Here is a 144,179-nt window from a genome sequence, read left to right as displayed (position 1 = left end):
TACTTAAAGGGAGCTTATGAACAGGAGGCAGACAGACTTTCTACATGAGGAAATAGAGATAATACAAAGGGTAATGGTTTTAAACTAAAAAAGGGAGATTTAGAATAGACATTAGGAGATATCTTGTTCAGAGGGCAATGAGGCATTGGCACTAATTGCCCAGAGAGGCTGTGGTTGACCTATCCCTAGAAACATTCAAGGTCAGGTTGGATGGGGTCCTGAGCAGCATCATCTAGTGGGTGGGTGGAAGACCTGTTCATGGCAGGGGGGTGGAATTGAGTGGGCTTTAAGGGTTCTTCCAACCCAAGCCATTTTGTAATTCTATGATTATTAGGATACAGTAACTTTGTTCCTTTGCATTTTGTAGTCTACTTTGGATATAAATAGTGTGTTTAATTTTTGAAAACACTAAGAGGATCAGAGTCTGCAAACTGATACATTCATAGCTGTCATTCATTTCTACTGTAATAGTTTTGTACCAGCAGACACTGATACTGCACTAACTCACTAAGCTTAGTCTTGATAACATCTTCTCTTACAGTCTAATATTGCTTTACTTGAACTTTCTTCATTGTAGGATTTTGGCTATTTTTATATTCTTTTCTTTTGGAAGAATTAAATTCTCAAGTGAGATACAATAGTAAATAAAACAAGGAATGAATTATAATTCTGGGGAGAGAAACAGACTCTTAACTAAATGAATGTCTAGCTTTGGAGGGTTTTATTTGGGTGCCTGTAACCAGCAGTCTAGAATTCAGATCGTAAGTATGCATTCAAACATACTGGAGTGAATTAGGAGTTTGTCTGCTAAGTTTGATGCAGTCAATCCATCTCATTTTAAGTACCTCAATATATCACACTCTTATTTTACCTGCTTTCAGGTGGACATTTTCCCTTCACAGTTCAGATGACTGCTTCCTCTGTATATCTCATGTAAAAGATTTTTGTAGAACTGGGTAGGACAGTAATCCCATGGGTATATCACCGTGTAGGAAGGAAAGGGGAAAGATTTTCAGTATGGAGATAGTGATTTGCAGCTGGAGATAGCAAACATTAACCTGGAATCAGAAACAGATAAGTTAACTTAGTCTTCAAATTCTCAGGATATTAAACTGTATGAAATTATATGCTAAAATTTAAAAAACTGGTTAGATGTTTTCTACTGAGATTTCAGTGCTTTGCTTTTCAGGAAAATCTTGATTTTTGTATTTCAAAATATTTAGTAATTAAAATATTATAATTTAGTAATTAAAATACAGATCATATTTATTAATTCAGTACTTAACAAGAAAACGTGCTAGTTCTGATTCAGCGTGAAGCAAAATAAATCTTTTAACTGAAATGAAATAAAATATTTAAAATCAAATTAGTTTAAGAAAATATTCATAGGCAATTTTTCCTACTTCATTGCCAACTCAGTAGTAGTTTGGGATCCTTTCTACCTTATCAGCCATGCTCCCTGAAACACTTTATTCTGCATTATGTAGTGTGGTTTTGCTGTAACCAAACTTTGCGCTGTGAATCATAAGAAACATAATATGATGGATTTCAGGAGAGATAATTTCAATGTCAAGCCCGGCCCAGATAGAAAAGAAGCCTCATAGGACAGAATATTCTCATATGGGAGAGCCCAGTGAATATTGTTCTTTTTCCAATTTAGAAGTTGCTTCTGGATCTTCCACTCTGCAAAGTGTATTTGAGCTCCAAAATATTGTCATAATTTGGTAGAGTCAAATGTTTGACGTGACAGAACTGTCTTTGCAAAAGAATTAATTGTGAATTACTGGAAAACAACTATTAAAATCTAAACAACTATCACATTTAACTTCTTAGTTATTCCTTTGGCTCTAATGCTAAAAAACTGCAGCCACAGTGAACAGCTCTAACAGCACTGTAAGGGCTTTTTCTTTTTTGTCATGATCATTAATTAATACTACTAATGTTGAATTTCATCTTCTATTTTTATTATTAAGTCATTCAGTAATAAGCTTTAGTTTTGACTAATCTGAGTCAATCCTAGCGATAGACTGGCCTTGGTTAGATGTCAAGCTCCTACCCAGCTGCTTGTTCACTCAGCAGGATGGAATGGGGCAGGGGGAGAAAACTGTGAAAAAACACAAAGTGAAAAGACAGGGAAGTCAATTGTCAGTTACCATGGTGTCGAGACAATTTTGAGGAAAATGGGTTTCATATTTTTGCAATTAAGTGAAATCCAGCCCTGTCCTCACAAAGGCTGCTCCTTAAGCCACTCTGCCACCAACACCTTGACAGATACACCATTAGCAAAGGCTGTCACTTCAAAGCACAATATCCTTTTCAAATCACTTATTAGTGAGTGTACAGAATCACATAATTGTAGGGATTGGAAGGGACCTCTAGAAATCATCTAGACCAACCCCCCTGCCAAAGCAGGCTCTCTACATCAGGTTGCACAGGTCTTGAACACCTCCAGAGAAGGAGACTCCACAACTTCTCTGGACACAGTTCAGTGAATATGTCTGGTAAAAGTCAGTATGGATTCAGCTGACTCCACTATTCTTTGCACCTATTCTTACACCTTTTACATCCTTGAGTAGTTACTTGTGTGCAGGACTCTTTCCCAGTGCAGTCAGGTATATGGATCTCTCTCAAACATGCATTTGTCGAGACCTCAAGGAAATACAAGAAGGATGGATCCTTGCAAGGCATGACCTCATGCTCCTACTTCATGGAAAATAAGGCTATTTCACACTTGTGTTCATTTGGAAGTGTGAATTTCAGTAGCTGGATGCCCTCTGCAACAGAAAACTGTGCTAGTTCATGCAGAAATATTTAGTATGATAATCAAGGAGAATATAGATTTCTATAAAATTAAGCCATTATACTGTCTTGCAAATTTAAACTTAGAATGTGAAGTGCAGACATATAAGTACATGTAATCAATGTGTTACAATAAAACTCTCTATAATGTGCTTCATGCAGGCTGTGCCCTTGAATACAACATTGCAGCTCTATCCTAAATCTCATATGATGCTTCTTTGCTCAGTAGTGTTGAATGTACTTCACAAAGCAGAAAAAATAAATAAGAACCTTTTTATTGACCCTCAGAAAGTTCTGTAGACTTGTTAAGAGCAGGATTAGACTTAAAGTTGATCTAAGAAGAAAAATGTGAGCAAAACATCTCACACAGCAGAAATTCTACATAAGGAGAAAGGAAAATTTGCAGGGAGGATGAAGAGGACTGGGTGGACTCAGGGCCAAAAAATACAGAAGGAATGGAATATTGAAATAGAGTTAACAAGAGGCAAAAATGAAAATATTTTAGAGGAAAAAGTTCTTGTCCTTGGCAGACTGAATGTTGTTTCTTCAGCGTCTCCATTTTGCATAGACTGGTGTAAAGGTGTTTAGGCACATGCTTCAAAAAAGAATTACATCACAGTGTACCCATTAAGAAATGTGACCCCTAATCTAAACTGATGTTTTAGAGAAATTGAATTATTTGTCCCTTATTTTCTTCATGTTTTAACTGATGTCATAGTAAGGATGGTTTAAATGAAGACAGAACTACTCACCCATGATCTGTAGTCCTCAAGAGGGAGAGGGACTCTGAAACAAGTGCTTATATCAACACAAGGAAGAACAAAGGGGACACTTCATGGTGCTTGCCATTTGTTGAATACATATTTCCATAATGTTTTCCCCAAATTATATATTTGATTTCCAGAGTGAGAAATACATTTCTAGCTTGTTTTCAAGGTGTAGGTTACAGGATGTATTGTAACAGTAATCTAATCTGTTGCTCTTGGCATGATGACTTACCACCTCAGGAATGATGTTGGAAAGATTTTGTTTTCACCTTGACTTTGTTTTGTTTTCTTCTTCCAGATGGATTTTTCTCTTGCCTGTGTAATAGCCTGAATGGGAAGCAAGCACAGAGAGAGATAATTTTGCAGCACTGTGAACTTTTTTTTTTTTTTTTTTGGTTTTGCATTTGCTTATACCATTTACAAGACTGATAGCTCTGATCACTGAAGTGCTCTGAACTCTGAGCAGACAATCAAATCTGCAAGTTTCATTTTACAATCTCAATTAGAACCCAGTATTACCAATCAATTAAAGAATAAATAGAGATGTGCTGACTTATTTGGAAAATTAATGGTGTTGGCTGTGAAGGAGAATGGACAGAGCAGGTGTTTGATGTCTACCCTTGAGTAACTAAATCACTGAAACTGGGATTAGATTTGAGAGCAGGTATAATGTCTGAAACAAAAACATTTTCTGGTAGACTGGTTCACATCAGTCATATTCCACCATTCACTGTTTCAAGTCACAGCAGTGCAGTAGTGTTTTTCCAGGTGGGGGATGCCTGAGCTGATTATTTTGGAAAACAAGTTGCCTGAGGATATTTTCTCACTGCTTGCATATGAAAAAAAAAAAAAAAGGGAACATTGCATATGATTTATGCCATAAAAAAAGGTACTTGCCCAGGCATAAATGAATATAAATAAAGGAAGCTGTTTTCTTTAGCAATATATTTTTTGGCAACATCAAAATAGTCATGTATTTCTGACAGGGAGCCAAACCATCAAATGCTCAGGCTATGCTTTGATTAGTCCCACTGGAAATTAGCTTGGTAAGATTTGACAGGACCTAGGCAGGAAGTGATTGTCCCATGAAACTTAAGAAATTAAAAAACTAATCAGTTTTTAATTGGGATGAAAGGTACTTTTCATATATTTCTCCAAAAGACGTAGGAATGAAAAACAATTCATTGTGCTCCCAAACAGCCTAAAGGTTGAAGATAATCACGTTGTGGGAGACGTGAAATAAAGCTCCAGATCTAGCAGTTATTTGGTTATACAGGGTGACATATCTCCAATTTTCAAAGCCTGGAGACAAGAACATGTGTCTGTCACATTCTAGGAAGTGCCTATAGCTACTCATTATGTGGTTCAAGGCTGATTTTCAGTAGGTGGAAGCCTTCAGATGTAGGAGATATGGAAAAAGCTCACCATGGCACCAAGCTGCTGCTGGCTGCAGGCTTACCTGGGCCATAAGCCGGTAAAGCTCAAGTCTGGCTGCTAATAAGACAAAGCAGGCAGTGACGATATGCTCCCCACATTTTGCAAATGCCTGGCCTCTAGGGATTTTTGGGGTGTCTCTCTGTCAGTTTACTGTAGAGAAGAGCAAGCTTTGCCTTGCTAGCAAACGTAACGGATGCACTTCAAAGAATGCAGAATCAGAATCACAGGATATCCTGAGTCAGAAGGGTCCCCTAAGAATCATGCGGTCCAACTCCTTATATTTAAGAGATGATTCACTATACATACTAATAATGAAACAATGAAAGTGGCTCTGCAACTAAGCCTGTCTGTGAGGTGATATCAAGGAACACAGCATGGTTTCACGTACCCAGTTTAACTACATTCTCCCTCCTATATCCCAGTGTTCTGCAAATAAATTGTTATATCCCAAAACAATCATGCTTTTAAATAAAAACATTTGTGCCTCTTACTAGCTGATAATAGAACTATCTAGAAACATCAGTTTTCTTTCTTCTCTTCTTTTTTTAATTTTCATTAAGTGAATAATATTGATTAGAAAACTGTACTACCAGGACTGCATAATCAGATCTATGCATTCTGTGTAAAGAGCGTAGTTTTCAATACACAGTAGACCTGGGATTCATATACATACACATTATCCTCTTCAAAGAAAAAAAAAAATCTTAAAATTTCAGTTTTAAACCAGACCTATCCATTATGAGATGGTGCTGCATTGTTCTGCCACACTGGTTTCTGTAGGATACAGTGTGGACTCCATCCTTGCTATGTTGTTGAAGTGCTACGAAACATTGTATGAGAAATGTAGGCTGATTAAGAGGTCTGATCAATACAAGAAAAGAAGAAATGCGAGCATTTAAGCATAATCTGTGCTGAAACACTACAAGCAGCATTTTCCACTACAAATCATGGGGATATGGATTAAATTTCAAGTTATTGAGGACATATTTTTCTCAGGAAAAATACATTTTGTTGTCAAATTCTAGTTTCAAGCACATAAATGTCTTCAGGTGTTGCTTCAAGTCATTACTGTTTAGCAAAAGTCCTTGCTGGTTGTCCAGTACCCTATATAGCAGCGTTACACTGATTTCAAGTACGAGCTAAATGTTTCTTCTGGGCAGAGGCATGCAACAACAACAACAACAAAAAGATTAATCAAACGTAGGGGAACAGATTGGAAGAAAACAGATTGGTTGCATCATCCACACATGACTGAATTCGACTTTAAAGTTTGCTCGGGCTGCTTACAGTGGTTTCCCCATTTTCCTTCAGTTGTGGCTCAGCAGACTCTTATACAAGAGTCTGTGGCACTGAAGTACTAAGAACCATACTGAATTTAGGATGTTTAAAGTAACTTCTTGGTACATAAAGAGGCCTCCTAATGGGTTTCAAAGGGATACTGAGTTTATTTTATTTTGGGAAAAAAAGAAAAAAAAAACACTTCAGAAATAGCAGTAAGTTATGAACATGTCATCTGAAAATTATGGGGCTTTCTTGTTCATAAAACAAAGAAGCAACGTTTCCATGCCCTGAATTTAAAGTAAGACATCTGTCTATAGTGCCTTGAATCCAGACTGTGAATAAAAGAAGATAATTTGTTTAATAAATATTTGCTCTGAGGGAAAATTATGTAAACAGAATTGCTAATGGAGATCCTGGAGAAACCACAAACAATAAACTAAACACAAATCATTGTTTGAAAGTGACTTCTTTTTCCTTGGAAAACATAAGATGAAAAACACCAGCAGCACTCACCAGCAGCCAGATGCTCTAATCACGTGGGGATTGCACTGTCACCCCAGGTGGGCACTCGTACTTCTGCCATCATCCATCCTTCCCTGCTCAGCCAGCACCACTTCAGTCTTTTTCCAGCCATCAGATTCATTTTTTGCCCATTGTTAGTGCTGTAGAAATAAAATAGGTGGTCCCTCAGGATACTGGATTAATAAAACCAATAACTTTCAAAGAGTCAAAATAACTTTCTTTTTTAATTATTTTTAATGTCCAGTACTGTACAGCAGAGCTGTATATTTTAGCTCTCTCGCATCTCCTTCTTAGTAGCAAACATAGCCTTCCCCAGACAGATAAGTTAATTTATTTTCTTAGCCAGATACAAACCTTGTCTAAACTTTGGAACAGAAGCCATTGCAACTTAGAACTGCAAATAAATAAATAAATAAATAAATAAATAAAATTGCATCGGATCTATCCCAGAAACAGCACAGGGTCCAATCGATGGTGAAATCACAGTACAGAGCTTTCAACACGTCGTCCTTCACGTAAGGTCCCGTATATTCCTGCTCTGCCTTGGTGCCGTGATCCCTCCTGTTGTTTTCCAGCTCCTCTGGGAAGGCAGGTGCACTCTTGTGCAAAGCTGCTCTGTGCCCCCCCTGCAGCCCATGGCTGGAGGAGCAGCAAGGAGCTCCCTTCCTCCACATCCACATAGCCCTGCATTTTCCCTGTGGATGAAAGCTACACATTAAACCATGAGGAGACGTTGCTTTTTTATTTTATTTATTCCTTTTAAGTTCTTTAAGTAACAGTTTTTTCATAATATCTAAATCTGCTTTTAGTTGGCCTGTATATATGTAGACACTGCTCTTTCTACATGTCCATCTGTTATGTTCAACATGCATTTGTTAATGCAACCAGCCTTCTTCCTGCTCTATGGAGATAAACTGCCTGATCCTTTGGTCATAAGAACAACACAGGTGGTGCTGATCCTCTGCTCCTTGTCTGAATGTCATCGCTGATGTACTTCTGAGCTCCATACCAGCAGATTCTTAAATACATGCTGCCAGTGAAATGGTTATGGTAAGGCTGTACAATGACAGACTCTAAAGAAGGGCAGACAGTCACTAGCAGCTCCTGAATTCAAAGCCATGTGCCGAACTGTGCCGAAAAGTGCAGAACTGGATTTTTACAATAGTCAAATCATTCTTCTGTGAGCAAGAAGAGGTATAGCAGTTACGATTCAAGGACAATAACAAGGTTAAAGTACACTTATGATCCTAAAGGGTTTTGGAAAAAGAAAAAACAAAAACATTACCTACCAACCAAAAAGCTCCAACGTATCTCAAAGACTGGAGAAGATTGTAATCGTTTGTTTTAAACATTTGCCTTCGCTTATGTTACTAAATCTTTCAAAGATAGGCTGAAACCTTGTACTGTTGACAACTATGATCCATTCTTTGTAGTTTCTTGGCTAAAATTTCATAGGAGGATGTAGTGAAGATAATGCACATTTTTAATTAAAGTGAACAGAAGCATGGGTGAAAAACATTTTCCAAAGATCTTATAGACTTCATATTTTGTCAGCATTTTCTGTCTTAATCTGAAGGCAGCTGAGAGAGCTGCTAAAAGAGGGAGGGACACTTCTCCAAACACAATGACGTTTTAATACTCTTACGTTTCAGCAATTTTCATGAGATTTTATCATATCTATAGCTCTCAATATCAAATTCATCCAGAACTAGATGGCGCACTGCTGTGAAGAGAATAAAATCCACAGCTTTTTAAAGCAGCTAAAGTAGTTAAAAGCTTCCTGAATACCTTTAAGCAGATTCCTCACTCTATCATTTTGCATTTTATGGGGGTTTGAACATTATGAGTAAGTAATCTTAGTAGTGCTTCTTATATTCATGTAGAGGTAACAACCTGTCACTTTGTAGAGCATTTAAAAGTAAAAGGAATGACACTGACCTGACACAGATACATCTTTTTATTTATACAGCAGCTTATATAAATCACACTGTTTTCATCAAGTCTTTGGCACTATTCTTAAGCTGATCAAAAGCCTAAACCCTGGACATAAGCAATGAAATCTGATGGGGAGGAACTCCATTATAAACACTTTAGAACCAAAAAATTCTAAAACTATTACTAAATGAAAAAGATGAAAATATTGTAGAAAGAAAAAAAACCTCACTTCAGTTTTGAATAACGAGCATATGTGAATCTTCATATGAAGGTATGGAGGAAAAAAAAATCATGTTCGTATTCTATATTATTGAATGTGCTACCTTCTAAATGTAACCCTTTGAAGACTTTAGAAGATGCATTTTTTTTTCTGTTTAAATCTTTCAGAATATTTTCTATCAGCTGTGATAGAATCTCCCAGCTTTTTTTGTGGAAATCCTTTGAAACGAAGGGATTCTAGAAACTACAGCTCTGGTCTTACAAGGGTAAGGTGTATTTTGTCAGTGGCACCATGAAGGTGTATGATAAAGGAATGTTACTAATTTCCTGACCAGGAGAGGTAGACATTATATGGTGCTACTTATTATTACTCTTTAAAATCTAAATTCTTTGGCTCCACTCCATACAGTTAGAGGTATTTTCACTGGCATCTGTTTGCATGTTATTCAGAATTTCCAAGCAAAGTATTCTGGTATACTTTGAAACACTGTTGAAAGTTAATTAGCAGAAAAGATAGCTGATCAATACTTAAACTAGGAATGATTTACATTATCTACAGTTACAACCAGCAATAGCATCTAGAAACAAGTATAAGAGAAAAAATCAGCACATATGTTTTGAAGCTCTTCATTCCATAGTGTTTATATTAATGCTAATATTTCCATAGAAATTGTCTTAATAAAATTTTCTCCTCTCCAAGGTACATGTACCTACCATAAAATCAGAGGGCTGCTACAGTGCTCTACTCAGACTATTTCTCAGCATTTTAGTGATCTCTGGAGAGAAAGATTCTCATGTGCTAGCCCATCCAATGGTGGTTATAAGCCCTCAGTGTTGTGCAGCTGTGAGAAAGGCAAATGTTATCCCAGAATATTTCAGCTGGGATACCTCAGCAGAAGTAAGGGAGATATAAATGTACCCTCCACTGGTGCAAACCTCATCTCCTGCAACTTATTTTGGTTGCCTGCAGTCATTAAAGGACAGAGTGAGCTCTCAAAATTGCATAAGAGCTGCGAGGGGATCTTGATTATGTAAAGAAGGAAATAAATGGGGGATGAGGGGGCTTAGTCTATTAAAAAAAAAAAAAAGATTACTCCCTGCAAATACCTTGGAGAAATAAACACCAATGAGGGAACAGAAAATATATCTATCAGATATTTCTATCTTTGGACAAATATCTGAAACAGATGTAAAAAAGTATAGATGAGAAATTCAAAGGTGGATTTAAGTAAGCTTTTGGAATAGTCCTCTAGTAGTACCAGGAACTGAGCTCCATTCCCTTAAGAGTGGGCATTGATTCTGTCAGACACTGATGTGGTTCCTTCAAAGTTATGATCCTGTTTTTCTGCCTCTGCTATTCTTATAAGCTCTCATTTTTATCTATTTTTATTTATTTATTTATGCAAAGACCATTCTACATGGCATTAAGCCATCTGTCCCCAACTGCTGGCTCCTAATGTTCCCCTGTTAACCAGGTGTTTAACTACTTCAGAGCTCTCCTTTCAATCCTCATCTCCACAAGTCTTTCTCCAATTGACTTCAAATCAGAAATATTCGAACATTCCTATCCAGTTAATGTAACAGGACTGTAATAAAACCTATACAGAAGAGATCTGTTTTGCCTTTGCCTAGTGAAATTATTATGATATGAAAGAAGTGTGTCAAGTCAGCATTGCAAGGGATAACTAGGCAAGGAACCGGATGAGCTCTGAGATGAAGCATGGCCTTTTAACACTGGGTCAAACTTGGAATTGAATCTGATAACTCAGAATACAGTTTCTAGTCTACTTCATATGAAAAAGGATAGATACAAATTACAAAAGTCCTTCAGCGACACGTGAAGTAACTGTCAAAATAATATTTTTTGTACTTACATAAAAATTTTGGAATCATTTAGAATAATCTTTATTCTTCCCCCCCCATGAAGAGTGTCTCAGCTATTAATCAAGAGAACCTAATAGTTTGTATCATTTCAAAGGCATGACAAGGATCTTTTTAACAGGAAGGAATTTTCTCCTTCCATGAAGATAAAGAAATGCATTAAATTTCTGTTCTTTAATTATGCTTACAATCTACATGGTTCATAATCATTAGAAAATGGGTTATTTACTGCTGAGCATATCCCTAAATGAGGAAATTAAACAACAGGAGCATCCTTATGTTTCACTAATGATTGATTATTTAACCTCCATGATACAGCTGCCAGTAAATTACCCAGTGCTTTGACCTTTTTTCTGGAGTAAAGTACCTTTTGCTCCTGCTTAAAAAAAAGATGCTCTTTTAATGTTGTTTGGCATGACATCATGGTAGATATAAAAAAAATAAAAGAATGGAAAGTTCATAAGCTTTTTTGCATATATTGAATTTATGCTAAAACCTAAACAAGGGGAAATTTAAAAGGAAGATTTACCTGTTTTTTGTTTATTTTTTCTCACTGGCAATAAAGTATGTTTGTGCAAAAAGATATCATTTTAGAACAGACTTTAACTACAGCATATGAAATCACTTTATTTAGGTGATAGCAGTATGAAAGTAGTTTAACATTTGATGATGAAACTGAAATTGATACTACTCCCCTAATATGTCCCTGCTACCAAAAGAGTATCTCATCCTAAATGAAAAGTAGGTACATGTAGTCCAAGGAGGAAAAAAGAAGCAAGAGAAGAAACTGAGAGGAAAACAAAAGGAATAATAACACATTTCCGTAGATACTAAAATAAAGATATCAAATTAATCTAAATAATGCACTATTATAGTTACTGTTTTCCTAAATGCACAAAAAGTACATCAGCTAACTTCAAAATATAGGATTGAGAACCAATTCTTTTCTCTTTAATAACTACATCTCTTCTACTCTTCCTGATGTTATACTGAAATAGGAGTATTCTTTCAAAGCTGAAAAAACACGCCAATTGTAAACCATCAACTTAACAATCGCAATTTAGTCTGAAATAGTTTTTCTTCTTTGCTCCACACAACTTCTGACATTACCAGTCTATTATTTCACTTTCTTCGCTTATGCAATCGACTAAACAATCTAATGCCATCAATTTTTTTCCTACCTATGTGGTATGTCAGTCAATATCTCATCTTTTTTTTTTTTTCCTCCTAGGGTTTTTCACAAAGCTGTAGGCATAATAAAAACAATGACAACGCCACAAACTCACAATAATAACAATAACAGAAAAAATGTCAGCAGTGTTCAGAAGTATAGCATCTCAAAATACTTCAGAGGCATTATCTTAAATTGATTGTGCCTCAGTTTTCCACCCTCCCCTTTGATATGTTGCATATCTAGATACAGTTTCTCCATGGAGTTTTGAATGCCGCATCCATCAGCATAAGTGGCTAGATATTGATTTTTATTTCATATCTTTAAAAGAAATATGTCCAGTAAACATCTTTCTCTCTATTCTCAGAAATCTAAACTAGTATTCTTATGTCAGGTAAAGAAGAGCCATGACTTAGAGTAATTTTGCTGGAGAAAGCCAACAAACTGTTGAGGTCACAGTCATTGCTAATACTGTGTGACAAAATTCTTAGAGAAATCATTCCATCTTAAATTATCTATTAGCACTTAAAATTTTCTAAGTGCATCATTTAACAACCTCTGATTAGCAACATCTATGTTTTAGATTTCCAATTTTGCAAACAAAATCCCCACAAATTAATCCATTAAGCTATCCAGAGCAACAGTCATCTACTTTCAAATATTTTACAGCTAGAGAGAAGGACGATTCATTCATCCTGGAATTGGATAATTGCTCATCTACCTTTTTTGTTAGAAGCTCTGAATCATCCCCCACCTGCAAACAGGCAAAACAAACAAACAAACAACAAAATAGGCTGAAGGACAGAATACAGGAAAGAGAATGGTCTAGTTTCACATGGGCTATGAATGACCTGGAGAAACTCAAACACTTCCAAGACAGCTTCAATGTTACTATCTACAAGCAAAAACGGTGGTACAGAGATACAGTTAGCTCACTTGTAGCTGCAATTAAAGGTCAGACTGTATTTTCTGTTTGACTTAAATGAACTGTAATTGCACATATATGGTAAAAACTGTGATTTATTCATACACAGTGTATGAATAAAGAATAGCAGTGAAGTACAACAGCATTGGCTTTATTTTTTGACCAGGAATTAAATTCCCCATGGGCTTTAGGAAAATATTTTGGTTTCTGCAGTGTGCTTAGAGCTAGCACTGCTGCTAGTATCACTTGTGTTGGCTGAAAATACATGTTTCATCATGATTACTGCTTATTCTAGTGTCAATCACAGTTTTATACAGACATACAACTGTATCCTGAGAGTGTCATCATCACCAGGTTTAACATTTGCTGTGTGCTACTTTAAGAAAACAGAGCTGTGGGCCTTCCAGCTCCTTCCTATCACCTGTGAACTTCAAAGAGAGCTCTTTCACCGAAAGGCTGTGAGCATCTGACTTGTGAGTACCTCAGCCTTCAAAACACAGGAGTATCACAATATTGATGATAAGTGCTGATAAAAATCCAATTCCACGTACCTGTTTTCAGAGCAGAATTTCATGCATCCAGACTGTTTACCTTTCACGATTAAAATTAACTCAATTTATATAGCTAACTGAATGTAACAGCCTCTTTGGCTTCTAATTTGTCCTACTGAGAGACCCCATGCACTGTGGGGGGGGGGGGGGGGGGGGCGGCGAGGGGACATTTACTAAACATTTTGAAACTCTTTGAAACTATAATGTCTATCTTCTTCCAAGCACATAAAAGAGTTGATTCAACAATGGTCTATGTTTTCCATTACAAAAAAAAAAACAAACAAAAAAAAAAAACAAAAAACCCAAAACAAACAAAAAACCCACAACATTAAAAAAAAAAAGAGAAATAATGAATAAATGTTGCTTCCCCTCCACTGCTCTGCCTTGTAATGCAAATTATTTGGAATTCTTAAGCTTCCTCCCTGATTCTTTCTTTCATATCAAACAGAAGAAAAAAAAATAAGGAAGTGTAGGGTATTTTTTTCCATCCCAGAATACCTCTGAAGTTGACAGACCTATCTGCACAAAATGCAGCTCTCTATCCAGGGGAGCACTCTGGTGTTCACATTCTGGCATTCATCCCACTACTCTCCTAAAGATGACTCCATCCAAACTGGAGAGGCAGCTAGGTCACTCAAGGGCAGTGGTACCATAGAGGAGCACAGTCATTGTCTCTTTATTCCCACAGATAAAACATCAGGTACTAATTCAGCAAAGCAGTTCAAAATTGTTCCAGACTCTGTGGAACCTTATAGATATCCACATGTTCCTTTGTGGGCCAAACCAGCACTGTACTTTTGCTGAGTATAAACTTAAATTTTACATTAGTCTTCACAGTTCCTCTCACTGAAAGTTCGAATTTATTAGTTCAACCTTTCTTTTGTAAGTACAGTTCTCTTTGCAGCAGGAGGCATTCAGATAGCCCTGAAATAAATAAATAAACAAATAAATGCACACACAAAAAAATAATACCTATTTTCTAGTACATACATGCTAAATATTTTCTTGAAACTCAAAACCAAAATGCAATTATTTTTTTCTAATAGAACAATGAAAATGAGGAGCCAAGACAAATACTTTGCAACATAATATCTTGTTACAACCGAAGAAGCATTTTACTTTGTTTGAATACGTGTAATGCCACAGAAAGAGCAGCAGTAACAGCAGAGTAATAGCAAAGTGAGAATGTGCTTGAATGTAGCAGCTGCGGACAAAGAAACAAAGGAAAAAAATCTGCTTACCAGAAGTAGACCACAGGTATGTGGGAATCTCCAGCATCAGCCCTCAAATGAGGTCTGGTAAGGGGCGGATCCTGGCTGCACCCCTTCCAGTCACTCAAATACATTGCATGCACCTGAGCTCCCCTAGGCTTTCCACCAGGTACTCAAATCACTGTTTCAAGCCATGACTTAGCATTTCCTCTACAGTGTGAAATTCTCCTATCTGCACACAGTATGCACATACGCATCCCAGAACGTGCAATTTTCATGACTATGCATGTCAGATGCACACACATCCAGTGCAAGTTTCTAGTGTGTTAAGCCTGATGTAACAATACAATTCTTTATTTATACAAAATTTTCAACACAACAGTTTTGAAAGATAAGTCCTCTTTCATTTGTAAACACCATGAAAAAGAGCTCTGAAATGAGCAAATTAAAATCCCACTGTTTTGATTTCTATTCCACTGAGATTACAACGTGTGTTTTATTAACCTGTCTTTCCTCTTTGTCAGATAGTTCATTTTTCATGGTAATTTGAAGAAGAAGAAAACAATTTGTGTGCAATCAGCAAGGACATACAAATCTCAACTAAATAAAAGTCAAGTTTTTTTTCCCCAAACTCCAAGCAAGTAAAGTAGACTTTTAAAAAATCACTTTGTAACTCTGTGAAGTTATTCAGTTTTCTGACCTCTTCTCTTTTTTGATTTCTGTATAGTCACAAGCTTCTATTATCTTATCTGTGTGGAAAGAGGTGGCATATGCAAATATACCAAAAGGCCTTTAAATGCCACTATGTTATTGTGTACCTAGGCACTCAAATGTTTATAAAAATATTAACTGTATAGTAACAAAGTACATGTTGCAAAGAGAAACCTTTCAAGAAGTAGAATTCGTAGTGTAAAAAACTATATCTTCTAATACTATCTGAACTGCAAACTCAGATTTTTATGACAAAATAATTTCAAAGAGTATCAATGTATTTTCATTCCACACCTGACTTTAGACATAATACTAAATAATTCCTTGGAGAATCAACCCCTCCCAACACCAATGTACTTGCGCTCATATGTCAGAATTGGTCTGACATTCCTTGGCAAATCTAACAAGATGGGTAATTGCTGGAAACAAATCCATCATGAATACGTGGAAAATCATTCTGGACTGGAAACAAACTGTTATCAAATGCAACATTAGAGGTTTTCTAATTCCTTCCTTTATTTTTATCCCATTAAACTCACGGCCAGAACATCTGAATAACTGCTAATGAAGGAGATTTACAACATGCATTTACACTCAACCTGTAATTTGCATTGATACTTTTCTTTCCATTGTAAACTCACAGCTGTTCTTTTATCCAGGACCTACAAGACCATGAGAATAACTAACTTCATGAGGCTCCAGAAACCCGCCTATGCTTTCAGATGAGATTCTTGAGTATTATTGAAGATATCTGAACACTGTAAGCAGCAGGAGTAAAATAATTACCTGCAGCTGAGCTATATTTGTTTATCGCTGCTCACCCAGCATTTAGATCACATTCTCAGCAAGGGACTGACAAATTGTTTCTTTGTCTACATGGGTCGAGGAAATATCATGTGCTTCTTACATTTCCTCCAAACACCTATCCCCTTTTGATTTCTATCACTTGAAGAGAAATGAGAGTTACTGCGTTCCTTGATGACAAACCTTTCTTGGTGAGACTTTGTAGCCCTTGATTCTTGGAGTGTCATTGCATGATCTGTTTTTTTTTTTCTTTCCCCAAATCTGCATGAATGTGTTATACTTCGCAGCATAAAAGGTTTATTAACAGCCAATAGGAGCAGAAAGACTTGAGCAGAAAACCAGAGATAAATGAACAGTGTAGGTATCCTTGTGAAACAAGCTCAAGTACTTACTAGAACTCTAAGTAAACCAGAATAACTAAGCATGACTCTGCAAGAACTTTTTAGGATTTATTTTCCTCAGGGCATTCAGGTTAACAGCTATCAGGAGCAAATTAACATCAGTCAATCAAAGAAAAGCCCCCAAATTGGTTCAAGTAGACCAGCTAATTTCTGAGAAAACAGCCAGCTCTATCTGTTGAGAGGTTTATAGACTACAGCTCTGTTCAGGGCTCAGTGGGATTTGTTGGGAAAAGAAGCAATGAAACATTTGCCAAAGGCATGGGATAGCACAGGAGCACAAGTTCTACCTGGATTAATTACAAAACTCCACGATGTGGGAGCATTTCATCCCGAAGGATGAATCATCTTAAAAATTTGAAATAGGAAGATATCAGTACTTCTGTATTTTGCCTCTACACATACAATACAGAGAGCTTCCCAAAAGGTCCTTCGGTTTGAGCTTAAGTTTTAAATTTTAAAAGAAATTGAACAACCTGTGTATGTATGTTCAGAAACTCTTTGGGTGCACAGGAGGAGTTCTGCGGTTTCACTTGCCTTGTGCTGGTACTGAAATACATTTTTAATCAAGAAAGCTGGGAAATGCTCAGTCTTGTTTTGGAATTGTGCAGATTTGCCAAGTAGGAGTGTGAGAAAGGCTTTCTACTTAAGACTGCAATGAGAGTAAACATTTTCACTGAATGGAATCTAGTTTGATTAGTGAAGTACTAAATTAATTTTTCTTGGTGGATATGGGATGTAACAATTCTTCCCTTAGTGGGAGAGTCCTTGAACAGAAAGCAACATTTTTTTAAAGAAATGTAGTTAAGAATTTCCCCAGAAAGCAACCAGACAAAAAAAAAGCAAAACCCAGTTCTTCCTAGAAAAGTGATAGAAGATATTAATAAAACTAAAAAAGATAAATGTTAAGATACTCCAAACCTCTTATTTGTCTCTACGTTGGTCTATTATAACATACTTTACTTAACTACTATATTGGTAATAGAAATTTTCCTAACTAAAAACCTGGAATTTCCTCACACTATGAGCATTTTAAAGCAGTTATATGATTGTATTTTCCTTCCTTTTTTATTATAAAAGGGAAAATTGCTTAACCGAAATTATACAGACAGAAAAGGTCCTCTTGGTGGGATTTAAGACCATCTGAGAATGCTCTGTTCTGGTGTAGAGAGTTCTATTAGGGTTTCCATGTGGGAAATGGTCCCATTATGGTCACAAATATTCAGTTATCAATCCAGAAGTCTCTGTGTTGTTCAAGGCCATTTTATTTATTTATTTATTTATTTATTTATTTATTTATTCTGTGCTGTGAATATGCATGGATTCTTTCAGCTTCAAGAGGAATTCTCCTAGCAGAAGGGGAATTTCAGCTAGTTAGCAAAATTGTTCCTTCAGTGATAGTTTTATCTGAATCTTACCTATATATTTCCTAAATACTCTGACAGCTGTCAAGTATATTTATCGTGGGGTCAATGTCAGCATCATCAAATGTCTTCAATGATGACAAGCTGCTACAAAATTATATGGGCACTATAAACTCAGTCTTTGAAGATAAAGAAAACATTTTTTGTTCTCTGTAAGTCATCCTAAGGAGATGCAGGAAGGTTTTTGATTCTAGCAAGAATTGGTTTAGAAAATAATGAAATGCATGGCACATATTTTTGGCCTTTTGGGGCTAGAAGTTAAAGGAGAGAAAGTCTTTCCACTGAGAATTTTAAAAATAAATTATGTCCAGAACACACTATCATTGCTTTCAAAAATCTAAACAAATACTTTCCCTCTTCTCCCTCTCTAATGATGGATAAATCATCATAAAAACCTACAATGAAAGACTTGGCTTTATTAATCTGAAACCTGATGAATTTTAAACCCAACAGTAATGGGGTTTTAATAGGAAATGAAAGGAAAAAGAGAAATCAGAGAAGATGAAAAATCATGGGAGTGAAATGCCTCCAGGTTGGTGATTGCAAAAGTGATTGCTTTTGATCCTTGCACTGTTCAGAAGCAACATGAAGCACAGAAATAAGAATTTCTGGGACTAGCTACAATATAATGTACAGTTAAGATGGTGAACAATTGGGTTTCTTATCAATAAAATAGAGATCAGCCCAAAAGCAAAAGGCTGCTACACATCAGCCTTTCCAAGGATACTATATTCTCACCTGCTCTAGTAGGAGCTAATTCCCTGTAATTCTTTACTCTTTTTCTAAAAGACATGATTTCCAGGTGTTAAGACACCAAATAATATAAGCATTTTATGACAGAGTAAGTTCAGAATGTTGAAGAAAATGAATATATTTGATATTTTTCCTCCCACCACCAGCACAGACCAGAAATGTGTGTCCAAACTTCTAAGCATTATATTTTGAGAAGATCAGCCTATGTTAGTACTTGTGGAAGTCAATCATACCTCTCTCCATTCTGTCTCTGGTAAGACCTTTTGTTATCTGTACTCAGTTTCCTGAATAAGATAGTACTCAACTCCAGCTATATTCAAGCCATTAGTATGTCATAAAAATTTACATAAGCCTCAATTACATCCACAGTACATTAATTTATAGGGTGAAATTATGGATATATCATTTCTAATGGAACAAGTTAAAGTAATAAATAGAAGAAAAGTCACATGAAGTCACTCAGCTCAGTCACTGAAAATATCCCTGTGGATTTGGAGGCCAAATGCTTATTTTGTAGCCATTCTCAAGTTGCTAACTGCATTTGGAAGAGAGGATTTCTTTCATGTGCTTATGGTTGATGTCCACAGGCTCAAGCTATGTGACTTGGATGACAAAGGTACTAAGTTAAATAAGCACAAGAAGTCATATTTCCAGGATTAGCACATGCTTTCTTATATCCTTGAGAGATACTGCTGGTGATGCTGAAGCTGGTCAGTGAGGAATGCGTGGAAATGTGCACTAGAGCTGAGGAGGGATTTTCACAAGTAGAAGTTGTTCACAGAGGTACAGCCCTGACTGTGTCAGGGACAATGACCCACTTCAATTTGAAGTCATTAATTAGATGCCTTGTCCACATCAATCGGGAAGGTGGGGTCTAATCACTGAGTGAAGGTCACATGTTTCTCCCAGTCCAAAAGTCAAAGTCCTAATTCCTTGGCGCAACTGATGCATCATGGACACCATACTGACATCAGAAAGGGGAAAAGTTCTGCATGCATGCCAGGGCCAGTCTCAATGGTCTCGGAGTCCCGTGGGAGATGTGGTTCAGGAGTAATGCTCTGTTTCACAAGAAAGATGGCACCGCTGTGTTTGTTGCCCACATCTTCCTGCTGTGGAAGACCAAGACTATAGGACCAGACTGGTTTTGACTCCTTTGGGAACACAATGGAAGTAAGTTGTCACCACTTATTCTGGAGATGTTGCAGATGGAGCCCTACACTCCGTGGCTAGTGTAATTTGCTTCAGCATGAAGCAAATCTTCCTGACATAAAAAACTACCTGTGATAATAATTCACTGTTTGTTTTACTGACTTCACATTGTAAAAACACTGATTCCTCATTCATGCGCAGGAATGGCAGTATATAGCAGCTTAATGAGACACCTGAGAATATGTAACAATCTTGAGATACTGTGATAAGGATATGTACATTATTTCTTGGAGGTATTTGGGCCTTGAAAAACAAACCACGACTGTCCTCACAAAAAATAAAGCAGTCACTTTATATGTAGAATTCCACAAATATATGGTTAAAATTGTAGCCTTCATAAAAAATTGATAAATAGCTGCAAGTCAGGTTTTAAACACTGGTCTGTGGCATCTCTAATCTTTGAGTTACTCTGGTAGTTTTGAAAGACTGGTTAATCTGGTCTGCTTAAAACTGTTACCAAAACACATGAAACTTTTTTATTTTATTTTTTTAAATGTTACTGTTGGAAATTGTAATGCAGGTGAATGCAGAATATTGAAGGTGGCTGCAGGGCAAATGAAGGGTCAAAAGACAAAATAAATTGAAATTTATTTCTAAAACTACATCCATGTGATGCCGCACAGATTAAAACTTTTGCATTTGCACAGTTCTGTAGCAAGTCATGAAAGATGATCATTAACTGTGAAATAGTATTTGCATTAATTTTCCTTATGCCTGGGGCTTCTAGTATGTTTTCTTTCTTCTTTTTCTCACAACTGACTTTCCTCAGGTTGTTGACAGAAGCAGATTCTTAAAATGGTGTTTGACTGGTATTTGACTTACTGCCTACTAACATAAGTAGTAAGAAGTATCAAACAGAATAAGATATTTTACTCTGATAAGAGTAGTATACTCCGGTAACAGTGAAGCTGCAGAGAATCTGTTTCCGCATCTAATGGAAACAGTTTTTACTTGTACAAGGGGTATTTTAGCTATTGCAGGATGTAATTACAAAACACACTCATCTTTGTGGTTTTCAAGGCTGCTCCATCAACATTTTACCAATGTGTCATTTATTGATATTTCCTGATGTTTGCAGTATCCATCCTCCTTTTTCAAGATACATGTTTTGGATTTTGAAGACTGAGCTTTTTGGTATGAAAATGTGTAATAACAAGCTGCTTCCACAAGCCTTTCAAAACTTTTGGTTTTTCTTCATAAAATTCACCATGGTAACAGAGACAGAGAAAAAAATCACCACAACAAAAAAACTTCAACCAAAATGGAATGGAACAGTGTTGAAGTGTCAAATACTTGAGCTTTCATTCACCATTAACTCCACATGAGACTCTTTCATTGTTGAGTTAAATAAGTAAACATTAGTTGGCTGGCATATATAATTCATTGGGCTCCAGCCTGCTTGTGCTTTTCTTTTAAAGTGTTTTTATTCTTTTGTGATTATGAGGAAGAATGCAGGAAATACGAATAGCTGTCATATGTGAATAGTGCATTTTGTATACTGTTTGATGTAAATAGTTAAAAGGAGAGTTTCTTGTTGCACAAGTTGCTGAGAAAGAAAAATGCTGAGGCTTTTAAGTGGGTCAGTTTATCATTACAACACTCAGCAGGCATTCACTTAGTTTGTTACGTTTACTTTCAAGAGAATAACAACAACAGCAAAGCTACAAAGGCATATTGCTGTTTATAGAAAATTACTAAGAGAAAAGCAGAGAATGGCTTTTTTGCCAGTGAACGAAGTTCAATAGCCTGTGTCTTTTCACCTGTGAAAACCCTCAGACCATATCTGTTGGCTCATTTCCATGGGAACCTAAAATTTTTAATCAGGACAGTTCTCATGGGCTTGGAGTCCTAATTCTCCTTTTCCTCAGGTTATTCGTAACACAAAGTACATCCCCAGTTGTTTTAATGGTAACTAGCGGCCCTGAAGGCAACTGCTCTGAGTCCCCACACAAATCACAAAAAGAAAGTGTCAGCTCTTCATGAGTGTTGTCTTCTGTTGTTAATGATGAACTTTAAAGAAAACTCTCTGTTTAATTGGGTTTATGGATAGTTTCCTATCAAAATTCCATAGCCTATTTTCATATATTCTGGGTTCTCTTATTCAAGAATGGTGGAAAACTTCTGGACAGAGTCCAGCAGAGGGCCACCAAGATGATGAGAGACCTGGAGCATCTCCCATATGAGGAAAGGCTGAGAGACCTGTGACTGTTCAGCCTGGAGAAGACTAAGAGGGGATCTTATCAACATTTACATGTCTAAAGGGAGGGGGAGTCAAGTGGATCGGGCCAGGCTCTTTTCAGTGGTACCCAGTGACAGAACAAGGGGTAATGGATACAAACTGGAGCATAAGAAGTTCCATATGAATATGAGGAAAAACTCTGAGGGTGGTAGAGCACTGGAACAAGCTGATTTCAACAAGAAGTTGTGAGGTTCTGTGGTAGTGAACTTGAAAGTTCAAGCTCACTACAGAAATGCTCTGCTGTCTATTGTTTCATTTTTTAGTTTTCAACTTAGCAAACTTTTCTTACCAACCAAATTTGGCAGAATGCAGATGGACTGATAATTCTCCCATTCAGTATCCACCTATACTTTACTAACTATAGTGAAAGTTAATATCAGTATAAACAAGACAGAAAATGTAAAATGAAAGATGCAAATCAGTAGGATTCTCACAAGCTTTAAGATTTGAATTAGACTTGTCAGATAATTTAACTAAAATGGACACTGTCTGCAGCCTTGTTCTGTTATTTTTCAATTTCTATGAATTACAAAGTTTAAACTAGCACATGCTTTGATATATTTCTTTCTTATTTTGTGTCTCAAAGCTCAAATGAAAATTTTCACCGCAGTTGTGTATTCCAAAGAGGAAAAGGATTAGAAGTTATTGCAGTACAGCACCTTTTTCTCTCCTGTAGAATTTTCCACACACAACTCTTAGCAAACATTGGTAACTTTGATTATATCAAGTAACATACATGATAAGATAGCTTTAAATATATTGCTATCAATAAACTAAGAATGTTTTAGAGTATATTCTGTTGGAAATTCATATTTCATTTTAATTTTTTGAATGTTTATTTCCTTGTCAGCAATGACATATTCATTTTATTAGGAAGAATTCTCAAATCTAAGGTGAGATTTTTGGTCAGATTCTAGTCAGTTCCGTCAGTTATCAGATTAAGATTTTCAGATTTGCTTTGTGTGACAAATCTCAAAGCTGAGCTCCCATATCTCCTTCCAGATTGTAAGGGAATGCTGTCCCTACACTGATTATTTTTCTTCTTTGAAGAACTTAACAAGGTGAAATAAGACTTATTATTTGATGCACTGAAAAAGACATGACAGTGATGGGTACAGACTGAAGAGCAGCAGTAGGTTAAGAATGAGACGGGCATGCACGTACGTAGTGTTCGCAAATTCAAACCGAAAATCACATTCATTCAGAGTGTGTCATATGTGTGTGTACATACTCAACTGTAGTTTACTGAAAACAGCTCATCAAACATTGTTCTGTTATATTTATTACAGCTATTCACATATCCCTCTGTAGATCTGTAAAGTCACATTAGTGGTATTTTGCTTCAGTGATAATATTCAAATATTCTTTCATTTAAAAAATCCTACTAGGTACTAAACTTTCTTTGTAGCAGCTGGAATTGTGGAAAAAACAGCACTAACTTATGAAAAACTTCCTTCCAGGCAAGGAAACTTGTGGGATCTATAAAAGCACAAGGAAGAAGTTATGTTATACTCTGAAACCAAAATTATCTTGACTAATTGTATTCTAAAATAATTTGAACTGAAATATTCTGATTATGCTTGTTACTTTTCAGTTAATAGTTTCTTTTTTCTTTCCCTGGGAATGTGGTTACAGAAACAAATATTTCTCACAATTGGCTTTATTATAAAGAATAAGTTGTGTAAATAATATATTTACTTCCAGTCTTCTGAGTCATTTTTTTCATGAACTTTGACACTACATATAGGATGGCATTTATCAAAACACATGTAACTGAAATAATTTCATTCTACCTAACCTTGAAATCCAAGTAGGAGAAATACAACCAAACTTCAGATGAGCTACAGAAAGTAAATTCCTGTCTTGCTCAGATGCACTTTGTTCATAGTTTCACAATGTAAGCAAATCAGTATGAAGACGAAAACAGTAATGCTGGAATTACCAGCACTCAAACATAAAAGAAAAAATTCAAATGTATGATTGTTTACTGTGGCACACTTGAAAATATAAATATGAAATGGATGTCACACAATGCTCCTGTTGAACTAGAAGCAATTTTTAAGGAGATAAGGTGACATAATACTTCATGGCTCTGCATTTGGTTTGCTTTTTTTACATACTCACTATATACATTTCACAAAGTATCAGTAATAAAAGACAAAAAAGTCAAAGCTGCATCTAAGGACAGAGCTGAAGCAATAACCGAAATTAATTGAATAAATGAATCTCATTAATTTATTATTTCACGTGCAGATAATGCTTGCAGGGTTCCATCAAGGTTAATCAATTTATCTAACTAAAAAGACCACAAGGGAATGGTGAATTCCAGATACTGGTGTTGAAGCCTGTTTATTATTGTTGAGTAAACAGAAGTCAAGGGATTTCTAAACAATTTAGATCTCATCTTTGTGATGAAATGACAGTGTTATGAACATGTGTAGTCACACCCTATCTTTGCAATTTTAACAGCCCAAAAAAATTGTTACGAAAAATAATCATCAGAAATAATTACTTACAATGGATAATGTAATTTGCAAAACTGCAACATTGCTCATTAGTTTTCCTTGACCCTGTCTAGCAAAAGTCTTTGTTTTCAATTGCCAATACTCTTGAAAAGATAAAATATTTGTGCTGAAATTTTGTGTACTGTGTGTTTTATTCCAGAATGCTTCAATGGCATTGTTGAGGCTGCAGTACTCATGAAAAATGAAAGTAGAAATCATTCCTTCACTTTTGTGAAAAAGATAGAAAATATGGCTGTGTTTAATAATGTTACAAATAAAGCTTATGAATTTTGATTAGATCAGTCTGGGCTTCTCATTTTTGGGTGAAGTTTTTATAATGTTGAATAAAGCTTGATATGGGAGGAGAAATAGAGCTATATTTATCATTTTGCATCGTAAAATTATTGGTCCAAATCTGGAAAGCAGGGCTACTTTTATGAGAACAAATAAAACAGTTCTAGGCACTCCTGAAGCACTACTGGAAGTCAATAATTAAACATTTAGAACAGTTCCTGTTGTGATTTTGGCTTATGTCAGCTAGAACATGACATGAACCTCATCCAAGGGCAATTTACACCTCTGCTCTGTTCGGAGGCTAATATACTTTAGTGGTTTGGACACAGCCACTTCCATTTTAGTTTCGCTTCTGTACCACAGTGTAAATCAAATTTAAAATATTTTTACCGTCTATCAATTGCAGTTTATAATTGTTTATACAGTTTAAAAACTAAGTAGCCAAAAAATTATGTATCAAAAAAGAAAAAAAACACCTAAAGGAATTCAAACCTTCCATAGTTGACAAGACTTTCGCATGTGGATGGATTGCACATCTACCATCCTGAGCAATTAGACATGCCCAGGGCTACGGGTGTAAATCTGAATTTTCATGACACCTATCAACTGGAAATTCATCTCTGCTGCAATCCAATAATCCCAGCAGATTACGGAAATGTTGCTTAAAATGGGAGGTCAACTTACAGAAATGACAAGGTAACATGATCTAGGCTTCAAACACCATCAGGAGTAGATTAGCCAAATACTGCAAGTCAAGCATCTGAAAAATAAAGCATGTGTGCAAAAGGTTTAGCTGTAAATTGCCCAACAACTCCAGTTCCCTGAGGCAATACTCTGCTGCCCTTGCTATGAAACTACAATTTTTTAATTCTGTTTTCTCTTACTTTTTTTTCCCCCCATTATATTTTCCATCACAAGTCTGCAGGAAAGGAAAATCAATCTGTCCCATGATGCACGGCATGTTTCCTACAGAGAAGCTTGTCACTCTGTGAGGCAGGGTGAATAATAAGATGACGTATTGCAATACAAAAGCTAAATTCCCTAAAGCTTCATACCTTTTGCCTGTAACACAACATCTTAAAATGCAACCTGTATTAAAATTATTTTAAAATTATATGTAATAAAATAAAACCATGCATTATATAAAATATTTCCCTTTTGGCCACCATCATGTCTTTGGCTAGGACAGAGTTATCTTTCTAGCAGGTGGTATGGTGGCTTGTTTGGGATGTAGAATGAAAATAATGCTGATAACACAGGGATATTTCCGCTGCTTCTTCTCCCTAACAGTGAGGGGCTGGAGGTGCACAGGGAGTTGGGAGGGGAAAGAACCAGAACAACTGACCCCAACTGGCCAAAGGGTTGTCCTGTACTATGTGGCACCATGCTGAAAAATAAAACTGGGGGACTTGTCTGAGGGGCTGTTCCTACTCTGGGTCTGGCTGGGTATTGATCAGCATGTGGTGAGGAACAGCATTCTACATCATTCATTCTACGTATATTTTTATTACTATTAATTATATGTTTTACCTTTTTTTTTACCCCAATTATCTCCCAAAAGGACAATGATCCCTTTATCAATGCTTATAACAATTTTGTTTTAACATGCCCTGGTCAGATCTTGCATCATCTCAACTCTTTGTGCCCCATGTTGGATGCCAAAAATCCTGTTGTAGTATGTCCTTCTGGCTCATTCTATTCATTGTTAAGATGCCAGCTGTGTAACATAGAGGTTTTAAAACTGTACATAAAAGTTTATGTTGCCTCCTTTGTTTTCCACTTCACACAAAGATCTTCATTTTACTTTTCATGAAGATGGCACTTTAAATACTAAGTAGATAAGCAAACTGCCCTAACTTTTCCTCATGGGCAGTCACCAGCTGAAGATGAAAGGGACAGCAAACTGCAGCTAATTCAGCTGCTTTGTCTTTATTTACTTTGCATATGTTATTCCTTGCAGAAGTAGTCAATTTATCACTGAGCCTTTGCACACAGTGAAATGTCACTGTGAGAATACATGCTTTTGGGATGGTACCAGGTGGATCAGTATCATACGTGCCTATGTACAGACAGAAAAAGAAAAGTGAAACAGATGGAGACCAAATGGTTCAAATTCATATGCTTCCTTGTAACAATATTCCTTCTGACTGTGACATGAAAGTCTTGCTGTATTTTTCCTGCTAGAAACTGATAACATTTTGAAAATAACTTAAACTGGGAAAGCCAGATCACAATTTACAGTGCAATAGATACATGTTGGGTAAATGTTTAGCTACAGCTTGTGAACAAATACAGGAAACACATCATTGCAAGTGACCAGATAACCAGGATAAAATGACTGTGTGCATTCCTTGTACAGCTTAGGATTAAATACAGAGAATTAACTTGAATATCTTCAGAGCCTGCAAAGCCATACTAAGAGCCTTCAGATGTTTGGATGTGTCCTTGTAGATGAGTGGGAATTAAGCTGTCAATTCATGTGACTCTCAATGAGAAAAAGTCTCCTCTTCTAGAACCATCTTGTTATAATACTTTTCTTTTTCTTTCTTGATTTGACTTTGCTAACAATTGCAACATCTCAGATCCAGACAACCATCCAATCAGTCTTTAGGTGACTTGGTGGGGTTGCTGATAGCTAACATGAAAAAAAACTCAGGCTTGACTAACTAGGAAAAATACTTACAAAAACTACACCAGCATATGAAAGTATTTCTGTTTGCCCACTGAAAAAATTCTTAGGTCCAAACAGGTAACTTGTGGTGTAAATTCAAGAATTATTTACAGTCATTATTATTATAGAAAAACCATGAGTTTATGAACGTATCTCCCTATTAAATTTTAACTGAGAAACTTCAACTTCTATTGTGCAACTTGCAGAAGTATTGCTGGCATTAGGTTTATCTTTGAAAGTTAGCTGTCACCCAAAGTAACCTAAATAACTCGCTGTTACATTAAATAACTTCAGTGTTTGTAGCACGTATTGAGCTCACTCCGGGACTGCAGCATGCCTTTGCAGCACCAATTTCAATTATCTCTCCGTGACAGTCCAGCAGTCCTAGGTCTGCAGATACAGCACTTAAGAAGTGCTTTGCCATCCTGCCTGGGCTACAGCCGTATGCACACTGCTCCCGTGGAAACCCCAGGACTGCATGTGCAGCGCTTTTGTAGTGTTGCAGAAACAATTTGGTTTGGGTTACTTGGCAGTCTTCCTGCAGAGTTATTTTTCTGCCAACAAAGACATCACTTAAATAAGAGACTGTCTTACAGCTGAAGTAATAAGACCAACAGACTGCAAAATAGCATTGGGATTTTTTTTTTTTTTTTTTTTGGTGGAGAAGATATATCTTAAATCCAGCAGATTTCTTTCAGAATTTCAGATCCTGCTTACCTCATGATCATGAAGTAATTCTGAGTGTTTCCAAAACTGTGTTGCAGGCATGATATTCTGCAGCAGGCTAGTCTGAATCTTGACAGCATAGATTCAAACTTCCAGCTTAGGCTAGCAGGAAGAACTAATAACAATCAGCATTTAATAGAAATGAGCCAGTTTAGTTTTTCCCCCACCTTTAGCTTATTTAAAGTTTTTGTTTTTGTTTTGGTCAGTTTTGAGAAAACAGCTGCTGTGAATTTCACAGCTGATTGCCTGTCTTGAGGCATATAAAGAAAGGTTGCTTGCCAGACAGCTTCACTACTATCACACCTGGCTGTGGGTTGTTATTCTTCTGCAGCATTCCTTGTTTAAAATTTTTCTCACTGGTTTGTCTAGCTTATTAGCAAGGAAGTTTTTGTCCTACTTGGTTGAGTAGGACCTGCCTCTCTCTGTCAGATGGCACTGTCCTCGCAAAGCATTATACGGTTGTAAAATCCAAGTTCCTCTTGTCAACACCAACTTGTGTACTGAAACACAAGAGTTCCCTCCCTTCACCTTGTCATACTCCAGGAATCTTCTTGAGTATTCTTGTAATTTTCTTTAGCTTGAAGGAAAGTACAGTACGTGCTTAGAGATCAATTACTATGACCCAAGAGACTGACTGAACAGGCATGATTATTTTAAAAAGTAATTAAGGATTTTTTAAAGTCTGTTTTCAGATTTCAAACGTTCAAGAGTGCATATTTGGGATCTCTTTTAAGCCTTGAACAAAAATATTCCAATACATTTTGAAAAACACAAACCATCTTGCACAGTTTTCATATCTCTTGTGTCATGAGGCAGAAAACAAGAATTCATCAGCCAAAAGCCTGTCTACCAACTTTTGATTTACAGCATACTATGCAGCTACAACATCAATGGTAAGCATAAGATGTCTTTAATCAAAACGTTTGGCTGTCAAGAGGCAAGTTGTCTTCTTGACTTGAACACTTTGAAGAGATGTGGGTGTCCAAACTGAGGTTACTTCCATTGTTATTAGCAATTCTGTTTTAAAGTCATTCTAGGATGGAGCAAGGTCATCAGTTTGCTTCTTAGTTTGTCTTTGATACTTGGTTTTGTTTTATGAATTCTTACTATTGTGCAAAATGGAGAGCAACTAATTTTTCCAAGCATTACTTGAATGTCAATTTCTTGATTTATTCATTGGGGATTTCTGGATTGTATCCCACCCACGTGGTAGCTAGATCCAGAACTATTGAGATCAGACTGTGTGCATTGAATCTAAAGTACCCATGAGCCATTTAATGTACTTACAGGTATGTTACTAATAAGATTTTAAATTGGTAATCCCATCAAAAGAGCAAACACTAGAACACAATAAATACTGTCTTTTGACTCCTACAGAGGTTTTTCCCACCCTTGTTTGTGCTTAAACAAAATGTTTTGTTTAACTGGGAGAAGAAGGATGGGGAGAAGAGTTAAATTATAGATGGTTTTAAATTATAACAATCTGCTCAGGAACAGATGAAAATAAATATTAGTTTCCTGTTCTGTTTTTTTTCTTTTGACATGAGCAGAAAAAAGAGGGAAATGATGTGGAAATAACTCCAATGCACAGAATAATCTATTTCTTTCTGAAAACTGAGATGACCATCTGGTTTTAGATGACACAAGACAAAGGCATAAAATTCATGGAGGCACAAAGGATGAGAATATATTACACAAGAATATATTACTACAAGGAAAAGGAATACATTGGTAGAATATACCCAGCTAACATCGAAAATGGCAGGATCACCCTCAGTTACCTAAAATTGGCTAAAATTTGAAGAAGCTGCTTAAGATTTAAAAAGCACTCTGTCTTTTTATTTTCCGAATATATTTTTGTTATTTTTGACAATTGTTGAAAGGATAACATTTCTGCTAGGAAAAAGAAAAAAATAATTCCTCTATTTTGTTACTGTGCTACCCATAAACAAGTTTGATATAAATAAGGTGTTAATGATTTCATGCATTATAAAAGCAGGATACTTCTAGATGAGCCATTTAGAACAGCAATTTTAAATTTTATATTTGCTTTGTGTAACTATAAAACCAAGCCAATATGCTAGATATCTTTTGGTAGCAAATTAAGAACAGTTATTCTTCAAATAAGTACTTCTTTCAATTCCCCCAAATTACTCTATAAGCTAAAATGCACATGATAGTCATGGAATTGTTGCCTCTAAAATCCCAAGATTGTTCCATATTTGTAAAAAGGATTGTGAAGGAAAAGGGGCTGTTGGTAGAAAAATAGCACAAAACAGCATAAAATATTTGAGGGAAACCATCTCCAGAATCACAGATATAAGCTCTGATTAGTGAAAGCTGAGAAAATAAGAACAGTTGGCTGTCAATAGATAAAGAAAACAGTGATGAACATAAAAAATGTCATTTTTCTCATTTAAGTTTGTTTTCATTTGAGAACATGTGGCAGCCTCAATTTGTCTTACATGAAACAATTGTCTGCCGATGACATAGCCATGCTCACAGATGGTGTTTTGGTGCTGTGCATATTACTTCTTATGTGTGAGAATTAGGAAGATGGGTGAAGTAATGGCAGGATAGAAATATACTACTTGCAGCAGAAAAGATATTGCAGTAGAAAAGGGATTATTTTCACCTCCAGTTGCCTTTCATTGCTTGCTTAGGGAAAGGACAGTAAATTCAGAGTTAGGTAGAGGACAAGGCAAGGTTACGACTTAATGTCACAGAGAAGACTTAGATACAATAGTTGAATGAGTTTTCAACAATCTTTTCTTCCCTCTTATTTTGGTTTCTAAGTATTTATCCCTCAAGGAAATGTACAGTTGATTGAATAGTTATTTTGTTTCTGATGAAGAATTTTTTTAGTTGACAGATACCAACACAGACTTCTCTCTTTTCTTTCTCTTTTTTAAAAATTATTTTATTTTTCATATTCTTATCTCTTATATACATTCCTGTCATAGTTTTTGTAGCACCCTAAAACCAAAAGGTAGTAAGAAGGGAAATCTTGTACACCAAATGTGCAAGATATATACCATATATAGTTTTATCTTGCCTATATATCTTTTCCACTTTAGCCATCTTTGTATTCTATGGATATTTAATGTGAACGCCAATTCTACCTCTACTACTAAAAGAATATACTAGCTGGAAGGAGAATGCTTCTAGCCTGCATCTTTATTCCCTTCGTGATGAAAGTAATAATGATTGTTTTTATCATAGGAGGTTACATTCTATCTCTTTTGCTCCCCTTCTTATTGCCACTAAGTGTGGAAGCACCTGTTCCTGCCTCTTTGTGTAACATCTCAGACCCCAAGCTTCAGCTACGGAAGAGTAACAGAGAGGCTTGAGTGAGCTGCACAGACAGAAAATGCATCAGCGTGAACTGTTTGTGATTCATCAAGGCAAGTGGAATCAGGAATAAGCAGGAAGTTGCTTTCAAGAAAATTTGCACTCAGCTGAAGGAACAAAATTGTGTTGGGAAGGCCCATCTGAGGTTATGCACCTGTGATTGCTAAACACCAGGATGGAGAGATTTTCCTGTCATCCCCTAGCTTAATTTGTTTTTATCATTTTCATCACTGAAATCATTCATTTTACCTTCCAAACCCTCAATAAAAATAAGAAAGACAGGTAATCAAGGAAGCTTCAGATACCTTGTAAATAGAAGGTATGGAGTTCATATATGAGCTGTGTGTTATAACCAGATTTCAAGCAAGGTAGTGGTCTTGGAATTATGGGGCTGCACTTTTTTAGACCTACTTAACTTGCAGTGCTTTCTGTTTCTCTCTCTTAGTTTTTATTTTTTCTCTGTAATAGCGCTCTTAAAAATTCACAAGCAACTGTTATTTACACTGTAGTTTTGTGCAAGCTTTTATTACAAATAGTGGTGAGATGGTCCACCCAGGTAAGCCTCTATCTTATCTCACTGTATTCCTGGTAGGAGAGAGAAGGTACAGTTTGTCAGACTGAACTTTAAAAGATAAATTTTTACCAGGACAGTGGCGAGGAAACAGCACAGTTAACATGCAACAGATGGAGCTGAAGAGGCAGGGATGGCCTTGTGTCTGTGAAACTCAGTGGGGAAGTAAAGTGTGTGTTAGCCCAGCGAGACAGAACTGTAGTGCCCTGGGAGTGAGACAGCCATGGACTGAGGAAGGAATTTTAGTGATTAAACAATGAATCTACTTTAACTTTGGAAATATAATGAAGAAGGGAACATTATGGTATAGTTAGAACTGAGGTTGCGGATTCAGATATTAGAAGGGTTTTCTCAGTGTGAGATAGCTAATATTAATTGGCGAGTGCACTGTGGGATGAAACTGGGATCTGTGAGAATGCAAAATCTAGAACAGAGTAAGTGCCAACCCCCTGAACTCCTGTACCAAGAAGCTTGCTTATTTTTTTATTTCCCCTTTACCAAATTCACATAAGATTCCTCAACTTTGACCAGTATTTCAGGTTGTATGAGAAAACGATGTTTCTACACTCTAAGCTGTAAATTGTATAAAATACAAAAATAATATAGAAAATCAAAGCTACTATGAAACCCAGTATAGTTTTACCTCTTTTTCATCCTTATTGCGAGTCTCACAGTGCCTTACCACATGCAGGACCAATGAGATGCTGCACTACACTATGAGAGATGCCAAATCTTCAGACCAGGAACTTCATGGTTCAGAAAGAAAATGCTCTCATGAATTCTGTACTTAATATATATATTTTCAACAAATTATCCCTTGCTAATCTCAATCAGATGCAGTAGTTCTTGATTTGTGCTGTAACAGCACAGGTTATAGAATTGGTGGCAAAGCTGTAATAGGAAACAGATCAATAAATGGTTTAGCAAGCTAAAGAATGATTCAACATCTGATACACTCAGGAGTAGATACTTTAATGCATTAGTCCCTTTGAATGTGATTTGAACACGTACAGCTAGGAAAGGGTCAAGCTATGACTTAGATTCCAGTGTTTAGTACTGTACTTGGCACTCTCTTAATTATTGTCATAAAATAATGCAGATGGTCTCCATGGTCTCCAAGTCATCTCCTTCAAGGATTTTTTTAATAGATTGGAAGCAGGAACAGAGGGTGATAGGCAGGAATAAATACACAGAGAACATCTGTGGCCTGCTGGAATGGGAAGCTGGAGCACATTGGTCTAAATGAGTGTGACAGCAAAGCTTTCTGAACTGCCAATTTTGGATCATGGACTGCACTTCTGTTGGCTTTTTTTTTTTTTTTTTTTGGAGGAGAAGCTATAAATCCTCACCAAAATATCTGAATGGTAAGGAAGAGAAACCCTGGAGAATTTGTGCACTCTACCTGACTGGAAAAAGCTTACCTCAGATTTATGCACAGCCTGTTCTTGGTTTGGTTTTTGCTAAGGATACTGTAGCCTTTGGGATCATCTCTAGGTGAAGGAAGAGAGGTGGCTTTGGTGACTGCAAAGAGGCAGTATGCCAAGAAAAGTGCGGAATTAATGCTTTGTTCTTCACTATTGTTGAATAAGCTGTAATTTCAGTTTAATAGCTTAGTAGAAGTAAAGAGAAAGAGAAAGCAGGTGTGTACTGGTGAATAAGAGGATTTGGATTTTGGCTTGTCTCTTTTCATATCAGATCTATCCAGACTGCGTGCGGGTGAATTTGGGATTACATTAGAGTGTGATTTTTCCTTCTGGGAAGTGCTCTGAAACCTGCCCTATGCCTATGTTCACAAATGAATTTGTGCATAAGGAATGAGGACAAAAGATAACTGTGGGCTTAATCACAGAATCAAATGCCATTTGCTTTACAGAAAGTGCACGAAGAGCATCACTTTGTTGTCTCTAATTCTATGGGAAGACAATTGTCTGTGGGTTGTCTGCTTTTGAGGACAGTCTAGTTTGCCTTAAAAAGTTTTAAAGGGGTGAAGAAATCATCTCCTGTAGCCTTCCTTTCCCAATTTATTTGTGAGAATTTAATTTAAGTGGATCTAGCATCTCTGAGGCAAGAAATATTCCACAAGCCAACTGAAGCTGACAAAAATTAATGTGATGGACTATAGGCAGATGCCCCCAAGAAAGTGGATGTCACTTAGCACAATCTCTTTGGATTGTCAGGGCAAAAATGCCTTTCACATATTTGGTATTTCTCTGACATTGGATAACAAAATGAAGATACTTGTTACTGAGGTGTACAGTTGTGAATCCCAAATAGAAGTGTGAAAGGTCTTGACAGCACGCACTTGCTGCCAAGCCAATTCAAATCTTTTAATAGACTCATATTTTGCTCAGAGTCTCATTGGAAGCTATAAATGATCAGTCACTTTGCAATGACATTGTCTCTGCATAAAATGCAGATGAGTATAACTTCCTATTGTGCTTTAATGCTATGCATATTAATGCATTATATTTATTTTTCCCCTAGTATCTTAACTGTGCTATGAAGCTTTCTTATAATATTATTATAGAATTAATATGAATGCAGAGTCTAATGCCACCCCTGAACATCATTAGATTGCTATACACGCTGTTCATTCAGGAATGCACCTGGGAGGTTGCAGAGCTGAATAGTATCAAGCCATTGGCAGAGTGTGCCAATCAGGCAACATTTGAGGAAAACCATAGTCCACTTCATATCTTATTTCCTGTCCCTCCTCTCCTATTAAATCAGTGACTATAATTACCACATTTTTTAGTAATTCATGACAAGAGAATTCACAGTACGTTTTGGGATACTTGTGAAAGTTACTCCTGTTTCAAAGAGAAATATCTTAAATGATCTCACAGAAGCCATTGCATATATCAGCTGCAAAAGGCACTAATTTTGCTTCTGTCTCACTGTCCCTTTGCTTAAGGGAATAGGTGTTTCGTGTGAAACTTTTCCCTTCAGCATGTCATGTTTATGGAAGGTGTGCATTATTCTGCTGTGCTGTCCTGAAAGTCTGATATAAATTTCCTACAGCAAACCACTTTGTAGGTATAAAGCAGATCTAAGAGGGCTCTTCAGCAGACAGAACTCAGGTGAACATGGGAATCTTTCTTTTGTAACTGACATTTCAAAAGAATAAATCTGCAGAGTTCCTGCTCATTGTCTGAGCTCTGTCTCTTCAGAGTATGCAGTTATTTCTCATCACCCAGCTGAAGAAAGATGCACAGCTTTTTTCAGACCATGTATAATCTCTGGCCAAAAGTAACTTGGTCTTTTACTCTTTGGTCATGCCTCTCTTTGCTAGGCTTGTTTGAGAAAAGCCAATATGACTGTGGTCTAGCTTTCTATTCTCAACAAGAATGATGAGATTTACACTTTAAAAAACTTCTGTATTTTTGGTACAAAAAAAAAGTAGTGTAGCAAATTCCAATTACTTGGAATTTGTGAACATTTACCTGAGTATTAAACAAGTTTTTACCTTAATTAATCAAAAGAAAATATGAACATTAGAAGAACAGAGTACAGAGTATTAATTCTTTGTTATAATACAAGAAATTGTAACTATTTGCCAGTTAAAACTGAATATAGCCTAGACAACAATTACTTGACTTTAATATGTGCATCATATGCTGTAGAAACATTTCCATCAATTTTCAACAACTATAAGATTGTTGTATTTGCTTTTAAAAACACTGCTATTGATTCATACCTTTAATGAAAATCTAGCACATTAAGGAATAACAGAGGATAAAAAAAATTTATAATAAAAACTCAATTTTCCCTGTAGAAGTTACTTATTTGTAAAATTTCTACAATGTCTAGAAGAAAGTATATGTATTAAAGATGACATATGGATTAAATATCTTGTTGACATTAATTTTAGTGAAGACTATTTACTTAATTGATTTCAGTCTCATTCTAATCTGGCAACAAGACAGTTAAGGAAAGCTTTTATTGATCAATATACCTCAAGCAGAGAGGAAGACAGAGGAGCTTTACTTACACGTGTTAAATTATAGGATTTGGATTTAGCAACTGAAAAAAAAAATAGGATTCAGCATGGATCAGCCATAAATGCCACTGTACTTTATAGGAGGCAACCTGTACTAAACAAGTTCCACAGGAAGCTAACTTTTCCTTAGGGTGTTTGACTGTGTAATCCCATTTTTGTTCTTAGAAGTCTCAGTTAGGAAGAAGTCTGATTAGAAAATGGAAGGTAAAACATATTCTGTGTAACAGTATAGATAGTATGTTTTGACCTTTTCTGTTATTATTATTCCTTTTTTTTTCTCCTCTTTTCTATTGAACTCAGCATGAATTTCTAAACAATAAAAGACATTATATTTTGGGACAAATTTTACAGATATGCCAATATTCCTCATGCAAATCTGTTCTTTCTCTTTGGGCTTTCAATCACATGCTGTTACAGTACTTTAGTTTACCTGTGTTTACAAGCCAATGGGATCAAAACACAGAAATGAAAACTGAAAGAGATTAAGTGATGACAGTAGGGTTCTCATAGAGTACTTATCCATGTGTTTCACTGCAAAGAGAACTCTGAGAGGGAAATGAGCAACTGAGCACTAAAAAGGAGCTGAATTTCTTTCAGCAAAGGAAGAAAATTTGTTTTTCTAAACAAGCATCTAGGATTACATGGCAAGGAACTGAAATGCATCAGATCAGATCTCAGTGATGACGCACTGGAATATAACACCAGAACACAGTAGTTGACCACTGTAACTTGGAGAAATGCTCAGATGAGTGCTCTCAGCAGTTATTTGACCAGCAAAAAGTGAATTTGTCTCCAGTTACTTTGGTAACCTGCTGAGTACAGTACACCTAGTGCTCTACGACTATGTTGAGTGATAATTCGTTTTGCAAACCCATTTGCACTGATTTCTGTGAGTGTTTTGTTTAGATGTAAGGGTCCTGAATCAAATGATTTGAGTAACCTCAAACAAACCATTGCTAGTGAAGTTAATTTCAGCAGAGCAATCTTCAACATCCACTTCCATGTGTACACTCATACCCATCCAACAACCTTTCTGAGCTAAAATTCTATTTCTCAAATGTTGAATACCCTACTACTCTGCACTATGCCAGTTGCCAGGAAAAGTCTCTGCTCTATGCCATTTTTATATCATCTAACAATTGAGGAGTTACATGTAAGTTCCATGAGGGAGGCAAAGAATTGCTTCAGTCCTAAGTTGTCTCCTGGAAACTCTTTTGCACTTTCTAGCATGATACCAGATGAAAAGGAGAGTTACTGGGATTTCAACACCACGTGGTGAGAGGAGGTTGAACAGCTCAGAATTTATAGCACTTGTAAGCCCCTGCAGTTTCCCCTCCATAGCCACAGTCAGTAGTCAAAATAAGAATTGTAAAATGGAACTTACAGAAGGAAAACCCAGAAAATGTACCACTTCTGTTTCTAAAAAGCTAATATATCATAATCAGAGTAATTTAATGAAGAACAGAAGTGTATTTCTTTTTTTTGACATGTGGCTGGTTACAACATGTTTAGGATTTTAAAATAACTCCCCTGAAAAGTTAGTAAATTATGATCACACTTGGACTTGAGTTTTCCTTCAGCCACTCATTTTTTTTCCATGATAACCTGTATCTACACTACCTACACATGTGACTTGTGGTGAAAGAAGTCTCTCCCTTCTCAGAGGCACCTGCCCACAATGGGAGTGCTGTACCATCTAACACAGGCAAACTGACTGGATTTCATCTGTGGTACTTTTTTCTCTGGGGGTTTATTCACCACAGAAAAGCAGTGGCTGAGCAATGTCACCATAAGGTGATGTTACCAGAAAGTATATAGTGCATAACTGCATAGAGATCCCACTCCAGGGAGATATATGTAAACCTTCAGTATAGGTTAAAAAACTATGGCAAACACACACTCTGCTGCTTGATACATAAGTGAAGATGCTATTTGCTTGAGGGAGTCTAGCTGAATTTTATGAAACATTAATCTTGACATCCCTCTCCTGTCTGTTTCATCTGAATGCAAGTCAAAACCTTGGATCTACAGTCTACCACATAACAACCCACCCCAACCATACACTTGGGATATGGGAAGAGGCAATACACCTGATCATTCAGACCCTCCAGCTGTTAGAGATTCTCTGTAATTTAACAGAGCACCTAGCTGATGAATCATCATACATTGATAGATTAAAAAAAAAAAGCCCATTCAATTCACAAGCACTCTGCCCAGGCTAGACAAGCAGAGCTCAAAGCCAAATAAAACACCAAATACTCAGGCTATGGTACATGTCTGACTTGTTTGGGATGACTTTTGGGAAAAAAAAAAAGACTCATATTGCAATAAAACTTATTCATATGAGTATGGCCTTTGAACAGTGATTGTACCTTTCACATATAGTGCTATACCACCATATCCATTAACACTTGCTAGTAACATCAATGACTGATGATGTAGAGATACCTGATCTCTTGCTTCTCTTCTCGTCTTCTCTAAAAATTTTAAAGCTTGAATGATTTTTGCCTCAAACTATATTTCCCCATCATGCTGCATGGCACAGAGAAAGCTTTCTTAATGTGTTCTTGTGTGTCCATAATGCATCCCTCAGCTGCAGCCAGTACATGCAGCTCCACTCTCATAATGTGCTTGCCTGCCTTCAGATCATATATCCAGAGTACTAAACGATTACGTTCTCTGTAGACATAGGAGACTTGATATATACTTGTTATATACTAAGCAGCAGATTGCACTTTGACTTTATTGATTCTCTATTAAGCTGTGACATCTAATGGAATGTTAGATGTTCAGCTTTACTAGCTTTTTTCTTTGTTCTTCATTTTCTATTCTTTTATTTGCATAATATTAATCTTCTAGCCTAATTGTTTTTACTGATTTTTATATGATTTAAGGTAACTTTGTGTTCAAATAGCAGGTATTTTAAATGCTTTGCCTGTGAATGGAGACTGCAGTAAAGACAGAACATAATGAAAAACAGTTTTTAATAAAAGGAAAAGAGTTCAAATTCTTGAGGAAAAATAAAGCACAAGCAAAGATAAAATATCTCAGGAAGCTGGGTTAGAAGAAGGCAGTCTGAATTAAAAGAGTTTAACATTCCTGAAGGCAAACAGGATGGAGCTCTTGCTTTTCTCTGATCTGAGACTTCCTTGAATGTACTCACTTAGTTCCCATCATAATATTACTACTTGCTTATTCGCCTCAGTGTCCTCCCAATTGTGGTCCTTTACCATCAAGTTCAGAGATTTCAGACCTCTAACTCCTTGTGAGTCCAGAAGGACTCCCAAGAACCAGATGAGGTATGATGCTCAATGGTATCATCTCCCAGGGTGAACCTCCCAGAGTGAACTAGCAGAAAGGGATCATTCCTGAACCCCTGCTTAGACATTACAAGTGCAACTTCCTTTGAAAACTGAAGGCACATGAAGGTTTTATGTAATATTTAATGGATGATTTAGCATCATTTTAATTCATAGCAGACTACTTAAATTCTTTTATTGTCTTTATTTCCTTCTAAGCCATTTCTTAACAGTCTAAAGTGTTCTTATGTTAGTAAAATTATATACTACATTAATTTACTCTAAAAATACTGAAATCATATTAGAACTATATAGTCAGGATAATTAAACAGTTTTAATTTCACTAAATGCATCCACAGAAGATGCTTCAGGAAAACAAGAAATTGTTCAGTGGCTTCAGATAACTTCCTCAATTAACAGAAATGCTAAACCATCTTGAAATGGTTAAGGCTACGTTCCCACAAATTTCTTCTTCAAACAAACTGGCAGTTTTCTTCTGAAGTGAGAAAAACCCAGAAGAAATGAGTTTGAGAATCAAATTGTTCAGTAGCAGACAAACATCTACATTTAAAAATTGTAATATTTTCAAAAGCAAATGATGGCTGGCCATTGACATTTATTCTGGTGTATTTTCTTGCTTCTCTCCTAATAAAAAATTGAGAAAGTAAAATCTTTCAAGAACTCTAATTTATGCAATTTGTAACTTACACAAAATATTTGTGCAATGAACTACATCTCTGAAAGCAGACATTGCAGAAGGTAATGCTCATGTTTACTTCTGTATGATATTGATTGCTATATGTTACTTTCCTCAACTGTAACACAGTTCACTTCACATGCTCCCAGCAACTGTCCCTCTAGCTCTGACATTACAAGCTCTGCCACTGCTCATCTGCCAGCAGGAAGCCCTTGGCACTTACATGAGCTACATTCTGGGGAAGTTCTGGCTTTGCGCCCAGCAGTAGAAGTGCTAGGAAAAGTTTTCCTTCCCCCCCATGAAGCTTTTGCAGTCTCAGAAAAATAAATACTCTCTGTTGGGACCAGAGGAAAAAAAAACAACACAAAGTGATGCTTTTTATGATTTCACAGTAAGTTTTCCTCCACATTCTTTGTATTTGAGCCAACTCCCTCATAATTTAGATGAGATATAGAACTGGATTGCACAGACTATATAATCACATTCAATACTTCAGTTTCCTAAATGTCCTATTTCTTTTGCAAGGTGATATGGAATCTCTGGCGAAGATTGACTGGAATTTTTTTTCTCTTTCCAAACTAAAAATATGCATTAGTAGCAAACTAAAGCACATGGGTATATGAGGTTAAAGTATTCTGATTCCCGCAAATGTATATGTATATACAGGAATAAAAGATCAGATTCCTGTTTCAAACAGAGGAACACCTTGCTCAGAATCTGAACCCATTTTCCTAGAATATAATGGAAATTTTATGATTTATATTGAGAATATATATACACAGAAGATCATCATTAATCCTATAAAATTCTCTCTCAAGCAGGAGCAACTCCATGTTGATTACAACACTCATTCCTTTCTGTCAGCTAGCTGTAATTGCAGATGGCCCTGATTGGGCATGGAAGTGACCAGATGACTTCCAGAAGCCCCTTTCAACTGCAGCCATTCTGTGATTCTGTGAGGTGGATTCATAAAATTAATGTTGAGCATTCTAATGTCTAATCCTCAGAACAAGTGAAAAACTGACTGAAAATTAATTCAAAAGTAATGGATTATTTAAAGCCCTATCCTAACCTATCTATACATATGTGTATATATATATTCCTGTATCTTCAAAAAGTCTGGTCTGAAAATTGAGAAAGGAGAGTATCAGAGCAGTTTACTTTTTCTTTATTATTTTGTACTGACCAGTGCATTTGTATTTATATTGACTTTAATTTCATCCCAAGTGATTTTGGAATGCTCATGCTTGGAAATATTCAGCACTGGACTGGATATGGCCCTGAGGTATCTGATACAACTTTGAAGTTGGAATAAACTTGAGAATGCTTAGGACATAGAGTTAGATTAAATCACCTATCTTTCCAGCCTAAACTTCTATATTTTTCATGGCTTTTTTTTCTTTTTCAGATTTATACTGAAAGTTAAGTTTCTATTAGACAGAAAAAGAAATGTAACATTTTTAGATGCATTTCTCTCTCAACTACAATAACCATAATAAAAAAAATTAGCTATTTGTCTTTGCAATACTACTCACCTAAAAAAAACCACTGACACATATCTTTTAGATTTGAGTAAACATTTTTAGATTTGAGGAAACATTTTTTTTCTGAAAGAGTGGTCAGGCACTGGAATGGCCTGCCTAGGGAGGTGGTTGAGGCACCATCCCTAGCGCTGTTCAAGAAGCATTTAGATGAGGTGCTAAGGGATTTGATTTAGTAGTTGGGTAGGGATAGTGGTAGGAGGGTAGTTGGACTAGATGATCTTGTAGGTCCTTTCCAACTTAATGAACCTATGACCCTTTCTTAATAAAGGTCTCACTCTAAGTCCCTTACAGTTATCTACAGTTTATTTTGTAATAGAAATAAGCAGTGTAACTATTGATTGTAACTGACTATTAGTTGTGGAGAACTAAGGGTGTAAATACCATAAGGTGCTAGGTTATTTTTTTTAATTATTTTTAATGGTATATCAAAGCCACCTATGTAATTACTAGTCCTTATTCTTTTCAGAAACTGCTTGGTTCCAAAGTAGAAATGATAGAATAATTAGAAAACCAGGGTTACACAGAGCTTATTATGTCAGCAGTTCCTTTTTCTTTTTTCCCCTCCATTTTTTTGAGAAATTTAAACGATTTTCTAATTTATTTACAGGAAGAAGGATTAGATTGATTTATTTATTGAGTGAAAGCAAATCAGCTGCCTCACAAAATTTATTTTGCTTGCATTTCAGGTACACTCAATTTATGAACTCTATTTTCATGAGATTTCCTCTAATGGGAACAATGCTGCCATTTTCCCTGTTCCTGTGCCTCACAGAAAGTAAGTGGTGCATTTGCTGTTATTTAGAAGGACTCATATTACTGTATCATATGGGGACACAGCCTTATGAGGTTTAGGTAAGAAATCTTATTTCTTGATGTCAGTATTGAAGGCCAAAATAAAACCAGCTTCTGTAACTTTTTACAATTGAAAATATATATCAAATTTCTATATGGCTTGTTGAGGAAAATACTGTAACTTAATAGGCTCATAATCAGGAAAAACTAGGATTTCATCCATTCTTCCTATTACTTAGTGTTCTATGGCAGGAAACCATGAGGCTTCCTCTCTGCTGTAGCTTTGCTCTCCTTTTGCAGCTCACTTCTAGCTGGTATTTCTTTGGACACCATTTGCCCTCAGTTGTAGAATGCAATTACAGTAAAGTCACCATAACAGATGGGGACCACACTGGCTGTTCTCCAAGCCAGTTGATATCTGGAAGTGTGCCATGCAACAAACACTTGATCACATGGCCAACCTCAGAAACAGCAAATCTGAATGGAGACCCAAGTAAGGTCAAGAGATGTTATCCCAAGATGCATGAACTTACCAACAAGACAATTTTTTTTTTTTTAATTGTTCTCTTACGTGCATCTCTTAAGTAAAGATGGTGTGAAGTCCTATCTAGTGCTAGCTCCTGTGTGAGGCTTTCTGGGGGGATGAACTTGTTCCTAAAGACAGAAACATTGGTTGCTTAGACAAGAAATTGTACTGGAAAAGTTGAAACCGATACATTACCCAGTGCAAAAACTTGTATAGATAGGGGTCTCTCAAATGCTGCAAACTAAGCTTTAGTAAAGAGATATTTCAGCTTTTCACAAGCAAAGTGACAAGAATTTAATAGTGTTCTTGGAAATAAGTTTTTCAGCAGGCAAGAGACAAGTTTTTTAGGTTGACTTTGGTAGATAAATAAACACTCTCAAAGGATCTTTTATCAGGGGAGATAAAGAAATTGATGTATCTTATAATATTTGATCTCTGCTAAAAGTGATTGCTACAATTATCTATTAGATTCTTTATGCTGAAAATATTATCTTCTTACTTTACATTGAAGCCCAGCATATATTTTTGTCTTAATTCTGTAGACAGAAAATCTGAATTTTGATGAGCTTTGTAAATTTTCTAAACCAGTAAATTCATAAGATAAATAATCTGAAATTGAGCAAGGAAACAACTCTCAGAAGCTGCCGTTCACACAGATAGAAGGAACTGTAGATCATGGGACCAATAGAACTCCTCTGGTCTCAAGATCATTGAGCTTCTTAATTCTGCAGTCTCCAGAAGACACAGCTTCAAATGAGAACAACATGGCCAATACACTTAATTTCATTGGAGTAAGGTTGATGATGAAACATTGTATTATTATCTTCAAAATATTGGTCAAACAGGTAATGCTCCAATATTTTTCAACACTTCTAAGACTATGACCTATTGTACTTCCTTTGCATCACTATTAATGTTAAGATTTTCAGAGCAGTTATTCTGAGGAAAACAAATATCAGTACAGATAAGTTTCCTATTTCTGACTGTAACTACTTGCAGGGGTTTTGCAAATAAATAAACCAAAAGGACACAAACAGGACAATTATACAGAGGCACTTTGCCTGGTGTGCAGTTCTGCCTGTCAGCAATCTGCAGTTCACGGACTACCAGAGCCAGAGACTGCATCTGAATAAGCACACGTAACATTCTTATGGATGCTTCTTGCTTGAATTTGCTTCAAAATTTACTTTCAGAATCCATTTATAATCTGGCTGCTGTAACATACTGTAGGAATGAGTTAATGTAATTACACTGTGTGATAATTTTATTGCAAGTTTTTAGCCCTTCCATCATGAAGAACTATGAGAAGCAACAGGGGAAAAAAATTTTAAAAAATCACCTTTTAAGTATCTTTTTTCAAAGTGGAAGTGTTCTCATCTTTTCTGGTACAGAAGTAACTGTATACCTCTGGCCATCCTTGTAACCTTTCACCAGCCATTTTTTAGTTTTGTGTTACTTTACAGATGAAAACAAAAGATGGAAGCACAAAGGCTGTAGGTAAACAGGTTTATCTGCAACTTAATTCTAGAAAGGGTTATATTCAGTTCTTTCACTAATATGTTTTATAGTTAATTTTCTTGGTGCATTTCTATTGAGAACTGACATGATATTCTCTGTTACTGTTCTTGGCATTTTGCAGATTTCAGGCTTTTATTTTTGCCTAATATTACAATATTGTGAGAACATATGATAATTCTCAAATAGTTACAAATCTTCACTACTCCAATGATTTCTGTGTTGCCTACAAGCTTTGTGGCTTATGCAATTAATCTCTTTTTCAACAATATGCTTTGTTAATACCTTCATTAACACAGATTGCAAAATATATCTCTGCAAGGTCCCTCCCTCTGCAACTGTTCCTCCCAGGCACTGGGAACATATCTCATTTTTAACCTGTTTAACAAGCCAAAACTGGACAACATAGTACAAATTTTATGCATACTTTTTGCTATATGTTTTATTCAGCGGCTAAATGATTTACACACACGCCAACCTTCCAGAACATGTTTTCAGTGATAATGCAAAACTCTAGGGAAAAAATAAACTCACTTAAAAGTTAATAAATTCTGAATTCATCTGTCTTGTTGGAGACAAACACTGAATTTGATCAGTCATAATCTAAATTCAGTTTTTAAATATATCTGCTTTGTTTTCTATCTATGCCTGATGAGCAGGAAATACACTTTATGGTTCTCTTTAACTAGACAGCAATCATTATTTGAATCTATAGCATGTAATTTTGTGCAGGAAACAGTTATATTTTAAGATTAATGAAGGAGAAAAGAATTTGACAGTTTTAAGTTCAAATGCCTCAAGTTTATATGATATTGTGACATGCTTAATTTGTTGACTCCTTTACACATGCATGCATGCATCTTCTATCTATTGGCAAGGACAAATACTCCTTACCCACCTCCAACAGCTGATTATTCTTCCTTTTCTAGTCATATTTTTGTCCAATAAAGAGCACTCCATAACATTCCTGTGGGGTTTGGTCTGGGACTCAGGCACCATTCCTTTTGAAAAATTTTTTCTCCTAAACGCAACCTAACACTTATTTTGTACAAGCAATCTGATCGGCTCTCCTACCACTAAAGAACTTAAATCAATATTGTCTTTACGAAAGCTCTTCCAGAAAGAAATATCTTTTTGTTCCTCTTACAGGGTTTCCTAATGAAAAATGCCTCCTTTGTTGTTTTCCTTACACTGACTTTTCTAATCCATGTACCCTTTTCAAACACAGTTCAATGGTAGTTGGGGCTTCTCAAGCACATTGCAAAGATATGTTGCAACTTACTCCTATTTGCATTCACATAGTTGCATATTTTTATAGTAGAAAACTATTTTTACTGATCAAACATGGTACTCACATGATAAATCCTTTAATGCTGTGATCAGAATTGTTCAGATACACTCTTCACCCCAAACTATCAATTACCATTCATTAAATGACTAAAGTGAAAGGCTGAACACCACATGAATGAGAAAGTGCTCATTTATTATCCCAGACTGGGTGCATATCAAGTGCTGAGCTAGAAAAATTAAAACAAATCCAGATAGTTTTACTTGAAAAATGCATCTATATCAGTTGTGTACAATAAAATAAAAAAGAATTTATTTAATCCTTTTTAAATGTGATTTATTAAATATAACTTATTTTGAGGTTTTTTTTTTGTTTGTTTTTTCAGAATGCAGAAAATTTGAGATATACATATATAAACTTGCAAGAAAAGCTGCTGTTGCTGGAATATTTTTTTTTTTATAAATGTTATTCAGATTACATAACTAAAACACAGTATATTTGGTACTTTCAAACTAATGAATACCTCCAGTCCTTATTTCTATTTCTTTGTGTCAATCTAGTTCCCACGTGAACTTCTACTGCCCCTTACGTTGTTTTTAAGAAATCTTAATAATAGATACAATTTGTTTTGTATTAGCACATGTAAAGCTATAATGCAAAGGAAAATGCAGCAACATAATTGCCAAGTCCCAGTCTGGAGCAAGTAAGAAAGCACACAAGTACAGCAGTTTAAACAGAAACAAAGGAAAGAATATGCTTACCCTTGGAAGGCCTCAAACACATAGGGATCTACAGCAAAATAATTTTGGTGCCACTGCTAGCCCTTAAATGAGATCTGAGAAGGGGTGGATCCTGGCTGCACCCCTCCTGGTCACTCAGGTACCTGAGTCATGCACCTGAGCTTCCTTGGGTTGGTCCTGCCTTCCCCCCAGGTGCTCAATCACTGCTTAAAGTTGTGACTTAGCATTTCCATTAAAATGCAATTTCTAATACCTTTGTCTGGCAAACATTTTTTATATAATCTGAACAGATAAAACATTCATAACAATTAATGTAAGATATAGAAATTATGGTTACAAGCAAGATATTTCTACTATTTCTGTTGAACATTTTTGGATTATCATTAGTACAGGGAGATTTGCTACTTCCTGAGCTAAAGATAAGGAATTTTAGAAGTTGCTTATTCTTTCTTTTCCTCCTTTCTCCTTCTTTTATTTTTCAGTCTTTTAATGTTTAAGGTAGCCAGTAATATCATAGTGGGAGCTGAAAATATACACTGGCCTAATAAAATTGTGAAATGCAATTCATTAGCACAGTGTTTCCAAATACCTTATTTCCACACTGCAATTCTTATTTTTCTGTCATTTTATAATGAAATCATCCCCACAAATGTCAATCGTGGCTATTTTTGTTTACGAGGAATATACGTATTGATTAAAAATATTTTTGTGGACAACTGGATAAGCAATGTCACAGCCTCAGATTTCAGAAGATAAGCATGTGGTCCAGAACAGTAAAAACACCACCAATAGAGAATATATTGATACCTGTGTTCTGGATCACTTCTATTACATGGCACTGTATTTCATGTACCATCAAAACCAACAGCAATCTAACTCTTTTAGAAATGAAAAATACAAATTTTCTCACAATCTATCTTCTATATTGTCATTACATCAGTTTCTAGAGGGGACGTATGTCAGTAGAATTTTAGAAATTTTTAGACATAAGTAATTTTACAATTCTATATTTAGACCTAAAGGATGCTACTCTTTCTACCCAGTGCCGAAAAAGCCCTGAGACATTAGCTTTAAAATATTTTTACTACAAAAAAAAAAAAAATACTTGGAAATATTTCTATGAAATACATGAACAAAAACATAATTTATATTTATTTTCCAGTTTAAAATCAATATGATAAAAAATGTCTAGAAAATTCCATCTGAGGTATGCACATCAATTTTACTTGTTCATTTGATCAGGAACAATGTTCTTGTGATCCTTGGGATCAACTGTGTAACTCAAGCAGTCAGTAGTGAAAGGATCATGAGCACAAATAATCCACATAAAACTATTAGTAGTGTACCACAGTAAAATGCTGATTTCTATATTCATTCTTTTTTGTTTCTGTTTTTCATATTTTAGCTGTCAAAAGATCTAAAATCAGTCTAAAATTAAATATCCTCTAATAACATTGTACTTGATTCTATTCTTCTGAACCTGCTGGTAAAAAATAAAAATCCGGGACTGATGTTTTAGAGAACAGAAAATACAAAAAAAAAGTTTATTTCTCCAAGGAGCCTATCAAAATATGTCTACCTTATTAGCAGACACCCTGAATACATGCCTACCTTTCCTACTGTCTTGACTCAATCTTGCTTCCAGTAAACACTGAAAGCAAAGGAAGTACAGTACAGCAGCAGCAGCTCTGAATCCTCTCATCTAGTTTTATGAAGTTAATCATTTAAAGAACCTGAATCTTTAAAGACCTTCTGCTATACTATCTTCCTTACAAGAAATGTTAGAAATATGAGACCTTTTGATTTAAAAAAATGCTTTTAACTTTAGAGAAGATAATGGTAGCTTTATATCCGTGGTGTGTGAATAAACACAACTGTAATGATAAGGTTCTTATGCATGCGTATACAAGATATACTTTCTCCTGTATGTAGCCACATACTTTTCTTATACAGCAGGGAAATCAATTCTGTACCTGGGTTTTTTTCTGATTCTGCAGAAAGGTATATACTTTTATTATTCTAAGGTTGCTATGGCAATGCTGAACTATTGTTTTCTTTCTTCAGGTATAATTCCTCATACAACACACATACACATCTGTTAATTTTGCCCCCAAATTTGGCAGCCTGGGCAGGAGGTTCATCTCAAGAAATGCTGATATCCTTTGCTATAATAAAAATACAGTGGTTCTGCCATTGCTGCAAGCTGTTTAAGTGTAGGTACTAGAGTGAAATTTGCTTAATAGTCGGAGTTGGAGGAATTTTGTAACACACCAGATGGAGGTATTCTCACCAAACTGTGTAGAACTACCTTTACTGAGGATTTTACTACTTGCCCCCTGCCCCTGCTATGCAATTCTGGCCCTTCTGCTATCCAGCTGTTATAATCAAGAAACTGCTCACAGGATAAGCTCTCCTGTGAGATTCAAGCATGAAGAAGAATTCATTAGCTTACACAGATCTCCCCATATGTGAGCTGCACCACCACCCTGGCAGATTAGATAATATGAAAAGGAGAGATCTGAAACATGGATAGATTTTATGCACTCTACACATTGTCACTGTGACTTCTGGCATGTACTGGAAGTGACTTTAAAATAGGTTTATGCTTACAGCTGCCCTCCTTCCCACAGCTAAGGAATTCACTTCTTAGACTAGAAAAAGTAGTAAGGATGGGGCAAAGAGGTATATGAAAGACTTCATTGCAAAAGAAAAATATGTATTTTTTACAGTTCTGCCAAAGGATCCTGGAAATCAAAGGAAAAATCTATTGCCTTGAGCAGAATATACATCACTGGGTTTTATGACCTCTGTTTTATTTCCTGCCCAGTTGTGTCTAATTAATGACAAAAGACGATGTTTTATGATTACAGTGATGCAAAGGTTCTTTGGTTTGCTCAGGCTAGTAATAAAGCTGTGTCTGCTGAAAATGGAGGAAATGGATCAAATGAAAAATGATCTCATTCAACATTACCTGAATTTGAATGATTTTGAACTTAACATTGGCAGTTAATTCTTTTTAGAAAAGGAGAATACCTATTGTGCACAACCTGCAGTATTTACTGTTACTGGACCTGCTCCTGGTTGCTGCCAGACCCAAGAAATTGTGCTGATAGTGATATTACATGGTGCAGCTTAGCACTTTCTTTAGAGTTGGACCTTATATAGTAGGCCTGGGAGGAAACAGAAATAAAATACTGTAGAGAAGAGAAAGGTGCTGCAAGATTGCATTACAAATTCTTCTGGAAATATCTCCAAGGCTGTGATTAGCTCTTGTATTTGTACCTCAGTTTTTAAGAGAAACTTAAAAGCTGTGTCTGAACACATCTCTTACAAAATTCTTAGTTCAATCGAAAATTGGCAGATATAGATATACCACTCACAGCCAGGAAAACATTATACTCATTGCCTGAGTCAGCACCACACATCACTGAAGACTCTGTAGCAGAGCTCATACTAGCATTCTGGTATTGGTTCCCAGTGTGTCTGAACTATGGGGTGAGACTTGCTGGAAGCACTTTGGCATAAGAAGGCATTTTTTGACAGGTCCTCTCTGCGTTCCCTCTTCAACATTCCTGTCTCTAGTGACTGTCACCTAGAACCAAAATGCAACACATTCCCTGGAGCAAGCCAGAATCACTCATGAGTTGGAGTGATATGGCTTTGTAGTGTTCACAGAGAAAAGTGTTCCACTGAAATGTGGTCCACAAGCCAGTTTTTACTTGAATGTCTCATAAGCTCTGGGCAACATTAGTCAATGGCAGTCAATCCTCTTGAATTTTTAATTAAATAGAATTAGCTTCTGGTTTACATTTTAAATGACTGTTATGAAGCTGGTCAAGTTATGGTAAGTTATGTATGTCAGGATGCTAATATATTCACTTTGCACATATAGTAAATTGGAACATAGAAAACACATGCACTTTCCTCACAGTTTATCTTACAAGTTTCCTAAATTTTTTTCTACCACCATTCCCCATCTCATCTTTCCCTTTAGAATTATTAGTGGTGTGTTTGATTGCTGTTCAACACCTTAAATTTGGGTAAGGGTGTGACTAGTCTTGTTTCTTTGCTGGCCAGGGCTGAGTTGAGATGGCCTGCAGTCCAACTCTCAGATCTGCCCAGACAGAACAGAGTGACCTTGACCCAGGGTCACATAGATGAGGACAGCATCCTAATTCTCATCCAGCTGAAAGTGAGAAGGCTCTTTGCCCTTTCTCTAAATATGTTTTAATTGAGTGTATTTTAACACAGTTGAGAGAGACTTTCAGCATAGTACTTATTTCATATGTAAGATCAGAGAAAAAAAAAGGTTTTTCTCTCAATGTCTGAAAAAAATAATTGGAATTTCCAATGATTAGAATTTAGGATCAGTCAGTGGCTTTCATCTTTTACAATAAATACAGAGAACATTTTTATATTTATTTGTACATAAAGTGAATCAAGGGATTTGATTAAATAATGCAAATTCCCAACCCACGGCGTGAGGATATGACAAATTATTAGACATGACATCTGGTGGTCTCTGAGTGAGCATCAGGGTAATAACCTCCATAATTTGGACTTCAGCTGATATTGTGGTGCTGTACATTATATAAATTTAGAAGTGGAAATGCAAATTTAGTTATTTGCTCTTTGTTAGCCTCACTGGATCTGGCTGCAAAATTAGAACCTTCATCAGCCTCTATTATACAGCCATCTACAATTCATAAAGGTTTCCTTATCACAAAAAGCATTGGTATTTAAGTGTAGAACAAATAATCATGAGTTTACAACATGCCATGCAGTAATGAAGTGATCATACTTTATATCTTTGAGCTCAGAATAAGCAGTCAGATCAGGAAATCATTACCTGAGTCTGTTCACAGACGCATAATCAAGAAACCTTTGAGCACAATTTGAAACGAACTCAGAGGAAATAACAGAAACAACGGAAGCAGGAAATTAGGGTGTTAAGATCTGTTGATACTATATATACTAATTAGACTAGAATCTTGGTGATATTATTCTGTTTATTAACCACATAAATAAAGATATTCACTGTGTAAGCAATTTCAGATGGCAACTTGCTAATTTCCATGTACTGTGGTATCGACCATGTAATATTTTTCTTTTGACTTTTTGTTCTTATAGAAATCTTACCAGAGTAATTTCAAAATAAAAGAAAATCAGACCTCCTTTCTCATATTCTTAAATTTATTTAAACAATGTAAGACCACAAAAAAGCATGCCTTAAAAACAAACAAACAAACAAAAAAAACAACCTGCCTTCAAAAAGCGAATGAACAGCAGACAAAGAGATAGGTGCCACATTTGCAAGTTTCTCTTGAAACCTATGAACATTTTGCCCCTTACTGTAGGTTGCATTATTCAGTAATCTAAAAGCAAGAGCAGATAGAGCATTAATAGAAATCACTTTCCTAATGATTGACTACATTGACAGCACTCAGAGATCTAAGTCTTGTATTAAATCATTCCCTGTATTATACTAAACTGATGACCAATCAATCTATTACAGGCTACTGATGACAAAATTATTTCATTTATAATTACTTTATCCATATGTTCAGGTAACATTTTTAAAATGATGTTACAGGAGACATTACCTATGAAACCAATTATTTCTCTAGTAGGTTCTCAGAGCACAAATCCCTGTGGTCTTTAATTTTTCACAGGAAGGTTTCTCACATGAGGCATGTATATCATTGGTGCCAATGGGACAAAAGGGAAAGTCTTGCTCCTGCAACCATGCAAATATTCTGAATTTATTTAAGGAAGATTAGCAGAACAACAGGCTGCAATTAAACCTTTGAAATATCCACACTGGAGGTGAAGTACATATATCTGCATATTGCAGTCATATGCATAGCAGCAGGAGGCTGGCCTCCAGAACTGTCTGTGTTTGCTAAATTCTCCTGAATTGAAATATTTTCATTCAGTCAGTGTACTCCAAACACCCAATACACTAAAGTATTATTTTACTAGAATTTCTGTCAGTCACAGCCTCCCAGGCTTTGTAGAACAAACAGCGGTTCCAGGTGTGCACTCAAGTGCCTACCATTCACTGTGCATACACAGCACAAGTGCACCCAGGCTGGGCAATCAGCAAGAGTTAGAGCTCTCCTGGGACAGGAGGTTGTGAGCTCTTGTACCAAGTTTTTTGGAATGGGGAGCACAGACCAGACTGGGGCTATGTGCACTTCAGTTTATTTGTGACAACTTCGTGGTTCATTTCTGGCCCTCTGCTTTTGGAGATGGAGCTCAGTGTGGAGCAAGGTGCATCTGTGCTTTAAGCCAAAGAGACTCCTTCCCTACACTCACAGATGGCTGCCTGCCAGCCTTTTATCTTCAGCTTGCAATACTGATAGGTTTGAAACAGGCCGAATGACTTCTGCTGAATGTAAGACTTCAGATGCGGTCTATTAAGCTGAGACTCTTTGCTAGCATTTGTCAGGTCTTGAAGTTTTCTGTACGAGAGCCAAATACTGATTAGCTAGTTCACATATATTTGCACATATCAGACTATACTTCAGTCAAATCAGAAGAATAAAAGCGTTGGACTTGAATGAAAAAATTACAGCTTCAGCACCTGTAGTCACACAACCTCACTGCATGTTAGGATGCTATCCATCCACAACTTCTACTGTGGAGAGAGACATGAAGCAATCATTAACCTAGAGACTAAAATTATGTAGGTGTTTAATAATGTATTTAGGTGCTTGTCTTTGCTTTAGGAAAGCATATTAGCCTTTTCAAAGGGGGAATGAGAAAAACACTACTTTCACTACATATAAAATACTCTATAAATGACAGAAATGTATCTGAGGTAGAAGAAAGCCTCCTACATTAAAGTCCTGAAAGATTTGTAAGTTAGTGTTAGCCATTTATTCACTACCAAAACTAGAGTGTAAAGTTGCCTGAGCAATGAATGATATTACTCTTCAAATGGATGGTACAACTTCTTCACTCTTCTCTACTGGAAAGTACACTTCTCCCCAGATAACTGCAATTAGTTTGTAAAGACATACAGCTCACTTAGCATTCCATTGTACTTTGCTTGGAGCCACAGCTGTGGTTCTGAGAAACAAATCCCACAGCATCAGGCAAGTCCAGAGTACATGAACATCTTCTATCAGAAGAAAGTCTCTTGTTAAATATTCAGTCCCAGAGAGTTCATATTCTGTTGTGAATATCAGGATTTATAATTGTAGTTAGAGGAAGGAAGATGTAGGGACAGCTTTTCCCTTATCATATTTTCTGCTTTGCCAGTACCACTTTCTCAGCATCCAAGGGAGGCACTACTAGCTATTTTTCTTTTTCCAGTTCATAGAGTTAAACAGCTCATTTAAGGATTCCAATGTTTTCCTGTCCATGAAGGGCTATGAGAATGACTGAAGCCCTGCAAATGTGTCTTTTATTCTGACGTGTGATGATTCAGGATCCATATGGTAGCTAAAAATACCTAAATCTTAGTGAGTATGAATATTAGCTGGCATAGCTTTACAGAGGTATAGTTAATACTAGCTACTATATTTATATTCCTATTGGTTCTCCTCTAGGTATCAGAGCAGGAAAATATCAGAGAGAGAGGTTCTCACATGATTTTTGGTCCTTTGTGGTCTTTATATTGTTGTACTACTCATCTGCCTTTTAGTATTCAGGCACCACAGAGTTGGAAAAAAACATATTTTCAGAGGAAAAATTAGATATTGTAGCAACTTCATTCAAAGAAAGCTGCACATATTAGAAGAACCTGAGAAAGTAGTAAAATCCATTGAACAAGTGTATCTACATTATAAAGAAATAAAAAAAGCATAAGACAGGTGTTTTATTAATGACAGTGCCTTGTAAATTCTCCTTTGTAAAGTAGTATGAGATGCATTCCATCCCCAAGAGGACATTTGCAACTGTTCTGCAGCACAGTTATTTCCATGTATCATAATCTTGGATTATTTATAGAGATATATGCACTTAATGTTGTTTTACAGCAGTTCAAGAACATTTCTTGTATTGATTAATTTAATCTTTGCTTTGTTGAAGGCATCATACGAGTACAACCTATTTCTTTAGACTTACCACATTAACCTTAACATTTTGTGTGTGCATGCTTCTATTTAAATGGCATTATTCCTTTGGTCATAGGCAATGATCAGTGGTTGAACTTCAGAATGGCATTCATTACTACTAGGAAATAAATATAGACTGTAATAATTCTTTCATTTTCCTCTATATACCCTTGAAGAATTACAAATCCAGAGAGGGAATAAAAAGGAAACAAGTAAACCAGCCTACACTCATTCTCTTTTCTTGGGAGAATTACTATAATTAGACTAAAATACTCCCAAAGAGACAGATTATTCAGTGTACTTGGTGCTTTGTTCCTTGAAAGTCTTCCCGATGTCAACAAAACAATTTAAGCAACACACTAGTTAACACGAATAAAAGTAATAGTGCTTGACTTAAAAGGAGAATCTTTTAAGATATCTCATTAATTATGAAAGTACATAGCATAAAGTATACAAATGGCAACTTGTATATGAGGTGTATGAAGGGGGATGTGACACAGCTGGTGAGTCTGGAAACCAACTCTAATTATAGCTATGAACTACTTTGCAGTGATCTTTTCTACCAACCTTACTAGGTGTCTTCTATTTTACATTTTAAACATAAAAGACAGCAAAAGTGAAAAGTAGTTAGTAACTTCCACATACAGCAATTATAAATGATCCAGAAGGTGCAGCCATGTAGGACTGGGCACATGGAAAATAGTGCAAATCTGAATAAAAAAAAATGCAGCTGCAAGTGTTTGGAAAACAACATCAAATTGCAGCCTTGGGAAAGGTGAGAAATATGCCCTGATTCATCTCATTAATGTTGTTATCAGGAGAGGTTGTGTTGAACACAGAATTTGTAAAATCAGACCTAGCACAGGTTTGTATTCTTGTATTATTTACAACCTTGGCATAATGAGAAAAAGGAAACATTCATAGCAATAATAATCTAGTTATCACTGGTAGTATTGAAGAAATATAGTCCTAACAATTTTTAAAATGTCATAGAAACTCAGTTCAGCTGCAGCTCTTATTAGTTCTTGTTTCCTTTAACAAGTCTCCCTGCCAGCTGCTAGACGTAGTAGGATACTTTCAGTGCAGGCTGTTCAGGCTGACCATTCCATGGTCTACCCATTACCAAGGCCAAATACACATTCCTGATGGCACCAAATGTTCATGAGCTCCACTGAGACAGAAGGAGGCACTCTGCTGTCATATGCTCAGATACAAATAGCACCCATGGATGTGATAAACACAGTAACTCTATCCTGCCCCTCCTGGTTGCTACAGAATGTCAGCTGCTGGGGCATGGCACAGACACAGAGTAAGCATGTCTCCAGAGGATCTTAGACACCCGAGGGATGAAGCAGCTGCTCTGATCAGGATCAGGTCAGTCTGCATTTGTCCCTTTCCCCCCCCCCCCCCCCCCCCCTTTTCCTGTAATTGTTTCTCACTTATTCACCTCAGCATCTGCTCTTGATCCTTCCCCTAAGCATCTCATAGTAAGTTCTGCACTTTTCAACAATACAAATACATTTTATGTAGTCTCAAAATTCTCTTCTACCTGCACTCCATGATAAGTCCTGTAATTCTTCAGGCATTCACCCTGTTAGTTTGCCCAGCCACCTGGAGAGAGTTTTTTTGGTTGGCTCTTGCCTGAAACAGAGAGGATGTTCAACAGAGAGCAGATGATGAATAAAACTCTTTCTCTGAACTTTTATTGAATTTCTCCCATTTTTCCATATAGAAGTTTTTAGCAATCAACAGTCAAACTCTACTCTCTTTCACATATGTTAAAAATATGGTGCTATTTATTCACACAGAGCTGTGAGTTTGACATTGACTTTTGTTTTTTTATCTATCTGTTGTGGTAGTAGGCAATTTTATTGTCAACATTTGTTTGCATTTACTGAAGCATTATTTTACACAGTGAGTTATAGCAGTGAAAGCAGTGAAGAGGACATGGTTTTTTATCTTTAGTTGTTGAAAATTCTGTGAAATTCAGATATTACCATGAAAAATTGAGATGTTAGAAACAAATGGATAGGATTTTTTAATGCAATTTAAACAAACAAACAAAAAATTAAATGCAGATACTCACTTTTATAAAATATAAAGATGTACATAATAATTCTCTGTCTCTTTTTTTTTTTCCCTATTTCTAGCTCTACTAACACAATGCTGTGTGCTGGACCAGGCTCTGAGAGTAGGGACACAGCCCAGACCAGAACTCGTACCCCCTACTTTGTATCGACACAGTTATACATAACAGAGCTGGCAAGCAGTGACCAAGAGCCTAGAGCCAGGTGGCTGTCAGAGTCATCTCTCAGCCAAAAACAGGAGCTGTTTGCCTGAGTCCCATGCAAAGCCAAAGGAGCTAAGTGCCTCCAACAGGTGCAATCTCACAGGCATAGCCCAGAAACTGTCTAAGAAACAATTTAAACCTTAAAAAAAATTCCTTTCAAACATTTCTGCTCATGTTTTCATGCAGCTCCCTCTCATGCCTTCAACTGAGGCCTAGATGATATACAGACTTTCCCAGAATCCTAATTCATCTCTCAGACACCCAGTTTATAAGCTATGCCATATAAACATATATTCTGTTGGATGAGTCAATGAAAATAATATTGCTGTGGAAGAAATGTATAACACACACTTATCTAGGGCAGGAATTGAAGGCTGTTTCTCTTCTGTACATGCAGAACATTTCTTCTTGTATTTTCAAACTCCCTGGAAAAAGCAGCAAAACAGACCTCACATTCTCCCGTAATACATAAGAAGCATGTGAATTTGCAGTGAAGGAATTTTTTGAGCTCAGCAAAACTAAAATAGTTAGGTTCATCCATGTGTGAATTTAGTTTTGAATTAATATGAGCTTTTGTGAAAACTTAAATCATCTGAAGTTGCATTTTTATCAGTCAGAAGTATTATCCCTGAACTCATAAACATGAGAAACTTAACCAGAAACTATATACATAATTCTATATGGAATACTCTATGCAGAATATTGTGAAAGATGGTGCAAAATTGTTTAGCTCTCTACAGCAAAATATGGATGAGTTAAGCCTCAAATTTTAAGAATGTAACTAAGAAATTGAAAACATAATGCCATTAAATGTTGTTATTACATATCATTACTGAAAAAGTGAAAACTAGTGCTATGCAAAGGTGAGTGAGAAGTTGTAATTAACTGCTGACAAGGCAAACATTTATCCAGTTAAAATTTCCTTGGATGGTCAGTTAATCAGAGAGAGAAAAATGTGTAATGTAACTGGAAAAGATGAGCTGTATCCTGAACTTCCCTTGAAGAACTCCAGACTGGCTTCTTCACTTCTGAAAAAACATTTGGCAGTACACATAAAAAGGGAAATGAAATTTGGAAAAGAAATAAAACCATCTTATAAAATATTTAAATATATTACGTAAAATGATGAAAAAGTGTTTAGCAACAGAAATGATTTATTTTTATCTTCTCAGAGTTTGAGATATATACTATACAAAATACAGAAATAACCATATCTGATCCATGATAGAACATCACTTGAATATGCGGTTGATTCACAGTGGTCACTTATTGCTTTATATTACTACACAACAAAACTCTGAAAGAAGATGTGACTGTTCAAAAATAAGTTTAAATACAAGCTGGATGTGAAATACTTTCACTCTAAATCTTCAGGGATCTTTAATCCCTTCATCTGCTCTTCCATCTGTAAATTAGAAACAACAGAAAAAGGCTTTTCTCCCTTCTGGTATGCTTTAAGGAATCAATACCTTCTGCTCACAAAGCACTTGAATATGTAAGATGCTCAAATATTAAAGTGATGTGAAAAGTGTGGGAATTTATGTTCACTGAATAAAAATGAACTTGGTAGATAAATCCACTGTATTTATTCAATTTTTTTTTCTTCAATACGCTGCTGGTTATCCACCAGTGCACTTATTCTCATATTTGTGTGTATATCAAAAATGTATTGTATAAACGGTACATTACTTAAGAAAACAGACACTTGATTTTATTTAGGATCACTTTTAGAATTAGAAAGGTTTTTATTTCTCTTTCTCAATCTTACTCATAATTTTCTCATATTAGTACGTATGTCTTATTTTGTCTGTTAAAAGTAGATTTTTATTGTTTTATTGTTAAGATCTCTACAGTTTAACTAACACTCAGGCTTCATGTTTCTGTCTCGGGAGAAACATATGCTTTCTTCAACATCTCTCCAATTATTTTTCCATCAGATATAAGAGAATATTCATGGTTCAACAGACATCCTTTTTGTGCAGAAACTATAATACAAATTGGTCAGGGTCATATAAGACTGTTTCTTCATGGTTATGCTAGTAAACAGCAAGCAATCTTCTCTGTTCAATCCTGTGCAGTTTTAATCATTTAAGGCAAGTAAATAATTTGTAAGTCACAAGTTCTGCAAAGTTTATCATCATGGAAAAAGACTAATTATTATGCTATAAAATGTACAAACCAAACACTAATAAGGAGAGACAGTGAAATCAAAGTTAATGTAAAAGCATGCAAAGGAACTTAGTGATAGGCCTTCAATATTTTAATGTGAAGTAACACAAGAACAAGAAATATCTCAGAATGCAGCTGAAGAGGTGTCTGGTTCAGAATAGAATGTCTCGTACTATCCTCTTTTTTCTCGTAGGGTCTGAGATTAACAGGCTGTGCAAAATTATGGCCAGTGGTTAAAAAAAAAAAAAAAGCATAAAAAGAGGCTCTGGAAGATGAATTGTATTTCTGCAATGGATTTTTTTACTTTGTGCCTGAGTTCTGGACCATAACAAGGAAGTGGACCAAGCATAGTCCACCAGTAAGAAGCTTTGATGGAGATTATTTTAGACTCCTTGGAAATTTCAGAGAATCATAAAATCATTGCTGCTGGAAAAGACTAAGATCATCCTGTCCAACCATCCATCTGTGTGAAATCATTTATTATCGAAGTATAAACTCACCTTCTCAAGAAATTTCCATTTATTTCTGTGTAAAATCAATTTTAAATATAACACAGCTGATATGCTCTAATAAATTACATTTTCTGTGTATAACATGGTAGGATTAGTTCTCCTTAATTAGTATCATGTTGAGATTCAACTTTAAATATTTACCTGTGGAAGATTTCTAATCAGACCAAAGCTGCTGATGTTCTGAGAAGGGGCTGAGAACCTCCTCACACCCATTTTTTTTTTTCTTTCAAGGAAATAAAATAAAATAGGCTGTGGTCATTCTTGACAAATTTCTTTGATACATTATTGACAAATTTATTTGCTCCCAACATTGAAAAGTGACATTAAAAAAGTTTAGATTTGATTAACTATATTATGTCACTACACCTAAAATCTTAAAGGGTCTGCATATTGTGAGTATTCTGTTTCTGAAAAATGGAGTCTATAAGAGGAAGAAGAATATCCTTGTAGCCAAGGCACCAAACTCAAGAGAGAGGGTACTGAAATAAGAAGTTTACCCCTGTGCTTATTCGAGAACTGTGTACCTAACTCTTCCAGATGCTTTGAAATGCCATGAAATACAACCAGAATAAGCCTAAGAGTGTAAGTCTCATTCAAAGTCATGCATCTATGGCATAGTGCTGCAGGGTTCAGTCTGTAGAGAAATTTCCATTATTCATCACATTCCCTCTGCCTTTTAAATCTGCTAAGGACAGTTGCTAAAGCCCGTCTGTTATAATTTGGTTCAGTGGGAAGAATTGCTTCCTGAGTTGTTGGATGAGTGATTCATCATCCATGTTACTACTAGCTTGAAGTTAACTATATCAAAATTAGTGGTGCCCCACTGCAGCCTTACTTTTTCTCTAGAAATATTCTTTGCCATTGTACTGATGATCTGATACTTTGCTTTGTTTATTTTTTATATAAATATAAAAAGTATCTCACAATCAAATACTTTAAACTTTCTAAATATTATTTGTATATTTGTTTATTCCTTTTTTGATATTCTGGGTAGATTCCAGAGCTGCTTTTCATTCAGTGAATCCTCGTTTGTTCTTGACTACTACAAGCAGTAGTCCCTTCAAAGTTGTGCTTTTGTCATTAAACATATTTCTTTCTCTTCTTTTATACAAGAGGTGCTTTGAAAGTAATCTCTCCTATTTTGTTATATTGGCTGACAACATCAGTGATGAGCTTTGGTGTTTTGGCAGTAGAGGATGAGCCTTCCCACCAATATTCTACTGCATTTTGATGCTGTGTGACAGATGGCAGCAGAGAGTCCGACAAAATGGTGTCTGATATGAAAATGTGTATGGAGCAAAGGAGTGTCACTGAATTCCTCCATGAGGAAAAAATGGCACCCACTGATATTCACTGACCTTCCTCAATGTTTATGGAGACCAAACAGTGGATGTGAGCACAGTAATGTGGTTCATAGGTTCATAAGGTTGGAAAGAACCTACAAGATCATCTAGTCCAACCATCCTCCTATCACTATCCCTACCCAACTACTAAATCAAATCCCTAAATAGGCGGCATTACTTTTGAAGCAGTCCACATAAAATCTGAAGATCTCCTCTTCTGCCTTTCACCAAGATGATGTCATACAATTTAATGAAGTTGAGAGCTCTATTTGTCAGCAACACTGTTGTAAGTATTATGGATGTACCTCTACACAGCGACTGTTCTCCACGGTATTTTGCAAGGTGGAAATGAGAATAATGATGATAGTCTGGACAACTAAAGACATTAATTATTTCTACAAATAGTTCATTGTTGTTGCTTTTCTGCTTGAACTTTTTTTCATAGCAATGATGAGTAAGAATATAATGTAATTTCCTTGTAGTAAATTCTGCATTATTTTTATCATTAATTCCATGGTAATTCATTATTTTTTTCTTGGAACGAGTTATGATTCTAGGAGATATTCATTGAGAGTAATTAGAGTCTTCTCTATCCCTGATCACCCTTCACCACTTCATTTAGAAGATAAAATCTTTAGGTACAACAGAATATTCATGTTTGATACAGTCAGCAAGTAATGCAAGTCATATTGCCCCATTTTTTGACTTCCCATTTGGTATTTTGATATAAACACAGCATCTTAGCCAGAGTTTAAGGAAGATGAGCGTGCAGTAGTTTACTATATCCATTTAGGAGATATAAATTCTTTAGGAATTTAATAAAAGCCTTTAGGAGATCTGTATTCCTGTAATACAGCCTTTGTATGTAACAGAGTGCCCACTATTGTACCTTCAATTCAAAGTAGATCTTTCATGTTAACACATCCACACATGAATGTTCTCCATTCAAGAGGCTGAGAGTCTTCCCTAATGACACTATGCAATCCAACCTTATGAGTTACATTAGAAATTTATCAAAATAGAAGGGTTCATATATGAAAGAGGGGGCAGAAATATATCAGATGTGAGATGTAATAGCACAGGTTTTCTGACTTTCTGGTGAGAATAAGGCTCAGTACCTTATCACCTGCAGTATTTTTTTTCTAACACCACAAGTTGTTGCAATAATGGAAACTAATCTGTAACCCCAGCTCCAACTTTTCTGGCCCTTGCTTTGGTCTTCATCCCTCTCTGACTTACAGCCATGTGTATTATAGGCAACTCTCTGTGACAAAAATTTTTCAATTTCACTGTCAAACAACAATTTATTTTATTTATAATGACTAATCCATTAGCTATATTTAAATTTTCATTTTATATGCAATGTCTGTAGTGTAGATCAATAAGTTTCTGGCAGGTGATGTACCTGATATTTTATGGTTCGTTAGTTAAAAAAAGAAAGAGCTATGTTTTGAAGTAAATTTTAAATCCTAAAATAAGTCCACATACTTTGTTCTCCTAAAACCACACAGGAATTGTATGAGTACTAAAATCATACATATATCTGTGTTTGAGAGTTTAGAAGGAACAAAATACTGGGTAGTGTTTTGGTATTTCTTCTTATGATCTGCTTAGGAAATGTAAACGAAGGAAAAGAATTATTGAAAAGTTTCCATAGGATCTATAAGTATATGAAATTTATATATTTACTATTGTAAAAGCTCTATGAATACTGAGATTAGAAATCCATTTTCAGTGTAACTCCATCTTACATGAAATAAGCGCAGAGAGGATTACAAGAGGCATTCAAGGTCTTGGGATTCAAAGATTTTTTGTCATACATTTATCTGGCTTTAGAGATAGATAATTTTGTTACATGAACTGCCACTGAATGATACAGAAAGTGACCAAATCTTAATAATGGACATAACATTACCTAACTATATTCACATCCAACATGGCTTACGATGCTGACAATGACAGAGATGATGACACTCATTAGTAAGTCATGATGCTTCCAAATTAGAACAGACTTTGCACTTTCCAGAATTGAGTGAAATGCTTTGTAAGCATCTGTGAAAAATTTAAATAACTGATACAAAACATGCTGTTGCAGTTTTTTTCCTAAGTTGTCTTGTTGATCATGAAGGATAGATATATCACAAACGCTCTTCCTAAAGGTAATTTTAGAATAGCTTTCACGAGTAAAGCACTTGAACTTCATTTTTGGTAGTCAGTATAAATATGTCTGATTAATAAGTCTGATAAAGAGAGAGAAAAAATATACCATGACATTATTTTCATTTGTTGGGTAACTCACTCAAATAGTGGCTTCCTATCATATATATGTTCCAAATTAATTCACTACCTACATTATTATTTTCAAGACTGTTTTAGAGCACTACTAAGAATATTCCGAATCATGAACTATGTGAATTTTGAAAGTGCATTCTCATTTGTGACTGTTGATGTACACTAGAGGAGATGTCATGTCTGTAAGGCTGTACGGTCAGCAGAAAACAGGAATTAATATGAATATTTACCCAGTTTATATACTGCATAATTCAGCAGGACAAACTATGGCTAAACAGTCATTTTCTCTTAAAGACTACGAAGAAGGGCTCATTTTTTTCTTATATTTTAAGGAATTCCAAGTTATATTTCATTTGACAGTCTGAAAATCTAAATCAAGACTACAATCTACAATCTAAAACAAGACTGAAACATTTCCCAATAGAATAGCTATGTCTATATTCTGTTGTTAATAATATCTGAAACTGTTTCCCATATTAACAGTTGCTTCAGTACATTATAAGGTCTACTTATCTGTTATATATATATTTTTTGAGTCCTTTATTTTTGTTTAATTTGAGATCTTAAAATATGACCATCTAAACTTACTGGTAATGTAGCTTCTCACAGATAAGTTTCCAGTGTGACGAAGTATAGCAGATAATTGATAACATACTCACAGATCATGTATCACATTAAAAAAATATACCAAAACTTACTAGAAAAATACAACCAGACAAACTTTAAAATATTGCCTCTTATAAAAATATTCACATATTGATTTTAGAAAATGAAATAACATTAATCCAATTCATTCACTTTTTTTTCTGAGAACTATGTACTTCTGTAAGTCTGCTATATATTGTTGGAAGCCTGACAGAATACAAACAACTCAGCGTAGTGTAATTTCAGGATAAATACTGGACATTGAGATATTTCATAGAGTGTACCTATTTTTTATATAATTTATATCAGAAAATTAATCGTTTTCCTTTCTCATTCCATGTTTTGCTTTTGCTTTGTTTCAAAATGTTGAATTTATTTCTCTACTTGCATTGAAATGCAGCAATAGAAAAGTATTTTCTTGAGTAGTCAAACTTGCAAGAATTTCATAAAACTGATGAATATAAATTTTATTAAGATTATGTTCCAAATAAATACCAATTGTAACTGTAGAGTGTTTTACAAATTGATTTAGAGTAAAAAAAAACCAAAAACAACCAAACAAGTTGAATTTATTGGAATTGTTAGTATCACTCACTGTTTTAAAGTTTATGCTAACTGAAGGGAGCAGAAATTTTTATTTTAGAGAAATACCAAAACAATGGTTTTATCTTATCTGTCTTTTATCTATCTATCTATCTATCTATCTATCTATCTATCTATCTATCTATCTATCTATCTATCTATCTATCTATTTTTTATTTTGCCAAATGGGGTACAAGAAGAAGAGGAATATGGTACACACTCTAAAAAGTACATGTATTCCCTCATCATTTTTCATAATTCCCCCATCAGTCTCTGGAGAAATCTATAGTAGATGTATTCTCTTAAGGGACATCTTCCTTATAGAGCCATATGATGTACAGGCTAGACAGAGCTTTTAGGCTAATGATATTGATTTTATTCCATTGACTGATCTTGCCTAAGTAATACATTCTCCATTCTGTTTCAATAACATCATTTTGAAAGAGAAATCATAGTTAAAATGGAGAAATGACTGAGACAGAAAGAAGTGAGATTAAAATAAAAACTTTTTCTTACATTTTGAGCAGTCTAGAGCTTGAGTCTCCTTTTTTATCCAAGACACATAGATAGCTTTTTATCTCGTAAATGTAAAGACACTAGACTATTTTCTCATTTGGATTTTCTTACTTCTGTGTATATATATATATACATTGAATTTTCAGTAGTTTATTGCAAACATTTATTCTGAGATAACCATGAATTAGGTCAGGTTCTGTGAGGTTCAGTGGAAATTTAAAAAAATAATTTTTGTTTCACTAAGTATGTTTCCAGAAGGATGCTGCAGCTGGTGGTGTGAGTTTGAAGTTAGTCTGTGGATTCAGGAAACTGAACAAAGTTCACACAAGGGTATTTTAGTTAGACCAAATATTTCACACTTTTCAGATGTGTTATGCACTAAATGAGATTGAGGAACAGCATGCGTCAATCTTCCAAGTGTTTTCTGATTTATTTTGTTGTGTTTTTTTTAGAACATATAACACAGAACATTCTGGAACAGAGCATTTAATTGCTTAAATACACTGTATCTGCAAGTACTGCACCATTTTTAGAAGTGGAGTTTGCTAATTTCTCTGGGTTTGCTGGAAGTTGTGACATAAGAGACTGACCATATGTTCATTCTCCATTCCTTCTATTTGTCCCTTTCCAAGTTGAGGAGCCCTAGTCTATTTAGTGTCATCCTAAATAGGAGATGGAAAAATGATGCAAAGTTTTTAGCATCCTTCAGTATATAGATTTTACTGTAGCAAGAGTGATAATAATCTTCAAGACTGATTAACTAGAGCTAGCAAGACTTCAGTATAGAAACAAACCAGACACGGCTACTTTAAGCTTTTCTTGTAAAAAACAAACAAAAAGCAGCAACAAAACCAAACCAAGCAAAAGCTTGGCAATCCCAAGCACAAATACAGGCTGGGTGGAGAATGAGTTGAAAGCAGCTTGAAGAAGGATTTGGGACTGTCAGTTGTTGAAAGACTCAGCATGAGGGGCCCCCAACACAAGGACATTGAACTGCTGGAGTAGATCCAGAGGAGGGCCCCAAAGATGTTTGGAAGGCTGGAGCACCTCTGCAGGGGGAGCTGGGGCTCTTCAGCCTGGAGAAGGCTCAGGGAAGCATTGTAGCATCCTTCTAGCACCTGAAGGGGGCCAACAGGAAAGCCGTGGAAAGCCTTTATAAAAGGGCATGTAGTGACAAGATGAGGGGAAACGGCTTTAAACTGAAAGAGAGTAGATTTAACCTAGATGTTAGAAAGAAATTCCTTATTGTGAAGGTGGTGAGACACTGCAACAACTCGTTCAGTGACAGGCATTCAAGACAGGCTGAATGTGGGATTTGAGCAATGTGGTCTAGCAGAAGGTATCCCTGACTACAGCAAAGGAGTTGTAACCAGATGATCTTAAAGGTCCCTTCCAACCCAGATTATTCTATGATCTTATGCAGAACCACACTGTGCAAAGACAGGAGGGAAGAAGACTTTCTAAGAAATTTACACATGGTTAAAGAACTGTCATTGTTAAGAAGATACTTATTTCCAATTCATTATGTCCAGCTTCTAATTTAAGCCATAATCAGTTCTCAGTAAGATTAATGCCTATCAAGAACCAGTGAGTGAGTGTGTTGCCAGAAAGAGATAGTTGAAACTTTATTTATTCATTTATTTATTCTTTTTTACCAAACTGACAGTGTTTTACCACGAAATATACTTTTATGCACTTCTGATTATTTCTGTAGCTTCTTGTGAAACTACCCTAACACCCTTTGATTTTTTAAAACTGAATACTCAAACTAATGTGGAAACCTAAAGTAAAGCATTATAACATATCTTCAAAATGCTATATGTGAAAGTTAACAGCCTATTTATATTCATCACTCCTCTTACATCCCAGGATCTCCTCAGATGCAGTGCTGTGGTAGAAATAATTCACAGCATTCTTGTTTGGTTCAATATGATTCCTACAATCTTTTCAAAATGTTTATACTTTCCATTACTCAGGACTCTGTAGATTTAGCCAACACTACCATTACTCTCAAGGAATTTCACTGTCTATACGACAGTGTGCTCATTCTGCAGTCTGTACACATAGTTTGTGGAACTTTTTAGTTGTTTTTAAGACCAATTTGGTGAACTGAACTAATGTAATGTTTAGGCTGGCTTTGAACTATTGCAGTGACTTGTTAATCTGGCAATCATAGTAGGTGTAGTATTGACCCATAGAAATATTTTAACTTGATGAGCATTTCTTACAGACAATTACTTTGAAGTATTCAGTTAGCCATGCCTTAAGCATTTATTGGTACCTGCCTAGTGATAAGGTTTTCCTCAGACTATTGTATAACACAAAACTGTGGATCTTGCAGTACTCCAGAAACATTAACTGCAGAAAGCTGTCCATGTGAGATGAAGTTTCGCTTTCTTGAGATGCATCATCACAGTTTCTGCAGGTATGTACATCACAGTCTTGGCTTTAACCCTTTTCTTGTCTGTTCTAAATAATTTTGGGAAATATCACTTTTCAAGAGTATAATCATCCACTATATTTCACTTCAGCCTCCAGCCTTGCTTTCCCAGACTTCATCTTTCGACAGACATAAGGTGGCTTTGTATGTATTCTCCAGCAGATCTGCTTTTCTTCCTCCCTGTGAACTTATTTTAAAATGAATCACAAATAATTAATCTAAATGTCTCTTCAGTCCTTTAAGTAGTCATTCCTCAGAATTTACTTTGCATCTTATATATACAGTCATCCAAACCCAAAATCAGCAAATAATCTTTGTTTATTCATGAAAATTTTCTGAAAGTAGATGAACTGACAGATGTTTCTGGCTGAGACTTGGCTGCAAAGTCTTGTGAAGTAAATATACTCTTTCCATTCACTAAAGATCTCTGCTTGTCAGGCCCTAAGGTAAATATCCAGCCTACAAATGCTATTATTTAAATAGAAAACTCACTCCTGATCTTTTATACTCCCAGTGTTTAGATTTGAGAAATGTTCTACCCATTAACTTGACAGGATAATATGCATCCTAAAATGTGCCTGGAAATGTCTTAATTTGTTCCCAGGCACTAAGGAGTCAGTGTTTCTAAGTGTACTGAACACATTTGAGTAGCTTTGCATAAGTGGTCTCCCACCAGATTACGAACAAAAATGATAGACTGCTCTTGAGGCCAGCCTCAGATAAACGCTTTGAATAAATAAATATGTTCTGAGGCAACAACTTCATATTCCTTCTGATCTAGTTTATTCTGCCCAGGATGGTGAGAGAAATAGCAGCTTCTGTCATTTACAAACACATTTATAAATTAGAATTTTGAGGATTTTTAACTTACTGCAGGTACAGTGGTAGCAGCTTTTCTTTAATTTTCTTTTTTTTTTTTAGTGCCCTGTCCTGGTTACAGTGAAATTAAGATTTGTCGTCTCCCATTAACTGTAGTAATAGCTGCAACCCTACATTTTAGTAAAAAACAAAATAAAATTAAAAAAAAAAAGTCAAACTTCTCAGAGGAAAGGAAGAGGGAAGCATTTTCTGTTTTTTAAAAAATATTTAAACCACCTCCAAAAAAATCAAGATATAGGATAATATACCAGGAGACATTTTCTACAATAAGTAAGTGAATTTCTGTTTTCTGTATTCCTGTATACCTCCATTTGAATTTAATAATTAAAGCACTCAAATAATGTAAGAACCTAAACTTCTCTCTCATTTTCCGGGAATTCATTAGATCTTTAAGTAGATTTAAAAAAGAAAACCATCTTTTTTTTTTTTTTTTAAAAAAAGGTGAAGCATGGAAAGGAAAATTAATCCCAAACAAATGTTGGATTGCATAAAAAAAAAATAAAATCACAAGATGTCTCTAACATTGTAAGATTAGCTAAAATATGCAGTCTTAAAAACCCTCAGAACCTTACTTATAACAACACGAATATCGATTGTTTATGCTAATATTAAAAAAAGTGTTGGCCCCATGTTGAATGCGGATTTAAAGTAGAAACTAATATTTTTGAGAAATCATAAGCAAAAACAGCTGTTCAAATCCCTGGAAAGAGTTCAAACTTCAGGGAATGTGAAGAAAAAAAGGTAAACAAAACTCTTCCTGAGAACTGTATTATGCAGCTTGCAACAGCCAGGCCACTCCAATTAAGATGCCTAGGAAAAGACGTAAGGAAGTTGGTTCCTTCCAGTACGTAAGGAGATGATGAGGAGAGCCTTCTTAATGATGCCATATTAAGCTTTTTAACTGGAACTCAGAAGAAATACCTATTGTTTGGAGAAACAAAGTAATTTAGCAAAGAACAGAGAAGAGAAATAAGCCTGGAAAAATTTCTTTACTTAGCATTAGCAGCAAATGATACAAAAGAGAAATCAATTTTCTAAAATGTATTTATTCTTTTTCCCCCCTACAGGAAAGCTTGCTTGGTGCATTAAACAACGGAATAGAAGGAACCATAATTTTCAGCTATTTAAAAGGAAGTAAATAAAATACATGATCTGTATCCCAAACAGAAGGATTTTAAATTATGATCTGGATAAGATATTGTGAGTAGATCGACCAAAACAAAGTTTTATCTCTGAGGTAAATGGACTGAAACAGACAGAAGAGAGAAAAAGTGAACTTTCCTAAAGCCATAACAACTACGTCACCAGCTGCTACTGGGAGATAATGTGCAGTGACAAGTGATGCATAGGAGAAAATACAAACGCCTGTAGTCTTTTTCATAGTCTATAAGAGCAGCAGATTCTCTTGTACCTTTGTCTTGTTTAAAGGAAGGTCTCAAATATACAGCGGCTACTCACATAATTTTTTCACAACTGAATGAGACTGGAAATAAATGTTTGTCAAGACCAGCTTAAAAAATAGTTTACTGATGTCTTAGAAGTAATTGAAACATTATGGAAACAAGAGCAAGACACTCCTTTGCTCTTAAAGGCTTTTTTCTTTCAAAAATTTGAATATTATCTAGTAAAAGATATGGTAATTATAGAAATTCTTAGCAATTTTATACTTGTATTAGAATGGGATATTCTTTGACATCTGAATATAGTTACAGTAACAAACAATAGAGACTACAGTAAGATCTTGATACATCTGCTTTGAATGACTAATGCAATTCAGAGTTCTTATTCAGAGTACCTGTTAATATACCGTGCCGTTAAATCCAAGACTGCTATGGCTGTCTGAGGTTTACATACTTCAAATATTAAGAAGACAAGTGTCTCTGCTTCTTAAAATATAGTGACTATTGTAGCACCCTGTCAGTGCTAGGTTTTTAAAAGGTGCTTAGACGGTTAAGTGAAAAGTAAATAAAAAAACAGATCTATAATTTTCAGGAGTATCTAAGAGCACTGACTAGCCCTGGTTGAAAATGTTGACATCCAACTATTTTTTCAAGAACCCAAATACATTAGTTCTAACTCTAATAGGTTAGAAATCTAGCCCAAGACACTGAAAGTAAATGTTTCATAGATCTGGAAGTTCCCATTATGAGAAAAATGATTTTCTGAACTTCTTCTTAAGCTTTAGCAAGCAGTATCTCAATAATAATATTAACCAAGTTATTTTCATAATTTTCTCATTTTTCATGATTTTTCTCAGATCAGGTACTAGATCATGTTGCCCAGGGCCCCATCCAGCCTGTTCAAGAACACCTCCAGGGATGGGGCATCCACAGTCTCTCTGGGCAGACTGTTCCAGCATCTCATCACTCTCTTAGTGAATAACTTCTCCCTGACATCTAATCTAAATATTCCCTCCTTTACATTAAAACCGCCATTCCCTTTTGTCCTATCACTACCAGGTTAAAAAATGGATTTACCTCACTTTTATTATTCAATGAGATCTTCCTGCAAACTTCGCTTTTCCAGGCTAAACAACCCAAGTTCCTTAATCTTGTCTTCAAAGGAGAGGTACTCCAACTCTCTGATCAGCTTTGTGCCCCTTCTCTGGACCCTCTCCAGAAGCCCCACATTTTTTCTGTGTTGGGAGCCCCAGACCTGTTCACAATACTCCAGATGGGGCCTCACGAGGGAAGAGTAGAGAGGGACAATCACTTCCCTTGCCTTGCTGTCCACCCCTCTTCTGACAGAACCCAGGATACCATTGGCCTCCCAGGATTCAAGTGCACTTTACTGGCTGAAGTTAGGTTTTTCATCTTCTGTGACCCCTATGTCCTTCTTATCAGGCTGCTCTCAAGAAATTCTTCTCTCAGTATGAATATGGGGTTACCTCAACCCAAGTGCAAAACTTTGCTGTGTTGAATATCACCAATGAACTAAATGCAGGATGCAACTCTGAAATAACCAGTGAAAAACTGATGTACCTGCTTATTTTTAAGAACAGCTGTATTGTAGTACTTCATCTTAGATAAGGTTCAAATGCAAACATTGGAGTTAAGGTGGGAGACAGCAATGGGATTGCTTCATTTCTTTATGGTTTCATGTTTCAATGAAAATGGGAATCACATGGCTCTGCTAATAGAGCTTAAACAGTACATTAACTATGAAACAGCTGATCATTATGCTAATAAGTCTTTTTGAATACTTCCTCTAATTTTCTTCTGTTGATAGAAAAATCATATGTATACAGAAGTGAGAAGACCTAGCATTACAGATACCTAGCAAACTGACCATGGATTGAACTGTAAGAAATCTTATTACACCAGTACAAATGCTATGGCTCCTTCCATTTTACACAATTTTCTTTAATCTCTAGAAAAGTGTTAATTTGTTTATATTACACATTAGTCATCAGAAAAGTTCTTAGACAAATGGGATGGCTAACTCCTTGATTGAAGTTTCAAAAAGACATTCACTCTTTGTATAACAAATATTTACTGAACATCAAAAATATTTTACATAGCATTTGGGATACTATGAAAAGCTTCTAAGCAAAACTAGTATGGTGAATTTCTAGTAACACTTCCCCCACCCCCCCCACCCCCCATGTACCTGTGAGAATACTGTTTTCTCTTTATTATTTCATTCTTTGGAATAACAGAAATCCTTGTCAGTGAGTATCATTTGGAAACTTAAACTACCACAAATAAATGAGTGCATATACATACTGCACTGCACAACAGAAAAGCTACAAAATATGCATCCCACACAGCTAATGCAAATACCCTGAATGTACATGACAAGTGTGTTACATCTCACCTGTTCCACACTGTAAAATCCTCAGTGAACAGAAAAATTGTTGTAGCCATAGTTATTAAAAATATAATGTTGTACCAAGTACCCAAAATTTCAATATCTATAAATCACATAACACATAGGGAACTAGGGAAAGCAGCTTATCTTCATGCATTTCTCTGCTTCTTTATGCTGTATTTAGAGGGCAAATAGATGATTTGATCAACTACATTGCATAAAGGACGAATAAAAACTGTGAGCAGTTTTATTTTGTGTGGGGTAAATAACTCCCAAGGATGGTACTTCACAAAGAAATAGTATAGATGATGGTATATTTTGAGTAGTTCTATATAGATAGGATACAAATAATACAAAAGAGAAGATGGCTCACCTTCAGGATGTCAAGGCTCGCAGGGGACTCCACGTGGGAGGGATCTCCAAAAAGAGAGCCTTCCCTTGTGGTGGTCAGCCCTTAAATGGGGTTTGGGAGAGGTGGAGCCAGGCTCCACCCCTTCTACTCACACAGGTATATCACCTCCACCTGTGGCCCCATGGCTGACTTGGTGCTCACCTCAGGTGACCAATCAGTGGTTCAGGCCGTGATTCAGCAGTTCCCATACATTTTGTTGGGATTTTTATGTTTTTTGGAGGTCTCTCAGGGATAACTGTTTTCTAAGAGATGTAACTCCAAAAAATTGCTAGAGGCATCTTTAATATATTATTTGAGTTCACAGGTACAGAAAATGCACATGGGTAAAGTGACACTAAAGTCCCAGAGTTAGACTTTGTATAAATTAAAAAAAAATCCAGTTTCCTTTAAGTCTGCAATTACTCTGTGTGCAGAATGCTACCCTTATAGCTAATATCACATGTATTTACCTTTTAGGATTCAATTCACATTCTGGCATTTCTACATGATTGGTAAATTCATGGTGAGTTTGCATAAGTATTTTTTCAGACGAATCAAGCCCTTGACTAAGATATTTTAATTGCTATAATTTGAATAACTAATTCCAAGTTTTAAAAATGAGTTGAAGGTAGTATGTTATTAACTACTGCTAATGAAGCTGTTACCTGATTAAGTAACATTTCATACTTGGAACTGATTATATCTGAATGCAAATTAAATTGATTTGAATGGTCTTTTTTTCTGGATTAATAGTATATATATTTTTTTACGTTCAGCACAGTGTTTTGCAATGTACCTTTTTTTAAAAAAAATCATTCTCTAAATTTAAATGTCTAGTATGAGCTCAGAAAAGTTCTGCTTCAATCATTAGTAAACTCTGTTCACATAATGAACGCTTAAAACTTGATTTACTGGAAAAAGCCCCCCAAAATAAGCTTAATTTTACTAAATTGATGGTTAGTCATATTTCTATAGTTATTCACAGTGTTTTACATAAATGATAAGAAGTGCAGCAAAGATTCCAATTGGGAGATGCAATTTTTTTTTAATCCTTTTAATAAGACCAAAAGAGATTCAAAAGAGATTACCTTACTGAATTAGCTGGGGATATCTGGCAACAACTTATTTCTTGGCAAAATGTTTTTTCCATTCTCAGCCTACACTAAAGTATTGGGGCCATCTGAAATGGTGGTTAACTTAACTTTTGTTTATACCCATGGTTTTTTCAGTCTGCACCAAAAGTGAAAGCAGAGAGGTGTAAAACAGTTTGAAAATGAAACATTGTACAAAGAATAAAAAATGTCCACAAGAGCAAAATTAACCCTAGCAATACTAATGAAAGGAAACTTTCTACAGTTTTTTTTATCTCCACTGGGCAATTATAACTCCAGCACCACCGCTGCTGAAACAATTTCTCATGCCACTTATTTTTTATCAGAGAGGATGAAATCATTGCAACTTCGTGTGTTCTTTGCAACTGAACAACCTGTGGAACTCCTATGACTATCACAGCACTCAGATTTTGCTAACTTTTCTGCATCAACTTGCTAAAAATCATGAAAGATTACTACAGAGGAAGATTTTCAGGAATAAAGGTAATGATACCGGATGGACCTGTATTGTAAATAAAACAAGATGGGCAAGCCTATGCTAGGCATTCAACTGTACATAATTCCATAGCATCCCCAATATGAATTTTACAAGATGAAGTGAAAAATCAAAAATATTGAAGTTTCCTTCTATGATGATTTCCAATTATGCAATTAAATTTCTGCACCAGAGAATGTCAAACCTTACTAAATACACTGTAAATACATAGGAAATAGAACAACTGCCTGTTAGCTTCAAACACTTCTAATCTCACATTCAACCTAGTATAACAGTATCACTTCAATTAGTGCTCAAAAATTTTGCCAAAACAAAGCAATGTTGTATGGTCTGCAAATTATATAAATAACTTATGTGAATGTGCTTGTTATGAGATACATGGAGATGCCTCAGGTAATTCTTTTGCTACAAGGAAGAAAAACGTGTATTGGAGGGATCAGCACAGTATGATAAGCACATCTTGAAACAAGATAATTCAGAATATATTATATTAAAAGTATTTTGGTATCATGTTATAATACCTCCTTGAGAAATTCATATCTGTGTTTTTTTTTAGTCCTACTGTCAGACATTCCAGATAGTAGAAGCTCTTTAACACAATCTTATTGTGCTAACATTATTATAACCAGAACCTAGCAATATAAGTAAAAACATTTTGGATTAGAATATCATGCAACAAGTATAAGGCTGAAAGAACCTGAGTAACGTCTCCAGATTAATTCTGAAAACCAGTCAGTGAGGTTCATCCAAAGATAGCAAGTTCTAAGTATATGTATCCTCTGCATAATTAGAACTTCCTAAACTGGCTAAGATAAGCCAGTGACACAGTGCACCAGTTACTTTTGGAAGACAAAGTGTACGGCGTGTCTTCAAAAAGAGCTCACTGAGAAAAACACAGTATAAGCCTTGCTAATCTGACACTGCAGTTGTCCAGCATGTCCTTTCTGTCTGTGTTACATACGTGTTAACAGGTTCATTAGCTGCAACATGGTAATTTGTTGCCATTTGATTTGAGTTCAAATTTATAATATCTGGACTTACAAGTTGCTTGAAGATAACATGAGCTAATCATTTTCATATGGATCAAAGAGTCAGTCACATAAATGGCTAATAAATGCAAGAACAGGACAAGATAAATATGTTTGCTTAGATTAGCATTCTATCAGTCACTAATTCATGAAAATAATCAAATTATTTGATATTTTTTCAAAGCAAGTCCTGGGCATATAAAGTAAATAAACTTATGAAACCAGAAATATCAGGGTACACTTTGGTTTAGCACTCACAATACATTTAAAAAACAAACAAACTAAAAAAACTAAACTGAAAAGAAACAAGAGTGGATTTTCAGACAGTAAACTGGTTTCAAATCTATTTCAGAACTGAATCACCAGAACATATCAGTATGATGTATTTTTGGTTGATTTTTTTTTTTTTGGTTTTTTTTTTGGCATGTTCAGTGGAGGAAAGAGTCACGATCACATCTTGTGATGTGAAAACTGATGATTGGAAAGTGACAGATACTGTACTTGTTTGTGTCATCTTTCCCCTTAGGTCAGAACTGAAATTCTCTTTCAGTGACATTCTAGAAAACCCATCATTTTATAATAGCACAGTTCACATAGCAATTGAAGTGTTATTAATGCATAAACACTTTCACAGGATAAATCTTTGTACCACCACATATTAGGTCTTAAAGCACCATTCACTGACATGGAAAGCATTCTCTGAGTCTCAAATGCAATACCATTACATTATACACAAAAATTACCATATTCTAGTATAGTACAGTAGACTTTTCATGAATTTGCAGGAAGTTCATACACTGTTTCTAGCTTCTTAAAGCTCTTGCTAATCCCCAAACATTTCTGAATCCATATTCATAGTTTTGGAAGCGTTCCCTGGCCAAATTGATTTAGCTGTGCATGTTCCTGTTCATTGCAGTGGAGTTGGACTAGACGACCTCTGAAGGTTTCTTTCAACCTTCAGGATGCTATGAGTCACCTTATCCCATTTTTCAGCTAATTGACACATAAAGACTTAAAGTGATTCTCAGGCTTGAAGCAAGAAAGTTTCATCAGTGTGAAAAATATAATTGCATTTCGCAACCTATACGATCCCTAGGTCAGGATCCTCAATTAAATTTGCCCTCCTGTATGAATGGAGGGCATTTCTTTGATTTTTGGAAGCTTGGTGAAGGATGTTGTGATTTAATAACTACAGTAAAACTGGAATGCATTCACAGTTCTGCTATATGGTAAACTCTGTTAACCAAGATAATTGTTTAAATTCTGTAAAGCGAGACTCCAAGTAACAGTTTAAACTCTGAGTTCTTTTCAGTTCATTTTCCTTCCATTAATGATTATAGTAAAATATAAGATACCTGCACATGAGTTTACTTATGTGCTTCTAAGCTGAACAGAAGGAAAACTGGTGAACCTTACAGTCCTCATCATGCAGGGGAGCAGATTAAGTAGTCAAATATTTTTCTAAACTTATAGGTTAATATAGGAATAATTTTGCACTTCACAGAGATAGTGAGATTTAAATTGGTTAACATTAATGGGGCCTGTTCAGAAAATTTAGATTGAGAGAGAAATATAATCCAGGATCTCACTCACTTTAAACCAGTATTGAGAAATTCAGAACACTGTTCATTCAGCTACACTGGTGCCAGGTAACATAGAAGTGCCTGTCTAAGTATACTCATGAAATAGGAGGGACATAACCAAAGTAATTCAAGATTTATTGTGGTAGAACTTCAAAGAAAATAAGTTGTCTTCTACAGGCAGGAACAGTTAGGTGAATAATTCATAAAATATTATAAATTAATAAGTACATTGTTATCTCTTTTTTGTGTGCAAGAGTTGTTCATACATGGGTCGTTATTTTCTCTGATACATTCATTATTCACTATATTATTTCTCAGCACTTTTAGCAATGAAGATTTCCTGTTAGAAGTTTACTGTAAGCATTCATTACTCAAAATTTGTGCTGATCATTTTGGAAAAGCGTCACATGGTATATTTTTGATCATTTGCTTATTAGTTGAACTTAACTCTTAGTTTTCTAGTATGAAACATGAAATGGAAACTTGCTTTCTAAGCTTACTATTACCTGTTATTTATAAGCTGCTGCATTGATAAATAAACAATTCTTATAAGATCCATGAATATCTCAGAGAAAAGGGCACAGATGCTTTATGTGTCTTAAAGTATCTGACATATTTTCATCAGACTTTTTTCTAGGAACCAGTATTTGCAAAACTCATTTTAATTCTTTCTGCTCTAGCTTCATCTTGAAACTGCAATTGAAATGCAAACAGCTCTAGGAAAAAAATCAGTCATCTGTCAGAAATGCCCCACAACAGCTGAGAAAACAGCAGTGACTAGAAAAATGGCATGTTCTTCATATAACCAGAATATTGCTAGAACACTTTTACCATTTTCTTGATATAATTTATCACTTAAGCTACGTAACTACGAAGACATTTTATTTACCACTTGACAAACTGTGTGCTCATCAAGCTTATTTATAGAGATATTTTCCCAATTCTAACGTTAATTTGTTGACATCACTTGGAAGACTGTCAATAATAGAAAATGAAATGTGTTGCCCATTTAACTTGGTTTTGTGTTTCATGCTGCCCAACACGGGAGCTTTCTGAAGGTGAAAGAAGCTTGCATGAACAAAGGTATGATAAACTATCCTTAAAATTCACATCATATTGGATTTAGTTTATCCCAGTTCCTCCTCCATGCTGCTGGGTTTCAGTAGAATTGGGTTGTTGGATTCCTAAATGATGATTACATTAACTTGTCAGCCAGGGTCCGGACTGACAGACCAGACACACTTTCTGCACTGTTAAGAAGCTCCTCAAAACTACAAGGTGCTGCTTGTCACTCAGTCAATCTCCCAGCTTTCCAGTGGAGAACTAGCTTCTGATATCACCAAGTATCACAAAATTTGTGTTCCAAAACATAATAATGAGAAATTGTAAAAATAAGGAAATAAATTAATATTACTGATATTAGGATTTTTGTTCATATGGTAAAATTTCTGAATCTAACTATTTGTAAAATTTAAGCATAGATTATTCGCAAAAAATAATTCCTGCCGTTAAAATAATATTCTTATATTTTAATTTTCCAAGTAAGAAACTTAAGAGGACTATACAGGATGCAAAGCTGAAACAGCAGAACACACTGATGCATAATACTGAGTACTCCAGTATTTTTTTTTCCTGACTTAAAGAATGTTCTCTAGATGTGGGACTGGACTTACTGCCAAAGTATGAAAAATTATTTTTTTTCAGATCTCATGTAATTAAAATATAAATAAAAAATAAATGATAATATAAATGATAAATAAAATGTAGTTAAGTAACTACAATTAGGATGACTCATGACATACTGTTTTTATTAGTGTACTTTATTACTTTATTACTGAATACAGTCTTAGATTTTTTGCATGCTTTTGATTTTTTTTAATGCAAATGTTGCATAAAATGTAGCATTTTGGAAGCATAAGTTTAACCTTTCTTTTACAGAGATTAAGAACACAATCAAATCTTTATAAGTCCAGTCATATTAAATTTAGGGGAGGAAATCTGAAGAAAAAGTGGCAATACTGAAAGTGAGTTCTCAGTTGTGTGTACTATATAGAACTATATCTATATATTAAAATGTATGAATGTGTTTTATTTGTGAATCAGCATGATTCATTATCTGTCATAGTGTGTTATTACTGTACTTATTATCCCCAGATGTAAAAACTCAGCTTTAGTTAAAACTCAGTCATAATTTGCCTGCATTAATGTATTTGTAAATGTTTTCCAGGAATTCAGGACAATCTGCTTATATTTTCAAAGTTGCTGAAGTTCCTGGTGGATGTATGTACATAAGTTTACACCTGAATCATCCCATTGCAGCAATCACATAAATTGTGCATAGGTGTTACTTTGGTAATCCTAACTGTAGTTATATTATAAAAGGAAGAAGCCATACGCAAAGTAACAGTAACATTAAGAAATTTGGTTTAGCATAGCCCCTACTTCTCTTAGCCATCTCTGTTACATATACAAGCTATTAGAAGAGAATAAAACTGTGAAACACAGATCATTATATACAGACATTTAATATATTGGTGAAAAAAAAGTGTTCTAAGCATTTTAAATTCCATATAAATCTATACATTCGACATAAATACATTAATGAGGTCCAGTAACTATAGTTCAACACATCAAATGAAATTAATTCAGAAGAAAACTGGAACAATAAATATAGCTGGTTTTTCAGATTGTATCCAGGAAAACACTTACTGGTGTAACTCATGAACACATCTAAAAAAACCAAACAAACTAAAAACGTCAAGGAAATTAATGCACACACTCAAAACTGATAAGAAAAGAACCTCTCCTCTAGATGAGATTTGAAGAAAAATGGAAGCTAAGGAAGTGGAAGGGTTATGTTATTTTTCATCCCTTTCCCTTTAGTCCTGTGCAAACTTCCTGCCTCATTGAGAGATCATAATCTTCCTCCCACCTGTAACTTTCCTCTGTTCTTTGTGTTTCCCATTCAAGCTGGAACCCCTGCTGTCAGGGGCCTGATCCAGGGCACAGAGAATTCCTGTGAGTTGCAGTCACTTTCTGCTACCTGCTCCTGCTGGAAGAATCAATACTAGGTTTGAATTTGCTGCTGAGACATCTCCAGATTTCTTACTGCCACAGCTCAGCTACTGTTGGATTTTGGCAGATGACAACTTCTTTGATAATACTGTATATTCAAATCCTTTTTCTTCGGCTTTCGAACAGTGCCTCTCTTTTGTACTTTGCTTCCCAGTCTCTCACCCCTCATTTTCCATGAGTTTTCACATCCTTTATGTGAGTTTCTGACCTCACCACTTCTATACTGCTTGGGCATTCCTTTCCTTCTCACTGCCCCTGTGAAGTTCCTCCCTTTCAACTCTCATGCCTTTCAACTCTTACAGCATCCTCTCCTTCACTAGGTGCCTTGTTTTTTTTTGGCAGCAATGTCAGTCCTTTCATCTCTATCATCTGGTCAGCTCATCATTCAGACAAGATATCTCAGTTCTTACACCCGTAAAACCTTTTTGAAGGAACACACTCAAACAATGATCTCTCTCCTATTTCACCCATATCCCTATTCACTAATTTTACCCAGAAAGCATTTATTTTTCCAATCCACTTGACTACCATATACATCTCACGACTCCAACTGTTTTAAGTTCAAAAACCACTGGTAAAATCATAAATTGCTCAGATGCTTATGAAGAAGTATTAGTAGCTTTCACCTAATGATCTCTATAGCTGACTAAATATCAGGATTTTTTTAAATTATGTATATATTTCAACAATAGTGAATAAAACACAGCAACAGATAAAATCTTGTTGAGGATCACATCAGAACATAGCCTTTTATTCTAAGACTCACTTCTAAGATAGAGATATTGCTTGCTTCAAAAATGCCTTTTCAAGATCATTTATGCACTAGAAAAGAATACAAGCATTTCTCCTTACAGTATTACAAAAGGAGCTTAAGCCTAGAATAAAATATGTGATGAAACATAACTGGTAATTACCTAAAAAGATTCACAGCAGGAAAAAATTTACAATATTACTTATTTTATTCCACTAATTTAACAAAGTGTTTACAACTCTACTTTTCAGGAACAGTCTGAGGTTGTACATATACTTCAGTGGAATATGCATTATAACACTGACGTTAGCAACCATGGCTATAGGGTGAAGACTTGAATGAATAGTATCAAACAGTATAATTAGTCAGGATAGATAGTATATTTTCAGACAGACCATATACATGGTAAAGAGACACCCGATAATACAGGAAATGCTCACCTGTCTCCAAACAACAAGGTTTGCCGATAAGACTCCACAAGGGAGGGATCTCCAACAAGTGATCCTTCCTGGTGGTGGTCAGCTCTTAAGTAGGGTCTAGGAGAGGTGGAGCCAGACTCCACCCCTCTGGTCACACAGATGAATTGCCTTCACCTGTTCTCCTGCAGCTGACTTGGTGCTTGCCTCAGGTGATCAGTGTTTCACGATTCAACAGTTCCCATAAACATGCCTAAATATCATCTGCTAATTTCTATTTTTAAATAATTCTATATTCAATAGATAGTTTTAGAAATGAACTTTGACCTCTGAATGCAAATATATATTTTGAAGAGATAATAGTCATGCTTCAAAACTATTCAAAATTTTTAAAGATCATGCAAATTACTTTGATCTGGAAACTGCTTTAAAAATCTCGCAGCCAAAGATCTTCCCTCACAACTAAAATAGAGTAGGACTGAAAATGGGAATCTTTTAAGCAAATTTATTCTTCTTTTGTTGTAAAAAGAAAGCGATGTGTGGACATGAGGAGTGTATTTATCTAAAGCTCACAATACCTTAAAGAATTCCTTTGCCTCTGGGATTAGAGCTATCAAGAGAAGAAAATTACCTTGCATAGAAAAAAATCAGAGATTTATAATTTTGGGCTTAACTCTAAGCTGAAATTTTGAAACTTTTCAGTGTGAGAGGATATTGAAAATTAATGGACAGAAATGTCACAACAGCACTGTGCTCATATTCTTCCTTCTCTTAATTTTATATACCAAATGACACAAGTGTATTTCAACTTGTAATAAAGTTTTTCAAATTATATTTTATTGTTAGAATTTAACATTGGAATATTCTAATATTATACTATGCTGATGACAGAAATTTCTTCATCTTGAATAAAAGCATATTTCAGTAAAATATTTGTTTGCAAAGTATTTTATTTCCACAGAAAACACCTTATAAATGGTAATCTGTTAGTCTTAGCCATTTTTGATATAAAAATATCTCCAGATTAAAAGGGGTACTTTAATACACCTTTAGATTACATACAAAGGGGAATTTAACACTAAAAATTACTAACCTTTTTCTTTCTTGTTAAGATCAAACTAATGCTGTTCAGTGATCTGTGTACAACACAGTGCATGATGGTACTACGTCAATGACTTTTCAACAACTGGTATTCTTTTTGACAAAAACACCTCCATTCTTCAAGAGATGTTTACAGACAAAAGGATTTTTATTCAGAAACACTGTGTAGAATTATAAAAAATGTTATGAATAGCCTGGAAGTATTTTATTGAAAAAAGAGAAAATAAAATACATCTGAAAAATTCAAAAGATACAAGTGAGATTGTAGTATTTTTCTTTTTACAGAACGGCAGTTTTGTTTTTATTTACTGACACAAAAGATATTAATGCCAAATTTCCCTTGTGTTGTTGCATCCACAATCAGATCATAAGCCTTTGTAGAGAACTTACTAAATAAGTATCAATTTTTTGTTTATTTATGAATGAAACTGAAAGTGCAGAACAACCTCTTTTCAGGTGAAAACCAATTTAAATTGCGAAAGTATGTTACAACATAGATATTTGATAGAAGATGAAGCAACAGGACATCAGCTTGATTTAGACTGTTGCTTTTGAGACACCTACATTTTTTTCTATAAAATCTGAACACCTTTCCAGGCGATGAGTCAAGTACCTTAGTTAAAATCAAATAAATAATTAAGCATTTCTGAATACAAATCATAAATAGATGATTTGAGTGAAATTACATTGATTTGACAATTTTGAAGACATTACTTTTTTAATTAATTGACCTTGTTTGAAAGAATTAAGAATCTGACATTTTATTGAATAAAATACAAGCAGTTTTGAATAATCTGTTCTCCAAGCCCTCACTTTTTTAGCTTTATAGAACTCAAAAGCCACAATTTTGTCTTTCTATAGTCATATTAGCAACCATTTTTTAAACTTCTTCAGCTTGTGCATTTATATATTGACTTACTATTCAAAGATTATTCCATTTTCTAAGCTTTTATAACTTTGATGAGATTTTCAAAATATATTGTTATACAATTTTGTCAGAAGTGATTAGGTCACGTACTTTTCATTTTAGTAAGTTGCTGTCATCAATTATACAGGTACAATATTCAGGCAAATAACTTGGCTAATGGAAAACTCAAGTTGGAAGGGTTAAATACATCATATTCATCTACAGTTATATAAGGACCTGATGTGAAATTAGGAAAGTCATGGAGGTGATCTGAAGAATTATTGAAAGTTAACATATATCCAATGACATGGATACACACATGAATAACCTTCCTAATTACTGGATATTAGAATTTTCCTATTGACTTAGAGACATGAAATATACTTTCAAGAAAGGAAGATTCAGGAAAAGGCATGTTGATATGCTGGTAAAACAGCAAGCATCCTGCTCAGCAGAGGATAAGGGTGGCAGCTGGAGGTTGAAGTGCAGTGGGGTTATGCCCCCACACCTCTCAGGTCTCTTTCTCCTCAGGAGATACCTGGGTTAAACAGAGTTGACTGAGGCCCAAAAACAGTTTGGTATGAGGGTCTGGGAGGGGTCAAGGATTCCAGTGCACTTCCATCAGGCAGAGAGGTGAAGAACAGGGGAAGGTTCAAGAAAGAACCTAAAGGAATGAGAAGAAAGAATGGGAATCTAAGAATGGGAGATAGCTGTGTTCTTCACTGCAGCAGAAATAAACAAACAAACAAATAAATAAATGAAAAAGCGTGGTCATTTTATTTAGAATTACTTCAGCATATAAGTGGACAATACAGGATGGATATAGTATAATAGAGGTAGTTTGTTGCCTTTGTTACTTGGAACCTACAATCACTGTGAAAAACAGTACCAATTTACTTGTGAGCGTAGTTTGACATCCTTGTCCTTTGGTTAGAACATACCCCTGCAAAATATTTTCCTGCCTACATGATACTATAAGTTTAGCACAACTGTAAGCACTTTCTATACTGATTAGAGAAACTACAGTGTGAATTGTCAATAATTTGCGTCAAGGATTATATTCCTAAGTGCTGGGCTGGGCTTTGCTGTCATATCATTTGCTTCCCAATGTCTCAGGAACACCTGAATGCAGTGTGTGTCCCAGGATCAGCAGGCAACTAAGGGAAGGTGTCAGCTGAAGATTGATTCACAGGTCATCACAAATAATCCATTTTATGACAAGCATTAAAAAAAAAAAAGATTTGAGGAGCTGGACTGGGATCAGATGTCTTTCTTTTTTTTAGGCTGGGATCAATGCCCAGCTTAGTGGAATGCTTTCAGGAGCAATGAGAAACAATAAGCACAGAGCTTACTAGCATTGTGAGACATGATAACTCTTATTGACCAACTGTGTTAGAAACAATGAGAAAATTACTGGCACTCTGTTACAGTTTACTGAAACAAATGGAAAAAAAATGAAGTATGTCATTAGAGATAACAATATGGGAAGGTACAGGTCACGTAAAAATCTCAAGTCTTTGATCACAACCACATATTAAGATGTGGTAGTACTCTATACCAGGGCTATCTTGGAGCAAAATCTACCCCAAATGTCACAATTTTAACCGCAGCAAAAAATAAATAGTTGTTATATTTTCACATAAATTTGCCATTTGTAATTACTTACTGAAATTCCTGCTCTGGGATAGCTTGTTCTAGCATTTCTGAGTCTCTTAAAAACATAAAATTATTATAGAACTCACTCAGTTGAGGAAACACAGCAGTAGGGAAGAAAGCTGTGAGAAATATGAGAAATTATTCAAAATAATAGTGTTTTGCTACCAGCATCTGACGCAGCACCTTACTCTGAGTGAAAAATTCTAATCACCAATAAAACTAAATAATGGTAATTTATATGACATAGAAATACCTCTGAAAAGTAGTAGGAAACTGCATTTGAGATTGTCTATGGCGTCTTTGGATTTGTTTGTAGTTCCTTCTTGTTTTAGACTATTAAACAAAAACCTGGATTGTTCTTAGCACAATATTTGTTGCTTTTTATGTTTGCACCTATTCAGGCATTTCTTTACCCCTTTCAGCTTTCCTATTGTAATGAATAACTCTTCTATGTGGCAGCATGTGAAGAGATTGAAAAAATGTTCTGATCATACACATGCAGTATATTCTTTATATTGCATGTTTTTATATATCAATATTTCAACATCTGCAATATTTCAGTGAGTGTTATACTCTGAAGCTTCCAATTACCAGCCGAAGTAGTTTAGCTGTGTTCTGTACAAAGGATACCATAACTGATTTTAAGTGTAACACATGTGACTGCTTCACGTTTCTCTCTTAAATTACTTTTCAAACGGATTGAGTAATTTTATTTTCCTTAGTGTTAACCTGTTTCTTTTTGGAAGAATAAACAGTGGAAAATGCATCTCATCCTTACCAAGAATGACCTGCTGGGGGAAAGATCATTCCTGCAAGGCACATGAATCCAAAGATATGGTACAACCTACAAGGGAAAAGCTAACAGCAGGCTAGCATCTTCAGTAGTTTCTTCCTTACTGGAACTGCTACTGAATCTAAACAGGAAGACCCTAGTCCTCTCCTTTATCCACTTGGCTATCTACTCTGGTGCTTTTCATTCTTAATGGCAGTAAGTCAATCTAATTTCATGGAAAGTCTTGAGATGATGTGGTCTTCCAAAGCAGGGCCTTCAGAAATGGCACTATAACTGAAATAACACAAAAAAAAGGTTTATCCTGCCAAAATGAGCAAAGACTCTTTAGATAATACTAAATTACACACAACTATTTTAGTCTTTGTAGGAAAAGGAGCACTGCATGAGAATAAAAGAGGCTGATACCGAAGCAATACTCTTGCAATGACAGTATCAGAATACAGAATTTGTCAAAAACAAACTATTACAATTTTTCCTTTGGGGTTTTAGTATAAAGACTGAACATCTCAGCTAAGAGACCGAATTTGAGAAAGCACCCATTCATCCTTATTCTCCTACTGTTTGCTTCTACATGTATTTCACAGATGCATCTAATGAAGATGTGACTTCAGCAACAGGATCTATGTAAATACCTTAAAAACATTAATAACATTTCATTAATTAAAATTTAACTTGCAGTGATAATAGTGCATTCTTCACTTCTTTGTGCTTGTGCACTTTAAGGACTCCACAGTGAATAAGGCTTTATGTTGCAAAGTAGCTAAGTTGAATCTACTTATTTCTTGTGAATAAATAATTTTATGTATAGTGTTCCATAGATCATTCAAGCTTTTTATTTGCATAAAATAATTTAAAGTACTTTCCACTTACATTGGACTGTTAAGTCTTTAGATTTTCTGTATATTACAATAGCCATAATTTTGAAAACTTGGTGACAACAGTGGTTACCTAAAGGTGGATACCCAGGGTGTCCCTTTACTCTATCAAACATCATTGCTTCCCAAGTTGAATTATTGTCTGTGATGCTTTAAAAATTTAACTACAATGCTTGAATAAGCCTGGCCACTTGCACATGGTCACTTGCACAAGAAAGAAGTCAGCTTCTTTCTTCTTGTCTTACAGCATTACAAGAAACTCGATGTCAAGGGCTCAAAAAAGAAAAAAAAAAGCAGTTCGAGTGCTACCCTGATTGTCTATGTAATTTTCTTGCTACTGACCTCCAAATCAAAGAAAAAGTTAATTAACTACATAGTGTTTGAATAAAATGCGCATAAACTATAGCACAAAACAGAATAATTAACTGTTAAATAATCTTTAACATATGGAGTGCTATTTGCTGCACAAAATGAAATGAAAAACAAACTACAAATTATTCAACATATTTTAGTTGTGTAGAACCACAGAATCATCAAGACTGGAAAAGATCTCTAAGATCATATAGTCCAACTGTTAACCCCACAATCCATGCCCACTAAACCATGTCACTCAGAGCAACATCTACATTACTCTTCAACACCTCCAGGGACGATAACTTCACCACTTCCCCAGGCAGCCTGTTCCAGTACCTCATCACTCTTTCTGAGAATGATTTTTTCCTAATATCCAGCCTGAACCTCCCTTGACAGAAATTAAAGCCATTACCTCTTACCCTATTGCTAGCTACCTGGGAAAATCTGTCCTCATCTATATCAGGTACTTTTCAAGGCACAACATACTTCTGACATTCAGTTGTAATAAAAGCAGAGACTTCACTTACAGACATCTGCCTTAAGCAGAACTTCAGATATGTCCTCAGTGATACGAACATTAGATACTAACAATTTGAAACTCTCAAATCAATCACCTCTCCACATCCAAACTTTCCAGAAGGAAATCTGTACTTGCATACACTCAGTCAGTGGCCTTCAGTCTATTATGAAAAACAAAGTTTTACTCGTGTTTCCAATAACACGCTACCATTACCAATAGATATGTTTCTTTTCTTCTCCTTAGCACTAGAGCTTTAAAAGGACAGAAGACCTAAAAAACAAACAAACAACAACAAAAAATACTTCTGGATTTGTACTAAACACAGAGCAATGTGCATTCTTCTACCAGGCCAGTTTCTTGCAGAGTATGGCAAAAACTATCCTGCTGCTATAATTTTGATGTGCTCACAAAGAAAATAGAGATTTTTTTGGATGGTGTCTCATTATGTTTCATGTGTCTCACACACTTCTAAACTATGTTGATTGATGCTTTGACAACAATATTTCTGTGTTCCTTTGTCAAGAAACAAGACTCCTAACAGCTTTTGTTACTTATTGCCACATTCCCTCCATGAAGTTTGAGAACACACTGTGAAATAACATGATAAATATTCATATTAACCTCTTCTTTAAGCTAGTTGTTTCCTGATAAAAACACTGCCTTACAAGGAACATACTGTTCAAAAATTCTCACGCATAATATGCATACAAATCAATCTGGGGCTTTAAACAGAAGGCATTTTAAAATTATAATCTCAACCTAGATGCTCAGTTTGTATTTTGCTGTATTTCTCGGTGCTCAGACCCAGGGATGAGAGATTACTGTATCTTGTCTGAATGTTTTCTGGAATCCTCATTAACATTTTTATTCTGCTCTTTAGAAGATGACAGAAATCTGAAATGTTTGACAAAGATATTTTTTAGGAAATTGTTGAGTATAAATTTTCATGCTTCCTGTTTCTTTAAGTTCTTAAATTAATTCTTTAATTCTTCCTATTTCCTAAAAATCCAAAGATATTTATCTGTTTGTCAATCAGCATTTTGTTGGGTGCGTATTAATCTTCTCTCATTATTTTCTTCATCTTGGAAGTCTCCTAGCCTAACTTTAGAGCAAAGATCAGCAACCTGCAAAGTAAAAGTCCTTTATGCCAACATTTCTCATGCTCATTCAGTCTTCAGGTATCTCTACTAGAAAACCAACTTTTTTTCTGTTTGCACTCTGTTCAAATCTGTCACTACCTCATGAGACATTTGTTCGGCAGCTCTAGAGAGCTCAGTACCTTTCTGAACCTCTTTTTAATCCTGGTCTCAAAATAAAGATCAGCAAGAAAGCTCAGCTCTTACTTTGAATTTGCCACACTAAAATTGTGGAAAAGCAAGTGACACTTTACTGGGTTGACATCAGGATACTCAGTATCTGAGATCTGTAGTAGTCTGGGAGTTGTTAGTACAGAGACCTCTATTTATTGAGCTATGCTGCCTGAAAAAGGGTAGTTATTCCTGAATTTCACGTGTAACAGCCTAGTAAATGATGTTGGATTTTTTTTTTAATATAATGATCCTTCTGCACATTAAAAGCCCGCTATATTATTCAAGTAGTTTATTAGTACAACCAATGCTAAGTTATAGGTACAGAACTGCAGGACAATAATACATCAGTCCTTGGCTAAAGCCTGCTACATCAACCTGCAAATTCTTTGTCAGGTTTTTAATAATCAATCCTGTACAAATCACTCCTGTACACTCCTGTACAAATCACTCCTGTACACTGTTGCACAGGTGCAACAATTATTTGACAGGTTTTATCTTTCCCCATGTTAATAACAGCGAGTACATTAATATTTATATGGAACCGGACTATTTCTACAACATGTGATATTAGAGATGCTAATCTTGGCTATTCATCTGGAGGTTATGGTATATAATCAGAAAAATGCTGATGAAGTATCTTCTAATATTACTCAAAGTTTTATTCAGTAGGTTTTATTGCTCCCATTCACAGAGACTATGAAATAAATTACATTCACAGTTTTAAGAGTATAATGTTCCTGGATGTTAGCTGATGCTCATTGTAGGAACTTGTAAAAGATATTCTTGGAGAGCATGACAAAGGAAAGGGAATGAACACCATTTTCTGAAGTGCTGATCAAACAAACCACTGATTCTTCTTACAGCAATTTTTATGAACTGCAAATTAACAGCATGAGAAGTTCAGCAAATATATCTTTGGAAATAATAAATAGGTACTATTCTACATTGCTGGTAATGATTTAATTAGAAAAATATATCTACCAACAATAATACTTGGTCAAGATAGCTGCTAATAATAACTGGGGCTAGGAAATCATATCATAGGCCGCATTCAACATTTTCAATAGGACATTGTCTTTATCTTTAGAAAGTAGAAAGCTGAAGTCAATTTTGCCATGAGCCCATTATTTGGAATCATCCTGTAGTGTTCAGAATTGCAGATTTAACTCCATTTTCTCTTCAGCTCCCAGTAGTACAAGAAAGGTGGGAAGAAACTGTTTTCCCATGTGTGCAGTGAAAGAACAAGTAATGGTTTTAAATCTAAATGACCACAGTTTTAGGTTAAACATAATGAAGATGTTCTTTACTATAAGAGTGGTGAGGTACCGGAATGGGTTGCCCAGAGAAATTGGGGATGTCTCATCCCTGTAAGCATTCAACAATAGGTCAGATTGGACTTTGAGCAACCTGAAAACTGCTCTCTGACCATGGGAGGTCCTTTCCACCTCAAACCCTCCCAATGCTCTATGATTCTATAAGTATATTGCAGAGGATTCCTATATAATTTTCTCCAAAGAACCACATTACAAAAAACGATTAGAAAGAAAACTGAGGAAAAGAACAGAGCAAAAGGAGGCTGAGTTATGACTTTTCTCTATGTGAAGTACCAATTCCATCCCTGGGACTAATTGCTTAAAGATACAATTAGATAAACCTTTCCCCTTGCTACTCATATTCCCTCTCTTTCCTCCCATCTGATTTCTGGGCTCAATCTAGAAATGAAGAAACAGCTGGAATAGCATAGAGCAGGGGAGTGTAGATGGAGTATATTTGATAGAGCTCTAAGCTGGAAAATGTAGGCGTAAGTCCTAATTTTATATTTCCATGTAGATTTCCCACATTTCAAGAATTGCCTTTAGCTGTTGTTATAGAAACTAAAGTGATGGAAATGTATAAACAGTCTATACCTTGAAAAATGTATGATACATAATATGATACATATCTCCTACCATTTTAAGATCTACAGTCTAGCATTAATACTGTAATTATAAACACAGTTTTTAGCATAGGAAGAGAATAAGATGTTCACAGTGTGAACTGTATTCCTTCTGACAATTTCTGACAAAACAAACTCCCGAGCAAAGACAGTAAGATATTTACATTCTGGTTGAATAAATGAATAATTCGAGGTAGCTTACTACATTATGTTTTTCTACAGCAGATACTTTAAAAATTCTCAATAGCAACATACTTTGTAAATATGATTCGAAGTAATTATATAAGTTAAAAAATGCTCATTTTAAACCATTTACTAGATTTGAAAGACTATACATGGCGTACCTCAAACCAGAAGTGAAATTTATGTTCTGTGTAAGATCTCATCTTAGTCCTTCTATTCTCCTTCAGTGAGAGACTCCTTGAAAAAGCTGCTTTGTTGTCTCATGAAAAGATGACTGTTTAAAGCAAAAAGGATGAAACAGAATAGAGAAAGCAACATGTAAAGGCACTCACCAAAAAGTGCAAACCTATCTTCAACACATCCTGTCAGTAGTTTTATGCTTCTCATCTTAGTCTACTGGTATGTCTGAATATCTGTCAAAATGACTGTACTTACTGGCAGTAAGAAAGTAAATTTAGAACTCCCACTCCATGAAAAAAAAGGACCTTACAGTTTGTAAGGTTACTCATAAAGCCACACACTAAATTTCATTAGGTCTTAATGCTACAGACAGACATTTTTGAGCATTAGGCTGGTTTAAAACTCTGTATTATGAACTCAAAAAGATCCTATGCTTGATGGACCACATAACTGTTAGTGCTTAATAGAAACTGGATATTTGATGGGCATTTTCTAATGTGGACTGAATTACCTGACTTATTGATATAAATATGAATACCTTATCATGTATAATTATCTACACAAAGGATACACAAAGTACAGGACAGTAACTCTCTTAAAGGGATTCCAACTTTTCTTTAATGTGTTAACAATATGTTTTTATGGAGCACTTTCTAAACACTAACATAAATCCTTACAACATTTGTGTTAAGCAGATGAGTGATTCTTGATGTAGTTGTAGCCTTATTGACACTTACAGAGGTCAGCACAGGACACAGTTTCCACAGAAAATACAGAGCTCCACCAGCTTCACCACTGAAGTATAACTGGTACAAATGTGGTAGATCTGGTGAATTTAATGTCTCCTTTTAAGTCTGATCCATGATCAAACAGTCAGCCACCCGAAATAGCCCAAATAAGCATTCCAATCTCTAACACAGCTTAGTGTTAAATCAGAGAGAAAAATTCAGATCGGTGTAAAGGAAATTAGGAAAATATAGATGGAAATGAGATGTTTATATAGGTGCTAGCTTGTAGAAAATAATACTAAAATCATCTTAAATAAGCGATTGTTATAATTGTTACAGCTTTCCCATTTAGCATACTGCTAAAACAATAGACATGACTAAGGTACCCCCTAATATCCTAAATATATATATATAAATATATTTCTCGCTTAGCGGCCATGGGTTAAAGGGTGGAAGAGAGGAATTCCCCACACCAACCCTTAGTTTTTACTGCAAATCAAGCTCACATTTAGCAGATATGATTTAGTACAGGTTACACATAAATCAGTGAGACATGCAGCTCAGCCATACAAAAAAAAAAATTAATATTAGTCAAAATGTCTAAATACTATAATTTCCTCTCATTTTTCTCTTATGAACCCCATGACAGAGAAGAGGAGAACAGAGAGATCCTGCAGAGAACTAACAAAAGAAACATTTGAAGACTGACATAAGCCCGTAGTAACGTGAAAGTAAAATAAGATGACATCTGACTGAATTACTGTTGGTAACTCCTCATGGAACTAAATTAGTGAAGCTCTAGACTAATTAAACTATAGACAGTGCATTAACTTACATATTTAGGACAATATACCTCTAACAAAATGCTACGAGGACAAATACCTCAAGGAGCTCTAAGGACATTTTTAGGAAGTAGAATTCTCTTGACATATAGGCTCTGATTTGAATCAACTCTATGGGAGATCTAACTCAGAACATGACGGAGATCACTCACTGTCCTCGTGGAGAGTCTTGGAACACCTAAGGCCAGAGGAGAAGTAGGTCCTTCCCATCCATAGGTAGACCTGACACACAAGTGGCAGATTAACATGCATTGCATAAATGCAGAAAGATAAAGCTGGATTAAGAATTTTTTCGTTGAAAAATCCATTCAAAGCCAGAACTTTGTATCTTCACTTGGTTCTTTTCTTTAGATGGGGAAGGGGGATACTTGGAATTGCCATTTTCCCTTTGGAAAAGGGAAATAAAGCTACAGATTTAGAAGAAACATGGCACCCTACTCTGTCAAGTCTGTATTATTTTGAATACATGCGTATTTTTGAAATCACTCAGCCTAGAAAAAAAAAAAAGAGAACAAATTAACACAAACTGAAAATTGACTACACTGAAATGACTGAACTTGACATAAAATATGTGTATGTACTACACATTACCTATCTGTTGCAGAAGCTCACAATTTTATTTTTTTCCTTTAAAAAACAAAAATAAGTCTTGTATGACCAGTGCTTACAAATTTTGTTCACTTTCTTGTCATTTGGAAACAGAGAAAAAGATGTGAATAGAAAATTATTTAGAAGAAAAATAACAACTAAATATGGCAAATAGTTGCATCTTCTCCCTGATGCTGAGCACTGACTTTTATTTATTTATTTTTAAAGGAACTCAATTAAGCAGAACATCTGATATGAGCTTTGAGTTAGAATAACAAATACTAAACCTCGGCCTAGATGATTTTGTTTCATGAAGAAAAAATGGACTGAATTATCCAACCAAGACTTAAAAGTAAATGTTTAAGAAGAAAAATTTACAGTAAAAAATAAGCACTCAGTCTTTAAATATTAAAATATTAAAGAATTCAACATATTTTAATGTTTGCGGTACCCTAACATGCTATCAAGCACAAATAAGCAAGGATGTGACAACCTTCATCAACTAGAGGAATAAATAACTGAAATGATTCATTCTCAGCTAGGCTCTACCTTTGCATGTTTTCAATAGACCACCTCTCAAAATTTTTCATTCTCTAAACAGCTCCACTTAAGCATACATCAGTAGTTGTTCTATCAGAACAGAAAGACAGAAAGAAGAATGTGAGTATTCTTAAATGTAACAGATACATGCATACTGAATCACATCAACCAAGGAGATACCTGAATGCTAATGATCCAAAAACATAACTTTCTACAGTTATTTGAATTGCACGTTTATAAAACTGTTGCTTTCTTTATTCAGTTTGATATTCAAACCAAGCAGCTTTAGTTTAAAAGAAAAAACAATAGCTGCAGAACATTTTTTTCAGACAATGAAACAATTAATCCATGTTAATTAATATTCCTTTTGGGAGACAATTGATAATGACTTGTGTGCCTACATTTGTGAAACTGAGGTTTCTTGAATTAGCTACAAAGAGTTTGTTTTTACAAACAGAGGGATTTCAGACTGTTTCCTCCATAATTATTTTGTCTGCTTGTCTCACTTTGCTCAGTTTATGAAAAAAATTTCCTATGCAAGAGAGAAAAAAGGAGCATTGTTTTCTCTTTTTGGTCCTCAAAGCTTTATGAAACAGAAAATGTAGCAAATGTTATGATTCTGTTGGTATAAGTTCAACATTTTAAATATTTTATATGAAAATTACTCTTGGATATCCATACTTGTTTTTTGAAAAATAAAATCATATGCTTTGAAATTTCACGTCATTATCTCTGATAGAAGTGAACAAATAACACGTGAGCATTTCTGCTGACATAGAGGCAGCTGCAGAGCGTATCTAATGCTTTTTGACATATATTGCAAACATTAATGAAAATGCTCTGCTTTTCTGAGCTTAGAATATGTCCTTCAACACTTCCAAGCCTATGACTCACAGTATCAAGAAACAAATCAGTTCAGGGGAGACAGAACTGGGAAGAAAGTGTACTTTTTAACGTTCAGTGTGGTTCAAGCTTCTTGTACCTTCAAGGACTGCAATGACCTGAGCAGAGGGCAGAGAAAGGGCACTGTGCATCTCTGGCCCTGTGATGACACATGATACATCAGTTGTAAGAGGATTTTCCTTGATTGCCCTTTCGATTATCAGTCCCTGACTGCATCAAAATGGCATGAATGACTTGCGAGCACACTGGCAAGTACATCAATACACTAAATCAGATGCTTTGCAGAACTTAGCTATAAGAGTACCAATAACACTGTAGGCATAAGTCTGCCCTGTGCATAACTGTACACAGTGTTCAATAAAACTCACAGGCATTGGATGTAGACCTTGCGTGGGAAAATATCTTAATAAGAGAAGCGATTGAATCTGAAAGTTTGCAATATTCCACATCACACCACAGTACACACAAATAAGCATGAAGTTTCTCATATTTCAACAAATAATATTTGAAAGCAGCAATAGTAAAGAAAAAAAAATATTTTTGAAGTGTGAATTGCCATAGCCATGGAAAAAGCATACATATATTTTGTGCTCCGGTGAGAAAGCAGTAAGTGAAGAAAAGAGGAAAAAAATTCTACTCTAACTTCAGTGAAAACCTATTATATTTTGATAATAGTTTCTCCTGTTTCAGAGCATATTCTGAAGAAAAGCTGCAACACACACACACAAAAAAAAACTTTAACCAACTTTGCACAAAAAATATGAGATCCTGGAAAAAAAAAGCTATAAGAAAACAGAGTAGTCTGATACAGACTCCTTTCACTTACTGTGTTGAAACACTATCTGAAGATCTTGCATGATCTTTGACAGAATACAAAATACACTCAGGATAAAATAGGAGGGTGAAGAACTAGAGCATAAAAGTAAAGGTATTTGCTAGCCTGAGGGAGAGAAACTGCACTGAGTCCTTTGATGGCTTTGGTTTTTAAACTTCGCTAAGAGAAGAGTTTCAAGAGAAAAGAAGCCAACAATACTGGTTTGCTCTTCATTAAGGGGATACAAAAGTATGTTCTGATTAGCACTAGCAATAATTAGAAGGAATTCTGGATACTCAGGGTTCACAGCATCAGACTTTGATATGTTCCTGAACATGCTCACTGTGCTAAACATTAGACAGCTTTGTTAAAAGAAAAAATAGAAACACGATACTTGGTGATGCAGTAGTATGGATAACATACTACTCCCTTAGTTATTTGTATTGTATTACTTGAAACTTCATAGATTAAGTACCTTCTTCTTTTTCTTGCTTTTATTAGAAAAATTAAGTATACTCAATAGGAAATTTAACATACTTTTTGAAGACCTTAGTGTCTTTATAAATACTTATTAGGAATCAGAGTGAAGAAAAGAACCCTTTGAAGGGTAGGGTTATTTTAATGTAAATTTAATTTTCTTTTCCCCTGACCCTTTCACATTCTAGATTTGAGTGCTTTCAGCAGGAAACAAACTTCATTTAATCTAGGCATGAGGACTCTTAATTATACTGGATGAGCTTTTAATTATATAACTTTAAATAATTGTGGAACTTCTTTTTGTCTGAGACTAATCAAAGGTAAAAGAACTCACTTGAAACACACTTTGCAATTAAATCAAAATAGTTTTGTGCTCTAGTGATTTAATACTAAGCACACAACACTTGAAAAGTAGATGGTCTGACTCAATACATTTTTAAACTGGATATATATATTAAGACTATTTATTAATTTCTAATAATACCCACAGTACTCATGCACAGCTTCAGAAGGAAGGCAGAACCATAAATATTAACCAGACTAAATTGCCCTGTGTTTCCCCAAAGCAATATCTGCAAAAAAATCACAGATAATTTCATTCAGATAATTTACATTTTAATCTGGCTTTACATCTTAATCAGGTTTTCAGATGCTCTGAGATGGAAGCCAATACATATGATTATCAAAGGAGATAGGAGAGAGAAAATCGGGCAAATATTTTCAGAAACAGAAAGTAGAATATTTAATCAGTATTAAGCAAACAACCCCAAAAGAACTTCACTTTTCTCATGACTAGGCTTTTTATTTTGACATAGTACAAAAAGCCACATTGAGTAGCAAATTAGGTTGAAAAGCTCGCCTTCTGTAAAGCTACTAGCAAAATGGCTCCTAATTTCATTAGAAGTAATTGCATATAGTAACTGTCTTACCTAACTATACAGAGGGGACATTCAAACAAACAAACAGTGAGAGACTTTAATTACAAAGGATGCTTAAAAAAATGCTATTTTCCATGGTATATTAATTTTTAGAGGCACACATGTAACAAATTAATCCATGCCAATTTTACATAATCTGGCAGTACTGGGTTGGAATGATTGATACAAATTTACCCTAATTCATTCAATATATTCAGGAAATACAGGATTCTCCTTAAAGCTAGGGATAGTTGGAGATCTTGCTCAGTGCTGCTGAAAACTGGGATGAAAGGTGAAGAAAACAGAACGTAAATAAGTGCTCCAATCTAATACCCTTGCAGTATGTCTTGTACACAGGAAGACAAAAGCATTCTACAGGAAGAACCAAATGTCACATAAGCTAGAATTACATAAATGGTGTACCACAATTAAAAGGTCATACGCTCAAAAACTGATACAAACTTGCAGAAAAATATCAGAGGAATGTTAAAAGATAACTGTAACTGATTTGTCAGCATAACTAATGCTATGAAAATGGCAGAGTATTCTGTAGGTCTGAGCAAATAATGTTTCTTGTCTCATCTGGACTATCTTGTGCAGCATAGTCTTTTCTGTGTCATATTATCCAATGGTATTGTACGTTAGTGCATAAAGAGGAGGAAGTTTATTGAGGAGACCATACGAACTAAGGGTTCTAAATACATCAGTGATCTTGATGAGGGGATAGAGTCCACCCTCAGAAAGTTTGCTGATGACACTAAGCTGAGAGGAATGGGTAACATGCCAGAAGGCTGTGCTGCCATTCAATGAAACCTGGACAGGCTGGAGAGTTGGGCAGAGAAGAACCAGATGAGGTTTAACAAGAACAAGTGTGGAGTCTTACACCTAGGGAGGAATAACCACATGCACAAGTACAAGCTGGGGGATGACCTGCTGAAGAGGAGCTCTGCAGAGAGGGACACAGGGGTCCTGGTGATTGGCCATGAGCCAGCCACGTTTTTACAGTGATAGATTATTTGATTCTTAAAATCTGAAGATGAAGAGAAAAACATTGTTTCTGGATGAAAAATATGAGAAGTAGAAGTGGCCAAGTGGCCAAGAAGATCAATGGGATCTTGGGGTGCATTAAAAAGAGCGTGACCAGCAGAACAAGGGAGGTGGTCCTCCCCCTCTACTGTTGTGGTGAGGTCTTACATGGAGTATTGTGTCCAGTTCCGGGCTCCCCGGTACAAAAAATGACAGGGATCTCCTGGAAAGAGTCCAGCAGAGGGCCACAAACATGATAAATGGCATGGAACACCTCCCTTATGATGAAAGGCTGAGAGACCTGGGTCTGTTCAGACTTAGGAAGACACAGAGGGGGTCTGACCAATGTCTATATATATCTAAGGTGTGAGGCCAGGCTCTTTTCAGCATTGCATATCAATAGAACAAGGGGGTCCCTTCCAGCCACTACAATTCTGAGAATAATCAAGGAAGGATAGAACTTGCATAAAAAAAGAACTATGGGACAGCGTATCTGTCAAATTATATGGTTACCAAATATCAGGTCAGTGAGATTCTGAAAAGGTTTATTGACAAGGAATAGTATGTCCCAAAAAGAAACTCATTTTTAAAAAGAGTGGCATAGAATATGCTCACTGGAGTCTGTATGAACATGTCTGAAAATTAGATAAATGCTCAGAATTAGACTTTTGTATTACCAATATCCCCCTGGTGACGGATAGTGATCAGAAATCCCATAGATTCCATTAGGAGGAAATTCCTTACAGTGAGAGTGGTGAGACATTGGGATAGGTTACCCAGTGAGGTTGTGGATATCTCCACCCTCAAGGCATTCAGCACTGGGCTAGACAGGGTTTTGAGCAACCTGGTTTAGTGGGAGGTATTTCAGCCTATGGCAGAAGGGTTGCAAATAAATGATCTTAAAGGTCCCTTTCAACCCAAACCATTCTATGATTTGCAGTATTAATTTGTTACATTAGTGTTCATCAGCTGTAAGCAAAAGGATTCTGCTGTTCAAGAAACAACATACCAAGGGAATTGAGGTCTTAGGGAAATTTTTAGGCTTAAAGACAGTAGTCTTGTTAAGCAGATTGCATGACAAAAACCAAAACTCCAACTCTAGGGTTAGTAGCACATTATTTCAGATACTGAAATGCAATGACACAGTTTCTGGTATGAAAGATTAGAAAACATTTCTCAGGTCCAACTTCAGACAAACTGTACAACCCTAACTCTAACAATCTTTCTCTAAATCATGTCTGAGCATCACATCCAAACACAGTTTAAACACGTTCAGGGATAGTAACTGAACCACTTATGGACTATTGCCCTCCATTCTACTGCACCTGAGATCTGTAATCTTCTGCTCTATTTGTACAGAATATCTTACTGTATAATTCAGCTATCAGAACTGGCTACCAATAAAAATTAAAGATATTAGGTAACCATAAAGATATAAAACTATGAATTAGTAAATTCACCTAGCTCATCAGAGATTGATACAGTTCTAACATGATCAGGTAAGAGTGATTTCATCCTGTTAGCCATTCAATGAATGTGTCAAATTTAGCAGAAGACCCAGCTGAATTCTGAAAATTTAAATGCTGAATAAGCAGCCTAATATATTAGCTGCCAGCATCCATTTAAGAAAAAAAATTATTGCAATTCAAAACATTGATACCAGCTAAGCTGTCAGGGAAGCTAAATTTATTTCTAAATGATTAATCAGCTCTTATTCTATTATATCTATTTCGGATATTAGATCATTTTTCTACTTTGTACATGTTCACATATTCTACACATCTTTAGCCAATGGAATGCTATCATTCCTAAAAGACAGGAATTGTTAAATATCCACACTAAATTAATATTAATCTAACAAAATAAAAAGACTTCTTAAGACCCACAGTAAATGTATTCCTACAGAAACCAATGGGCAGCAATCCTGGTATTCCACATGGCTGTAGCAAACATTGTTATGAGGCTCCAGTTCAGGACAAATATTTATAAAACCACCTCACTGTCTAATTCACACTCTAAATCCTTCCTCAATAGTAGTACAGCTGTTAATGTATAATCTATGGCACTGTGATTATGAGTGAAGATTATGCTTCTCTACGTTTAAGACAATTTTCAGAAGATTAACATGTGGTAAAAAGAACTAAAATCACCATAAATAAAAACTTAATAATGTGTTCAAAACATTTAATGGTTTTTCAGGATGTAGTTTTTAATTTAAAGAATTACAATTATCTTTTCCAATAATTATTTTGATTAACAATTGCAGTAGTTACTTATTTTTACCTACAGAATTATTTTCGCAAAATAGGATACTTTGTAGAAATAAATAAGAGAAGGAGTATTCTTGAGTCCTTTCCAGCTGTTCTGGCTTGTACTTCAGTTGACTGCTTTTATTCCTTTGCTGTCAGTGCATTTTTAATGTTTTTAAATTGCCTTGTTCTTACTGACTTAGGCTGAAATTCTGCTGGCACAATATGTGGAGGACTGCCAAACAGAGGTTAATTTACCACTGCTGATTTCCCTGGGGAAGATGCAGGTTTTCCCAATCTTACTCATGGAACATAAGAGCAAGAGGGCAGGAAAATCAGGAAACTGGACAGTTCAACAAAGTGAACCAAGTAGACTGAAATACAGAAATAGGAATTCCTGATGTGAGGTATAACAATTTTGTGTAAATAAAGTAGAGAATGCATTTCCATCCCGCAACCTATCCCTCATGCTGGTTTCACAGAATACAATCAGTAACAGTATATCAGTACTATGCCATATCTGTCACCACATCTATTTGTTAGCTGTATACGCACAGAGAGCTGCTCACAACTGGTTCTAGAACTCAACAGTATAGTTTTAAAACATTGGAGATTGATCTTCCAGTCTTCCTCTGAGGTATGATCTCAAAAGATTACTTCTTGGAACTTAAGACTCAAGGAAGACAGAGATCCAGTTAAGTATTTTATACCACAAGATACAATATTTCATCTAGGTAGCCCACAAGAAACACAAAGATTTTAGAGTAAAGAATATTATTAAACAAGTGGTGAAATCCAAAACTTTACTACTAACAACAGGGAACCAATTAAGCAAGATAGAACTGAACAGAAAGTCACATCTTACTACAAACCATTCCCTACAATGAAACAACATATTCTGTTTGTAACAGAAAATCTGACAATTTGTAGGAACCTAAAAAGACACAAGTACAGCTAAACAAACAACTAAAGAAAGGGGCTTGTTTCTTTCTCCTACCTTATTTCATGAAGACTTGTGTCTTACAACATCAGAATTGTTTTGAGACTTCAGGTAACATATAGCTTCAATCACCTTTCATTTGTTATACTTTTAGTAATTCACACCAGGTGTGAACAGTTGATTGCAGTCATGTCCTGCTGACTTTTAACTCCATCCAGTGAGACCCAGGAGATCAGACAACAGAGGTGGTAAATTTAGACCTTTCATGGGAATATATTGAAGCAGAAGTGTGAAATGTAGGAAAATAGATAGAAGAATAGGGAAATTTAGAATGTTTATTATAAAATACATCCTGAATGTTCATTTTTTCCTGAATATAAACATGAACAGACTTGTGGTTTCAAACAAACAAACACAAAGGGCTTACTAGATACTGAGAAAAATTAGAAAGTAAATCCTTCCTCACACATTTCGTTTTGTATCCTGACCTTCTCTTACCTGCCTGTCCTCAAGATCAAATGAGCGTACAGAACTGCTGGCTTAGGGAAGGTGTAATTCTCCTGACCTTTATACTTGAGTAGATATTACTGTGGAAGCTTCCAAACAAAAAGCCAGGTCCTTGTTTATCTACAGCCATGGAAATTTTAAAACCTTCTGACAAACATACAGCTTCCAGAATTACAGACTGTAATTGCGAGAGCAAGGACATATTGTAAACTAAGCATCCATCACATTTTTAAAATATTTTTCCCAGAACTTAATTCTGTTGTTTTTTTCATCTAAATTATGATGGCTAGGGGGAAGCCTATCTAATTTCCAACAAGAAACAGCCAGAAGGATGCATCAGTTTCGTATGATGCCAATGCACTTCCTTTTTCTTCTCCCCCTCTACTTATTTTCTGAAGTTCTTTCTGTTAAGCTGTGATCTTCACACAGTAATATGAAAAGTAACACTAAGCAAATGTGTTGGAGTTTCAGCTAAAATGAACACTTCTGATTGCACTTTATAACGAATTGCTATTTGAACAGCACAGTTTCTGTGAGGACAATTCAGCAATGCACATTAAGACAGACCTGATGATCTGAACTGATGCTTCAGAAGTATGTAACCAATTGTGGCTATTTTCTATAATAAAATTTGTAGTTGCTCTTTGTATGGAATGTTTTAGAGAGTCTGACTGAATTGATGGAATAATCTGCTATGAAGTGTGCATCATCTTGCTTGTGATAGGCTTATTTTCCAGAACAGAAATGCTTGGCTTACAAATTACAGAAGCCTTGATTCAGTTAAGTGAAGAAGATTCACATATGAATTTGTGTGTTATGATTAGTGAAAGAAAATTAGGTTTAATAACATTCACTCTCAGTTTGGATGGCAAATAAAAAGAAAATCACTCCAGAATAAGTGTAAGTAATTAGTAATTCATAAGGTTGCTGTCAATTACAAGTGAGGTAAAGTAAAATCAACAGTGGAGACACTAGAAGTGAAAGCAAGGTATCAGCCAAGTTCACTCCTCTGGCAACAAGACAAACTAGCAATGTCTGCTCAGTTAACACTGCTCTTCAACCAAAAACCTCTAAAGAAACTCTTTCCTGTAATAAATAATTTTGACTATTAAAATCTCTATCTAACACTGGAGATTTGGGTGAAGCAAATGTTCTTCTGACTTGAGTAGAGAAAAAAGACATGAGTCAGACCTCTCTTTAATAATTTAGAGGTGTTCTACTTCCTTTAGAAACAATGTCATTTGTTCTTTGCTTTGTTATGCATCTCATAGGTGAACTGAAGGCTGTTTCTCTATGTATTACAGCTTTCTGTGGAAGCCTTTTTAACTCTTCTCTGGCTGCATCTGTGAAACATTCTGAAACAAAAACTGTTAGATGTAGAATGAAATACTCGGTGATTCCCGTACAGAATATTTTATTTAAGGTGAATTCAGAATTACAGTCATTTAGATTATTAAGGATGGGTGTGATTTATTCTATTGTTTTGATCATAGACTGGGTAAATTCTTTGTGTAGATTCAATACTTGCTATTCTCAGGAGGATCTGTCCCTTGTGTAAGAAAAAATGAATAAAAGTACATATAGAAATACTTGATTGCTGAAAACAAGATATATCTGCTTCTGGAATGAAAATCCGAAGTATATCTTCTTGTTCTCTATGATAAGCACTCAGAAATTCAAATAATACTATATTTATCTGGGAAATAATGTGCACACATTAGTCGATAATAATAGGCAATGTCACAAGCTCCTATTTGCACTACAATAGTATATGAATAACCTATTCTTTAAGAATAGAATTTTCCACATCTGTGATAAATGTTGAGATTTGATTTGTTGCCAGACATTCATATTAACATGGTAACACTGTCTTTTTGAGGCTGTAGTGGGACCAGAATATAACTCTGGATTTGATAAATCAGTCTATGTATCAGAATACAAAACTGTATTGGGCTTTTTTTCCCTTTTTTTTCGACAACTTTTTTCCTATCACATATTTTAAGGTAATAGTAGTAGTTCAAAATAATTCCTATTAGCATTAAAGAAAGGCAGCTATATGCCTGACAAGCCAAACATCCTAAATGTGGTTTTTGTTATTGAAAAGTTAACCACCTTCATTTGGCAATCATGACTTTCAAATATGTATGTCAATCTGAAATGCAGTTCTTCGTTTTGCTTCTACTTGAAGACTGCTAGGTTTTTTTGTTGTTGTTTGTATTTGTTTGTTTTTTGAGAAAAAAATTTAAAACTAGGAACGATTAAGAGAATTGAGAAACCTCAAGCTCAAAGTCTGTACTGTAGCAAAGATGTAGAGTTCCTTTTAAAACTTCTAAAAAAAGTTTTATTTACCTGAGAAATAAGCTTTCTTTATTCTCTGATGGGGTATGGAAACATTGTAGAGAACTGAAGTTGATTGCATACATTAACTGCTTCTCACATTACTTTTTCATGCTTGAGCTCCTATTTTAATTTGAAGTCAGGGGTAAGGTACCTAATTAATTAAGCAACATTCCTTATAGACTGGAAGTAGATTGAATACTTTCACAGCTGTGATTCCTAGTATGACAGTTATTGCTAATAAACCTTGAGCTAAGAAAACATCATAAACGTTATGGCAGGGTAATTTCTTTCCATTAGGAAGTGACTTACATCTCCTTTGTGATGTATGAGCATCACGGATGTAAAAATGGAATCTGTAGATACTTGCAACTTCCTTTTCATGGTATAACATTTATTTTTATTTTTCTTACAAGTTTATCTTCTGGAATATAAATAGCCTTGTCAGGATATCTCTTTATATAATAACTAACAGGAAAATATGAAATATGTATTTTTAATTAACTCTGAGATCCTATCAATGTTCAATGAATGACCCACCAGATCATTTATTTACAGCAACAGAGAAATTAGAGATGAAAATAAAAAATAAAAAAAAATAAAAAAACACCACACTTTCATTAGTATATCTTACCTGCTAGCACTGAAAACACAGTAACGAAAAAACTCTCACATGAAAACATTTCTTATTCTCTGAAGTAGGTCTTCTGTATTTTAAAAGCAAACCTGAAGGAGAACAGAAAGAGTCAGGATATCTTTGTAAATGAAGAGGCTTCTCTTTCTAGGAAGAATGTTGTTATCTCTTGTATAAAATTATCAGAATATTTTGCTCTTAGAATATGCTTAGGGAGCCCTTCCACCAGACTGCAGCTGATTCTAGTTATCATTTTCAGTGTCACAATTTTGTACTAGCTTTCACCAAACCAATTTTTACATTACATAATTAATTTACTTTGCAGCCTGACTGAGCTTAGACAGGATTTGATATTAATGGTTAGAGGCTCCATCTCCCACTGATCTTATGAATTAATAATTCCAATTCTTCTGCTTGTGCTTTAATTGACGCAGCAAGGTGAGAATGCTTTTTGAACCACAAATAACTGTATATCACAGTTTGCATTTTTGACTGGATTATATTTGGGACAGATGTACCCCTACAGAATATTGCTAGAAACAACAGAAAGCTTTTTCCTCTTATTAAACAGAAAATACATACAGGTGCATTTCTGGCAGGCTGTGTTTATAAAACATAGTGTCAAGTCATCCATCAGGCCATCTAACAGCTGCTGCAGCAGCACTGTGTGCCAGTTCTCAGGGATACCGATATTTACCATGTGTTCAGCAATCAGATTCACCGTGCAGAGAACAAACAGAGGCACGAAAGCTTTCAGTTTCTCTATCCTTTTTCCATTTTTCTCCTAGTGACACTGATCTGTTAACAACAACAGGAGATAACAGACATCAAGGCAGGCAGAGCTGACAACTGAGGGCTTCAAGGAATTTTCCTCTGGAAGCAGAAGCAAATAAAACATTTCTTACATTTTAATTCATCCTGCAAACATTTCAAGAAGCAGACTGGTTTGTCCCAGCAGCTGTGCCTGAAAACTGCCAGAACGAGTGCCCCTCTCCTCTGCGGGGACTTCCCATGGCAATGCCTTTAGGCCACGTCAAAGGAACAGCAGATATGCATTTATTTTTTTCCCTTTGTTTATTTCCACTCCTTCTGTGCCAGTTCAGAAAGCCTTGCTCTCTCATCTTTGGGACACTGAGAATTGTCCCTGGGCTACCCAGCTCCATTTACTCTGTTGTATTTGAAAGACCTGTCTTTCTCCTGTGTCTCAGGGATGTCTGAATTGCTACTTCCAGCAAAATAAAACAAAAACAATAAAAAAAAAAACCAGCTGGAGGGACTTTTGAGAGTGCAAGTTGCGAGGGGAAGCTGCTAGCCCAGAGCTGTCTCCAGCTCAGGAATTTGGCAAACAGCTTGTTTCAGGTTTTTTAATATGTTTGCAATTTTCCAAAGAGTCTGGCAATAATCATTAAATATAAGACATAGAATACAAAATGCAGCAACTAGAAGGATATCTGCAGAATTTTGGCAGGCACTCAGTTTTGTTGTCAGTGATTTATGCTCTAATGAGACTGATCATTGCTCTGGCAATATTTGGCAATTGATGATGGCATATATATATTCAGCAATTATCTGTTAGAACATAGAGACCTGGATGAATTTGTTAGAGGATTTAACAAAAGTATTATTAAAATCAAACTGAGAACTAGCTAGCTTTTTTTGCAGCATGCAGCTGTACTAGTAGGAAAATGATAGTGATTGGCATCTAACACATAAGTTTGTAGATTCAGTGAGAGCATAAACACACCAATATGGAGTAAATTGCTCATTGTGAGCTTGTTCTCAGCCACTGTAAAGTCAGAGGGCATCCTTTCTAACTGTGGTGGGCTTTCAGTCAGGCCCAGGGGGAATATGTGTTCAGTCTAGGCTACAAGATAGTGCCAGAGCAGCAGACTTGATCATGCATGCTAACACCAAGAGAAGTGAAAGCTCTCCTACTTCTCTTGGGGCTCCTGGTGGAACATATGTAAGAAGCACATGAGACTCCAAAAGTCATTTAGAAAATTACAGCAAAAAAAAAAAAACATAGAAAAAAGGAAAACCAGAGGATTAGCAGTGCTCTGCTGTCATGATTTTATGATTCTTGTTATTGGTATTCTACATTATAACATCATGTAGTGCATAGGGAGTTAAAGAGTTTATGCTCCAGCTCCATTGATCATCGATAGCTCTGGGTATATCTGTCTCAGAACAGAAGAACTATGTACCCTGGAAGACTTTGTGTTGCTTTGCATTTTTTCTGCTTTCTGCTCAGAGAGAAAGATAAAAAACTCTTTGCATGTCACGATACACAGGCTCGTTCCTTTCAGATCAACCCAGCAGCAGGTGCTCGCTAGCCATCAAGCCTTCAGCATTTAGCGTAAGGCCTCCAGTTCTTGGACACACTCTCGTTTCATTTATTAGCTTCAATTCCAATTATATTGTATTATATTGTGATCTTTTGCATTCCAATATCTTATTTAGTGAATTAGCTTTCCTCCTCAGATTGTTGCAGCTGTTTTGTTTTTAGGTCCATCTCCGTTTTGTTTTTTCCCTTTTCCCCCTTCCCTGGGGCATGGGTCATTGCTAAATCTGTCCTGGCAGTCTACCTTATAATTATGGAAATATCTGCCACTTAAAAAAAAAAAAAAGTCATGGAAGAAGCATCCACTCTAGTTCTCCAGTGCCTCAACCTTCTGTCTGTTGCCATTCCAGCTACAAAGCACACTTGGCACAGCACAGCACATGGAAGCTTTCTGCTTCTTTTGACAAATGCTGAGGATCAAAGAATTGCTGTGCTAAGAAGATTAAAAAGAAGTTGATGATAAAACAGATGCTAACTGTGCGATAAAGATCACATGTACTCTTGACCAACCATAATAATGATATATATCTATATGACAGGAGCATGTCATGACTATAAAATGCCGAACATTCAATTTTTTCTCTTACTGCACGTAATCAAAAATGTTTTTTCCCCAGTATAGCTCACCAGAATATCTTCTATTATTCATGTATGAACAATATCTGGAATGAATAAAATACTCTCATGCAGAAACAAAACTAATGAATCATGCAGTAAAATTTAGGCACAAGTGCTTAGGCATACTATCAAGTTACTGGGTGTCAGCTGATTCATGAGCAGTGTGCGTACATACACTTGTTTCACAGGTTATAAAAAGGTATTAAATAATTAGCCCTTTGCCACAGAATATGTCAATGTAAATTTTTCATCAAGTATATTTGGCACATTTTCCATTAAAAGTATATTTTATAGTTTAATTTTGAAGATTTTTTTTCTGAGTTTAATTAGATAGTTTAGCATTTTTAATAGAAATACTAACTATTCTACACCTGTCACCCATTTCTGAGAGTAACATGCTGCTTACTGATTTTATTTTATTTTTTAAATATCCCCTTAACATTTCTATATTTTTAATCAAGCATGTCCTTTGTCCTCACTTTCATCGTGATATTCACTACTGGTTAAGATCACTCAATATTTCATCTATAGTGTATCAAAACACCTCAAGTATTGTTTTTGTACACTATGACACAGAAATTCAAGGGATTTGAATCCAAAGCTCATGAATAGCTATGATATTATTAATAATACTAATTTTAAGTCTTAATTTCCTCAGCTTATTTACTTTCTCATTTTTGCAAATAGAATGTTAGTTCACTGATACAAGGCAGCTTACATAACAAACAGATGTGAAGGATATTTACTAACAAATCAAGAACTGTGTTTGGTAATTTGTTTCTTGATGGTGGTGTTTTGGTTTATTGTTATTATTTTTTGTAAGAGAGCAAAGGTTCATACTTTTGCTATGTTTTTTAATGGTGAATTTTCTTTTCAAAAAAAGCACTTACTGGACATTATTCTTACTTTGGACTCCTAGGAGAAAATATAAGTGAGGATTTTTCTCAAATACGTACTCATGTATACAAATCTTTCCCCTGAAATATATTGCTAGAATATCTTCTAAATCAAAACTGCTCCAGTTTTTTTTAATCTTTACTGGGACCAGTAGATATCTTAAGCAGCTGAATCTTGTGTGTTACCCTTTTTGTTCTAGGTTTCTGGAAATATTAAAGGTTTTATCTTTATTACATACCTCTAGGCTTTATCCAAGGCCTGTAGTAACCAACTGAAAGATTCTCTGTCACATATATTTTTTATCATGCAGTAAATTAATGCTTTAGGCATGGAAAAACACGCAGCTGAAACAAGCTAAGCAGATTCTTGAGTACTTACAATAAATAAAAGAAAACCTTAATAATCTGTGTCTAGCTTCTAGTCTCTTGAAGAGCATGGAGCTGCATCAAGGTAAAGTCAGGTTGGGTGTTAGGAAAAGGTTCTTCAACAGAGGGTGATGGGCATGGAATAGAATCCCCAGGGCAGTGGGCACAGTACCAACCTTCCACAGTTCAAATGTTTGGACAAGGCTCTCAGGCATAGAGTTTGAACCTGGAGTCAGAAATCTGTTTCATAATGTGCCCACTAAAAAACAGATATATTAAAAGATAATCACAAATTCACCTTATGGATTTGTCCCATTCCTTTATTTTACTAGTGGAATGTCAGCTAGTTTAATCCTCGGCACATGGTTTTGAGTTTAGGGGAGTGAGGGAAAAATTGTCTTCTTTCAAATTGCACATCTCCTTTCTTTTCCCAATGAAACTAGAATACCCAAAGTACTTTTTACTGACCTTTATTCACAGGTTTTCAGGCTACTCTTAAATCCTCATACTCTCCTGTCGGACTATTCTTCCATAGTTTGCAAATTGGACGCTGCTTTTCAGTATTTGACAGATATATTTCCTTATAAGGTCTAGATTCATAAAGATTTTATCATTTGTACAGCTTGTCCATAAAGTATATTTACTTTATGTTGAATGAATTATTTTATAGGTCTTGAAAGATGACAAAGATTAATTTATATTTTTCTATAGATACTAATACAATATTACATAAGTACTAGCACTCTCTTTTACAGGTGAATAGACTACAGATTTACAAGTCAGTCTGCCAGAAATATAAACTCTTAGAGCTTGGAATGGACTACCCCATTTCTCATATAATACCTAATAAAATACTCTCATACCTTACTGGAGATGATAATAGCTTTCACATCAGAAGTAACCAGTTGTAAATATAGATTTAAAATTTACTGCAAACCTACTGTCAAAGGATATCAAGGAAAAAAATGAAATCAAGGCCTTTTTATTCTCATGTCTGTCATGAATGGCACATACTCTTTTTCTAGTTATAACTCTGTCAACAACAGAAAAGCTATTTAGATCTCCATTTTTAAGATCTCCATGCTTAAGATCTCTTATGAAGGAGGTGATGAGATGTCCTGAAGCGAGCAGTAATTACATATATACGTGTCAGTTTGAAAATAAAGGTGTTAAGAGGGAAAAAAAAAAAAAGATAAAAGATCAAAAACAGTTACCCATATTATCCTTGGTGATAAGCAAAGAAAACAGCCAAATCTGGGAGATGAAATGCCTTTAGGTTGCTAGAGTGAAAGAACTTAAATTTTGGTAGCGAAATGAAGATTACTTAAGACTAACCTCAAAGAAACAGCAGATGGTGTCAAAGACTGTTGGTTCATTGTCTCTAATTGTCATGGTTTTGTGCTTTTTGGTATTGGTATTTCACAGCATAACATCATGTAGTGCATTAAGTGTTAATGCTCCAGCTTGGTGCATCATTGATAGTTATGGGTATACATGTCTCAGAAGAGTAGAATCACCACGTTCCCCAGAGGACTTTGTGTTGCTTTGTATTTTTATGTTTTCCACTCTGAGGGAAAGATAAAAACTGTCTGCGTGTCACTAGACACTCTCCTTTGGAATTGACCCAGCAATGAATACGTGTTGCCATCTTGCCTTCAGCATTTAGTGTAAACTCTTTCGTTTATTGGACGCTCTTGGTTGTTTTATTTATTACCTTTAATTCTAATTATATTGTATTATATTGTGTTATTTTGCTTTCCAATATTTACTTAGTAAGTTAGCTTTCCTCCTCAGATCGTTGCCACTGTTTTGTTTCTAGTCCCATCTCCCTTTTCCCTTTCCCCTGGGCGTGGGTCCATGGGCCCCCTGCACCAATCTTCACAGAACCGGGTTGAGCCAGCCTGTAAACCATTGCCACTAACGTCAATTAATAACTTTTTAGAGCAAACTAACAAAAGAATCTAAACAAAATTCTTTCTTAGTGTACTAACATCATTTATTAACAATAAACAGTTCCAAATACTAGAGGATTTGTGCAGTAGCGGTAACAATAACCTGTAACAAATGAATGTAATCTAAATTACTTAAGCTAAATTCTGCAGCTAAAATCCTGAAGTAAATTGTTAATGCTGTTATTTTTTTTTAGAAAAGATGTGAGACTGTTACAAATTTCAAACACAGTTGCAGTGATGTAGTGTATACAAAAATAATCTGTGCAGCGCAACACATACACTTGTACAACTTAGGGTAGTTAATGACTTATGATTTAGAATGGGATTTAAATACTTGCTACTTTCTGATTGTAAGTATTAGAGATGTTATGGAGGAACAAACTCAGAATAAGGAGATCTCACTTTTAATGCCATCACTGAGAAGTCTTAATAAACACCCTGTCTGAATTTCTTCCTTTCTGTGACACTTGTGTACCACTTGTATAACAAAGCAAGAATATTAAAAACCATGCAACAACACTGTCATTGCCTGTGTCTGCCAACAGTTAAGTTGGAATTCCTGCCATTGCTTGTATCCCAAACATGATTTATGTAGGCAAGCTGTCTTAACATGCAGAGGGGTGGATCTTAAACATAGACAAAACATGAGCAGATGTGAAGTATACTTAATAACAGAGCAAGAAATGTGTTAATTGTTTTCTTGTTGGTAGTGCCTGGATGTTTTAAAACATCAGCTGTAAATTTAAATCACAGCTATAATTAAAATTTACATGTGGAGTCTTCTTTCAGCACTCAGGAATCTCTGATGTTACTTCCAGTTTTGAACATGTATGTATGGATATACATGCTTAGGCAAATTGACAGGTATCTCTACACCCACAGGTACACATGTATATATAAACAATTGAAATATGAATGTTGCTGCTTGGATCTAAAGACCAGCAATCTTTAGATATCCATGCAGCAAGCTCTCATCACTTATTTCCACCCCACTCCCCAGCCCCGTATGAATTTACGAATGTTTATGAATTGTTTGCAACAATCATTAACTCTTGCTCTGACTGTACTTTCAGTGTGTATATATATTTTAGGTCTTAAAGATGACTGACTAAAAGACACTGTTCTTCAGAGTGGTAATGTTATTGTATATTGGCAGTAATTGATATTTTTAAGGGCTTCTCTAGTTCTTTATAAGAGATTAGCCTCTATATATTTTTTATTTGTTTCTAATGGCCCTGAATTGAGATTAATAATCCCATTTCAGTCATTTTTTAGCTGTCCTCTTTCCCTCGTAGCAGAGGCATATATCTCATGTATGGTAGAAAAGGGTTCATTGTATAGTTGCAAAGCTGCTCTTAACAGTAGTTTACAATTAAAATTTTGCCACCAAGTGATGCATGAAGTTTTCCCTTCAATCTACATATATTCTCTCTCTCAGACAGTTTGAAACAACACTATGTTTCCCAGAGCCTAAAACATTTAGTCTGAAATATAAAGAATGAATCTACAGTTCAAACAGTTTCTTTCACATTTGGCATATTCCCTGACAAAATCTTCTGCATTGGCTCAAATTTTCATGTGGTCACTTGGCATCGCTTCAGATACCATATGTTGAAATTCACTAGGTTGGAGTGACATAGACAAGACTCAATTAATTACAAGCACATAGCTAGGGAAAAATAATGCATCCACAGCTTCTTGGCCAAATACAGATAAAGCTAATTTGCTTCATGCAGCCATTTACAAATTTAGAGTATGCAAAATTCATAACTTGTGGAAATAAGGACTCTTCTCAGCTCTTGACAGAAGGGGGTAAACTGCATGTAAGATTTGTTGGTGGTTTATATTTTACTTGGAAAATTATCACTGCAAACATTAAGTGCTTCCCAGAGACTTTATTAAACCATAGACTAGAAGTCAGATTTAGCTGAAGGCTCCAAATCCTTATAAAAGGTATTAAGCTGAAAAAATTTATTGTAGCTATGGTCACTAATGCATATGAATATTTCGAATTCTTTCACAGTTTGTACTTTTGTTTTAACCATTATGCAAAAATACCATGGCTATATTTGGGTGAAATTCATCAGTGAACCAAAACAATTGTACACAATCTTGTTTACACAGCACAAGAAATCATTGCTTATGCAAATCAAGATAGTTTGTCTTATCTGTTTTATCTAGGATAAATTAAGAATTAGAAAAATGAGACTTCGAACAGATCTAAAAATTTGAATTTATGAGGTGATCTAGCTAGAAGATGAATGAAAGTCAAATTCCCCAAAATACATTTATGTGAAAGTTCAGGCAGTCCAATTCCTGTGAAATTCTCTATTTCTAGCTCAGCCTTGAATGATTTGTTCGCCTCTTGCTTTGTTTCTAGCGGTGAACACTGAATTAGACTTCTACTCTTCCAGAAAGCATTTGTAGTGGATGCTGTCAAAGAGGCATCTCTAGCCTTTTAGACCTGAAATTACTAGTCCTTAAGGGAATTCCATCCTGAGAGATTTTGATTGCCTTTCATGTGGAACTTCCCTGCTATGGCTAGTTGATATTTCCTGACAAATGCTCAGCTTCCTGCAGAGGAAGATACTAAGGATTCCAGAGGGTGGAATGTCACAAAGTTGACATAATACAACCCATTTCCACAAGTACGCTGCTATTCCACTCCATGCTCATCATAACTTCTGATTGCCTAACCACCTCATATCTAGAAGAATTTATTTATATCTCCCAGACAACAAGAAAAGGAATGCAGTGATATAATAAATGTTTGGCATCATTTCCAAGAAATCATTGGGATTTCCTTCAAAGTCAAGTGAAATTTAAGCAGGTGATTCTGCCAAGCTCATTTTTACTCTGTTCTTACCCCAAAGCAACTATTGTTAGGATTTTTAAGACTGCAGATCCCCTTAAATTTCATTGCTTGTATTTCTTCAGCTGTCATTCATTCTGAACACATATAATAAAGTTCTTATTGTAAAACATGCTCTTTAATTACATAAGTTACATATTCTGTAAAATCGTTGTTTCTCCCAATTTGCATATAAAAGTAGCTGATTCATTTTTACTTGCTTACTGGTGTACGGTAAAGTAGAGCAAATACCCTGAATGAATAGTACCCAAACAGCGTAATGAAGATGGACAGAAAATTTTTAGACAGATTATCCAGATGGTATAAAGACACCCAATAAATTAGGAAGGGCTCACCTGTCAATGAAGGTTGGGGCTCACCTGGAACTCCACACAGGAGGGAACTCCAAGAGTAGATCCTTCCCCAGTGACGGTCAGCCCTTAAATAAAGTCTGAGAGAGGTGGAGCCAGACTCCACCTCTTCTAGTCACAGAGGTGAATTTAACCTGTGCTCCTGTGGCTGACTCAGCGCTCACCTCAGGTGGTCAATCAGTGGTTCAGGCTGTGATTCAACAGTTCCCACACAACTGTGTTGATAAAAGATTTCATAAAATTAATTTCTATAACAAGCCAATTTTTCAGTGCTATCTCTTCTTAGAACGAGTGTTTTTTTTTTTAATTTTATTTATTTATTTTTGCTCAGGAATATCTAATAATGCCCTCAAGAACCTGAAGAAACACCTCAGATTGAAATGAGGAAGATTTAAAAAATAACCATAAATATCTTGAGGTTTTATTTTGTTCCTTCTGACTCTGATCCAGCTTTCCTTTTCACATGAATTATCTAACAGGTAACCAGTAACTTCAGTGAAATACTACATGTCAAAAGGTTTGCTTGTGAGTGAGCACTGCAAAGTGAGAAGGAAAACCTCAAACTTTTAATTGATGGCTTATACCAGAAACCTGACACTAGCAGTTAGCAGTCAAGGAACTGAAGTTTGTGATTTAACAATCTCAAAGCACCTTCAGTTTCTTTTCAAGGATTATATGTGGAATTATATGTGGAATACAGGTCATAAATTCTCTCTCTCTGATTAACAATGTTAAATATGAGAGAAATAGATCTTATAAAAGAATTTTTCCTTTAGTATTTATTTAAACAAATGTCCTGTTCAGGTCATCCTCTTCCATCTTTGCAAAATTTGCTGAGTCTCAAGTACAGTTCAAAGGAGACAGGTGACTGATAAGAAGTTGTCACAGGTGTTAGTGTCACTGTCATGTTGTACAAAATTAACTGATGACTGAAAAGATACAGACAAATAGAAAACAATGTGAAGCTGAATGCACAGAGAAAAAGAACAAGGAATAACCTTCACCTTGATTTGCAGCGATTAAAACGGCAAAACTGTGTGACAGGTTGCAGAAAATCAAGCAGGTTGCACTTGAGAACTACTTCCCAGCTCGTACATGTTTTAAATCAACACTACAAATTGTGTCTTTAACAGGAAAATTTTGCTTTCTATTTATTTATTGAGCATCATGATCAAGAAATCTCTAGGATTTTTTCAATAGTGTAAGTATTCTCCAGACTTTACAAAGTTGCATAAAATAATTTTTCCTACTGCTTTTTAAAATTGAGCTATTTGTGGATGTCTCTCATGATTCAAATTTCACATCTGCCTTCTGCTTTAATTTTCTTCCTATTTCTCTGATCAAAAATACAATTACAAGAGGAGCTCTGTGAAAATACAAGAGATTTTAAATGCAAAAATTCACTCCTTAGTGGAAGTTATTTAACATTTTTTACTTCATGCAGAAATTCAACTATGAGGGCTGCTCTGAAAGTAGTGCCTTCTACTTTTTTATGTTGTCCCATGACATCAGAGGCAGATGTTCACGGTACGCCAGTAGAGGTTGAACCTTCATGCCAATTCCATTATATTTTGTTGCCGTGTGAGAGATGAAAGCATGGGAACAATTTGGTAAAGTGGTGAATGACGATGACGTGCAGATAAAGCGAAAGTGTGGCATTGAATTCCACTATGAGGAAAAAATCACATACATTGATATTCCTCAGTGCTGAACTTATATGGAGATCAAACAGTGAATGTCAGCACAGTGTAGTTGTGGGTGTTGTGCTTAAACAGTCACAACAGGGACGTGAATGACAAAACGTTCTGGATGAATATTTAGGTTTTTACAAGCATGGCATGCAGGCTCTTATTTCTTGCTGGTGAGTATGAGCATCTAATGGTGGTGACTACATTGAAAAATAGTGTTTTGCAGCTGAGAATTTGCTTTGCCAAAAGATGTTACTGTGCACTTTTTGCCTGTTGTAGTTTCCATGGAAATAAATAGGAGACATTACTTTCAAAGCAACCTATGCAACATTCTGAACACAGTTTGAAAGTGATGTTGTGTGCAATTAAAAAGAAATATACAAATATTTGTTTTTTCACCATTAATTATTTTTTTCTCTCATTTAAAATCAATTTGTTCTCTCAGTAATCCCATAATATATTTTTTTCTCTATTGCCTACACACTTGTTTGTCTCGTCTATCACTAAATGAAAAGGGAAGCTCGGTGTAAAAAGAGGATATACAAACCTCTAAGACCAGAATGACACTGTTGATCTCTTAAGATAAAATGATTTCAAATAATGTACATTCTGTCTGATGCCTACCTGGATTGTATTATATAATGCAAACTAAATAATATCCATAAATTTCTGAATGAATTCTCATCATGCTATTGACTGTGGTGGTGTTTTTGCATTAGAGGGATTATCTTCTGTTTCTAAAGACCATATGTGCACTCAGCAACCTACATTAACGGTTTTATAAAATCATTTAGGATGACAGTTGTGCTGAGCATCCTCAGTTATCAGAAGAGCAAAGTGGTCTGATTTGAAGATAAGGCAACACGATAATAATCTTACTCTGATTAGTAAAAAAAAAATCTAAACAATAATTTAAGATTTTTTTTAATGTCTAATTAATGATGTCTCACAGAAGTTCAGATTGAGAACATACTTTAAAATGGATACATATAAGAAGCACAGAGAAAAAGGTGACAAAACTCTATACTAATGATCTCCCATGTGAGCTTACTGGCAGTTTGATCTCTGACAGTTGACATATAACATCTACCCTTGAAACTAAAGAACTATAGTCAATAGCCAGTAATATGAGTAGGTCTTTATGTGTGCATCAGATCTGAGCAGAAGGCACTTAACTAATGTTAAAAGGAAAGATATTTCTTTTACAAAATATCTTCAGTATTATAGTAAAGAAACACTAAATTTATTGTATTCTATCTTCTTTCTTTTTGAAAATAATGAATATTAGTCAGCTATAGGTGTCTGAGAGCTGTTAGTTTTGACATGTCAGCATCAGCCCCACTGGGAAGAAACAATCATCACATGCAAATAAATAAGATTAGCTTTTTTCAAACTGAGTTCGCCAATATTCTTTTTTTACTCTGTCCTTCTAATTCAATACTGCCTTGAGTGCATTCTATTTCCTTGTCTAAGAAAAAAAAACCCAAAAACAATTAGTGTAGCTAAATGGCAATATGTCATTGCATTGCCTGAAAATGATAAACACATTGTTGCTAGGAAGCAGTTTCAGAAAAAAAATTTTCCAAAGTACAATATTTATACAGATTTAAAAAAAATAAAAATGTCCCAAGCATAACACAAAGCAATATAGAAATCTGAACAAATGTTCTCTTAGAAAGGTTAGAAGGGAAAGGGAAGAAAAAGTCTATAGGGAGATACAGTCAGTTAGAAGCCTAATTTACTTGAGGAACATTTAAATACACTTCCATTTTTAACATATTCCTATACTATGCACAAAACACCTTTCTAAGGTTGTAAATCAAAATCATTGTTCAAGCATAATTGTGGCCCCCACATTTCAGGCATAAGATCGAATTTTCAAAAGCACTACCCACATGAAGACATCTACATTAGACCAGAACAAGTCACAGTGTGGTCCCTAATGACCAGCAAAGTTTTACATATTTGAAATCATTTATTGTAAAAAACAAACAAATGAACAAAAAATAAAACAAATAGCATTAAAGTAGCAATTGGATAATCATTTTCTAGGGAAGACTTGGTAGCATGATACAATGGCAGCCTGAGAAAAATTTAAATGAGGTGAAAGCAAGACTGAAATTTTTCGGAAACCATGAATGTTTCTGCATGGTCCAGCTGCTAAACATAGATTTTCTCTCATAATCTGTGTTTTGGGTAATATTCATCTCAGACCAGAGGCTAATTCAGGAACCTGCACCTCTGAGGAAAATTCTGTGTAGAGTTGTGTTTTGTGACTAAATCTCTTCAAAATTAGAGAAGTTGGCGTTATGGCACCAGTCCCAGAAGTCCACTTTGAAATCTCCACAAAGTGTGGGCTAAATAATTCTTTATTCCAAAGTGCTTTGAGATATTTTCTGCAAAAACCCCTAGGTTGTATTTCAGAAACTTCCTTAGGAAAACCAAAATCTTGTACCCTTGTTCTTTAGGGACAGATTTTTTTAGCGGCTGTTTTCTGATTATAAGCTCAGATCTAGACAGAAGAGGCAAATGGACCCTCTCATGTCAGTAGCAGTGGCCAGGAGAGGAGATATCCTTCATTTTACCAGTTGAGACTTAAAGAACCATAAAGAAATTTTGTTGGAGAAAAGAAGCTTCTGAGATTTCAGGCAACCAAGTCTTACATGTGCTTAAAACCATTGAGTAAGATTCTCAAGTAATCTAAACAAATGCTTACTACCAGCCTGGCATCAGTGTGGTTCCTCTGAACGCCTCCAGTCAGTGCTAACATCCAGAAGAGATATTGTTGACTGCCCTCTAAAATTGGTGTTTTTTTGTTTTGCTTTTTTTTGCTTTGCAAAAGGAATTTGTTTCCATAAGTAACTAATTCATGAAGGTGATGAAAGTCTATTGAGAAATGAAAGTAATAAGATGAAAGTTACGGAGCCAGAGCCAAGCAGTACTTGGTGAAACAAGAAAAAGAGTTGTTCCTTTTCCATAGAAGACTAACTCAAATATTACTTTGATCTTTTCAATAGGAATGAGTTGAATTTTTCAAAATATGAAATTTAGATTATTACCTAAATACAGACCCACAAAATTTTAATTGGAGTTGGAAGAATGTAACAATTTTACTGGACATTATAAAACATGAAGATAAAAAATATGTACCTATCCCCCTAGTTTGTTCTTCTGCACTTTTTCTGTGATTAAAATAAGTAGGGCAGGGCAACTGAAATGCAATGTTTTAATATATCATTACGTAATAACAATTTTCAGTTTACTGCTATGAGCTTTATTCTGAAATCAATTGCTAAATGGAAAAAGTTCTTAGGTACCCAAGGTGACTAACGCAGCCCCAAAAGGCTACACATCACTCATTTCTTAGCTATGGAGATTATTAAATTTCATGTCTGAAAGCAATCCTGTTAACTTTGTACAGATTCATAGCCCCAGAAATAGCTGACCTGAGCTGTCAGGTATTTCATAAGCCTCTCTGGGACTCTCGGGATATGCAGTCCACTGGGTTTTCTCAGTCCTCTGGGATTTTAAATCTCATGCAAATTGGATATTGTGACCAAGTCCTTTTTCAAGGACTTGGATGCAAACACATTTCACCAACTATCTGTACCAACCAAAAACCATATGACAGAATCAGTGTCATGATGTGCACCAAAATGAGAACAGCCCAGCTGATATCTGGATCATCACAGAAACTTACAGTGCAACTTCAAATAAGTTCAGCAAGACTTCAATACAGTTTTCATGGTCAATCTAAATTTGTGGGTGCTTAAAATTATAGTGGTACTCAGCTGGTAAAAGTATACAAACTCCAAAGCGTGAGCAAGTTGCTCAGTGTTCAGTCCAATCAAATTCTGAAAATTTCCACAAGAGCCCAAAACTGTACTTGGAAATTAGTTTAGTTGTTGAGAGTTGGACTAATTAATATTTGCTGTCTTTTCCAACCTTAATTATTTTAATCATTCACATTTTGATCCCAATCCCATTCTCTGTTCAATTTTTCTTGCTACAGCTTCTGATCACTGAATGTGAGGTATTCATAATGTTATATACACAACATAAATACAGGCTTTGAAACTATAATTACAGTAGACATTAAATGGGACTCGAAGTCAAAAGAATTTATAATGGTGGGTTTTTAAGCATAAAAAATTTCACATAAAACAGAAAACATACAGTAAACTGATGATTTAGCCTTAGGATTCGCCTCCAAGATTTTAAGATTTTTTTTGTTTGTTTAAATAAGTTTTCTCCAATAGATTTAGTTTAAATAAATCTGCTAGAAAAACCCTTTGTGACTAACAAAAATATGAACTATGCAACAGGCAAAATTAAAAATTTTGGAGAAATCATTCCTTATCCAGATCCCTAAAATATGAATACAGAATCTAAATAAAAATTGACCTTAAGCTAGTCCTAAGGTACTTGGAAATTACCACTGAAAAGTAAGTAATCCCTTTCAGTAAGAAGGGGGGGGAAAGTACTCTTGAGGAAAAAGTCCATTCCATTCCATACGTAGAAGGGACCTTAAAGATCAAGTTCCACCTCCCTGTGCTGATACGGGGCTGCCACCCACCAGATCAGGCTGCTCAGTACCCCATCCAACCTGGCTATGAACTTATTCAGGTGGAGCATCCACAGCTACTCTGGGTAGCCTGTTCCATTACCTCACCATCTCCTGAGTAAAAATGTTCCTCCATAAATATCATCTAAATCTCCCTCTTATAGCTTAAAAATGTTCCCTCTTCTATCACTGTCTGCTTGCATAAAAAATTCAGCTTCCCTCCCTCCTTTTTACAAGCTCCCTCTAAGTACTGAAAGACTTCTCAGCATTTTTCACTAGATTGAACCAGCCCAACTTTCTCAACCTTTCTCTGCAGGAAGGGTGCTCCAGCTCTCTGATCATCTTTGTAGCTCTCTTCTAAATCCACTCAGACAGAACGCCAGACTTGGATGCAGTAATCCAAATAGGACTTCAGCAGGGCAGACTAGAGGGGAACAATCACTTCCCTTTACCTTCTAGCCATAGTTCCTTTGAAGCAGTACAAGATGCAACCTCTTGGCCTTGCTTAATCTCATTTGGTTCAGGTGGAACCACTTTTCAAACTAATTTGGAGGAGGGAGAGGGAGAAAAATCACTATCCTTACATTATTTTCTACATTGTAATCAATGCCATGGTCTTCTTTTCAGTTCTCTGATTTTCCTCACTGATTCAATCAATCTAAAACAACCCTGCTGTGAAGCCTGATGAAGATAAAATTATTCAGTTTTTTCAAAGTTTGGACAGATAGAGAAAATGGTTTCTAAATGGTTTACACATTTTTTCTATATAATGGCAGAAGAAATTCAACGTGGTGAAATAGAAAGCCGTACAAATTAGAGGGAGTGCTTTAAAATTTCTCACATGTAGATAAAGTGCTAAAAAGAACAATAAAAATTTTTGAAGTTGAGAAGATGAAGAACTTCCCATTTTTTTTTCAGTGAAAGATTCCATAGTTAAAGACATACATTAAATTAGAAATTCTAAAAAGGTTAGTCTTAAGATCTTCCCAAAATGTTTTTATGGGAAAGCATTTATGGACATTAAGGGTAATATACTTGAAAAAATTCAGGGGAGCACTTTTTTATGCAAAGTACAACTAATCTGCAAAACTCACCATGGAAGATGTCATTCTTTCTTATTGTTTAGGATATTAACTTCCCTTGATAAGAAAAAAATGTTATGCCAAAAATATTAATATCTGGTGTTATTATGAACTATACTTTCCTCTGAAACACTAGTTATAGTCTAAAACCTTCCTCAACTACCCAAAGATACTAAAGTGAAAGAGGGGCAAATTCTGAATTCTAATGCTGTTATATAGAAGAAATAAGTCTCCCATGGCCAAACATTTCCCAACAGAAGCATTTCTGCTCCAAAATCAGTCCTTTTAAATAAGCCATTCTACAGAGGTTGTGTAATCTAATTCCTATCCAGCTGGGTAACTTAACTTGTGCTTAATTTCAGACATTTAGTGCTTTGATTTCTGTGTTATTATCCCTTGAATCCAAAGTCAACTCCAGAGAAAAGGGAGAAAGAATAGGGCAGAATGTTTCTGCACCCCTGTGAGAGAGATTTCAGCATGTCATTTGCATAGTGACATATCACAGAAGAAAATCTTTCTGGATTTGCTCTACAAAGCGGATATAAAAGGAAAAAAAATGGTAAGCAAGCCTTGGCTTATAACACAGCAGGATATTTTTATTTTTTCCCAAATGCTTCTTACTTCCAGACAGAGCTTGGGAGTTAATGATTGGTCTTTTCCTTATGGCCTTTCTGGATTTTCCATGCATGTTTTCCACCTCCTTGTTCTAATAAAAATGCTAAATGAGCAATTTCTCTCCCTGATGTAATGTGGGATTTATACAGCCTTACTTGACTGTTACACAACCATACTCAGTTGTGTACCTCAAAACACTTTTACAAAAAGTGTATGACTGATTTTATAGATTTTTTAAATCTCCTGACTTCTCATGCCAGAAGCAAGATATTAAAAAGTTTTCTTTCTTATCACAGCAAACTCCAGTACTTGTCCCCACATTTTCATTACATGTCAAGTTTCATACAGATAAAATAATTTAGGATGTAAATGATGAAGGGGTTTTAAAATAACATCAGACATGTCTCTTATTTCTAATAGCTTTCAAAACATTCCAAAGTCTCAGAAGTGTTATTCCCTGGAAGGAAACTGATACATTTTACTGTCCACTCCCCCCCACAGACACACTCCTTTTTTGTTTTCATTCTCTTAGGAATGATGGTTGAAACTTTGACATATAATGGAAGGACAGCTTCAATCTTAATTCTGGTATTAGAAATTACTTATTCAAATCATTAAAAAAAAGAGAGAGAGAGAGAGAGAAGGAAAAAAAGATTATGTAGATAAAAGCAGCAGGAATTTTGGATAAGCTGAGATTTTTACAAGCCTAGTTAAGCATGGTAGGACAGTTATATAGCCTAGTCAGGTATGGCTGATTGATTTTTATCTGCAAATTGTTATTGACTGTGAATGCTAGATGCAGGTTGTTGTTAAAATCAAAAGCATAGTGCATTCTATTCAGAGAACCGTGGTTGCATAATAGATCTGTTTTCCCATAAAAACCATGCAATTAGTATTAATGACTTCATCAGAAGGAGCAAGAACAAGCTAAAAAAGTTGCCTGAAATACTGGGTTGAAAAACACCATTAAAATAAAGATTGTGATATTATATAGGAAGAGCTGGATGCTTTCAAAGCCTGAAGGAAAAGTGAGAACTCATAAAAATGGCACAGGTATCGGCACAAAATGCTAAGCATAAATAGGACTTTTTGATGAAATAGGAACCCACTAAATGCAACAATTCAAACATCCAAAGTGAAGGACCAGGATATACTGATCATTTGGAATGAGAACAGCCCACCTGGTTCATTGGTGGCTATGTGTTAGGAAGATAAAGTCTTAGGAAAAGTTATCTTTAGTGAGGAATTGTGTCCCTGCTCAAAGATGCTGAATTGACGTTACAGTGTAACAGGCTGGGGATATCACATGCTACAATCTTACACTGAAAATGCAGGACTGAACTGATGGAGAGAAAAACTGCTAGGAGGGTGAGAATGGAGAGCTTGCAGTATGGCAGGAGACAAAGAAAGCCTCATTTGTTCAGCCAAGCAAAAAAAGAGAGCTGATGGGGTATATAATTACTATCTGTGACTGCAACAGAGGAATAAACTGGTGAGAAGGAAAAAGAAAACAAGTGAATTTAACCCAAACATTTTGTTTCTGAATTATTAAAGACACAAACCTAGAACACATTTACATTTTAAGTGATTTCATCTTTGTAGAAGATGAACATAAGGAAATTGATTACAAGTTAATAATGAAAGATATGCAATCAATAGCTTGTCTGGTTTGAGGAACATTGCACACCGGGAAGGAGTTCCATGTAGAAAAGGAGATAATAATGTTAGATGTGGGCAATAGGGACTACAAAAATAATCTCACTTCAATGAATGCCAAGCAAGCAGTAGGGATATATGGCTTATAACAAAATTGCAGTTCATTAGAGGATATAATGTGAGAAAGTTCATGTCAGCTAACCGTTCTTATGATTGTCCCATACCATTAAAAATTTACAGTCGAAATCCTAATTTGGCTGTCATTAACATTCAGTGTTCTCACTTCCAGTGGATAGTTCAGAATATGTGACAGCAAAAGTCCTTGGTTAAAAAAAATAAAAAAGAAATTAAAAACCAAAGGACAATGGTATCCACAATGTGAGCTTTTAGAAAGCTTAATGCTAATGTGAGTTCTCTGAAACAATCAGACAATGTTTGTATTCAAGTCAGAGGATTTCTTGCTTGTGATCTGACCAAGATGCATTTGAAGCTTGGTCATGACTTCTATTTTCTGCTAAACATAATTAAAATTGTATTGAAATTGTGCAAGCTGCACTATTCATTAAGCATTTGCAGATGTAATACCATGATAATCACTGATGCTCTTCTGATTTGGAAGTTGCCATTACCGTGGTGAAAAACATGCTGAACAAATAGATTGTCTGCAAATCAGAAAGTAAAAGCATGACTGAGGCTGAGAAAAGTAATTCTCTAAATTGAACTCAACCTGTAATGAATCTTTATGAAATTATCCTTAAATTAAACACATTATTGATAAGAGCCTAACAGATAAAGTCTAGGGCTGGCTAGAAACACAAATAGAAAGCAATTTTTTTTCCATCCCTGTTAATTCTGCTAGTTTTGATTTCTGCCATGTTTCTGAAGTTTGAATTTATTCAATTTAATAATGAAACTTTCCTTTATGAAATATGTTTAAGCATCATCTTAAGGTATGAAATTGGATATTAAATCCAAGATATGTAATAGGACATTAAATCTAAATGATTATCAAGAACATGTATTCACAATTAGGAATTTTTTCCAGAAATTTGTGTTTTTGACAGAGCAAGTGGAAGAAGACACATAGTTTACACTTGAGAAATGCAAAACACACTTTCTCATATTCAAAGGGTTTTTTTTTTTCCTGTTCTTCTGTCTGATCAAAATTCAACATTTTAACACTTCTCTTCTACATTTATGCTCATTGTCTGGACAAATATAAAAGTTTTTATTAACCTAGATCTTAATCCAAAACATCTGAGCAGGTAGGTTCTCAAGTGTCATATAAAATTTCCCTTGGAGAGTAAATCCATTTGATGGAATGATTATTTTCTTTCTTTTTCTTCAAGAACAAGAACCTTTGGTCATTAGTTTAATGAGTAGAGAAACACTTCCCATCTACCTTGTATATTTCCTTTTTTTTTTCCCAGTTCAAATAATATAGTACATATCAGACATTTCCCTTGGTGGACAGTGAATTGCATTTACTCAAAACTCTCTCTCTGCTTTTATAAAGTGTATAATCAATTTTACATGTCACAAGCTGACAAAGTCACTTGTGATTTTGAATAGTTGTTTATCTCTTTTCAGTGTTACTCTTGGCTGATGGCCGTGCAGAAGTATCTAGATTTGGAAAGGTCAAAGAGAAATTCATGCAATTTACAGGTGGGACTGTAGGCTTTCCAAACTAAAGATAATGCCAGGACAACTATCTTAAAATATTTTAAAAATCTGTAAAATAATTGAATGGAATAATCCATATATTCCTGTGATGTAAAAATATCAAGGAAAAAAGAAAACATTTACGCTTTCTCTGTAAATTATTATATTATTGAAAACTTCTGTTAAACTTTTGCTTAAGTGAAACGAGACCAAATTATTTTCTGCATTAAAGACACTGTTCTGTGAACAGTGTGGTCCCTTATTTTGTACTGTGTATGTGTATGAGTTCTGTAAACAAAGTCAATGCTGACTTGATGATATATGTAAAATTTGAAATTTACCTCAGCTGTTGATATTTGGAAATTTTGTAATCAGAAAACTGAAAAATAAATGTTCTTATGGTATATGAGCTAACCACTCCTTAAACTGCACAGTATAAGTGCTGCGCAGTATTCTTCATTTACATAGCTGAAAAACCTACTAGGGTGAAATAAATCATAAATGCAAGAAAGCCAAAGTCCTGAAGAACACACATACTAATGGGAGCTAGGCAGTGAACCCCACGTGCCCAGTTTGCCTTGGAAAATTAGCAGAATTTAAAAAGAGTAGAAAATGCTGGTGCACTGTTCTCACGTAGCAACTGCACTGTTAGTGCCCCAAGACTCTGTATTCAGGCTTTCACATCTGTGCATAATGCAAGGGTCATAAGGAAATGTATCTGCAGCAGATGGATATAGCATAGCAGAGGAATGGAAATATTTAATGCCAGCTAAATGCCAGATAGTGTATCGCCAAGGATACGTGGAGGGAAAAAAAAAAAAAAAGTTTTATAACCCCAAGCTAACTTTTTTCCTTCAGGTCAAAGGAATATTTGAGATTCCAGATTAGTCTTGCCCATTTCTTTTTTTCAAATTGGTGAAAATATTTATATTAATTCACTTTAAAAATCAGATGAAAAAAAACACAATACAGGAGCTAAGGTTGTTGCTGTGAATCCTATAGCAATAGCTATTATCTAGTACTGTTACCTAGCTGCCTCAGTCCCCTTCCGAAAAACTCTGCCCTAACAAATGAAACATGCATTCCTTATTTTTTTCCCCCCAGGGATTTAATTATCAGCTTGAAAAATCTACAGTTTGAGAGAGGCTCAGGTAGAGTTCTTCTCAATAATGATGGTACATCAGCACTACTCATGGTACTTCTTTATCAGCTAATGACAAAGATTTTGTTAACTGTAACTATAGCAGTTGTCCTTATGCTCCTGGATAGGCGGGATTTTTTTTTTCTTAAATGTTTATTTTTTTCAAACTGAGTATTTTCGTACATACAAGTATGAGAAGGCACCCTTTAGTAAAAAATAGAACAGTACTCACTGCTATAGCTATAAACTTTGCTTTTCATATATCAGTGGGTTACACTTCTCCTTAAGGTTTGATGATATTGAGAGGAAAACAAAAAGGCTTACAGACATTTTTTTAATTATTATTTACAAACCTCAATCAATGGGAGCTAAAAGGATAACTGGTTTTGCTGGTTAGTAGTGAAACCCAGCAAGTTTCAGCCCTGACAGCTTGGAAACGTCACCTCTGAAGATACTGCAAAATTGGTGAATGGTACACATACCACAACATTAAAAATTTGTTAATAACTTGGGACTACTGCATCTAGAAGAGTCACGAGTCTGCTGTTTAGAAATTCAATACTTGTGCATACTAGATAAATGCACAAATGTAGCAATTTCCCAAAGTCCTCAGAAGAAATTTATTTAGAAGTGAAAGACTATTGGTTATCAACATTTGTACATATGTGTCCACTATCTGCAAGTTTTTATCATGGGATAATTAGAGCATCTTTATTTTTTATCATTCATCTTTTATATTAGGCTCCAGAAACTCCATATTTGCTCATAATTTTTATTTCAGAAAGGATATGAAAGCTAATGCAAACCAAAAAGAAAAGTACTAAATGGATCTCCAACTTAATACTTGTTAAAATCTAATTATTAAAAAAATGATAAGTGCTTTAACATTAAACTCAGAGTTTTATGGAAAACCCACTTTCAGTTGGCTGCGTGGTTACATTCAAAGTTAGAACATGTAATAAATGAGGTTGATATTAAAGGCTTAATTTTGTTTTTTTTTTAATTATATGATTTTCCAGCTAATTTATTTTACAAATGGAATACACTGACATGTAAATACTAATACTTGTTTAATGCGAATTAATTCTGCCAGAGTTTGAAGTTTAATGACAACTAAACTCATTAAATTAATTTAAAAGTTTTTGTCTTTTCACAATTCTTAAAGTCTTTCAACAACTTCGAAGTCATTTTATATAATTTGTACTCATCTTTTGGCAGATCCTCTCTGCTCATCTGTCTTTTCTGACACTGCCCAAACTGCACCACACAATTGTGTGACGTGCATGGATGATGTGACCAAGTCTTACCAGGCTATGCTACCCCTGTGTACTTTGGGCATTGCATTTATTCCTGTGCTCTCTTTTTCCATGGCAAGGACTCACGTTTGGTTTTCAGCAGAAGGATAGAATTTGGGGAAAGCATTAACTATTCTTGAAGATCTTTCTTGCTGTAATATGTAATTACATATTTTTGTCCTAAGTACATAAATACTACTAAGAAGGTAGAATTTTTTTTTTCCCCTGAGAGATGAATGAATGAACTGAATCATTCCTATCCAAACATAAAAATTTTGAGGTAAACAGATTGTGATAGAGTTTCTCTCAAACATTATGATTATTTATGTTGTCATGAAAAAGGCAGTTAACAGAATTCTTTAAATATTTCAGTGTAAATTATTTTCTAGCAAGGGCTATGTTTAGTTCAGGTCATCCTTAGTGCTCTTCATTTACAAATTACCTGAGGAAAGAGAAAGAGATGCTGTTTATCTGATGTATTTAATACATTTCAGAAGTCCTGTCAAGGTGCTGGGTGTCTCTTTGCAGGCAGATAGTTTGGGCATCAGCCTTCACTCCACCTCAGAACAGAAGCAGTCTGGAAATAAATATATTTATCAAGAATGAAAAATTGTTAGAGTGTCTCTAAAGAGTTTAATATTAATATGGAATGCAAACATTAATACTAGTATTTATACTGGTATTAGTATTTTAAAGTATGAAATGCAAACATTTGTTTCCCCCATGTGCTCAGGAAAAACATGTTCCACGAAGAGCAGCACCACATTAACTAACATTTTATTCTTTCTGTCAATAGGTGGCACTAGGAATTTTCATATAAGTCAAATGAATGTAACTTACTGGATTTAGCCATCCAAACAATCCTGTATAAACATTTTTCTTCATAAAATATTTTGGAAATATCACGATTGGTATCCTTTAGTTATTTACAAAAGGATAAATCCACTTTTTTGAGAGTAGTTGCTTCAGAATTATAATTAGAAGAATAATAAGAATAAATGCCGCTATTTACACTACTGTTCATGAAGTTGACACTAGGAGAAGTTTCTGACTTTATATTTTTTAAGTTCTTTATTTTACATCGATCTTGTATGAGATAATTAGCTTGAATTGCTCTATGGGCTCTTTAAGATGTTTACCAGAATATGACAAATGCTGTAGTTTAGGTAATTTATGAACAATTTCCACAAATTTTGTCCACTCTTGTTCAAAGGAAGAAGAAAAGAAAGACATGTACACCCTGTCAGGCAAGGTTTCTCCTCACGGCAACACTGATGCAAGCAGGATGTTCTTGCTAGATTCCCTTCTTTTTGGCATAGAGTCTGATGGCTAAATGTACTTCACGAGGAGGACATATCTGTGAACAAGCTATTTGTCTCCTTTCCAAAGCAGCTGCAGTGTACTGACCTCTGGGACATGATGCCAAAAAGCTTCTGTTGTTTCCAGTGGGAATTGGTTATTTCTGAGAGCATGTGAAAGGGCTGTGGCTCTAGCAGGGATGAGGCATTTTTGCTTTTTTCTTTTTAATTTATTTGACATTAAAAAAAAAAATCACAAGCACTCTGCAACTGAATTCTGAATAAGAAATAACTATTCTTCTAATGCTTCCTTTTCTGACCTTGTTGATGGTCAATGTATTTTTAGTGGACTGAGGCTACAACTTTTCTTTTGGCATCTAAGGGGAATCTCGTGAGATGTGACATTTGAAAAGATCCACTCTAGTGAAATCTGATTGCATAGAAGCCAAGATGAAAGATGAAAAAAAAAGAAAAAAAAGGAGTTTTTAAAAAATGAGAAATATGACAAATAAAGAAAAAGTAAATTAAAAAAAGTCTGCGAAGTTATCAAATGAAGGATGAAAAGGTAATGCAACGCAACAAAGCATTGGAATGAAAATGGGAAAAAAAAACAACAATGCAGTTAACGTCAATTTTCTGAATAGCCTATTCAGCAAAAGAAAATTATTGTTAGAAGGATACATTTTTTCAGCATCCAGGCAGCATCTGCTGAACAGCATGTTAACAAATATTCTGTGGAACAGTTCCCTCTGTACTCTGTAAACTGCACCCCTTCTGTAAGCAAAGGAAAAAAGATCACATTGGCAGAGCACTTGGCAAGACAAAGTGTGCAGTGCTCCTGCCCCCAGAAACATCCAACATGGTGCTGGGGGCAGTGCTGAACTCTGCTAACTAAGCCAAGAGACCCAGAAGTCACCACGACTAGGATTCATTTAGTTCACACTGAGTATGTTCTCAAGTCTTCTGGTTATCTTGGGCAGATGGATTAAAATCTATTCATAACAACTGTAATAGCCTCCCACTTCAGGCCCAGAGCAGCATAGAGAGTAGCAACTTCTCTGAGCTCTGTTTCGGTGCACCCTAGGTTCTTCCAAGTCATCCATGTTTCTGTTCCTTTGCAAAGTCCAGTTACCTTTTTTGTTGGACAATTTCCTTGCTCCTAGTAGATATCTGCCATTATGCTTGTGGCAAACATGTTTTTCAGGAGATATCCATGCTATTGACTCCTTTTAGGAGGAAATGAAATTTATTTGAAGAAAGATACATTATGAATCCCTGTCTCACATACCATTTTTCCTCAACTTTACATAGGTATGACTTTTAACACATTTTATCACAAAACTGTGGTGCACAATCTGCTTTCATGGAACAGTATAAGAAAATAAGTACCAAATGGCAAATATGATAAGTACATGCAATAAAATACGAACATATTTAACAATTCTATATTGATAAGTACAATACAGGGAAATACACAAAATCAGAGAAAAATCTCTAAGCATGGAAACTCAGTATTTCTCAATATTATTTAATGACATAAGTTGTTGTCATATTTCCTTGTGGGATTTTAATACAATTTACACTGACACAAGGCAAATGATTACTGAAAGAGTTTATATGACATCCAGCACGCATTACAAAGTTTTACAACAAAATTTGAAGTATATCTGATATTAAATTTGCATAATAAGCCTTTTTTTTCAAATCAAATAACAATATTGAAAGCACCAAAATGATGGAAGAACCACTAAAAAAATTAATTTCGTATTTTTAAAGACCTTTGCTGATTATCAAGGTTCTTATTTATCTCAGAATTCTGAACTTCCTATGTTGTCAAAGCTTTCATTTTTGATTAACATATGTCTTCTTGAATATTAACACTGGTTTTGTAAAGCACATTTTCTTAAAATTATTTGCAATGTCATGTGAAGTCTTCTTTCATTGATATTTAGTACTGGAAATATTTTCTTACTGACTTCGCCATTTTACATGCTTTCTACTTAATATTTCAAGTACAGCAGAGAGTTGTTAGAAGATGATATATTTTGCCTTAACTCTTACTATTGCTACTGTTCATTACACAAATTTATCCATTAGTATAAACCATTTCTGTCATTTTAGGTACTTCTAAGCACTTCCAGATTACTTACCATCCCTTTTGCTATTCCCTGTCAGCAGCTTGATTATATACCACAGGACTCAGACTCCTGTGAACATTTTCTAAGCAAAGTCTCATGTAACAATAAGGTACAACATACTTCCAGAAATAAAGGTGAGCTGAGGAGCATGGAGCAGGATGTTTTCTTTCTGACCCTGTCCAGCTCTTTCTGCCTTTCACAGCTGGAACAGTTGTGTTTCATCCTGAGTTATGTGAATTGGAGCAGGATTTTCTATTAAAAACAGACTTAAAAACTGTTATTATAGTGAGCTTTACTTAATAAAGTTCAAATTTATATTCATGAAGGTGCATCAGTTAAGAAGTATGGTTATCTAATTGCACTGTATTACTATACTGAACTATTCGTTTTCAGTTTAAATCTTATAAGTTACATAAGCAAGGATTACTCATTATCATGATGATTTTGACCTTGGATTTTATGACCAAAAAAAAAAGATGAAATTACTGCTTCTGCATGAAATGACATCCTGCTTTTCTTCCATGCCCTGAAGTTCTTGATAGAAAATTTATTCAGATTCTTTATTCAGTAGCCTTGAGTGCTTAGCCACTGTCTGTTGGCTAAGCTACCAATCATTAGGCGAGTTGCAGGGTAATTCTGAGGAATCACACATCTTGTACATTTTGTCAGAATAGTGCCTTTTCTTAAACATATAGAAGACCATGTTAGCAAAAATAAAATCTTCCTAAAGGAGAGTTAGAAAGATGGAAATGATAGATTGGCAAACAGTTTTCTTCTCATTGTTTTTTTTTTTTTTCCCATGAATGGTAGGAACACTGAATATAAATTTTACAGCCAGAATACTCTTCACAGAGAAAAATTGGAAGACTTATTGGAAGACTTTGTTAAAGTCTCAAGGACCAGGTTTTGAGTTACTGAGAGTCTCATAAGAAATGTTGAGGTTCCCCAGTCCCTACTGGACTGATGAAAAGATGCCTCAGATCTCCTTAAAATCCATTATGCATGTTTCTTGAGTCATCTCTCATATTCAATATTAAAAACATGCCTTTTATGTAACAAAATTACATAAGAAGGATATGCAGCTAGTACCAACTTTTTTCCTGAACTCTTTTAAGTTTCTATTATGTTTGGTTTCTAGATGTCAAATTCATCCTGTCTGAAAATTTGGATTTAATATTTATACCTTAAATCCAATAGCAATCTAAAAAAAAATTCTTTCTGTATCATTTCACAAGAAAAATAGAGAAATTTCATAAAAGAAAAGAGATATATAAGAAACTTCCCAATTATCAAAGGACCTGTCCTAACTTGTTCTTCCCATTGCAGTTGTTTGTCATATATATATAGACATATATATATGTATATAGACACATTCTGAGGCTCACCATATGGGTTCCCTTAAGGCAAGGAGTCAAGGTGACCTATTGTCAGAATCCCACCCTGTTCCCCCAGTTTCAGATTTCATAACTTCAATTTAAAATATCCCATCTGACATCGTATTTTCCATTAAAGCAGAAACCAGAAGAATGTTTATCCTTGTACTCCCAAACTTCTCTGAAGTTTAAATGTAAAGCTAATTGCTCTTTGTGTGAAATGCCACTAAATAAAGAAATAGATTCCACTCTGCTTCAGTGGAATTGCAAAGTAATTTTGTCATGCTCTTTTATGCTATTTAGATTGAGCTCCTTAGAACTCTTTATTATATGTCATTAAATTCATGAAACATTGATTCATCTCTTGATATTGAGTGATTAGGTGATAAAGTGACAGATGAAATTCAACACTGGTAAGTACAAAGTAATTCTCTCAGAGAAAAACAAACTAAACTACGCATGCCTAATGAGGGACTCTAAAGAAAGCATTGAAACCTTGAAAGAAGATCTTTAGGTCATTTTGGATCAGACCGTAAAACATTACTTAAGTCCATAGAAACTGTAGAAGGGAAATAGAACATTATAAGAAAATGCTACAGAAATAAAACAAGAGTTGATATACCATAGAATAGCTTTCTGGTATTTGGCTTTAATAATATACATCTTCCTGAGCTCAAGTAAAAAAGATATAGCAGAGGAGGTACAGAGACAGGCAGAGAAGGTGATCAGAATTGTAAAACAGCTGCTGAAGCAAACTAAGAAAGATCAAAACTTAGCCTAGAAAAACAAATTAGTCAGATATGATGGAAATCTAAAAATAGGACAGAAAGAGAAGGTGAACAGGAAATACTTGCATTTCCACTATAAATCTAGAGATATCTATGTCAATATTGATGGATGGGAGTTGCTCCAAAAACACTGTAAAAATACTGCATATTTCTCAACACAGTCACCACCATTAGCTATGCATTTTTGTCAGTGATGAACAAGAGCCTGTATGCCATGCTCATAAGAATCTACATCAGTGGAGGTGACTTGCTGCAACTGTATTCAATTTTTTCCCCATATGGACGAATTCAGTGACAAACCTTTGCTTCATACACACTTGCATGTCAGCTGCCATTTTTTCAGAGTGCTCCTCTGCTGCCATCTGTAACATGACAAGAAGATATAATGGAATATCAACTGAAAGATATAAGCTCTACTTCCATAGCACCACCATTTGACTCTTAAATCACCAGCCAACATCATAAAAGAGGAGATATCTTGGTCCTTATATCTAGGTTGATTTTTTTTTTATGGTGAGCCCAAGAAATGCTTGAAAGTTCCCAGATCTGGCTGCTATTCCCAGCTCTGGATTTATTCCATGCTGTCATACTTGTGATGCTGTCCCTCAGGTTCTGTTTATATGGGATGGAGGGCCTTGTGAAAAATCCACTTGCTTTCCATAGTTCTGTTATCTTCCTGAAATGTGGGATGTGCACTGCACCTGATTTCCCATTTAGGTGTAGACCAGATGAGATGCCTCTTCCAGGCATGTAGTAGGAAAAGCTGCAACAACAGAAAGTAGATATTGCTTTCCTAGTCTTTCCATCAACATTTTTGGTAAAGAATGGAGTACTACTGCTGTAAAAAGTTCAGACTTTGGTTCTCAAAATAATACTAAGTAGATTGTACTTGTTGGCTGGTAAGCAATTAATTATTATAAAGTAAATTAAAATTCACTATTTTCCTAAGAAGATTTCAATTGGAACGTAGCTCTGTATTTTCTCTCTGTAGCCTATAGTTAAATTTACACATAAATCCTAAGAAAAAACATCATATTGCCTAATTAATAATTTATTGTTATTTCTTCTGTTTCAAAGCAGATTGCTTACAATTTTCTACTTCCTGCAGAGTGGCATGACTTGTAATCAATCTTGCAAAGGGATTTGTTAATGCCTAATTTTAGGCATGTCAAATACAAATATGTAATCCACAGCATGCATTATAAAAACTTTTAAAAATCTATTTTGCAGATTTCCCCTGCCAACTACAACAATATGCTTTTTCTTTTAATTTTATGAAATATATTTTAATTGATAATCAGTTATATATAGCTTTGCTCTCAAGGAGTTACTTGCACTTACGGACTCAGTGCTCATTATGTCAGATATACAACACATTATATAAGAGGGCAATAAAGCAACTCCAGTAGATGTAATTATACACATTTATTGAGCTTCTCAGTGAGATTCTTCAAACAGCATTTAGCTAGTTAGCACTACTAAATATAACTTCTTTGTACCTATAAAATTGATTATGGGATAACTATAGAGATACTTTGTGAAAGAATATTTTGTTAGAAATTTTTAAAATAATAGATAACATTCAATTGCTATGTTGCCTTACAATCTTATATTTGGTCTTTTAAACTGATGTAATTATTACATAAGAGTTAAAACTTTTATGAGAATGTGACAAAATGGTGAGATTTTGCCTATCTGAAAAATATGCTATACACCTTCTGAAAAGAGAATATTGTTCTCTTTTGTCTTCATTTGGAAGTGTCAAAAATAATATTGCCTTTGGTATTGAGATGTAGTAGTGCTTAAGGGCACTCTGAACTACACAATCTTAGTCAAGCCACAAAATTTTGGCTTCACTGGCATTTCATGAGCATGAATAAATTCAATTTATTTAGCATTCACTTACTACACATCAGTTTGACTTTATACTTAAAATGTGTATCTTCCAACTGTAAATTAGAAAATCCACTTTTTCTAATGTTAATGAAAATAATTCTGTATTTTTCAATAATATTAAGGCTGATGAAGCTGAAAAAATTACATAGAATGTAGTGTGGAAATGTAGAAAAAAGTAAGAGAATCCAGTTGGACTTGATCTCCAGAAATTCCTTTTCAACACCTGCAACTCTGTGAACACCAAGATTACATGCCACATTACAAACACAAAGTTGCGGGAGTTGTAGTTGCTGTAAACAAAGGAGATAAGCAATAAATGAAGAACAACATTCTGCTTTTGTAAGAACTAAAATGTGAATTGAATGCTAGATTTTTATTTTCTAGTTGTAACAGTCTAGAAAATATTACCAGTAGAAATGCAGTCATCAATAGTAAGCTGATAGCTGCAACAATGTGAAGGGGTAGGATATCCTCAGAAACTGAAACAAGCATTCTTGCATACTATTTACCAGTACACTTAATGATATTTCAGAAAGAATATAGAATTTGAACCCTCCTATCTCATTCTGCCTCTAATTCTTTGCAATACTTTGTCTTATTCGCTTACATTATAGCTTTTTAAACAACAGCATAAACTTAATGGCAAAGTGGCTGAAGATGAAAACATTCACCTTACCTCATATTAACCACCTCTGCTCAGTTATGGAATAATTACAATAATAATTCAACACATTCAGTTCCTTGGTAGTACTCAGACCTTCTACATAACTATATCAATTTCAGAGTAAATTAAGAGCCAGTGGAAATAAGCTATGGGAAATGATATAATGGCAGTTACTCTATGATCACAAATAATGGATTTACCTACCCTTGTTTTGAATCATTCCTTTGTTTTAGCTCCTTAGTAAGGAAAGCAAAGTCGGTAGGAAGCAGAATCTGCAATTTTGCACAAAATTAAATCATCCTGCAAAGAAATTGAATCATCTTGCCAAAACTAGTTCATAAGAGATACTATTTATTGTTTGCAACAGTCTAAATTTACTCCTTTTTCCTATTCAACTACAGCATGTTTTTCTTTGAACATTTCTAAGTGAAGTTATGTGCTATTAAAATGAGAGGAAGGAGGGGGAGGAAAAAAAAAATCTACCAGAATAACAATGAACAAATGCAAAAAATTAAACAATGTAGAACAGAATGAGTGATTTTCTTAAGTAGATTTTAGAATGGGCTTTGCTGCCCACGATAATCATTAATCTGTTCAGAAAAGAGTGCACTTATTCATCACAAAATCTTGTTCTTGCATATTGTAGTAGGCATACTCATCATTAAAGTAGCAGTAAGGTAGTCATGGGCAGAATCTAGACTTCGGCTTCCAGTTCTCAGTTCTTTAGCTGGAAAGAACATCTTCCTTCTATTTTATATGTATGATTCTAAAAATCTACTCAGTGTTTTGTTAACCATGGTCATTACTTTCTAATAATGCCAAAATTTTTCCACAAAAAATAGGAAATCTTTGAACTTGGTACTCTTGTACAATAATAATAAACCTAAAGAATATGCTAAAAGGAGCATCAGTAAAGAAGCTAGAAGATTCTTACTTTCATTCTCAGAAAGCAGTCTTGACTGAAAACAGGATGTGAATCTGAAGGCTACTTAGTTTGAGCTGCCCTTGCATTTCTTACAGCATGCTTTGTCTACAAATAATCATCCAGCAGTATTATTTAAACTTCTGTATCTTTAAATTTTAGTAGATAATTCATGTTAGTACACTGAAAGTTTTAGATAAAAGTAGTGTAAGAATCAAAGTAAAAGCAATAAAAATATGTAATACACATTGTTAATGTATTTCCTCGCTATTCACAGATTTTATTTTTGTCATTTCAATTATACCTTCTCCATTTTATTTTCCTTATTATAAGCAGATTACAGTTCCTAAAATTAATATTGTCTAAATATTATTGCAATTTCACTAGGTTCAGTCAATGAGGCTAATTTTACATACTGATTCATGCAATTTAACTTAAGACACACTTAGATTACTTAGTCTGACCTCTTCTATCACTTGGGCCAGATAACTCTAGCAGGCGTCAAAACTACCAGCCATGTATGATGTGATTCATTGAATAATGTATAAAACAGTGGAACCATTTCTTCAGCATATTATTAATTACTTCCTCATGTTTTCAGTCACAAAATAAATACTGATTTATAACTATTTGTCACTCATTAAGAAAAGGACACGTTCTCTTTCAAAACACTCCTAAAGTCACTGTCTTGTGTTGTTTCTGATAAAGTAAATAAACAAAACCCTCAATGTTGTTCTTTATTCACTTTAAGCTCTCTTAATTCGCTAATATGTTACTAAATATGATTCCACCCCAGTCTCTCTAATTAGTGTGTTACTAAAATATAGCATTATAAGATTCTATATTTTCTATGCTATGCTGACAGATTGCCTCCTCCTCCTCTTCACTGATAACCACTATTTGTACATCTTCTTTGGCCCATGTGATTTTCATATCTATTTTAGTCACGATCCTCTCCCTTGCTGTTTCCTATCCTGTAACTGTAGTGTCTTTCCATTTGATAACAGCATTTTAAAATCTGGAACACGGCACTTTTTAATATCTGAATGCTCAGTGCTTCTATGTCAAATGCCTGGTCTCATTTCCTCTAATAATAAAAACCCGTAATTTTCTCAAATAATTAAACTAAACTGTATGACAAGATGCACTTTTAGGAAAGCATATTGATTACTAGGATTGCATTTCTATTCTTTATCTTGTTTCTATTACAGACCTGAATATTCATTATTTTTTAAATCCTGTATGAGAACTCTCATTATTACCCTGTGGCTGATGTCCAGATAACCTCCTCATAGCCATGTGGGTCATCCAGCACACCCTGCTTAAATGGCTTGCAATAGCATACTGTATTCATTTGTAATTTCTCTGTCATGCCAAGACTTAACTGAAATTGCTAATAGTGAATCAGAGGTCTCCTCTATCTATAATTTCAGTAAAATGGGGTGGTAATTTTAAGATGTTTACTCTTAGTAAATTCTCCTCAATTACAACTGGAAAAGCTTTGGTATTATCAATACAAATATAAAATGGAAAAATCTTGATGAATATTTCTGCATCGCTAGGAAGAATGCAACAATCAAGGAAAGAATTATATTAAGTAGAACCTTTCATATTAAGTAAAATCTTCCAGCCTGATTCTCATTTCAGAACATCTCTTCTTGTCATTAGCTTTTTTTACCCATTATATTATATAATATATATTATATTATATAATCCACATGTCACTCAGCTACTTCTATGTCTTTTTGGTGACTTTTGTTGCTTCTAAGTTTCAAAAATCTGTTCATAATTTGTTGTGAAATAAAAGAATTTCAACCTGAAATGCCTTCTTGTAGGTGATGAATTTCAAATTATAAATGTTTAATTTTAGAAATTTGTTTCTCTTTAAGTACTTATGGATGACTTTTGACTCTGATCACGGATATTGGAAATGAGCTCACGACAGAAACTTAGCAACAAAAATAATCTAACATTAATACACAAATAGTTTTCATCTCATAATTCCTTCAGTTTCCTTCAGTTTACCTTCAATGAGTTAAGTACAGCATTTTATCTGTCAGAAATAAATGTCATCAAACATTAGAAAGACACATTGCCACTGTGTATTGGAAATCTGACATAACGGATTTTCAAATTAAAATCTTTTCCCATGTGAGACATCTTACTGATACAGAAGAGTGGATACTTACATGGAAAAAAAAACAAAACTATTTTTCTGCTTTAACTTGAAGGAACACGACAGTATCTCTTCTCATTACCAGCTACCAGGATGTTGTCTCAGTTAAGCAGTTCTCAATCAAACATCCAGAAGAAGAAGAAATCTCAGAATCACAGAAATATAGGGGTTTAAATCTTCGGAGATCACCTATAGCCCGAGCTCCTTGCTAGAGCAGGTTCCCTACAGAAAGTAGTGCAGGAAAGTCTCCAGGTGGGTTTTGAATATCTGCAGAGAAGGAGAATAATTTCTTCTCTGGGCAGCCTGTTCCAGTGCTCTGTCATCAAAGTAAATAAGTTTTTCCTCAGTTTTCTAGTTTGTAGGTGTTGTCCCTTGTACTTTTTGCTAAGAACCAGCAAAAAGAATGTGGCACCATCCACTTGAAACTCACCATCTAGATATTTATTAACACTGATAAGATTCCTCCCCCAGTGGGGAGAAATAAGCACATGTGGAAAACAAGGATTATGATGAAGAAATAGATACTAATTATCATTAATAGAGGTCTATAGGAACAAGTTAAACAGAAGGAAAATGACAGGGATACAGCTGACCATTCTTTGACACAGAGGGATAAACTCATGAAACAGTGAGATAGATTCTGAGCTCTGATTTTCAGTCATAATGGCTACTTCGGAAAGGATTGACATTTTGTTCAGTCCTATAAAATGGGTTCAATCTTCTTATCATCAACCATGTACACATATTTTACATTCTCTGTGACCAGACTGCTAAATAAAATTCAGAACACATTGTGATAAGGCATTCACGAAACAGGGCTGTGTTGTAGCTTACCTGTACTTGAAGTTTCTTTTTTTCTTTCCTCAGTTATGAAATGCAAAGGTTTCCTGGGTTTTATCCATTTAAAGTTAAGCAAACAGGTCAGATGGTCACAGAAATGCAGTCTACAGTGCCCTGTGGTATTTCTAAATCAAGTGCAATACAATTCTCTGTACACTACATTCAGGGAAATTCTGGAACAGATAAAATGAAACGAGACCAGTCAAATGTAATAACTAATTCATATGTTTAGCAGAAGTATTTCTGTCTTAAAAAAAAATGTTATGTAGGAAGCCTCAGAGAAGACATGATAGAAAAAGATAAACAAAAATTACAAATCGGAAATTTAGGTCTAGGAACAGAACTCAACTCTTTAACAAAGGTATTTTACTCATGCCTGACAGTAGCATACAGAGTTTGTACAAAATGTTAAAGGATTACTTGAAAACCAAACAGTGAGGTCTTCCCTGCATGATAGCATAAGTGGCTTTTAATCAGATTCTACAGTCCTGGCATAGATTTTCTTAGCTTTTTCAAAGCTGGCTAATCCTTAAAAAGATGTAAAGAATAAGTAGATTTGACTTAAGTCCTGCACTCCTGTTACATAGTTACACAAGTTCAGTATATTTTCACAACAAGTATTCATCCTGTAAGAGTGTGACAGTTCAGTAACTTTTGACCTTATTTCATTCTAATCTTATTTTGGACATGCACTAATCTTCCCATTCACTTCAAAATGACATTCCCAATACCATGACCACAATTAAACAGGAGGAAATGTGAGAAAATATGAAAACCAGTTCTTGTGGTTTTACCCAGCAGGCATCTAGGCACTTCATAGCTGTTCAACCGCTATCCATGCCAGTGGGATTAGGGAGAGAATTGAAAAAAGCAAGAACTTTTGGGTTGAGATAAGGATAGTTCAATAAGAAAGAAAAAAATATAAAGAAAAGCAATAAAGAAAGCAAGCAATGCACAATGCAATTGCTCACCACATGTTGACTGATGCTCAGCCACTTTCCAGGTAATAGAAGTCCTCCTGCCTCAACCAACTGATCGCAGCTTTTACTGCTGAGAATCACATCACATGATACAATAAGTGCCTTTGACCAGTTTGGGTCAACTCTCCTGGTTCTATCCCCTCCCATTTCCCCCATGCACTCCCAGCCCCTTGTTGTTGATTTTACTTACGTAAGCACTGTTCAGCAACAACTCAAACATTCACATACTGTCAACCTTATTCTAATTCTAAATCCAGATCAAGGCACTACACCAGCTACTAGGAATAAAATTTAATCTATCCCAGCTGAAACCAGAATATCAGTGGCTATAGCCCATCATTAAATAAAATGAAAAGGCCTAAGGAACACCTAAGTGGAATGAAGTAAAATTGAAATGCTTAAAACCAAAAGTAATTTTCCTTCTACTTTTCTGACTGGGAAGCCTGAGGCACAAGGCATTTTCAGGACATGCCTAATATGCTGACTACATGGGGGCCTTCACAAACTGTGTCATGTGGTAGGAGAAAAGCTGGCTAAGTTTTCATAAAACAGTCGAAATATTATAAAAAAATCTTCAGTTTATTATTGTTCTCTTCATGAAGATTACAGGATGACAGAAGGTGGCTTTAGGTTGCTGTTGCTACCCTTTGGGAGTGAACAGGTGTATGGAAAGGAAAGAAGCTGGAAATGGAAGGAAAGATGAAAGAAGGAACAAATGCTTTTGCTGACTCCTGAATTCCAGGTGTATTTCAGCAAACTTGTGTTTAACTGAATTAAGTAAATACATAGTTCCAATCAATGATTGAAACTTTAGGCTGTCTCCTCTTTCTTCTCTTCCCTTTGATTCCTTCGCTATTTCTCCACTGATGCATAGGTTTCTGTCTTATCCTTACACAGCTGACTTCTATGGCAGTCTGAGACATATACTACTATGACAAAGCCTGAAAAGTATCTATTGTTTTGTGTGCAAGTACAACTCTTAACTACTTTGCTACATTCACTAGTGTACAGGTGTTTGTACATGTTACTTGCTGAATTCATAATTAGCTCAAATGTGAATCACAGCACTGACTACAACAGAATTAAGATTTAGGACTCTAGTTGGCTATTCACTCTATTCTTTTTCAAAATGATGAAGCTATGTACAAAGCAAATAGAATTTTCCCCTTGGAAATATCTCTTGACCTAGTTATTGGCTATTTATGTCAGACTTTTAGACCTTTCACCTTTTCCCTCTGCATTATTTCGAGGCTAATGATTCACTCACATCCTTAAAAATAAATACTTCATGTATTATTGACTACGTATGGGAACAGAACATGAAAGTATATATTTTTCTGAGGTAAATCCCCTCAAGAATTGCAAAATCTTCCTTTTCCTGGCATTTTAGCTTTTGGACTGTCATTTTCTTTCAGTGAACTCAAAGGATGAATACTGCCTCACGGAAAACCTGCAAATCGATCACAGTTATGTTGCTGCAAATATATCACTTTGCTTTGATGTTTCCCTCTGCATCTTAATCTGTGCTTTGTTGGTTTACTTATCTTGGTACTTACCTTCAACTACAGTAGTAATCTAGTGATGTCACGGGAAATAGTCCATCAACTTATACAATATATTGAAAATATCAAACATACTAATAAAATTAATATTAAGTAAGTGCAAGTGAATCATGAATGTCTTTGATCAGGTCATGATTTGATGACATATCATCAGCTCCTATGCGAGTTGTCCACATGTGTCCACTGCACATGCATGTTACTAGTGCAGCTAGACAAGAATGAGTAAAGGAGGATGTTAAATGCTCTACCACACCTTGAAGCAATACTTGTTCTTACTACCCAACAGCTAATACAATGTTTCTAAGAAAAAACTTGAATTGGTTATATCTTTAACTTAGGCTGGGAGAAAACCACTTTTATCTCCTTACCTCCTTCTAATTTCAGTTAAATAAATCTTGGCAGAATGCCAATCATTATAATGACTTGCTAGAACTCTCTTTTTTAGTTTATTATTTGAATAATTGCAATTCTGATGGATTTTGCTGAATGGGGACAGACTAAAACACAGACAGCAAACACAAATACCCAAAATATGAAAATAAACGCATCATTCTATCCTGAGAGGCAGGCTTTATGTATATTTGGGCAAAAAGTTTGATCCAGAAGTGGATAAGGCCTTTCTTAACCTGAGGCTACAGATACATATCTGATCTCAAATTGATTTTCAGCTCCTGCTCCTGGCTGCGGAATAGTTTGCACAGGCAGATTCATTGTTCTTAGGTCACTACAGATCGATCAAAGCCAGTTTTGGTCAAGCAGTATCAGCTTCCTGTGTTAGAGTACTGTTAAGTAAATTCTCATTAAGTAGGTCACTCCGGAAGTAATGCCACCTGTTTGTTTCTGTGGAAACTACAAGACAAAAAGCACAACAACATTACTTGATAGAGCAAACTTTCACCTACAAAACACAGTTTCTCAGCATAGTTTACCCTCCCCCCTTAGCTATGCATTTTCAACAGCAATGAACAAGAGCCTGAATGCTACATTTACAAAAAAAATATTGCATGTCTGATCTACTACTCTGTAGTGTTCATGTCCCACATACAAAGAAGAGTGAGGGGGAAAGCTAACAATATGAATTCTTCTCCTGCACAAATGGAATCACAAAGAATGCTGAAAGAATTGTGGCTAGTGTATGAGAGCAGTCATTTTAAGAAATTGTCAAAGGACTTATTAAAAGAGCTTAAAAGAAACAGTAAAGGCTGAAGAGTGATCAACTAGAAAATAAAGAGAATCTTCCATAACTTTCTCCTCAAACTGTTTTAAAACACAACATTCAGTAAAGAGAAAGCAAAGGAAGAAATTACACAAAGTCAATTGTTCCTTTAAGATACTGTTCTTATATGATTGATCTCTGGTGACTGCAGTAACTATTCTTTATTTCCATGAATAGCTATCTGTACACAGAAAAGTGTTTCAGTGTCTCCTAAACTTCCAGCTACATGAAATGAATAAGCAGAAAAGGCAATAGAGAGTCTGAAGTTTACGTACTCTGACCTAGTAGCAAAGGTCAGCCTTTTTGAGAAGCGCCTAGGGAAATGCTGGGCTGTTTTGTTCATGATCTTTGAATCCTTTTTGTTAGGAAAAGGTTTTTCTCCTTTGAGTGTTCAAAAAACTTACAGATACAGACGACAGTTCATGCCAGATCTCCAGTTGAGGTGCATGGAGAAACAAGATAAAGCATCCTGTTGCTGAGGGTCTGGTTTATGGATACTCAGTAGGAGTCTGTACACATGGTCAGTCAAGATGGACCCAAGCCCATGCAGATGTCTATACTCACTATGGGCTTAAATCAGTAATCACACAATGAAAGGAGAAAAGCTCTTGGTTCAAGGCTTGCCTTTTGTCTGAATCTCTGCAGGCTGTGAGCCAACACTGGCTGGTTAGATTGCTCTTCAGCCCACCTCACAAACACTTGTTTTGAGCCCTATACTTAATCAAGTGTACATTTCAAATCAGAGCTGTAATGAGCCATCTGC

The sequence above is a fragment of the Cyrtonyx montezumae genome, unplaced genomic scaffold (assembly GCF_038088225.1).
Source record: "Cyrtonyx montezumae isolate F1298 unplaced genomic scaffold, pur_monq_1.0 scaffold_2, whole genome shotgun sequence".
Classification (NCBI taxonomy): Eukaryota; Metazoa; Chordata; class Aves; order Galliformes; family Odontophoridae; genus Cyrtonyx; species Cyrtonyx montezumae.
Note: the sequence above shows the minus strand (reverse complement) of the source record.